General features: G+C 44.4%; 1 protein-coding gene and 1 pseudogene across 1 annotated transcript; both read left to right on the top strand.

The window, feature by feature from the left end:
* The first annotated feature begins 38135 nt into the window (after positions 1-38135).
* LOC126164321 (5S ribosomal RNA) lies at positions 38136-38253 on the top strand (annotated as a pseudogene).
* A 1049-nt stretch (positions 38254-39302) lies between these two features.
* On the top strand, positions 39303-95453 carry LOC126156057 (uncharacterized). Its single transcript, XM_049916275.1, has 3 exons — positions 39303-39500; positions 84611-84772; positions 95121-95453. The coding sequence occupies exons 1-3, from the start codon at positions 39303-39305 to the stop codon at positions 95451-95453; spliced, it is 693 nt and encodes a 230-aa protein (XP_049772232.1).
* The last annotated feature ends 48726 nt before the right edge of the window (positions 95454-144179 follow it).

The raw sequence follows: 144179 nt of genomic DNA on the forward strand, positions 1-144179 counted from the left end.
CAACTTTTAAGGCCTTTCGTTCTCGCTGTCGCTGCGCCAGTCTCCTTCACTTTCACAATCTTTGCTGGAGACAATGACAACTGATTTCTGCTGCAGCCTCAGCCAACATCGATCGTGACCTCTTTCTCCATCACATCCAAGAGAATTTGTCATTGTGTTTGAAGTCTATGTTTATTACTGAAAAATAACAATAAACCGAAAACCGGTTATTTTGCGCGATTGTAGCACTCAGTTTACCCCGTGTAACCGAAAATCAGTTTTTTCAGCGATAACCGCCATCCCCGGTATCATATCCGTGACACTCTCTTCACTATTTCGCGATAATACAAAATTAAGTGCCCTCCTTTCGAACTTTTTTCTCCGTCAACCTTATGTGTTACCGGTGTCATACCGCGCAGCAGAATTAAAGAGGACGGACACGCGTAGTTTAGGCAGTCTCCTTAAAAGATTTGTTGCATCTTCTAAGGGTACTGCCAATAAAACTCAGTCTTTGGTTCACCTTTCCCACAACATGTTTTATGTGTTGCTTCCAATTTAAGTTGATTCGAGACATTTAAATTTGTGTGATTTATCGTGTAACAAATTTAACTGTTTCTTTTTAATACCTCGCCCTTTTTTATTGCTCAGAATCAATTGCCACTTTTCGCACACAGATATCTGAAAGATTTTGTAATTCGTATTGATCTCCTGATGACATTACTAGAGGTAAACGACAGCAACATTTGTAACTAATCTAATAGGGCTGTCCGCATTGTCTCCCAAATCAATTAAATAGTGCAAGGAGACGAAATACGAACTTTAACGGTTTGCCGATGGCATTGTAATTCTTTCAGAGAATAAAAATCTGTATCACTTCGTGCTCCACAGCTGAATAATGTAAACGCCAATAAAAACCACCACAGCTGTATTTCAGGTACGTTTATTACGCCACAACCGTTTGGGTGTTCCGGTGACTGCAATGGTGATCTGCCTGCAATTGAGCAAGACAAAGGGTCACTGCTAGGAATCTTCATTTCTCCCTGGCTTTTTAGCTGTCGGCGACAGTGGCGTTTGCAGCCCCGCTGTCTCCCACTGTCTCCACTTGTGCGTGCAGCGCAGCGCGTCCTCCCAGAAACAGTTACTGCTCCACCACGAGTCCGCTACCCTGACGCAGAACAAAACAACGGAACAGCACGTGCAATTTACTGCTCGTCACTTTCCAGAGAGGCTCTGCGCTTATTGTCGGCTCCGCAGCCGGGAGCACTCTATCTGCTTGAAATAGCCACACAGAACCTGAGCAACCTGTTGCAACCCTCTTCATCCAGTGTGCACCAACTATGTGTGTCCACTACAAATGACGTAACGGAAAACTCAGTCGGAGAACAGCCGAAAATGGTTCAAATGGCTCCTAGCACTATGGGACTTAACGTCTGAGGTCACCAGTCCCTAACCAACTTAAGGATATCACACACATCCATGCCCGAGGCAGGATTCGAACCTGCGACCATAGCAGCAGCACGGTTCCGGATTGGAGCGTCGAAAACCGGCCGGCCAAGGGGGAACAGCCGAGAGAGGATAAGAAAATACTTCTACATTTACGAATGATTCATTCTTTATCTCGCTATTATTGGCTGATGATGAGAAGGAAGAAGTTTTCTCAGTCGTGGCGAAACGACAACAGGATGGATCCGGGTTATATAATCCACAGAAGTGCCACAATGAAAGAAAGAAAAAACCTTCATTCTCAGGCAACTACCTAACAGTATGTTGGCGAAGATGTACAATAATGTAATGCATTCCGTGCTGTGAAGTTTCATCGATGTTGCATTACATCCTTAAAGGTCACGGTGTAATCTCTGAGTCGTTCCACTCCACGCTAATGCTGTGGTGGCTCCTGGCAAACGTTGCACAACTGATTTACAGGCCATAATTGTGCAGTCTGACTTATTCACTCTCTCCAAGTTGCACAACTGCAGAGAGAGAAGCCGAAAGCAGCCCACTTAGGTACAAATGCGAAAAAAGTGCGAGAACGTCCTATGTGTGGACCGGACACTTTCAGAGGCCTCGAACGAGTTGTAGAAGACAGTCAACGCTTACTCAGAAGGAACGAAGGTTCAGATCCATCCAGCACCAAAAGTCGTTCTCATATGCAATTTTCTTGTTTTTCCTAAACTAATTGACGAACAAGGGGAGGCCACGACGTTCGGATCACGGATTTACTTCAAACTTTGTACACATTTAGTAGGCCGTTAAAACGACATACACTCCTGGAAATGGAAAAAAGAACACATTGACACCGGTGTGTCAGACCCACCATACTTGCTCCGGACACTGCGAGAGGGCTGTACAAGCAATGATCACACGCACGGCACAGCGGACACACCAGGAACCACGGTGTTGGCCGTCGAATGGCGCTAGCTGCACAGCATTTGTGCACCGCCGCCGTCAGTGTCAGCCAGTTTGCCGTGGCATACGGAGCTCCATCGCAGTCTTTAACACTGGTAGCATGCCGCGACAGCGTGGACGTGAACCGTATGTGCAGTTGACGGACTTTGAGCGAGGGCGTATAGTGGGCATGCGGGAGGCCGGGTGGACGTACCGCCGAATTGCTCAACACGTGGGGCGTGAGGTCTGCACAGTACATCGATGTTGTCGCCAGTGGTCGGCGGAAGGTGCACGTGCCCGTCGACCTGGGACCGAACCGCAGCGACGCACGGATGCACGCCAAGACCGTAGGATCCTACGCAGTGCCGTAGGGGACCGCACCGCCACTTCCCAGCAAATTAGGGACACTGTTGCCCCTGGGGTATCGGCGAGGACCATTCGCAACCGTCTCCATGAAGCTGGGCTACGGTCCCGCACACCGTTAGGCCGTCTTCCGCTCACGCCCTAACATCGTGCAGCCCGCCTCCAGTGGTGTCGCGACAGGCGTGAATGGAGGGACGAATGGAGACGTGTCGTCTTCAGCGATGAGAGTCGCTTCTGCCTTGGTGCCAATGATGGTCGTATACGTGTTTGGCGACGTGCAGGTGAGCGCCACAATCAGGACTGCATACGACCGAGGCACACAGGGCCAACACCCGGCATCATGGTGTGGGGAGCGATCTCCTACACTGGCCGTACACCACTGGTGATCGTCGAGGGAACACTGAATAGTGCACGGTACATCCAAACCGTCATCGAACCCATCGTTCTATCATTCCTAGACCGGCAAGGGAACGTGCTGTTCCAACAGGACAATGCACGTCCGCATGTATCCCGTGCCACCCAACGTGCTCTAGAAGGTGTAAGTCAACTACCCTGGCCAGCAAGGTCTCCGGATCTGTCCCCCATTGAGCATGTTTGGGACTGGATGAAGCGTCGTCTCACGCGGTCTGCACGTCCAGCATGAACGCTGGTCCAACTGAGGCGCCAGGTGGAAATGGCATGGCAAGCCGTTCCACAGGACTACATCCAGCATCTCTACGATCGTCTCCATGGGAGAATAGCAGCCTGCATTGCTGCGAAAGGTGGATATACACTGTACTAGTGCCGACATTGTGCATGCTCTGTTGCCTGTGTCTATGTGCCTGTGGTTCTGTCAGTGTGATCATGTGATGTATCTGACCCCAGGAATGTGTCAATAAAGTTTCCCCTTCCTGGGACAATGAATTCACGATGTTCTTATTTCAATTTCCAGGAGTGTAATTTGCAAGTAGTAAGGTACACTACTCTGGCAATTACGAGGAAATCGCAAGGGAAGTTTTACGCGTCTATTAAGCAACTGATGTATTTGTGGGTAGGGGCAGACGTTAGAGTTCATTGTGGTCAAGTGGCTAGCGTTGGAGCTTCGTAAGACGATCGTCTATAACACGACGGTTCGTCTGCCCTCAAACCTTCATTTTTGTACTACAAGGATAAATTCTGTGATATTCAAAAATTTGCACCTACACTACTATACATGAGCAACGTCTCACGGCTACGCAGGTTAACTGCCAAACGGGGTCTGCCTCTATGTCTGCAGCACGAAGAGTCGAGATGCAAAGTATATCTGGGTACGTTACCAGACTGCATGTACTAAGGATTTCGCATATCACGACAGGCATACATTTTCAGGAAAACTCCAAGCGCCTTTTTTTCATTTACTTGTAGATAGTTATAAATATGTTTGTTCTAATAACTAAATTTAATTAAAAATAGTAAGTAGACAAATAACATGAAATCCACAAAAACTTCATGCAAATACACTACTGGCATTTAAATTGCTACACCACGAAGATGACGTGCAACAGACGCGAAATTTCACCGACAGGAAGAAGATGCTGTGATATGGAAATGACTAGCTTTTCAGAGCATTCACACAAGGTTGGCTCCGGTGGCGACACCTACAACATACTGACATGAGGAAAGTTTCCATCGCAGGTTCAAATCCTGCCTCGGGCATGGATGTGTGTGATGTCCTAAGGTTAGTTAGGTTTAAGTAGTTCTAAGTTCTAGGGGACTGATGACCACCGATGTTAAGTCCCATAGTGCTCAGAGCCATTTGAACCATTTGTGAGGCCTCGTGTAAGGAGGAGAAATGCGTACCATGACGTTTCCGAATTTGATAAAGGTCGGATTGTAGCCAATCGCGATTGCGGTTTATCGTATCGCGACATTGCTGCTCGCGTTGGTCGAGATCCAATGACTGTTAGCAGAATATGGAATCGGTGGGCTCAGGAGGGTAATACGGAACGCCGTGCTGGATCAAACGGCCTCGTATCACTAGCAGTCGAGATGACAGGCATCTTATCCGCATGGCTCTGACGGATCGTGCAGCCACGTCTCGATCCCTGAGTCAACAGATGGGGACGTTTGCAAGACAACAACCATCAGCACGAACAGTTCGACGACGTTTGCAGCAGCATGGACTATCAGCTCAGAGACCATGGCTGCGGTTACTCTTGACGCTGCATCACAGACAGGAGCGCCTGCGATGGTGTACTCAACGACGAACCTGGGTGCACGAATAGCAAAACGTCATTTTTCCTCATGAATCCAGGTTCTGTTTACAGCATCATGATGGCCGCATCCGTGTTTGGCGTCATCGCGGTGAACGCACATTGGAAGCGTGTATTCATCATCGCTATACTGGCGTATCACCCCGCGTGATGGTATGGGGTGCCATTGGTTACACGTCTCGGTCACCTCTTGTTCGCATTGACGGCACTTTGAACAGTGGACGTTACATTTCAGATGTGTTACGACCCGTGGCTCTACCCTTCATTCGATCCCTGCGAAACCTTACATTTCAGCAGGATAATGTACGACCACATGTTGCAGGTCCTGCACGGGCCTTTCTGGATACAGTCCAGATCTCTCACCAATTGAAAACGTCTGGTCAATGGTGGCCGAGCAACTGGCTCGTCAAAATACGCCAGTCACTACTCTTGATGAACTATGATATCGTATTGAAGCTGCATGGGCATGTACACGCCATCCAAGCTCTGTTTGACTCAATGCCCAGGCGTATCAAGGCCGTTATTACGGCCAGAGGTGGTTGATCTGGCTACTGATTTCTCAGGATATATGCACCCAAACTGCGTGTAAATGTAATCACATGTCAGTTCTAGTACAATATATTTGTTCAATGAATACCCGTTTATCACCTGCATTTCTTCTTGGTGTAGCACTTTTAATGGCCAGTAGTGTACATGTGGTTTTTAAAATTATATTACCTATCAAATGTAATATAAATGAAATATGACCAGTCATGAAAAATAGATCAAAAATTAAGTTTTCGAAGGAGTCGGGTCATCGCCTCTTACACGCTCTTCTTTCATAGTTCGAACGCTAACCACTTGACCACCATTAGCTCTAACATCCAAGCACCTACGCACAGATACATCAGTTACATAATAAACGCGTAAAAGTTACGATTTTCTCAGAATTGTTACAGTAGTGTACCTTACTACTTGCACATTACGTTGCTTTAATGGCCTGCTGAAGGTGTACAAAGTCTGAAGTAAATCTGTGATCCCAAAGCCGTGGCCTCCCCTCGTAAGTGCTGATAATTTAGCACCTCTTATCCTAAAAACACTAATCGTCATAAATTAATCAGCGCTAATGACTGAATGACTTCTTCAACCAGTTCACGGCCGATGTCTTTCTCCATCCTACTCTGCCTGAGCTAGTGTCCCGTCAGTACGATCGCACTGTTCGGCGAGTCGTTGAACCCTGACCTTCCTTACTGTCATTCAGAAACAGTTACGAGAGCTGTAACACCTGCACGCTTTCTCTCGATATGTTGTCTTTGTCTGCTGCCGAACGCCGATGAATAGGCCAGTCTTCTCTACCTCTGGTGTTGTTTTTAGGACCAGGTGTTGATTATGTGACTGATCTGCGACGTTCCCGTCTGCCGCATGCGTCACCTCACGTCACTATGGGTGCTACGTCAGTTCGATGAACCGATCATTGGTTTCATGTGTTGCAATATCTCGAACTCGTTCACAAGCATTTATGGATCATTTTAGTTGTTTATTACTGCATTTACGGATAGCTGTGTGCAGCTCTTTTCTACCGTGACCAGTGACGACTTACTACCCGATATAACTTGACATTGGCATTTCCACGATACCACGTCTGTTTCACTTCATGAAACCATTGATTCCGTTTCCAAAGGTTGCTTTTTATCGCGCAACACTTTCGTTAGTCACCAAATGTGTATTTACATTTATTTCAGCGTATGTTGTAATTATTGTCCCGTAAGAGCCTTAGACTGAAGTTCTCTTCATGCTTATCTGTCCCACACAAACTTCAGTCTTGAATAGGCCAAGTACTGTTTGTGCGCATCAGAGACAAAAGTGTTTGTTCTGAGTTCTAAGAATGAGAACATCACCACTGGTGAAACGACTCACAAACATGTTGTGGTTGATAAGGCTATACACATATTAGGCACGGAAAACGTAAGACTTCTGCATGTTGAGCGAATTCCGGGAATACGTAGGTAGTCAGAAAAGAAGGCCGCGCACATGATTCGTAGAAACTATTCTCACATTTTTGAGAACCCCGAAAGTCGGACGTAAAGAACTGAGTTACGGTACCAATTTTATAACAGGCCAATACAATCGATACCAGAAGGTTACAAATGGACGAAAGGAGATGTTTCGTCGCGGTAGGTCCATGAATTTATTTAGAGATGCAGTAATTTTTTTTATGAAAACTATCGTTTTCTGCCAGCTTCGCATGGTTGTGGATGCCTGTTCTGGATACAGACGTACTGACAGGAGCTGTGTTTACAAATAAAACTATCGGGCGTCAACGTAAATGAAACTATTGTCTGCATCTGGTGCCAGGATTGACAGGGCCACGAAATAGAAAAGCAGGACTCGGCGCTATATTTAGACGAATTTTTGCCCTAAAATAGAATCAGTTGGGTATTTTTAGTTGTTTATTAATAATCAGTTACAGTAAGATTTTTGCGTGCTCAACCTAAAGAGTGCTTAAAACAACTGTAGACAGCTTTAGAGTTTGGCAGTTATGACAGCGACTAGTTGCTCACTCTTCTTCATTGCTGTCTTCTTCGCAAAATAATCTTGTATCAAACTCAAGTAAGAGTCCTTCATTGCCGGCCGGGGTGGCCGAGCGGTTCTAGGCGCTACAGTCTGTAACTGAGCGACCGCTACGGTTGCAGGTTCGAATCCTGCCTCGGGCATGGACGTGTGTGATTAGTTACGTTTAGGTAGTTCTAAGTTCTAGGGGACTGATGACCTTAGAAGTTGTCCCATAGTGCTGAGAGCCATTTTTTTTGAAGTCCTTCATTAATCACAATAAGAATTATCTACTCTTCTGGAAGGGAATTTTGAAAGCTAGTCAACAACTTTGGTCATTTCAATTAGAATTATAAAGAAATAATAATAATCTGTACTTAAATATCAGTATTTCTGGTTTGAACCCACTTTATGAAGAACGTTATTTTTCTTGGAAATCACGTCGCGGAACTCTCGGCAGTATAACTTTAAATTATACAACAGCATCTTTGTAACTACGTCGTTTTGCACGTTATCGTGTTTCTTTGTCCATTGAGCGTTTATCAGGAAGAAATAATATTCTCCAGTATCGATAATTCCGAAAAAATTCTTCATTACGCACTTGCGAGCCACAACGCGGTTAAGGGCAGACTGCGAGTGTGGCGAGGTGGGGCCGACTGGCATCGGCTGGCTGATCGGCACCTTCTACTTACAAGGGAACATCCCCATCGCACCCCCCTCAGATTTAGTTATAAGTTGGCACAGTGGATAGGCCTTGAAAAACTGAACACACATCGATCGAGAAAACAGGAAGAAGTTGTGTGGAACTATGAAAAAATAAGCAAAATATACAAACTGGGTCGTCCATGCGTAGGATAGGCAATATTAAGGGCACTGTAAGGCGAGGAGCTCCGTGGTCCCGTGGTTAGCGTGAACAGCTGCGGAACGAGAAGTCCTTGGATCAAATCTTCCCTCGACCGAAAATTTTAACTTTTTATTTTCAGTTTATGTGAAAAACTCTTATGTTTTCATCACTTTTTTTGGAGTGATTATTACATCCACAAGAAAACCTAAATCGGGCAAGGTAGAAGAAACTTTTCATCCATTCGCCAAGTGTACTAGTTAGGTGGGTCGACAACATATTCCTGTCATGTGACGCACATGCTGTCACCAGTGTCGTATACAAAATATCAGACGTGTTTTCCTGTGGAAGAATCGGTTGACCTATGACCTTGCGATCAAATGTTTTCGGTTCCCATTGGAGGGGCACGTCCTTTCGTCAACTAATCACACGGTTTTGCGGTGCGGTCGCAAAACACAGACACTAAACTTATTACAGTGAACAGAGACGTCAATGAACGAACGGACAGATCATAACTTTGCGAAAATAAAGAAAGTAAAATTTTCAGTGGAGGGCAGATTTGAACCAAGGAACTCTCGTTCCGCAGCTGTTCACGCTAACCACAGGACCACGGCGCTCCTCGCCTCACATTGCCCTTAATATTGCCTATCTTACGCATGGACGACCCAGTTTGTATATTTTGCTTATTTTTTCATAGTTCCACACAACTTCTTCCTGTTTTCTCGATTGATCTGTGTTCAGTTTTTCAAGGCCTATCCATTGTGCCAACTTATAACTAAATCTGAGGGGGGTGCGATGGGGATGTTCCCTTGTAAGCCTTGCTCGCTCTGCGCGAAGCGTGGCTGTGACGCCGTGTGTTAGGACCGTTCGGTCTACGAAGAAACGTACGGGAGAGACATAAGAATAGCATTGGATGGTGAACCTCTATATATATCGTGGTGTCACCGCCAGACACCACACTTGCTAGGTGGTAGCATTTAAATCGGCCGCGGTCCGTTCAGTGATTGCAGACCGAGCGCCGCCACACGGCAGGTCTAGTCTAGAGAGACTCCCTAGCACTCGCCCAGTTGTACAGCCGACTTTGCTAGCGATGGTTCACTGCCTACATACGCTCTCATTTGCAGAGACGACAGTTTAGCATAGCCTTCAGCTACGTCATTTGCTACGATCTAGAAGGCGCCATACTCCTCAAGAATGTCTTCTGAACAGATAATATTGTGAATTATGTACCGTCAAGAGCTACGTTCATCATTAATGGATTAAAGTTAAGTATCAAACTAATTACGTCCGCTTTCTGAATTCTAATTCCTTGTCATGTTCCAGACCTCACGTCAGTATAGTTCTTCCCTCCTCACGCCAGCCTGCGTGAGCTAAAACGCGTGCATTTCGGCCTCCACTAGTAACACGGTGTTGGCTCTTCTGCCAACACAACATATATATCTTCATCGTATATTTCGATATTCTTCCTCGTTCTTAGGTCATAAGCTTGGTACGCGGAGCCCACGAGACATACGGCCCATGCAATGGACGTCACACTAGTCGGCTTGTCCACCACACTTCGTGAACGCTCCGTTCCGTACAGGGCTTAAATTTGTTGTGTGCTATGGGAGATATGACACTGCGTGAAGAGTTTGACAGAGCACTGAAAGACCTAAGTCGAAACAAGGCCCCGGGCGTAGACAACATTCCATTAGAACTACTGATAGCCTTAGGAGAGCCTGCCCTGACAAAACTCTACCATCTGGTGAGTAAGATGTCTCAACAGGCGAAATACCCTCAGACTTCAAGAAGAATATAATAATTTCAATTCCAAAGAAAGCTGGTGTTGACAGATGTGAAAATTACCGAACTATCAATTTAATAAGTCACGGCTGCAAAATACTAACACGAATTCTTTACAGACGAATGGAAAAACTAGTAGAAGCCGTCCTCGGGGAAGATCAGTTTGGATTCCGTAGAAATGTTTGAACACGTGAGGCAATACTGACCCTACGACTTATCTTAGAAAATGGATTAAAGAAAGGCAAACCTACGTTTGTAGCATTTGTAGACTAGCTTTTGACAATGTTCACTGCAATACTCTCTTTCAAATTCTGAAGGTGGTAGGGGTAAAATACAGGGAGCGAAAGGCTATTTACAATTTATACAGAAAACAGATGGCAGTTATAAGAGTCCAAGGGCACGAAAGGGAAGCAGTGGGTGGGAAGGGAGTGAGACAGGGTTGTAGCCTCTCCCCGATGTTATTCAATCTGTATATTGAGCAAGCAGTAAAGAAACCAAAAGAAAAATTTGGAGTAGGAATTAAAATCCATGGAGAAGAAATAAAAACTTTGAGGTTCGCCGATGACATTGTAATTCTGTCAGAGACAGCAAAGGACTTGGAAGAGCAGTTGAACGGAATGGATAGGATCTTGAAAGGAGGATATAAGATGAACATCAACAAAAGCAAAACGAGGATAATGGAATGTAGTCGAATTAAGTCGGGTGATGCTGAGGGAATTAGATTAGGAAATGAGACACTTAAAGTAGTAAAGGAGTTTTGCTATTTGGGGAGCAAAAAAACTGATGATGGTCGAAGTAGAGAGGATATAAAATGTAGACTGGCAATGGCAAGGAAAGCGTTTCTGAAGAAGAGAAATTTGTTAACATCGAGTATAGATTTAAGTGTCAGGAAGTCTTTTCTGAAAGTATTTGTATGGAGTGTAGCGATGTATGGAAGTGAAACGTAGACGATAAATAGTGTACACAAGAAGAGAATAGAAGCTTTCGAAATGTGGTGCAACAGAAGAATGCTGAAGATTAGATGGGTAGGTCACATAACTAATGAGGTATTGAATAGAATTGGGGAGAAGAGTAATTTGTGGCACAACTTGACCAGAAGAAGGGATCGGTCGGTAGGACATATTCTGAGGCATCAAGGGATCACCAATTTAGTATTGGAGGGCAGCGTGGAGGCTAAAAATCGTAGAGGGAGACTAAGACATGAATACACTAAACAGATTCAGAAGGATGTAGGTTGCAGTAGGTACTGGGAAATGAAGAATTTTGCACAGGATAGAGTAGCATGGAGAGCTGCATCAAACCAGTCTCTGGACCGAAGACCACAAGAACAACAACACGAGAACTTAGAAGCATTTAAACGCGCTGTCAAGAATTACTAAATTAGTCTGAAATAATTACCTGCTCCCCTTCGCGGACGGCTGCTGGCACTCGTAAGACCTGGAGTGTCACGCGCTGTGACGTAAGCGTCACGGCCTGTCTTTCTCGTGGCTACGCTTACTCAGAAATTCTTTTTCACGTTTCAGCAACAGCAGAGTGCCGTTGCACCCATTTTCCATTTTTCCTATGCTGGTCTATTTTTAGTCCAACCTGTGTAACAGCCACGGTTACGATCTTAGCTAACATGAGGAATTAAAACGTTTTGTAACGAGCTGTTGGCGTGTTTTAATGTTCACTGAAATTGATATTAATAGAAAGTTTCGTTGGTAAAAAAATGGTTACGTCGCACACGACATGCAGGGGGTGGATAAAAATATGGAAACACCACAAACGTCGTAGGACAATCGTTGGCATTCAAAACAGCTTCCAATCGTTCAGGAAACGGTAAATAGGGAAAGTAATTTAAGATAACGATGGTAGAGGTGGATAGCGATCACATGCGTTTCTCCTCAAAGCAGACCGCAAAGGTTCAATAACATTCAGATCTGTTGACTTTGGTGGCCAGGAAAGACGCAACAGTTCATCCTGGTGGTCACAAAACCAGTCCTGGATATGTAAGCCGTCTGAACAGGGTCTGTGTCGTCTTGGAACACAGCATCACCGTTGGGGAGAACAATTTATCATAGGATGCAGCAGAACAGCCAGTAATGCGACCTCGCAGAGTACCAATGGTGCCCATGGAATACCAAGATATGGCTGCCCAAATCATTACCGAACCTCCGCAATGTTCCAATGTTGGGACGTAAGCTCGGCCAGAAGCTGGAAACAGTGTGAAACAGGACCCATCCGACCAAATGACTCTCTTCCATTCCTCCACTGTCCAGGTTTTATGGCTTCGGCATCTCATTTTACAGTTACGGGCATTTGAATCACTGATGAGTGGTTTTGAAATTCCAGCTAGCCCAACAATTCCCTGCTTCTGGAGCTCCCCTTCGTGTTGTTCTGGCGCTGACAGGCTTCGCGAATGCGTCACTCACTTCTGCAGTGACTTTTGCAGCTGCTGTGCTCGTTATTTTTCGCCACAACCCTCTTCATTGATCGTCGGTCACGATCACGCAACACACACTTTTGTCCGCACTGTGCGTCAGCGGATGACATTTTTCAGATTTTCATGTGTGCGGTACAAAGCTTCGATAAAAGTGCGTCTTGAAACATCGAACACTTTGCCTCGTTTGGTTACGTAAGCACCCACTGCACTCGGCTTACAAGAAATATAGGGTCCGCAACGAACTTGTGACGTCACATTAAAATTGGAGTCACGAACGGTGGCAGTCGAGTTTGGACTTGTTCTGCGCACCTACGTCACGCGTTCTTCGACAGCCACTGAGCGGCAGTAGTTTTCTGAGGGCACTGCTGCGAGTGTTCTATGAAAGGCGAGCATTACATGTGATCGCACGAGTTATTTAGTGAATTTTTATTCTACTTGTTGCGAGTTGTCAGGGTTGATGGTGGTGCTAAGCGACAAATTCTACACAAGTAAGCGCGAGATATAATTTGCAAGATACAGGCTTTGATCAAGCGCAAAACACGTACCGCAACTGTCACTTGGAAACGGTAGCAATGCAATCCCCGTCCTCGTTTCGATCTGCGCGAAACGCAACCGTTCGCGGATCGGACTTTAACCGCCTCGCCCGCTCTACTTCACAAACGTTCAGCTCGCTGCAGGGCCAACGAGAAATTAAAAGGTACTCACTGTAGGTCTTAACTCTGTCTTGTGCTATCGAGAGCTTCCATGCATTTAAACGCGCTGTTTAGAATCATTAAACTTGTCTGAAATAGTTACTCGCTACTTGCCGGAGGCGGTTGTGGCTCTCGCAAGACCTGTAGTGTCACGTGATGCGACGTCAGCTCCACGGCGTGTCTTTCTAGTGGACCTCGCCGCCATAGGTGCACCAATAACTTGCCCCAAGTATTGAGGTCACTGCACACGTGCCGTTCGTTGTCAAATACAGCAGAACAACTTGCACGCTTGATGAGTATCTGCATTTCTATTCGCGCATGCATTTCTCGCAGTATTTCCATTCTTAGGTCTAATCCCTGTAGTGGATTAGCAGATGTCGAAGTGTATGTTCAGCGCCGAATCGAAATAATTTCTTTCTTCGCACTCATTTGAATACTCCATTCGCCAAGTAGTGGATTGAATGTGCCTCGAACGTATCTGTGATCACGAGTCCAAAGCATTCGGCATTCACAATTTCTACACTTCAGAGGTTTATTAAGTACCTTTCAACTTCCACGTAAATCGTGAACTGGGATTAAAAATAGCGAGGAGATCTGTGATATTAGCTGAGAGTAAAGCAGCTGGTTCACGAATCAGAAAATATTCGCATCACATTTTCTTGATGACGAGTAATGCCGTCTACAGTGCGGTCAGATACAGAGAACGGCAAGTGTCTACAGGCCGGACTCAAGGGTGACGCAGCAGAGGCTGCTGGGCTGTGTACGACCACAGAGTATCTCTGTCTGTGGTACGACGCATCAGGTGGGCAGCGGGATCGCTCAGGAAGAGTGCGGTCGGCGATGTCCCCATTACGGACGGACGGGGAACGGAAGCAGGCTGTGACTAGCACGTTACTGGAAGCCAAGCACTACGAAGCGCAAGTGGAATGGCGGCCTCGTCATGTAGGGAAACACGTAATCAGCATGCGCAAGTCTGCTTCCGCGGATAACGCGTTTTGACACGGGTTTTCTGTCACAGCTGCAAGTCCGGGTGACGGTTACAAAACGTAACAGACTCAGAACAATATCTTCATCTCTGAAGAGGTTCTCATCGAACTCCAGTGATAGATGTCACGGAAGAGCTCGAGCTCGCTCCTGAGGTATTCCAAAGGGTTCAACCCTACGTTTCAAGAGACAGCGCCAATAGGCTTCCAACAGAAACGGGAAAAATGGCGATGTGCAAGTAGGACTCGGGCTGTCACGCTTCCGTAGAAACTTAATACATATACAGCTTTTCATGTGTGCGGTGCAAAGCTTCGATAAAGTGCGTCTTGAAACACCGAACACTTTGCCTCGTTTGGTTATGTAAGCACCCACTGCACTGAGCTTACAAGAAATATAGGGTCCGTAACGAACTTGTGACGTCACATTAACACATAATCAGGTGGGCAGCGGGATCGCTCAGGAAGAGTGCGGTCAGCGATGTCCCCATTACGGACGGGGAATGGAATCTAGAATCTCGACGATTTTTGCCTGACAAGACATCGGTTCAGGAACCTCCAAGACTTTTAAGAAAGTTTTACTTTTAAATTAAGTCTGAAGACGGATAACAAATGACAAAAAATATTTTTTCGTGATATATAATAACAAATCAACAATTTTTGGATTTTTTTCTTTTACTTGTACTGTTAAACCCCGCTTCTTGTCAAATTGCATGATTGTTGGCCAACGGCAAGTACCCTACAGACCCACTGCTGTGCAGAATGGCATATCAAAAATTGTCAACTGGAGAACTCTGCAGTTGCAGGACACAGGTTCACAAACAAACATAAAATACTTTTCGATGAAACCAAAGTTTTTTCCCAGGCTCGCACATACTGGGACTCCGTAATAAAAGAGGCTGTAGAAATCAGAACTGTGAGAAAATCTTCAACTGTGAGAGCGGATATAGTCTTACGGTGCATGGAAGCGAACTCTCGAAGCAGAGAAGAGCCACAGGTATTCGTCGCAATGATGGCGCTAATGTGGGAGCGGTGCCGCCACCAGCTCACATGTTGACACCACAGCAGCAGTTTTCACAGTCCGTTGCTCCTGACGACGATGATGGAGGTAATCGTCTAACGCTCGAGGTTTCATCTTCAATTGACATGGCAAAAGTCCGAGAATATTTTATATAACAGTACTGTCGCGAAAGACTTCGTTCTATAGGTTTTGATGAGACAGTGAGAGTTTCAAAATGTGTCACATAAACGGCCGTATCTTTAGATTGCATTGATTTAGAAGCTTATATTTATTAGACCGCCAAGGAACTATAGACCTAGTATGTGACATAAATTTCAACTTGATACATATAACCGTTCACGAGCAAAAGGGATGCTTAAAAGATGGTGAGATGGCAGACAGTTGGATAACAAATGCCAAAAGAAGTTTTTTCGTATGATATAATTACAAATTAACAATTTTAGAATTTTTTCTTTGCTTGTACTGGCTTGTACTGTAAAACCACACTTCTTGCAAAATTTCATGATACTGGATACGGGAAGTAACCTACAGTTTTGCAGAGTACGTTTCCAAGTATCAAAATATGTGACATAACAGGCCGTATCTTTTGACTGCATTTACATAGGAGCTTACGCTTTTTACACTGCCAAGGGATCATAAGACTTACTACGAGACGCAGATGTAAATTTGATAAATGTGCACGCTCCTGACAAAAACGAGTCTGGACGTACAGGCAATGAGTATGGTAACAAAGGTGGAAAAGAAATTGTTTTCGTTTCATGTAATTACAAATTAACACTTCTCCTATTTTTTCCTTTAGTTGTACTGTGAAATCTTGCTTCTAGCCAAATTTATTGATTCTGGAACAACGAGAAGTACCCTATAAGTTTTGATGAGTGAGTTTGCGAGTCTCAAAACATGTGACTTACATGGCGGTCTCTTTTGGTTGCACTGATTTAAAGACTCAAAATATGACACTTCCAAGGAACTGCTGACCTTAGTATATGACATAAATTTCAACTTGGTACGTGTACCTGTTAGTTACATGTTCCAACAATCATTTGAACGATTCTTTTAACAAAATCATGTAGAACGTGTCAGTTTATAGGATGTGCCTACTAGTAGGGGGACAAAGGGGGCACCAAGACAGGTTGCATTGTCGCCAAATTTATTCAATATGGCGGAGATTACGTCATTCAATATGGCGGCATGTAGACTTGGCAACAGCGCATGACGTCATCCAAGATGGCGGAATATGGCCGGAGAATAGGTCAATTGTGCTACGTCCACTAACCTAACCTCAAGAAAAAATGGTGGGAAGTTTGAATTTTGGCGAGAAAATAGTCCAATTGTGCTATGTCCACTAACCTAAGCCCCCAGAAGAAAAAAAAGGCGGGAAGTTTGAATTCCAACAGGATAATGCATGCAAAGACTGTACTTGTCTTTTTATAATTATTCATTAACATTCATTATTATTTATTATCACTTATTATTATTTATTATCATTTATTATTATTTATTATTATTGACCTGCCTCCACTAGAAAATTCCCACCAAATTGAAATTCCAACATGATAGTGGCTGCAAAACCTTAGTTTTGTTTATTACTCATTATTATTTATTAACATTCATTATCATTCATTGTCATTTATTATCATTCATTATCATTTATTATTATAGGCCTACCTCCGCTAGAAAATTGCCCCAAATTCAAATTCCAACACGATATTCTCTCGAAAACTGTATTTCTATTTATTATTATCATTTATTATTTATTCAAGATGTCCGATTATCTTGGCATGAAAGCCATTTTCCTTACATCCATAACAAAAATCTATCACAAGTTCAAATCCCAACACCGTAATTGATCACATCTACGAGCTTCCTCCGTCACTTCTTTTTTCACTAGTAGCCTATCATAATCGCGTCAAATAATAAACTGCACTTCTAGTAACGTTATTCACGTCCTTTGATTTTGCAGGGGGGAAGGGACTAAAGACTTTATTTCAAGCAGTACGGTCATCACTTGTTCTCCAACACAGTCAGCACACACATCTTCGATATCGCAGTGCACTCACCACGACGTCCGCGCTCCAGCTGAATTAGTTCAAATCCTCGCCACCCCCTGGCCAGCGCGCGGAGACACTGCCTACGACTGTCACGTGAGGTGGCCGGCCACTAGCGCGGGGGGGCGAGCCCAGCGATCGCTCCCACGTCGTAAACATGTTCTCGCTGGACACGCTGAAACTTGTCGAGTTTGACGTCACAGCGGCCCCTTGTCCGCTCACCACGTGTATTCGTCGCCTCCGCACGTTTCCCGCCAAAATTGTCTGCCTCGGAGCTGAATCACACAACGGTCTACCGTTCCCTGAGCAAGTCCGTTCCTGCAGATACCGACCTCACACAGCCGTTCGCCACGTGTCCTTGTGCGATCGAGAACGCAGTGCTACACTTTTGGCGGCAAAGTTTGCTCGACAGTGGAATCCGCCATGACTATATAACAGCACGTTTGGTCTGCACTAGAACGCTCGCTAATTGACTCGCTCTCGCGCGCGCGTAATAACTGTACAATCGCTGCGCCGCCGCCCCGCTTACGTCACACACCCTCCATACACGCGACGGACATGGGTCTTCTGTAAATACCTGGAAAATGACTCTTTATTTCAGATGTTACGGTCATGCAGGTGTGTCCCAACTGACTTCATGCTCACACAGTGAAACTCCAGAGCGCAGCTGACGTACGCGCGGCCGGCTGAACCCGCTCCACCCGCAGCTCCCTGGCCGGCTAACGTCAAGCGACCAGCGGTACCCGCACAGCCGCGCTCGCCTCAGAGTCCGAATATGTAAACATCTTTCCGCGCCCGTGAGCACTTAACGCTGGACAGGATGGAACCTGTCGACCACGTGCTGGACAAAGGACACGTTCCACCCCAAATTTATTTTTCTGAACAGGTTCGAACCTGCCGATACCTACCTCGCACAACCGCCCGAGATGTTTGGAAAGTTCTATCACGTGACAGGCTAAAAGCTATATCGGTCCTAAAGTTCGCAAATTCTCAGCACCGACGGACAGGAACCGACACGCTTGCTCTGTCCAAACCACCCTCACGCCACATATCGCCCCACCAGCACGTGTGATGGAGCACAAAGGACGCCCTCAGCCCCATAAACTTTGCAATTCAGGACCGACAGACAGGAACCGACACGCTCGAACTGGAATGTTTTTTCTATCAAGTTGGAGACTTCCTTGACGTCACAACGCGCGACCGACCACGTGGCCCTGTCAGACAAAGAACGCTCTCGCTAAGTTAACTGATCACCTGATTCTCATTATTCAGCCCACATGCTTCGATTATCTAATCCAGGATCTTGGCGAAAACACACGTCCGTACACATGAGCCATCGCGCGCACCTAGCTTAGTACCTCCGCAAGTGAATGGTAACAAAGTCCACATGACTATTTAATTAATCTGATCAATTAATTAACCTCTCTGATGCGGAAAACTGCCACGTCCACTTAGACTTGGAATCAATTTTCGCCACTGCCACACCCACCTGGACTTGAAATGAAATAGTTAAAGTCCCTAACGACCACCATGTCCTTTTACCGACCCATGTTCGTTGGCTAACATGTACTAATGCTTGCTTCCGTTTACTAACGTGTACTAACCCACATTAACTTATATCACATCCTGTCTGTCCAAATAAACCAAGCTTCAATTCTGATGGTCAGTTCGTGTTTCGCTACCAAACACAAGAAAATTGTGGCAAACGAAGCCGCTAACCTAAGTCACCTGTGATTACTCAAAATCGTCTGCTTTGCCTCCCTCACACACCACGAGCGCGAGACCGCCCACATCACAGTCTGAACCTTTATACTCGCGTCGGACATACTCCTGTATAAATATTCTAGCTAAACTATTACCCTAATACTGTTGTTCAATCCACACGGTCTAGGACATGGCCAGAGCACACCCCCAGTACCTAAGCCGAGAACATTGCTCGCCCCATCTTTAGTTAACCGCTGAGGGACGGAGATATGCTGCAACCACATCCCTCGCGCTCTCGTAGCTACTCACCTCAGCAATTCGATCTAACAAACCCTCCAAATAGAAAAAATAACAACCAACTCGAACTCTCATATTCTATATCGTCCTACAAATACTTAACGTAAATTTTATTTACGCATCGAGTATACCTATCACTCTCATACAAAAAACACTCGTCCTGATATACCTGGTGTCATGTTGCACAGTCGGCAGATACGCAAACAGCTCCTAATTTCAGTGCACAATATCAAACTGCTCCTAAATAATGATAGTGGAAGTGACAGTTAATCATTCACTCGTAATAGTAAAATTCATGTTGATGGTTTTATTTAAACGAGCAAGTGGACTAAAAGTTTTACTGTTGTTTAGATAAAAATGTTTTGATTTGGGAATTTCAGGTAGGACATAGAAGATGAATGTAAACATGTTTAACCAATTAGTTTTATTATCACATAATTATCAATGTTATGTTTATCTAATGCGTTAAATGACAAATTGTTGCAAACAAATGTTTCTTAACATCACTGGGTAAAATGGCCCTTTGTAGAAACTTCCACTGTGATACCAGCACTACATACTAAACATAGCGTTCACATCTCATGCTCAAAGTGATGCCCATTGGCTTGCATACATAGGGTCACTCTGCGGATGAAGGATGCCCAACTTCGTACTACTGTTTCCTCTTTGATGGCTGTACAAGCATCAATAATGCGTTGCTTCATGTCCTCTGGTGGTGTTGGTTCATGTTGGTAAACAGCATCCTTTACTGCTCCCCAAAGAAAATAATCCAGCGGTGTAAGGTCCGGAGATCAGACAGGCCACCTAACTGGGCCACCTCGTCCAATCCACCTACCAGGGAACTTTCGGTTCAGAAGTCGTCGTGCTCGTAAGGCGTTATGTGCAGGGCATCCGTCGTGCTGATACCACATGACCATTCTCCGGTTCAGAGGTACGGTGTCCAAGAGAACAGGAAGATTGTGTCGTATAAAGCTGGAGTACTGTCTGCGATGCACAGATGGGAATATACATACTGGCTGCCAGTTTTTAAGTAAAAATTCTTGAGGGGAATAGAAGGAGTTGTCCTGGAGAAATGATTTTAAATTAGATTTAAAACTGGCTTCGCTACCTGTCAGACATTTTATGTTATTGGGCAAATGATCAAAGATTTTTGTTGCTGCATATTGAACTCCTTTCTGAGCCACTGAAATTTTGATAGTCGGTAACGATGGTCATTTTTTCCCCCTTAGTGTTGTATGTGTGGGCATCACCGTTCTTCTCAAATTGTTATGGATTATTTATGAATAATTTCGTTAGCGAATGTAAGTAGTGTAACGGCGCAGTTAAAACGCCTAGCTCCTTGAAGAGGTACATGCATGACGTCCGTGTGTGAACACCGCACATTATTTTTACTGCTCGCTTTTGTGCAATCAGTACTTTCTTTCTAAGTGATGAGTTACCTCAGAAAATTATTCCGTACGACAGTTCCTTCTGGAAATATGGAAAATATTTCAGAAGACTGATTCGTTTGTTTCAAGACTAGCACTTATGCGTAGAGCAAAAGTAGCTGAACTTAATTGTTTGAGAAGCTCAGTAATACGCTCCCCCCTGTTCAACTTTTCATCAGCATGTAAAGCCAAAAATTTGGAGAATTCGCCCTATTTACTGACCCATGATCATGTGCTACATCAGCTGTTGGAATGACTATTTGTTGTACAGAACTGAATGTAATGTGCTTATTCAAAATTTAGGGAGAGTATCTTCAGAGAATCACTTAATAGCTCTTTGGAAAATATCATTTACCGCTCATGAGAAGAAGGGTTTCTCACAGCTGGATAGACAGACGGAGGAACGGACAACACAGTGACCCTTTGTAAGGGTTCCGTTTTTTACCGATTGATGAATGGAACACTAAAAATGTGGATGGTAATCTGAGATACTTCAGATTTATGTTGTAAAATGTCGTACCGACACATTCCTTGAGTTCTTTAATGTGATTTTCGCAATAGTTCGTAACATCTCACTGTATCTGCATATACAATTTGAAATTTTTTGTTGCCGATGCGTTTGTTAATCAGCACCATGCGAATTACGCATGTACTTATTCGGTCGATAACAACGTATCAGTGTCTCAGACGGTCCCATATTTCTATAAAGAATCCCATTAGAATATTCGGTAAAAATATAGACGATGGAATTGGGTCTCGCACACTGAATTAACATTCCTAGCAACTTAACAGCTGTTCATAGTTCAAGACAAACTGCTGCATCATCTCATCAGCAGTGAATCTTAGCAAAGGGGCACCGACTCAAAACTCAAGAATCGCATAAGAAAAACACTGGACGTGTGTAAGAAACAGTTTCTATTTTTGCCAGCAGTAACATGGGGAAGCATCGAGAACGTAGTGAATGACGAAACTGGCAGCGAAGTATTCGCACTTGAAGGAAAAACGTATTACAGTGATTTACCGTCTCGCACGTTCAACTGACGCACGTAGTAGCGGAAGGGCGTCTGCATTTACCATTCTCTGGACGTCTGGCTCGCTGTACAAGGAAATGCTGGAAACGCAAGGTGGTCGAGCCTCAAACGGGACCAGTTCTTCAATGACGAACTATCACAGAAGTGCGTCACAAAGCGCTGGCCAACGCACTTGGTTGGTCTACGAGTATCGCGCCGGTTTTTTTTTTTGTTTTTTTTTTTTGTTTTACACTTCGGCGAAGGGAGCAAAAGTGAAATGACTGCAGTTTTCGGCCGCAGTGATATGGACCCCTTCGAAAATAATGATACTGCGGCGACAATAACGTAAATGAAGTAACAGTTAAGTTTATCCTGTAAGCTGTTTGTGCATTCACTATACATTTGGGAGAAGTTAGAGTTACAAATGAGGAGAAGACGCATCTACATCTGAATCTACATATGCAAGGCGACTCAAAGGTCATACAAACAGGGTAGGCCAGAACTCCACCGACAATCTTTCAGAGGTGGTAGTATGGACCAAAACAAGACAAAAATGTCCAGTAAACAAAGGTCTATAAAGTGACAACTTTAAGAAGTACGAGCATTTGTTCTCAGTAGACTAGATGTGTTTCACAGTGACGAAGATGAACATGTGCTCATAGCTCTTCAGGTATGCATTTTAGAGCCCACTGGACTTTTTTGTTTTTATTATTGTTTTGGTCCATACTACCACTTCCGAAAGTTTTTCACTGGAGTTCTGTTTCACTCCATTTGTTTGTGGCTCACGAAGTTTAAATCACCCTGTGTACTCTGCAATCTACCGTACGATGTGTTGAGCTATTAATTCTGGTACCACTAATACCCCCTCTCCCCACCCCTTCCCATTTCCTATTGCATTCGCGAATGGTGCGAGTGAAGAATGACTGTTGGTAAGCCTCTGTATGATCTTTAATTTCTCTGATTTTCTCTTCAGTATCATTTCGCTAGACGTCCATGGCCGATTCTTTTTGACACGTACTCTCACGGAATTTCAGCACCAAATCTCTCCTTGATGCACAACGCCTCTTCTACAGCATCTGTCACTGTAATTTGATGAGCTCTTATTAAAAGCTCCCGCTCTTCCTAAATGAACTCGTATCGCAACGAGTCGCTCCTCGCTGAATCTTTTATTAATCTAACCTGGGAAGCGACAGACTGCAAGCGCTACTCAATAATCGGCCGAAAGGACGTTCCAAAAGCCATTTCTTTTGTGGATGAATCAAATTTCTTTACGATTCTTCCAATGAATCTCAACCGGGAATCTGCTTTTCCTACAACTATCTCTTTCCGGTCGTTCCATTTTACGTCGTCCCGGATCGTTACTCCTAGGCATTTTACGGTTGTTACTGTTTCCAGTGATCTATCGGCAGTAGTGTAACGGAACAGCAACGGGTCTCTCTCTCTGTACCCCCTTGTGTGTAAAGCGTTGCTTGTATTTACTATTGAGTAACAGCTGCCAGTCCCTTCGCTAGTCGTCCACGTGAACGACGTACTGTATACAAACCGCTGGCAGTTGCTGGCCTTAGATTAGCACCCAGCATTCAGTGTGTGGCTCGGCAGGGGACTTTTTTTTTTTAATTATTAATAGCATTTCGGTGTCACCCATACGGCCCGTCTTAGGACCATAAAAAACAACTATCTGTTACATCCATTTATACTGACCGTACATCATTTTATTTGCATTCTTATTTGACGCTGTGTTATAAAATAGTATAGGAGGTTCTCTACTTGAGTGTCTTCTGTTGCTAAAAGAGTTTTCATGTTTGTTGGTAAAGGTGACATTATACTGAGGTGAAAAAGGGTGATGGGATAGCGGTATGCACATATTTACTGATAGCGGTAGTATCGCGCACACAAGGTATAAAAAGGCAGTGCAATGGTGTAGCTGTCATTTGCACTCAGGTGATTCATGTGAAACGGTTTGCCGCCCGACGGGAATTAAAAGACTTCGAACACGGAATGGTCGTTGAAGCTACACGCATGGGAAGTTCCATTCAGAAAATCTTTAGGGAATTCAGTATTTCGAGATCGACAGTGCCAAGAGTGTGCCAAGAATACCAAATTCAGGCATTGTCTCTCACCACGGGCAGCGCAGTGACCGACGGCTTTCACTTAACGACCGATAGCAGCGGCATTTGCGTAGAGTTGTCAGTGTCAGCAGACAAGGAACACAGCGGGAAGTAACCACAGAAATCAATGTGGGACACAAGACGAACGTATCCCTTAGGACAGTGCGGCGAAATTTGGGGTTAATCGGCTACGGCAGCAGACGACCGAGGCGACTGCCTTTGCTAACAGCACGACAACGCCTGCAGCGCCTCTCCTGAACTCGTGACCATATCGGTTGGACACTAGACGACTGGAAAACGGTGGCCTGGTCAGATGAGAACCGACTTAAGTTGGTAAGAGCTGATGACAGGGTTCGAGTGTGGCGCAGACCCTACGAAGCCACGGACGAAAGTTGTCAACAAGGCAGTGAGGATGCAGGTGGCGGCTCCATAATGATGTGGGCTGTCTTCCGGTCCACCTGGACCGATCACTGACTGGAAATGGTTACGTTCGGCTACTTGGAGACGATTTTCAGCCACTCATGGACTTAATGTTCCAAAACAATGACGTAATTTTTATGAATGACAATGCGTCATGTCACCAGGTCATAATTGTTCGCAATTGGTTTGAAGAACATTCTGGACAACTCGACCGAATGATTTCGCCACCCAGATCGCCTGACATGGATCCCTTCGAACGTTTGGGGGACATAATCGAAAGGTGAGTTCGTACACAAAATCCTGCACCGGCAACACTTTCGCAGTTACGGACGATTATAAAGACAGCATGGCTCAGTATTTCTAAAAAAAATGGTTCAAATGGCTCTAGGCACTATGGGTCTTAACATCGGCCAGTCGCCTAGAACTTAGAACTACTTAAACCTAACTAACCTAAGGACATCACACACATACATGCCCGAGGCAGGATTCGAACCTGCGACCGTAGCAGCAGCGCGGTTCCGGACTGAAGCGCCTAGAACCGCTCGGCCACAGTGGCTGGCCAGTATTTCTACAGGGGACTTGCAGCGACATGTTGAGTCCATGTTACATCGAGTTGCCGCACTACGCCGGGCACAAGTAGGTCGGACGTGATATTAGGAGGTATGCCAGGGCTTCTGTCACCTCAGTGTACAGTCCTGATGGTGCATACTCCTAAACACTGTATAACTTCATCACTATCTTTTATGCATTTTAGGAAGTGTGCTCAGTGTAAAGCTATTAGTTCCCGGAGGGATGATGACGTACTTCATCTTGCTTAAGGCAAACACGAGCTTTAGAACACTTTCACACAAATTCTGTAAGCAGTTTTCTTTACTGAAACATGTTTTCAACCTCTCCTGTGGAGATGCAAAACGATGATGAAAGATCTAAAAAGAGGTATGACCAATATCCTTGGCGAACATTATTCAGCTGTGTATTAACATGTGTCCGCTCGACCCGAGCGAGGTGGTTCAGTGGCTAGCACACTGGACTCGCATTCGGGAGGACGACGGTTCAATCCCGCGTCCGGCCATCCTGATATAGGTTTTCCGTGATTTCCCTAAATCGCTCGAGGCAAATGCCGGGATAGTTCCTTTGACAGGGCACGGCCGACTTCCTTCCCCATCCTTCCCTCATCCGATGAGACCGATGACCTCGCTGTTTGGTCTCTTCCCCCAAACAACCCAACCCAACCCAACCCAACCCCAACCGCTCGAAATGCTTTTTCCATTACAGGACTGAAGAGTGTCAGCCAACTGCCTGTTCCTTCAGACATGCATGCATCGCTGAATACGTAGTAAAAACACAGGTACTGCAATAAATAGTGTCAGTCAACCGCAAAAATTATTTAAACTCTGAAAAAACCATGTAATACCACACAGAATGGAAAATAAGTTCCAAATCCATTAAGCGTAACGAACGCCGGAAATTATTGGCTTATTCAGAAATTTCCGTTATAAATCGAAGTTCATCGCGCTGTGGCAAGAGTAACTCCCAGGAACATGACGACAAGAATAGAATGCAAGAATGTCATCTCAGGCCTTACAAAAGATAGTCGAGTTGTTTTATTTAGGAGCACTAGTGTCAAATGATCGTGTAAAATCTACAAGTCTTTCGTTCTAGTGCAATTGTCGCATGAGAAATATCCGTGCTCAATAAAAAGGGCTTGTTTCGGAAAGACAGAGTTAACTTCACTAGCCATCGCTGAAAACCTTTAAAGAGACTGAACCGCAGCAGAACGAAAGTATCTAATGGAAGCAACATTTGCGTGCGGAAGTACTGTATTAAACTTTCAGAGAATGGTGACGCCCTTGACATCCAAAGTTGCTCAGAGTATGCAGACAAATGATCTCAGTAAAGACGGTGTCCGAGGAGTGTGGCAGGTTAGACATCGGGATGATGAGAGTCGGCGCACCAGTTTAGTGCAAGAAGGATTTTGTTGGATTTCGCCGTGACCTGCTTAACGGATCACTCCAGCATTCGTCACCTGCGACACACAGGAACCAGGAAGAATCCGTCAGGATGGCTGAAAGAAGATTTGCAAAATGGGAGTGCTCTGCAAGCCGCTACGCATCTCGCGCTCAAAGAGAAGTAAGGGAGAAGGAAGGAAGATTAGGGTTTACGTCCCGTCGACATACAGGTCATCAGGTTCGAGCACAAGCACCGTATGTACCAAAGGGAAACCACGGAAACCTCAATCTGGATGGCCGAACGCAAATTTGAACCGCTGTCCTCCCGAATGTGAGTCGACCTCGCTCGGTACAAGCGAGAAATAAAGAACAAATATGGACTTCCAGTTGGAATGGAGAAACAACACTGTAGGACCAACATCGGAGGAGGATTAACTAGTGGCCCGACTGTAGGAAGCAGCCCGGTAGTGCCCTGTAAGGAAAAACAGCTGGAAGTGACCGCAGCGGGAGTCGAACTCTTGGCGGTCGTGAGCGCGCGGCTGCACAAGGCTGACGCTCGCGGCCGCCGACCTGGTTGGCCTTGGTCCGCTTCTGGAGCCTCGCAGCGCAGCCCCGCCGAGCCGTAAGGACAGCTCGCTGCTACACGCCAGCGCCTCCGCCGCTCACAGGGCCGCCGCGTGCGAGATACCGCCACACGGGCTGCCCTCGTCACCACTGCCACTCGTGACGTCTACTTCGGAGTCCATAAACTAAAACCTAGCGTAGCTCTTAAACTAGAAGAATGGAGAAAGTACTAGTCTCTCACGACTAACGAAGCACAACTGCAAAACGTTCTATCGTACGGATGCCAGGGCAAAACAAAATGTGGGGACTGGAAATGGAACCAACACATTTCTAAATAAACTAACGGGCAAGCTTCAGTTTACTGCTAAAATAAATATAGATGTGACATGAAGCAGGAGGCAGGTGACCATTATAATGATGATCAATAGTTCTGCATTCAGGCCGACTGCTTCAAAAATGGTTCAAATGGCTCTGAGCACTATGGGACTTAACATCTATGGTCATCAGTCCCCTAGAACTTAGAACTACTTAAACCTAACTAACCTAAGGACAGCACACAACACCCAGCCATCACGAGGCAGAGAAAATCCCTGACCCCGCCGGGAATCGAACCCGGGAACCCGGGCGTGGGAAGCGAGAACGCTACCGCACGACCACGAGATGCGGGCAGGCCGACTGGGTCGCAATGGTAAAAGTCAAGCATCGGACAAGGAATGCCTTTCAAAAAATGGTTCAAATGGCCCTGAGCACTATGGGACTCAACATCTTAGGTCATAAGTCCCATAGAACTTAGAACTACTTAAACCTAACTAACCTAAGGTCATCACACACACCCATGCCCGAGGCAGGATTCGAACCTGCGACCGTAGCAGTCCCGCGGTTCCGGACTGCAGCGCCAGAACCGCTAGACCACCGCGGCCGGCAAGGAATGCCTTTATTGCTCATGTGATGCGTTTCGAAATGTATCCATCATCAGGTATCCAGGAGCGATTGCTGCACGTAGTGTAGCGTTGAATGTGAAACAAACATTCGCAGATTAGTCTAGCTTGTTTCACATTCAACTGGAAGCGTTATATCTATATGCAGAAATCTCTCCTGGATATCTGATGATGGGTAAATTCCGAAACGCATCATATGAACAATAAAGTGATTCCTTGCCTAACCATTGACTTCTGCCATTGCGACCCAGTCAACCTGATTGCAGAGCTCCTGATAATTATAAAAATATACTTTAAAATTTGTATCCTGTAACATCGAAAGCTCTAGTTACATTCATTCTTTAATATGCCACCGCTTCCGATCGAAGACCATTTTACAGCATCTGTAGTACTAACCTCACGAACACGGAGAATGTAGCTGAAAAGCGTTATTCAATATTGTAGCAGAAATACAAGAAATACTTATAGTTTCCGTTAAGGCCAAGAGTCACATTGGAATTACAAATGGAACAAAAGGTCAGAAATTGATCTGGAAGATAGACAGGAAACAAGAACAAGCAGCCAGAAGATTGTGTGTACAAATACGAAATGTGGAATAACAAACCATTTTTCATATACAGTAGAACCCCTCTAATGCGACCTTGGATGGTCCGTCACTCCGGTTAGTCCGACCATGCTCAGGCTCGCGAGCCTGTGCCGACTTGCCACTGACTGGACGCCTGTCGCGCCATTGTTGCGGTGCCTATCACTGTGCATATTGTTATACTGTACGTTATTGTGCAGTTTTATCCTTTGTTGGGATTAAAAAACGTCGTTGTTTGCTTTATTCTGTGTTCTCTACAGTACTTATTACTGTAGATTCATTGTGTGTACAGTTGTCTGTTTTTCAACGTAACTCTTTCACTAAATGAAAAATTAGCAGTGCTACAAAAAATTGCAAAGGAACTGAGTGTAGGTGTTACGACAATTAACGATTGGAGGAAGAATCGGAAAGACATTGAATCCTATACAGTTACGATTGATGGTGAAAACACTCTGAAGATTCTCAAAACAGTAAAAAAGCCGAAACTTGAACTGCTTGATAACGCATTGTGGATGTGGTTTTGTCAAGAAGGAAGGAAAGTAACTCCAATATCCGGGCCAATACTCAAAGAAAAAGCGATAGTTTTGCACAAAAAACTGGAAGCCGAAAGTAAATTTGCTGCCAGTGAAGGTTGAATTGATCGTTGGAAAACTCGTCATGGTGTCCGATTTGTTTCTGTTTCCGGTGAAAAACTATCTGCCGATGCCGCAGCTACTAAGGAGTTTTCTGTTAAGTTTCAAGAAATTGTAGAAGAAAAATGAACTGTTGCCCTGCCAAGTGTATAACACCGACGAGACAGGGCTGAACTTTAAAATGTAGCCAACAAAAACGCTCGCAGCTTCAAATCAATCCGTGTGTAGATGCTATCTACACAATCGCTGCAGCATGGGATGAACTGAAACCTGACACACTGCGGAAATCGTGGCGTAAGCTTTGGCCACAAGTTATGACTGAAAATGAGCATACCGAAGCTGAGCAAACGAACGACGCACTGGAAATCGTTACAGATCTACAAACTCTGGAGCCGAACGTACATGCCAATGAAGTTGAAGAGTGCATCAACGAATGTGACAAAGAGTGTGACACTTTTGAAGAGCTCAATGACGACCAAATTGTTGCCGCTGTTATCCAGGAATGAGGACTCGGACGGCGAAGACGATCCCCGTACCCGGATTTCACACAACGATGCAATTAAAAAAAAAAAAATCCGACATTTTTTTCGTTCCGACCATGGTCCCGGTCCCAAAGGTGACGGAATAGAGAGGTTCTACTGTACCTATAAGGGAATACACATGCTTATATGGTACAGAATAGGTAAATGATAACATAAAGGAACCATTCTCGCATTTTAGAGACTTATGATGATTTGATTTGGTGGAAGAGACCAAACAGCGAGGTCATAGATCTCTCGGGTTAGGGAAGGATGGGGAAGGAAGTCGGCCGTGCCCTTTCAAAGGAACCATCCAGACATTTGCCTAATGCGACTTAGGGAAATCACGGAAAACCTAAATCAGGATGGCCGGTTGCGGGATTGAACCGTCTGCCTCCCAAATGCGATTCCAGTGTGCTAACCACAGCGCCACCTCGCTCGGTTTTTAGAGGCTTGTACGTGCAGACTGCCGCTCCATACATCGTACCAAATATGATCGAGCCGATAAACAGATACAACAAGTTCAACCATGCGGCTACTGCTGCATGGTCGACCTTGATGTATCTTAGGGATTTTAAGTTGCTTATGAGCTTTGGCAGTCTCATTGCTGCACGGCTGTAGTGTGCAGTGCTGTTTGGAAGTTTACGGGGAGTGTCACATCGTATTTCCGTATGGGCTCGGTCATCTCCGGCATTATGTGTGCAGTGCCAATTTACATCAATGACGTTTGTACTAGAAGTGCTAGAAAATGGTCTTCGACCGAAGAATACTTTTAACACCAGCTTACGGTGTTATATGAAGTCATTTCTAAAGTTTATCACAGCTGCAGAGCACAACCAACAGAAAATATTTTAAAATAATCCACAATAGCAGTTTTTCAACGAAAGACGGTAATTACAAAACATCTGTACGCTTCTACCCAAATACTACTCAACTGTGCGGATTCTACACCAGGTTGCAAAGGGGCGTCTATCGCATACAGTGAAGTGCAGCGCGAAAAGTTACAGGCTACTGTATTAGTTATTTTGAAGTTACGTCTAACGTACAAGTGAATGAATATATAATTTATGTTTTGCCATTCCCGTTTCGCCTTAATTTAGTATGAAACTTTTTCAATGGCGGTGTCTGTGTTAATGTTGCTGTTTAACAGCTGCCTTGCATTTCATGTAACCAAAGCAGCACTAACTGTTCATACACGCTACAAAGAACACACTGATGCCTTCAGTATCAACTACTACGACAGATATTCAGTACTGATCATATGTACTAGAATAGACATAAAGTAAATGTCAAGCACTACAGTCTAACTGGACTCCATATAAAAAGTAATGCTAGAAGACTTGATCTGCTAGAACAAATAGAAATGATCTTACAAAGTGAAAAAGTTTCTGGACCCGCCCGCGTAGCCACGCGTCTTAAAGCGCCGCTTCCGGGACGAGGACATGCGCCGGCCTCGGATCCAATCCGCCAGGCGGAACAACGACGGGGGTCGGTGTGGCGGCCATCCTGGATCTGCTTTTTAGGTGGTTTCCCACATCCCACTACGTGAATACCGGGCTATTACCCAAGTTCTGCCTCAGTTATACGATTCTCAAACATTTAGAAACCTTTCGCTCTCTTTCATGCGAGTAACACTACACGCAGATAGTTGTGTTACACACGTATTCCGTTCGAGGGGTAACAGGGTGGCACCAGGAGGGGCATCCAGCCACCCCTTCAAGCCACAGCTTTTTCAGCAACGTGAAACGTTTACTTTTTACTGAAGAAGCCAGAATTTAATAACTGTAACCATTTTAGAACACAAAGTCGCATCTGGTATCTGCAGAAGAAAAACTGTTTCGCAAATGACATCTGTGTAGATATAATAATGCAACAGCTTTTATCAGCTTAGAAACAGCAACGTCTATATATGTGGAATTGTAACATATTTACACTTATATTTTCTTTAACTTGTCTGAATTTTGTTTGCAAAATTTTCTATGAAAGTGAAAATACTTACAAGTAGACCTACATACATATACTTACTTATACTGTTCCCAGAAATTATGTAACTGCTGCTGGAAAAATTTAAGTAAATTTCGTTTAGCTCCTGAAGATGAGCCCCTAAGGCTCGACACTCATTATGTATTGAAATACAGATCACAATTTGTGACTGATGGCTTCTTTTTGTTACGAAATTAATACAGTTACGGAAACAATCGACAAAATTACGTTAGATGTCATATATAAAGTTATTTTACACATGTGTAAATTTAAAAACGTCAGTACTTGATGTGTCAGGTATTTATGTCTGCTTCTTGCGGGCAAAGTGCTATTAAGCCGTATGGGGTGTCGGTTGTGCTGTTCGGAATACCCCTAGATTCTATAGTCCTATCTCTGGCGACCTACAGAGAAAGGAAGCAACCCATACGATCATGCAAATTAACTAACTTATTGGATATGGTCTACCAGAAATTCCTCTCCTGTGCCAAACGCTTCATCTCAGATTAGCACTTCCGACCTACGTCCTCAATTATATGCTGGGTGTATTCCAGTCTCTATTTTCCTTTATAGTTTTTACCTTCTACAGTTCCCTCTAATACTATGGAAGTTATTCCATGATGTCTTGGCGCATGTCCTACAATCCAGTCCCTTCTTCTTGCCGATGTTTTCCATATGTTCCTTTCCTCACCGATTCTGCAGAGAACCTCCTCAATGCATATCTTTATCGGTACACTTAACTGTCACCATTCGTCTGTAGCACCACATCTCAAATGCTTCAATTCTCTTCTGTTCCGGGTTTCCCACAGTCCATGTTTCACCCCCATACAATGTTGTGCTCCAAACGCACATTCCTACAAATACGCTATGTCCGGTAACGATCCGACGGAAGGGTTTGGTTTTGGCGAATTCATGGAGAATGATACCTGCCTGTCATCATGTATAGTGCCAACAGAGTAAGTGGTTTTACGATATGAGGGTCTTTTTCGTGGTTAGGCTGTGGTCCTCTCATTGCATATTTTTCTCTCGAGTCATCAGTCTTCTAACTGGTTTGATGCGGCCCGCTACGAATTCCTCTCCTGTGCCAATGTCTTCATATCACTTGCGACCTACGTCCTCAATTATTTGCTGGATGTATTCCAATCTCTATCTTCCTCTACAATTTTTCTCCTGTGCAGCTCCCTCTAGTACCATGGAAGTTGTTCCCTGATGTCTTAACAGATGTACTACCATCCTGATCCTTCTTCTTTTCAGTGTTCGCCACATATTCCTTTCCTCGCCGATTCTGCGGAGTACCTCCTCATCGCTTACCTTATCAGTGCATCTAATTTTCAACATTCTTGTGACGTCGAGTACGACAAAAAAGATCACTACCGTTAACAATGAAATGCTTTACAGACAGTCGACAGTGAAACGCACTGACATAACTTATCAATCTTCGTATACTGCCATAATCAGGTTGCGTCCCTCTGTGAGGAGTGCAGTCTGCATACTTTGGTGATCTAAGTCTCTACTCACACTCTGCAAACGACTGTGAAATGCATGTCAGACGGCACCTCCAATTGTACCAGTAATTTTTTAGGGCTTCTTACCATTTCACTCATGTATGGAGCGAAGGAAAAATGATTGCTGAATTGCCTCTATGTGCACTGTAATTAGTCTAACATTGTCCTCATGACATCTACGAGAACGATCGATAGGGGTTGTAGTATATTCTTAGTTTCATCACTTAAAACTGGTTCTTGAAGATTTGTAAGTAGGCCTTCTGCGCATAGTTTGCGTCTGTCTTCAAGCGTCTGCCAAATAAGTTTCTTCAGCATCTCCGTGGCGTTTTCCCATGCACCAAAGAAAACTAAGACCACTCGCGATTCCCCTCTCCGCAAACGTTCAGTGTCCTGTGTTAGTCTTATCTGATCCGGGTCCCAAATACTTGCGCAGTACGCAATGTTGCACTTCACACGGAAGGATAGAACATCATTATGACAGTGTACGAAGATTAATAAAGTACATCTATGCATTTTGCTGTTGACTGTGTTATGAAGCATTTTATTACGGACGTCTGTGACACCATAGTAAAACTTCGCCAAAAAGATCGTTGTAAATAATTTTATGATACCTCAGGATAATCAGACAACTGAAACTGGTAGTTAGTTTATTTTTTACCAGCTCTTGGTGGTTCTGAAAGATGATTTATTTTAAAATATACATAGGAGATGTGGGGTTTGTCCTGAACAAAGGCTGTGAGAATTAGTGTTTTGCTCCATTTGTGTATATTAAACATTATTGCTTTTTTATTTCTCGATTAAAATAAAAAAGGGACTGACAGCTACTTCTTTACAAGACAGCTACCACAGTTATAACCAATCAGAGAAAGAGTTTGGACGCACCTTCTGTCATGTGCACAGGTGTCATACAGGAATTGGACAAAACTGGAACACGAAAAACACATCACAACACTATGCCTAGTACCGCTTAGGGAAACCGTTGGCATTGAAAACAGTCTTCATTCGCCTCGGAACAAATAAATACAGGTCCTGCATAGTTTTTAAGGTCATCTTATACAAGTCTTCCTGCAAAATAGTGGAAATTTCAAGCACCTGATGGAAGTGCATAACAATCACGCACACTTCTTCCCAAAGTAGACCATAAAGGATCTGGTGACTGTGGTGGCCGGGGCAGATGTGACACTTCATCTTCCTGCTGACAAAACCAGTCCTTGTAGATGCGAGCTATGTGAACAGGCACCCTGTCATACTGGAACACTTCACCACTGGGGAACAAAAGTTATACCATGGCGTGGACCTGATGAACGAAAATGATCACGTAACCCTTTGCAGCTGCGACCTTGCGAAGTAAGCATGGAGCCAATAGAATACCACGATATGGCTGCCCAAGTCATCACCGAACCAACGCCATGTTTCATTCTTCGGGCGTAAACTGGGCCAGAAGTCGAACAGAGTGTGAAACAAGACTCATCCGACCTAATGACACTTCCGTTGCTTCACTTTCCAGGTTTTACAGCTTCGGCACCACGTTTTCCTGTCATGGCTATTTGCATCCCTGATGAATGGCTCTTGCTGCGATTCACTGGTTGTAGAACTCCTTTCGTGTCGTTTTGGAGCAAACAAGGTTCGCGAGTGTGACCTTCAGTCGTGCATTGTCTTCTGCAGCTGTTGTCCTCTTATTTTTCAACACCATCATCTTCAATGACAGTCAGTCACGGACTCTCTACACACGCCTTCGTCGGCACTGTGATTTAGCCGGTGATGTTTTTCATTTTTCTCTGTAGGCAGTATAAATCCACGATAGGTGGCTCTTGAAACACGAGACAGTTTGGTTACGTGATTTATGGAAGCACCCACTATATGAGCACCAACAATTTGCCTAAGTTCGAATTCCCTTGGTTCCGACATAACGCCCTCAAGACTGCACAGAGCACTGTTCTGACCACGAGTGACACTTGCAACGTGCTGAGACCATTCCAGAGGTGCCGTTCGTGGTTAAAAACAACAGCGTAACCTGCAGGCTTGGACAGCATCTGCACCTACGTTCACGCATGCGCTTCTCGCGGTGCCTCCATATTTTTGTCAGAACCCTGTAAGTTATTGCTCTGCTGCCTCAACTGACGGCTACGTCACCTGCCGACGAGAATTGTGGTCCGTAACAAACTGTAACACGTCCGGCGAAAGTGCGGTATATTTGTTCTGCACAGTTGGATATTTGACGACCGCGTGCCTCAATCCCACCTACCTGATTTTCGCGCAGCCGTTGCTCTTCTCTCCTTGCACTGCCTGCTTCGACGTATCATGTAATAATTACTATATAAAAGGGGGCGGAGCCACTCACACAAACAATGCCAACTTAATGTCGCAAAATTCAGTATTTCTGTTAAACACACATACAGTGTGGGACTGCACTGTTCACAATTACCATCATTCCACAGCTGATGTAGTCAGTTACATGATTTACAATCGCGTAATCCGTTGTGACGTAGTAAGGTTGTTGTTGAAGTAATATTCCAATTCAGATAAGTGCATCACACAACAGCCATAAAGTTCACTATTCAAAAAGTGCTGTATAAGTCGACAAACGCTACAGTCCTTCCAGTTGGTACAAACAGTTCCTTCATTCATTACACGAGCGTGAGCGTGACGGAATAGCGGCGCATATCTTTCAAAATGTCTAAGTGCGACATCCGAAACTAGAAAGTAACTACGCTCCTGATATTCACACAGTCCAACCAAACATTTTTCTTTCACTTGGAACTTGTAATCAGAGTCAGTCCAGTCCACGTTATCTTCCGGTAACCATTCCGACGCGGTTGATTAATGACCTCCCAACACGACACACGAGATCGAAAATCGTCATCTCTGAGATAAACACTAACATCGAGACATGAATAATCATATGAATTGTACAACTTGCGTGCCAAACATTTTTAATTACATCACAATAACTTGAGAAATGTGTGCTGCTGCCACAGCATCAACACTGCACGATGCCCGTGTCCACGGTAACTACTACGACACTCTTGTGCTCCACAGTTGCCAAAGAGGTGACTATCGAGAGGTCAGCGATACAATTCTACGCTTACGATACTTGTGGTTTGTTCTTACATGTTTTGTTTCCCTCTGCGATAAGTTTCTTTCATGGCAAGTGTTAAAGCAGGGTAATTATGAAAGTGGTTATGAAAGCGTCAATACTATGAACGTCCTAAAAAATGAAAATACGCAGATAATGGGGAATGTATGTGCAGCTGCAGTGCCTACCATTCTCAACTATTAGTCACTTGGATATTCTGATCCAGGTATAATAACTGCAGTTATTTATGTGATATAAACATTACCTTCTTGAAGTAATGAAAAGTGCAAAAATGGGTAACGTAGAAAAACATATCTTCGAAACATTTGTGCTACACTGAAGAGCCAAAGAAACTGGTACACCTGCCTAACATCGTTTAGCGCCCCCGCGATCACGCGTAAGTGCCGTGACACGACGTGCCATGCACTCCACTATTGTCTGAAGTAGTGCTGGAGGGAACTCACACCATGAATCCTGCAGGGTTGTCCCTAAATCCGAAAGAGTAATAGGAAGCACAGTGCAAAGCATCCCAGATATGCTCAATAATGTTCGTGTCTGCAGAGTTTGCTGGCCAGCGAAAGTGTTTAAACCCAGAAGAGTGTTCCTGGAGCCGCTCTTGCAATTCTTGACGTGTGAGGTGTCGCACTGTCTTGCTGGAATTGCCGAAATCCGTCGGAATGCACTAAGGACATGAATGCATGCAGGTGATCAGACAGACGTACGTATCACCTGTCAGAGTCGTTTCTAGTCGTATCAGGTGTTCCTTATCACTCCAACTGCACACGCCCCACCCCACTACAGAGCCTCCATCAGCCTGAACAGTCCCCTGCTGACACGCAGGGTCCATGGATTCATGAGGCTGTCTCGATACCCGTACATGTCCACCTGCTCGATACAATTTGAAACGAGACTTGTTCGACCAGACAACATGTTTCCAGTCATCAACAGTCGAATGTCGGTGTTGACGGGCCCAGGCGAGGCGTAAAGCTTTGTGTCGTGCAGTCATCAACGATAAACGGGTGGGCCTTCGGCTCCGAAAGCCCACATCGATGATGTTTTGTTGAATGGTTCGCACGCTGGCTTGTGGATGGCCGAGCACTGAAATGTGCAGCAATTTGCGGAAGGGTTGCGCTTCTGTCACGTTGAACGATTCTCTTCAGTCGTCGTTAGTCCCGTTCTAGCAGGATCTTTTTCCGGCCGCAGCGAAGTCGGAGATCTGGTGTTTTACCCGATTCCTGATATTCACGATACACTCGTGAAATAGTCGTACGGGAAAATCCCCACTTCATCACTACCTCGGGGATGCTGTATGCTGTCAGTCGTGCGCCGACTACAGCACCACGTTCAAACTTACTTAACAGGGGAAACCACATTAGGAGGTTCAAACAAATCCGATTTTTTTAATTGCATTATCTTAACTATGCAAGATATGCTGTCAAAATTTCAAAGCGGAATTCGCATTCATTTAGATTTTATCAGCATAGAACCGAGTGCACATCGTGTACAGGCTCGAGCGCAGATAGGGCGGAGAGGTAGACGCTTGACGGCTCAACCTGTCGGTCGCTTTGTATATTAAGATAGGCTTGAAACGGAGTCCGCCTTTGTAGCTTTCTTTTCAAATAACGGTATAGACGGTACTAGAAGCAACAAGATAAGGGATTATTTCGGTTATATTACGTTAGAGCGTCGCTGTACCTTACGTTGAGTCAGTTCTGACTCAGCCTTCTACGAGTGTGTTTATAATTGAGACTGAGAAATGTCTCCGCGTGCGAAAGCCGACAATGAGTCTAAAGAACGCCGCAGTAGGTCGTGTAAAAGAAAGTTCCACGGGAACCAGCACTGCTGCAAACGCAAAACGAAGCCTATGAGGAAGGAGGATTACTATGTGGTGCTGGAATCGCAGATTAATCGGTAAGCATTTTACATTATTGTTAACTTGAATTTCTAGTTTCCGACAATTTATTATTCTAGCGCGTTTATCTCGGAATGACTTTTTTTCACATTTGCGTGCAATCTATCTCAAAAAGTACAGAAGCCTCATTATGAAAAGTGATAGTATGATCCTTTATAAAATTACAAATTTTACATGAACCAACTTGTGAGATGATATCATGATTTTAAGGGTATTTTCCTTAGCATAATTACAGAAAAGGCAACGGCCTTGCCGCAGTGGATACACCGGTTCCCGTGAGATCACCGAAGTTAAGCGCTGTCGGGCGTGGTCGGCACTTGGATGGGTGACCATCCCGGCCGCCATGAGCTGTTGCCATTTTTCGGGGTGCACTCAGCCTCGTGATGCCATTTGAGGGGCTACTCGATCGAATAGTAGCGGCTTCAGTCAAGAATACCATCATAACGACCGGGAGAGCGGTGTGCTCGCCCCACGCCCCTCCTATCCGCATCCTCCACTGAAGATGACACGGCGGTCGGATGGTCCCGGTAGGCCACTCGTGGCCTGAAGACGGAGTGCTAACATTAGACAAAAAAATCGTGAAATCGAAACATATTGTTCTAAAGCCAGCACATGCATTAAGGTTGATATTATTAGAAACTAAGTTATTAATGTAAAATCAAAACCTTTTTGATTTCAGATGAAAATCGGAATGGCTACACTGCACGCAACTGGAGAACTATACTCACAACCTTCAGCAGACATCAAAGCGTAACTTCGTTACTTTTGGCTGAAATTATTCAAAAAAATTCACAAAAGCTGTTCGATATATGAATGAAATGCTATCAAAATTTGATTAAATTCTAATTAATTTTTCCCACCCAAAACATAACCCAAAAATCAGTGTCTAACAGCCTCCTAATGTGGTTTCCCCCCTTAAATCTTGATAACCTGTCATTGTAGCAGCAGTAACCGATCTAGCAACTGCGCCAGACAGTTATTGCCTTATATAGGCGTTGCCGGCCGCAGCGCCGTGTTCTGCCTGTTTACATATCTCTGTATTTGAATATGCTTGCCTATACCAGTTTCTTTGGCGCTTCAGTGTAAATCAGCACTAGTTCTGAACACGCCGGTAGCGTTGACGAGACGCCACTCTACAGTCTTAAGACCGAGTAGTAGCGATAGTGTACGGCTGCGTTTGCGCTCTGAGCCGCATGGTTCGCATTTGTTTCCGACAGGCAGACGGCATACGTGCGCGGGTGTCGCTCTTCGCGGACGTTGCGTGAGCACGCGGGCCGGGTCAAGGTGACTCAGCGCCCGCCGTGTGCACACCAATCCGCGGGAAAATCTGCGCTGGCGCGGCCCGCGGCCTCGCAGACGGGAGGAGCCGGCGAGCGCTGACCCAGTTCGCGGAACACCTCGCAGCGATGCGCGCGCCGCCCGCCGCCGCCGCCGTCACCGCTCCTGGCTCTGGCCGCGGCCGTGCCTCAACAGCCAGTCGCCCGCCGGGACGCGCCGTCTACGCATCACTCCCCTCCACTGGCGTCGCTGCTGTAGAGATGCGGCCCGCCACCACCACCAGACACCTGCAGTCCGTCAGGATCGTCATGATCGCCGTCGAGCTGGTGAGCTTGTCCTGACAGCGCGTGCGGCCACTGCTCTGCCGTCCAGTGTTTCACGCTACTCTTTTTCCGACGCCCAACAAAGACATTGGGACAGTGATGTGTTGTGGACTGTAACTAAATGGTGACAGTGGCATTTACGTATAGTATTTTTTCCCTTTCCTTTTTAAGAGAGTGATCGACACAGCGTATTGGTTGATTGGTTGAGTGAGTGAGAGTGATAGAGAGAGACAGAGGAGTGTGTGTGTGTGTGTGTGTGTGTGTGTGTGTGTGTGTGTGTGTGTGTGTTACAGATCTCATCCTCCTCAAAGTTCTTTTTAACACCTCACTTGGAATGGCCATAATGGAGTTTACATCCGGACGCCGGACGCCTGCCTCAGACCCTACCCAGCCAGTTAGTTACCAGACGACTTACAGTTCACCATGGACACCGAACGATGGTGCAATTCGTCATTTTTCACATTAACTTACATTGCCTGACGTGAAAGAAGAGTGAGATAAAAATCCCAGAACTGACCGGAGGTCAAACTCAAGATCTTTAGATCCGTGGTGCGGCCTATTACCAACGAAACACGGAAACACTTGTACAGGACGCGTATTCAAGAGTAGCATGGCTCCGTACAGTTATTCTGATCGACCTTTTCCGTGGTGTTCCTAAACCAACGTTTCCCAGACTGTGTTCCGCAAGAAGTGAATAACTGCTCCATCGAGAACTGCTAATGAAATAGCGTTTTTCCGACATTCTGACGATAATAGTTTGGATGAAAATTTTATTATGCTTTCTATGTTACTAGTTATGATTTACAATTGAGGTAATCACAGAAAATCAATTTTTCTCGATTTTTAAAAACCTGTTCACCTTCAAAATAAACAAATTATTCCAACAAATTGCTAGGCTTCTCAAAGTGTTCCGTTGTAGGAAAAGTTTGGGAATTCCTGTCCTAAGTCACTCGAAGCAAATATCGAAATGCTTCGTTAACACTGTAGCACTAAATAAGGGAAAATCTTGTGCTGCTACTAAACCACCGCAAATTTGTTGTTGTTGTGGTCTTCAGTCCTGAGATTGGTTTGATGCACCTCTCCATGCTACCTTATCCTGTGCAAGCTTCTTCATCTCCCAGTACTTACTGCAACCCACATCCTTCTGAATCTGCTTAGTGTATTCATCTCTTGGTCTCCCTCTATTATTTTTACCCTCCACGCTGCCCTCCAATGCTAAATTTGTGATCCCTTGATGCCTCAGAACATGTCCTACCAACCGGTCCCTTCTTTTTGTCAAGTTGTGCCACAAACTTCTCTTCTCCCCAATCCTGTTCAATACCTCCTCATTAGTTATGTGATCTACCCATCAAATAATAAATCATAATAATAAATGATCAGCATTCTTCTGTAGCACCACATTTCGAAAGTTTCTATTCTCTTCTTGTCTAGTCTATTTATCGTCCATGTTTCGCTTCCATACATGGCTACACTCCATACAAATACTTTCAGAAACGACTTCCTGACACTTAAATCTAAACTCGATGTTAACAAATTTCTCTTCTTCAGAAACGCTTTCCTTACCGTTGCCAGTCTACATTTCATATCTTCTCTACTTCGGCAATCATCAGTTATTTTGCTCCCCAAATAGCAAAACTCCTTTACTACTTTAAGTGCCTCATTTCCTAATCTAATTCCCTCAGCATCACCTGACTTCATTCGACTACATTCCATTATCCTCGTTTTGCTTTTGTTGATGTTCATCTTATATCCTCCTTTCAAGACACTGTCCATTCCGTTCAACTGCTCTTCCAAGTCCTTTGCTGTCTGTGATAGAATTACAATGTCATCGGCGAACCTCAGCGTTTTTATTTCTTCTCCATGGATTTTAATACCTCCTCCGAATTTTTCTTTTGTTTCCTTTTCTGCTTGCTCAATATACAGATTGAATAACATCGGGGAGAGGCTACAACCCTGTCTCACTCCCTTCCCAACCACGCTTCCCTTTCATGTCCCTCAACTCTTATAACTGCCATCTGGTTTCTGTACAAATTGTAAATAGCCTTTCGCTCCCTGAATTTTACCCCTGCCACCTTTAGAATTTGAAAGAGAGTATTCCAGTCAACATTGTCAAAAGCTTTCTCTAAGTCTTCAAATGCTAGAAACGTAGGTTTGCCTTTCCTTAGTCTTTCTTCTAAGATAAGTCGTAAGGTCAGTATAGCCTCACGTGTTCCAATATTTCTACGGAATCGAAACTGATCTTCCCCGAGGTCGGCTTCTACTAGTTTTTCCATTCGTCTGTAAAGAATTCGCGTTAGTATTTTCCAGCTGTGACTTATTAAACTCATAGTCCGGTAATTTTCACATCTGTCAACACCTGCTTTCTTTGGGATTGGAATTATTATATTCTTCTTGAAGTCTGAGGGTATTTCGCCTGCCTCATACATCTTGCTCACCAGCTGGTAGAGTTTTGTGAGGACTGGCTCTCCCAAGGCCATCAGTAGTTCTAATGGAAACTGCAAATTTACTACTCCAAAATTTATTCTGAGGAAGTCATTTATATGTTATGCGTTAGTTGATTATCTTTATTAGTTCCCCAATGGTCAGGTACATACCAAATTTAGTATAAACTGTCCAGTTTTATACCGTACTGCATCTCAAATTTTACAATGGTTAACTAACATCCTTCTTCTCTCGTCCTTGACCGATCGATGTAGAGTTTCATCTCTCTCTCTCTCCCACTCCCCCCTCATATATATTTATATGCACACGGATGCTAATTTTAAACGTAATATTCCTATCATGTGCAGCTGTTGTACATGCAACATTAATTACTCTCGAGAATCACGGAATATTTTTACGGAGTAAGAATGGAAGATCCAAAGGGAAACGGCCTCTTTTTTCTGCGTAAAATTTAACTTTGCCGCTTCAGTCTAGATTTGTGAAAATGAGGATGGTGATTTTTTACTTTTGGGTCCAGATATGATGAAGACTGTTATGACTTTAAAGAGTCATCAGTCCCTCGTTCCCATGCAAATTCAGTAAACTATGTGGAACGAGAAAAGGAGAATTTTCAGCTTCAGGGTCTGTGACTTTGTTGTGGTTGAAAATCTGCGTGACAGTAGCATACGTCAGATAGTTAAAAGAGAGAAAACCCAACCAACTAAAAACTGTAGACCCTGAAGGGTATACCAAGAAGTGTCATTACAGTCAGCAGTACTAAAACGGGATGAGAAAATGAAAACTGTACGTACCGGAGCGTCAGCTTAACCTCTTACTTAGACAAAACGTATACACGTAACTTCAAAAACGCGTGACAGCGCAGAGGTGGAAAGCAGCTTGAGGCCACCCAGGCGTGGCAGTCACACGCCACAGACACAGGTGCTCCCCAGGCATTCCGCCTCTGACGCCGAACGTTGCGGTGCATTAAATATAACGACAAGGTGCTTTACACACTATCTGCCTCATGAAGTAAATACAAGTCAAGGGCATATTGTCGTTTAAAATTCCGTGGTAACTCACAAATCATGTTCGTGGCCTACGATTTTCAAGAACTGAAGAAAAGTTATAGGCACCTGTAATCGTGAGTTATATACAATTCACGGACTCAGTCATCTTGTACTTTCTTATTTATTTTTACATACAATTTACACTGTAGAATATAAGTTACACACAGTTTTATTTACATTCTCTAACCGGAATTGTGACCACAATTAAATTGATAATATTTGTGTAGTGGCCCTTTTGTACCTCTAGCACTTATATGCACTTTGGTTTACGAAAATACATTCTGCACAAAAAAGAGAGTCACAATTCATACATTTCCGTGCAGTTCGTTTGCATTTCTTGATAGCTGGCTCTCGTTCACATAGTACACTATACACCTACGTCTGCCTGCTCCCATGTTCACAAGTGCGATATCTGAAGGCAATGCGATGGCTTTAATGAGAGATGTCTCAAACTCATCTGCATCTTCTGTGCGCAGAAGTTTCAAAGTCGTCTCCACTTTGACTCCAGTCACTGATATGTTCTTATTGTTGGTGTATCGGTAAACGTCGTGAGCGTTTGTCGGCGCTGACCCTGTCATCAATTCAACTGCTAATTTACTGTGCCATTTCACAACCCGCCTTAGACAATCGGAGTAGACTATCTGGTCAGAGAGATCTATAAACGACTTTGTCCGATTATAGTCAATTATCATTGCTGGTTTTTTCTTTATGCATCTTTTGATTTGGATCTCTTGTTCTCCTGCACCATGAACAGTACTTAACGTAACACATCCCGCTTATATTTCCATGTCACTACTACGACATCTATGTTACTTTCTTTTTCTACGGGTTTGTCCTTCCTCAGATTCACCCGTACAACATTTGACGGCTGAGTTTTCTATTTGATCTAAGGGTGTCAACTAAATATTTTGATCGTTCAAGAACTTGGTGAGCTGGATGGACACGTGTGTAAAATTTCTGTGCATAAAATCTTTCCTTCAGTAAATTATTCGTAAGGATCATAACAACAGAAGTTGAAAGAAGAACACTCGGCTTGGCATCCTTTCCACAGCATACTTTCAGATTCTAGGTGTAGACACCCTTTAGACAGAGTTTGAATAACTTTATTTCGAAATTATGGCGCTATTCTTTACGTACTGAATAAAACTTAGTCCTCCTCGAAACGGCACAAGTATTTCATCAATGCAAACTTCTTTGCCTGTCACCACTGCACTTTGAAATTTTTTCAGTAATCACTGTCTCCTCGAGAGCACTTATCGTCCTCAGGAAAATGCTACTCACGTAACAGCAATTCCAACTGATTTTGTGACATTGGATTTTGTTTGGTGACGTCAGTCCATTTTCTCAGTGGTGAATTGATACTGACTGAATGATTTTCTAGGACTTGTTTCGCGTGTAAGTTAGATGACTGCGTCGCATACTCTAAAATATCGTTAGTACAAAATATCTGAAGCAATGGTAGGATGTCTGGTCTTGGAGATTTAGTAAAACAAAAGTTTTTATACCAAAATTGGTGTGAATAAACGTATAATGTTTCATGTTTTTTCCCACAACTGAAAGCCCCGCCCCCCAGACAATCTCATTAACATTTTTTGTACGGTTTTCATTTTCGGAGATTCCTGGTGTCACACGTATTTCATTGCGGTATCAAACATCTGTGTCAGTTATTGCAATAACAGGGCTGGAGGTGCATTGTTGGCTAGTTTTTACACCTGTGTAGCCTGCCTCATTAGCTGAATGTCGATATAAAACTTTTTTTCCTGCCTTCAATGGTGGAAGATCGTCTTCATGACTTTCTTTCACTTGCAGACTCCGCTGGTAAATTGTCATCTGAGTTAGAACTAAATAACGATGGAGTAACTTCACCAATTATGTCCATGACTTCAACTAAAGCTTTTCCACACGCCTCTGTTCACCTTCATAACTTCTGCGAGAGGAGAACCAACCCAAAATTAATAGCCACATAGTAAATGACTCCCCTGGCTGGCATACTTACTCTGGCGCCGCATGGGTCATACGTAACTCACACAAAAAGTACCTTAGGTACTAAACTGATATATTTCCAGCTTACTTATACATACATTAACAGTTTCTTTAGTGTATAAAAAATGAAAATACGAAATGGCCCTAAGGGTCGGTAACCTAAGTGTTCTATGGCAGCCAATGTGTTAAACATGTTTGTCGGCGTCTGTCGATGGTCTGCAAAAACTGATGTTGAATGTGTACCCAAAAATGGCAGTCAGTACAATACTCAGGTGTTATAATACTGTCAGTTTGTATAGTAACCAACTAAAAGAACTTGGCGCGGACATGCTGGAAAGACTGAACTGGAAGACACTTGAAGACAGATGCAAACCATCACTAAAAAGCCTACTTGTGAAGTTTCAAGAACCAGCTTTAAATAAATCTAGGCATGTGTTTTACAACCTTCTATGGTCGTTCCCACTGGGATCAGAAGGAGGAGATTAGATTAATTACAGCGCGAAGACAGACATTTAAGAAGCAAATCTTCCTAAGACAAGCATTTTAAATGTCATTCTTCCCGCGCGATTAACATTCTAGTTATGTGTAGCACGTGTTACATGTATAAATAATGAAGACATGACCAGTAGCGTACATCTGCTAGCTCTTGAATAACATCCATCACATGTATTCGTTCAGAGTTTTCGTCGGGGATGAAAAGTGGTACATCTCAAGAAAAGAAACGCTTGACGAAGCTCCAACAATAATTTCTAGATGTTACGGTCCTCTGTCATAAAGGAGGCGCACGTACAAAGGATTGCTTCGCAGGAACGTAACCATAAATTCCGAGATTTATCGCCGACAACAATGACGCTATGCGACCGTAAAGCTCCACAAAGGTACCGAGAATACTGCAAGTCCTGCTGCAACGCCAGTGCATCAAGAGCTGCGCGAGCCGGGATTCCACACCCACCTCACCATGCTCAAGCTATCTCGTGCACTTTGTTCCGTATTCACAAATCTTCGAGTGTAACTTCTTATACAAAGAGGATATTTTCTCAAACGCGGCTTCACTACACGTTGCACATTAAAGAAGCAGATTTATTTGGACGTGGTCTAGGGAAATACCCAAACATTGACACAGTCGTGGAATAATAAGGGAAAATGTATTATTGATTTATTTTCGTATCGCGGGTATCTCAGATCTATAACACCTCAAAATTTCAGCACGAACCCAATAACTGTGCTCCGCGAAACTTTGACCTTCAACTCAGATTCTTCGTGGGAAGGACACTTACCCCTGTCTGACAAATATACATTGAACTGTTAACTTGATGGGCTGTGGATACTACTTGTAATTTTTTAAAAAAAATGAAAAGCGCTGTTAGGATGTAAAGAATGCAAATGAGCTATGGAAAGGCACCGAGATCGAAATAGCTCGTTAATCTGAGCAATAGAAAAATCAGTTAACCAGTTGCACTTTCCGCACTTAAAAGCTATTGCGATAAATTAACGTATGTTGTTAGGGGCTTGAAGGACAGAAAAAGCTAAACCACACCACAATATTTTGTGGGGAAGATCCAGAAAAACAAATACGACGTCGAAGACTTGGATAGCAAGATCCAGTACTCCGAAATTCATCTCCAATGGAATATATTCACGTCCAGTTTATATCGGGTTATCAAGATATCCCGTACTTTAAAATAAGAGCTGTGCCTTTGCTAAATTTTATGTAATTTGTCTGCCCTATGACAGTTTCGTTTCGTACCTATATACATGAAAATCTATGCTCTGAAGTCTTAGAACTTATTTTTCTTGCTGCATTTGAGTTATTACTATCAGTCTTCCGGAATCACACAAATAGCTTGCTAAAAAGTTCACAAAGAAAGAGAGAGTCTATATTGTCACAGAACTAAATTATTATAAATATTAACGTTTACTTAAGCAATAATGACTTTCTTTTACTTAAGCAATAATGAATTTCTTTATTATAAAGAAGGAAAAATATCTCATAAGATATGAAATGCTGCAATGGAAATAATACTGTAAAAATAGGTTCAGTCTGAGGACTGAGGGAGTTACTAGTTCTTCACGTCTCGTCGACGAGAGTATACGACTTACACTGGTATAAAGAAACCACTAAACGTACACTCATAACACACCACTGCAAACAAAAAACGTCTTTTCGTGAATCTGCCTCGCTGAGCTAAGCTCGTGGCCTTGAATCATACAGACTTCAGATTCGCCCCGTAATATGGATTACAAATACTGTAACTCATATCGGGGTACAAAATTTCTCCATACCGATCTTTTGCATAAGAAGTGAACGGTTAGCAACTGTGCTGCCAAAACATTAGACTGTGCATCCATCTAGCACGATGTCCAAAGGGCAGGCCGCCAGTAACGGTTGTACGTTGCGGAGGAAGAGAAACAGAAGCATTTCCGCACGGCAGTATCTCGGACCGCTTCTAGCCATACAATTGCGTCACTGTGATATGGTCTTGGACACGGAATGCAAATTATAATATAGAATATCTTTTTGTTTATGGGGATGGCATCCTTCGGGAGGATAACGGTCCTAGCCTTCCCCCCATGATGCGTGAACGGGGTCCGTGCACGGTTATGGCTCGAATAATGCGGCGCAAACTTGATTTCCTCGAGAACCAAACTCACAAAATCTAAAAGTAATTGAACGCTTGAGACGGTCTATACCCCATGGCTCCATTATGTTCGTAAACTGTGATGATAAATGAAAATCAGTTCGCAACAGTGGTCGGACTTTTGGTCTATATACCATGATGACACGGTCACACACTGGGAAAGTTTTACTGGAAATGAAAATCACAATGTACGGCGCCGAAGATGGTCATTTCTGAAATCTTCTACCGTCATCTTACTAAAGAGGCGCCACACTGCAAAGGAAAGCGGTGACATATTTGAGTCCATCGTTCCGTCGTCGGCGACCTCGTTACAGGTGGAGCACTAGCTCGGATTAGCCAACAACGGAAGCAAATCAGCACTGCTTTTTCAAGAACCCATCCCATCATTCACTTCAAGTAATTAAGAGAAACCACGTAAAACGTAGATCAGTTTTTGACGCAACCTGATTTGAACCCCTCTCCTACCAAATGCGGCTTCACTGCCTTAATGGACATCCAGCTGTACTTAAGGTCAAAGCTGGAGTTACGAAAGCTAGTAGGTGAAAAATGCGGTGAATGTACATTGTATTTATGGCACTTTCACGCTTTGAGTGCTTTGTTTATTTAGGTCGAACAAGTTAGCTTTCTACAGAGGTTGAGCCCCAGATTATTAACGAAGGCTGAAGGTCTGACAGTGGAAATGTCAGTGGTTTAACGAGCAGTCCGTCGCACGCTGTAATAATGTGTGCATTAGTCAAGTCAACACCAATTTGTAAATGATATTCTGGAAATACTGTTTCAAGAAGTAGACAACAGACTGATGTACACTGATCATAATGACCATCTACGTAACAGCCTTTATGTCCACATTTGGCACAGATAACAGCGGCGACGCGTCGTTGCGCGGAAGCAACTAGGCTTTGATAGATCGGCGGAGGGAGTTGGCACGTCATCTCCTCACACAAGTCACCTAATTCCCGTAAATTCTGGGGAGGGGAGCGATGGGCTCTGACGTCATGTTCGATCACATCCCAGATGCGTTCCATCGGATCCATATATGGCGAACTGAGGAGCCAGTACATCAATTGGATCTCGCCAATGTGTTCCTTACCAGCTCCATCACATTCATGGCCTTGTGACATGGCGCATTATCTTTTTGAAAAATGCTACTGCCGTCGGGAAACATGATCGTCATGAAGCACTGTATGTGGTTTGCTACCAGTGTACGATACCTCTTGGCCGTCATGGTGCCTTGCACGAGCTCCATTGGACCTATGGATAACCACGTGAATGTTGCCCAGAGCATAATGGAGCCGCCACAGGCTTGTTTCCGTCCTGCAGTACAGGTGTCAAGCAGCTCTTTCCCTGGAAGACGACGGTTTTGCGCCCTCCCATCGGCGTTATGGAGAAGGTATCGAGATTAATCAGACCGAACAACGCTCTGCCACTGCGCCAACGCCCCGTGCTGATGGTCATGCGCTCATTTCTGTCGTAGTTGCCCATGTCGTGGTGTTAATTTTGGCACATGCATGGGTCGTCGGTTGCGGAGGCCCATCGTTAGGAGTGTTGGGTGCAGTGTGTGTTCAGACACACCTGTACCCTGCCCACCATTAAAGTCTGAAGTTAGTTCCGCCACAGTTCGCCGCATGTCCTGTTTTACCAGACTGCCCACATCTGTCATGAGGGGTGGCCTCACAATCCCTAACATCTGGACGTGGTTTCACTTTGGGTCGCCACGTGTTGAAGAAACTAACCACAGCACTCCTCGAACACACGATAAGTCGTGCAGTTTCCGTAACTCTCGTCCCGATCCTCCTGTCCATCTCAATCTGCTCTCCGTCACACTGAGATACATCGCGCGCCTTTCCCATTCTACACGCGGACAGCACGTTCACTGACAATACATGAACCGTGCGTGTGGCTGACTAGCAGTCATTTTTTGTCACATGACGCTGCTATCGCCCCAAGGGGATTATATCGATAGTAAGTCTAATGACACAATGCTCTGGCTGATCAGTGTTTAAGAATAACATTAATCTGTGGTGGTAATTCGCCCAGCGCCAGCTGTAAGATGTTCGCTAATACTGTCTCCCAGTAGGTATGACTGCACGCAATCTTTCTGTCCTGGCCCATAAAAAACACAAGATTGTCCTCGACGGTACATTTCTCACAGATTCACTACTCATTCATTTTGTAGCTTCCAGGTGTTAATGGTTTTAGTGTAAAACAGACACAAGAAATTACAGAGTATATTCGTGAGATTACTTTCCAGTATTCTCAATGACCTGATTTTTTTCGCACACTGTCTTACGTACGTTCCGCGTCTCTGCGCTAGTTGTCGTGCTGGGATTTTCTCATGGGGGATGTTTCTCCATCTGCTTTTACAGGGTCTCTCACCCAGGGAATCACCCATTGATGCACTTCTTCATGCACTTTGAGACAAGCTTTACATACTCTCCACCGCTAGTGCTCCCACCTGCCACCTGCGACCGAGTGTTGCACGATGACATGGAACGTAGGCGTTGGTCACAATGTGACTGGACCATGTTTGAAGGCTTGCACAAGGCGGGCGGATTACCTCAGACGGGGGTCACCCGGCCAATAATGCCATACGATCATTTCATGTCATTACCTTCAATTGTAATTGCTGGCGGAAGTGGCGTTGCAGGCTTGGCGGTATGCTGACCACTTTTCCTGTGCTTACGGCTTACGTTCTTCGATTACATTCTCCTCTTAACTGCACCAAGAGAAGCAGCGCTGCGTCAGCGCTTCCTTGTGGTACAGTTGTCCGGCACCAGGTCTTGGGCTAGACAGTGCATTATGTAGTCTCTTTAAAAACCGCCCACTGGTCTTCTCCACAAGTCATTCACTATTAGATGTGATGCTACAGTCACTAGACTCCCATCAATTATTAGACATTTCATACGTTATTTTTTTTTAATTTGTGGTAGAGATTATCTTTGTTTCTTTTGGGCGCTTACTCTAAGGTAGTGTCTTGAAAGGAGGCTATAAGACGAACATCAACAAAGGCAAAACGAGGATAATGTAATGTAGTCGAATTAAGTCGGGTGATGCTGAGGGAATTAGATTAGGAAATGAGACACTTAAAGTAGTAAAGGAGTTTTGCTATTTGGGGAGCAAAATAACTGATGATGGTCGAAGTAGAGAGGATATAAAATGTAGACTGGCAATGGCTAGGAAAGCGTTTCTGAAGAAGAAAAATTTGTTAACATCGAGTATAGATTTAAATGTCAGGAAGTCGTTCCCGAAAATATTTGTATGGAAGTGAAACGTGGACGATAAATAGTTTAGACAAGAATAGAATAGAAGCTTTCGAAACGTGGTGCTACAGAAGAATGCTGAAGATTAGATGGGTAGATCACATAACTAACTAGGAGGTGTTGAATACAATTGGGGAGGAGTTTGTGGCACAACTTGACTAGAAGAAGGGATCGGTTTGTAGGACATGTCCTGAGGCATCAAGGGATCACCAATTTAGTACTGGTGGGCAGCGTGGAGGGTAAAAGTCGTAGAGGGAGACCAAGAGATGAATACACTAAGCAGATTCAGAAGGATGTAGGCTGCAGTATGTACTGGGAGACGAAGAAGCTTGCACAGGATAGAGCTGCATCAAACCAGTCTTAGGACTGAAGACCACAACAACAACAACAACAACAACTCTAAGGTAAATCGCCAACTAATAGGGCAACACGGATCAAGGATTGGTTTATTACTAATGTCGTAGTGCATGTGCTCTAGTATTGCCATTTCCATTCTATAGATAATGCAGCCGTTGCGCAGCTGAAGCGTATATACGGCTGTGGTTAGCTTTTACCGCGTTGTTTCTCCCGATATTGGACCAAAGATTAACGGACAGTGAAGCTGGAAAAGCGTTGAGAAAACTGCCGAGCCTCATGCACCCAGTCAATGGACTGATCACGAGCTTCTTACGCCTTTAGTCCGTCAGACCACTTACCACCAGAGAACACCAGATGATCAGGAACCGAGCACCGCTACGTCGCCTCCATCTGCCAATGAACTGTTACGGTTAAATTCCTTTTATCGCGACAATTCGAATCGCTAATCTCCGAGCTCCACCACATCACAGCGTTCGACCTAAGGCGGACCTAACATTCTCAGTGTCCGCCTTCGTAGCTGAGTGGCCAGTTTAGATGACAACCATGCGGGACACCGGGCTTCAATTCCCGGTACTGCCAAGGACTGGTACGGAATGCACTCAGCCTCGTGATGCCAACCCTGGAGCTACTAGAATGAGAACCAGCGGCTCCACGGCTGGAAAGTCAGCAAAACGGTCGGGACAGTGGCGTGTTGACCACAGCCACAGCCCCCCTCCCCTCATACTGCGTCTGCGGGACACCTCAAGGGAGAGGATGTCACGGCGGTCGGTCGACATCCCTTGGGCCTTAGAGAGGGACAAGGAGTTTGTTAATACTGCCAGTATTCCCAATACGAATCACCTTGGTATTCCTAAATGACTGATCGCTGTATTTTTTACAGAAAAAACGAGGCTATCAGTAACCACGCGTGACTCATTCCATAGCGAAACCGCAGTAGTTCACATAGCTGTACTGAAACAAAGCTTTCACAGATAGTGCAAGGAATGGAACATCAGAAATAATTAATATCTCCCATTTTCGACTACAAAAGTGAGGAAGTTTGCTTCTACTCATCACGACTACTCTCATTTATGGTATACTTCTGTAAATCTGAAACATCTAATACCACACACACACACACACACACACACACACACACACACACACCTGCAGTATCACAAAAAACATGTTTCATATCTGTTGAATTAAATCTTTTTGTCATACCTTTACGATTCTTAACATCGTAAATATCAACTGTTGGGCATTGCTGTTTTACTCTGCTTTCAGTTTTTGGTTTCAAACCTTTAACTCTTCCGTAAATCAAGAAAGAGCAACGCAACACAGAAAATGATGCCGTATGCATACAGTGAAATTTGGGCAAAGTATACAAAAATCCACTTTCTTGCCACTGGTCGCATACAAAAATGTGACGGCAGCAGTGCAGAAAACCTACATCGTACTGCTGTCACTAATCGATTCTTTTGTTTTTTGAGTACCATCTTACGGGATTGTCTGTGGAACCCTGCTTGACATAGGGACGTCTTTACTGTTTACTAAAGTTAGGCAAAAATTAATGCTCTGTAGCACACAGTCAAGAGATGAAATTTTCTAGGTTTGGATCTTTGGAACCACAATTCCATATAAGAATCAAAATGATGCCATATTTGTGGGATATCGGTTTATCCCAATTGGCCAGCCTTCTGAACCGTCATGTGTGCAGAGTGCGATATTGCCTTACGGTGGTCCAGCGCTCATTGTCTGTGTGATTTCTTTGATCTTAACACAGCGTGCATCATTGCCCGAGTCGGAGTATCATCGTTCAAATTTGTGATGGTTTTTGGCATAACTGAATATGATTGGTTTCACTATGATGAACTCTCTGAAGCACATTTCTCTAATTTACTGAGTTGATCTGATAACAGCTTACTATGAATGGATGTTCCTGAGATATTTTCACTTCTGTGCAGGAATATAACCAGTAATCGTTGGCGTTGAGCGGCAAAACGTTGATCGTCCGTGTTGGCTTACCTGAAACAATAGGAAACGAAAGTTATGTACCATTTGTGTAATAGAAGATCAATGTTTCTACTTACTAAGTTTCATTTAGCACGTCTCAACATTATCGAACTACTTGTGCATTAATTTTAGACCGACCTTTGTACATATGTTTGAAAATAGGCATTTAAGACAGTATTACACAGTGTATGAAGGTGAATGAGCGGTGGCAAATGGTAGGGAGTGGCTAGCGCCAGTGAACATAACGTTTAGTTTGCTGTCAGCGGTGATCTCATTACAACTGTTTACCTGTTAAATGTAATCTGATGAGTGATTCGGAAACATCCTGTGAGCATCAAAATATCCACGGGTGTGCTGCCGGTCTATAGTGTCCAACGGGCACAATATTTCGGCGATCATACATGTCGCCATCATCAGGTGAACTGACGGACTGAGCTCCTGTGAACGTGCCGGCACGGAGATCCGTACGCTATGGCTGCTCAGAGGGAACTGGGTTCGGTCGCGGCGGCGGCCGATTTAAATACCCTCCGCCCGCGGCGCGCTCCCTCCGCCGTCCGCGCCCCGCGCCACGGTCGCGCGGTGGAACAGATTGCGACGGCGTCTGAGATGACGTCGGAGTGATGGCTCTGTCCGCCGTGGTCGTCACAACTATACGTTTGCTCGATGTACTCTTGATTAACCCAATCGCTGGTTCCCAAGCCTTGCTAAGATTATAGCCACAGTCACGGTTTATGAGGTCGTCATTGGTGCGAATTTCGATGGCCTCTCTAACAACGCTGTCCCAGTATCTCGACGTCTGTACCAGAATCCTCGTGCGGTCATACTCCATGGCGTGATTTTCCGACAAACAATGTTCAGCGACCGCCGACTTGTTCGGATACATCAGTCGAGTGTGCCTCTGGTGTTCACGGCATCGATCCTCGACGGTACGCATCGTCTGACCAATATACGACTTGCCACATTGACACGGAATCTGGTACACGCCGGCCTTCCTCAAACCGAGGTCATCTTTGGCGCTCCCCACCAGTGCACGAGTTTTATTTGGAGGACAAAACACAGTTCCGACCTGGTGTTTCTTCAGAATGCGGGCGATTTTCCCCGAGAGTGCGCCTGTGTATGGAATAAATGCAGTGCCTACCTCCTCCCTCGTGACTTCATCCATCTCAACAGGTTGTGCTGCAGTGGTTGGGCGGAGAGCACGTTGAATCTGCCACTCTGAGTACCCATTTTTTCGAAATACAGTTCTCAGGTGTTCCAATTCCTGGGGTAGACTCTCTGCGTCAGAGATAGTGCGCGCCCTATGTACTAGAGTTTTAAGTACCCCGTTCCTCTGTGAAGGGTGGTGGCAGCTGTCTGCGTGCAAATACAGATCGGTATGCGTTGTCTTCCGATACACCCCATGACCTAGGGTGCCGTCAGCCCTTCTCTTGACCAAGACGTCAAGGAAAGGTAATTTACCCTCCGTTTCAGTCTCCATAGTGAATTTGATGTTGGGGTGTATGGAGTTTAGATGTGTAAGGAAGTCAAGGAGTTTATCCATACCATGTGGCCAGATGACGAACGTGTCGTCCACGTAACGGAAAAAGCAAGTAGGTTTCCATACGGATGACGACAGGGCTTCCTCCTCGAAGTTCTCCATGTACAAATTCGCTACCACTGGTGAGAGTGGGCTACCCATGGCGACTCCCTCCGTTTGTTCATAGTATTCTCCATTAAAAAGAAAATACGTGGAAGTCAAGACATGCCTAAAAAGTTCAGTGGTCTTCTCGTCAAACTTCTGACTAATCAATTCTAGTGACTCTCGAAGGGGTACCCTCGTAAACAAGGAGACGACGTCAAAACTCACCATGATATCTGACTCATCCAACCTGAAGCTATCAAGGCGTTTAACAAAATCCACGGAATTACGGATGTGATGAGGGCATTTACCCACATAAGAACTTAATATTCCCGTCAGGTATTTGGCCAACAAATATGTGGGTGCCCTGATGTTGCTGACAATGGGGCGTAATGGTACCCCCTCTTTGTGAACCTTCGGGAGTCCATATAGTCTAGGCGGTACCGGACCTTGGGGTAACAATTTCTTAGCGTCACCCTCCGGTAAATTTGCATATTCCGATGCAGTAGACCTCGACTTCTCTGCAAAACCCTCTCCAAATATTATCCGAAATACTATCCTTCCTTCCTAATAACTCTCGTTTTGACATTGGTTCTGGTTGTGTGTCCGCTTCAATAATTCACATTCACACCAAAATTTAATGTAATTTGTTACTTCCTACCTTCACGCACTGTTCCTATGGTTATTTAATTTATTTACTTTGTATTTTCTCCGGACCCAGTCCGTCAGCAGGTTTAATATTCTCATTCTTTGCTATTTCCTTTAGCTCTGTACTTTGACTGTCAACAGAATCTCTACCCAATTAGAAGAGCGCTAATAGTAAGTTAAGAGTAATGCTCCATTGTTGCCTCGTATATAATCAAGAGATTTCAGGACGAATGGGAAAAGCATCCCAAAGTCAAACTACAGACTGCTTCAAATCAAAATGTTCGCACAAACAATGCCCTCTTTTCAATGAAAGTGGGGTTGGAAATATGGCAGTTACACTGAGGTGACAAAAGACTCATGGGATAACGAATGCATTGGTATCGCGTAAACAAGGTATAAAAGGGCTGTGCATTGGCCGAGCTATCATTTCTACACAGGTGAACCATGTGAAAAGGATTCCGACGTTTATTATGGTCGCGCGACGGGAATTAATAGATTTTGAACGCGGAATGGTACTTGGAGCTGGAGGCACGGGACATTCAGTTTCGGGAATCATTTGGGAATTCAGTATGCCGAGATCGACAGCGAAAAGAGAGTGCCGAGAATATCAGATTTCAATCATTACTTCTCACCACGGGCAACGCATTGACCGGCGGCTTTCACTTAACGACCAAGAGCAACAGTGTTTGCGCAAAGTTGTCAGTGCTAATAGACAAGAAACAATGTGTGAAATAACCGCCGTGGATCGAAATTTGGCGACATCGCCTGCAGCGCCTCTCCTGGGCTCGTGACCATATCGATCGGACCCAAGGCGATTGGAAAACCGTGGCCTCGTCAGATGAGTCCCGTTTTCGGTTGGTAAAAGCTGATGACAGGGTTCAAGTGTGGCACAGGCTCCACGAAGCCATGGACCCAAACTGTTAACAAGGCACTGCGCAAGTGATGTGGACTGTGTTTACATGGAATGGACTGGGTCCTCTGGTCCGATGAATCGATTATTGACTGGAAATGGTTATGTTCGGCTACTTGGAGACCACTTGCAGCGAAACAACGATGGATTTTGTCATGGATGACAATGCGCCATGTCACCGAGCCACAATTGTTTGCGATCGGTTTGATGAACATTCTGGACAGTTAGAGAGAATGATTTGACTACCCAGATCGTCCGACATGAATCCCATCGAATATTTGTGGGCCATAATCGAGACGTCATTTCGTGCAAAAAAGACTGCATGCACAGCACTTTCACAGTTATGGACGGCTATGGAGGCAGCATGGCTCAATAATTTTGCAGAGTACTTCCAGCGACTTGAGTCCATGCCACATCGAGTTGCTACACTGCGCCTAGCAAAAGGAGGTCCGACATGTTTTCTTTCTTCTTTTTTTTTGGGGGGGGGGGGAAATCTCATAACTTTTGTCACCTCATCTCATTGTATATATGTATGCAATTTTATTAAATTATAAGAAGCAGAGAGATATTTTAATGGCTTTCCACATCAACAATTTACTTACTAATATTCTACAGCACCTTAAATTTTCAACTATACCGGCAGTGTCTGTAACACTATTTTCAACATTCTTGATAACTTAACGGCATAACGAGTAGTTCTGTAGAGAATGCCAGCATCTACTTAAACGATGGTTCAAATGGCTCTGAGCACTGTGGGACTTAACTGCTGTGGTCATCAGTCCCCTAGAACTTAGAACTACTTAAACCTAACTAACCTAAGGACATCACACACATCCATGCCCGAGGCAGGATTCGAACCTGCGACCGCAGCGGTCGCGCGGTTCCAGACTAAAGCGCCTAGACCCGCTCGGCCACGCCAGCCGGCTACTTAAACGAGGCAGCATTGTTTGTAAAGGGAGTATTTGACTCTATTTACGTTTGATTTTTCTCTACCGACTTGTCATCCAGCACGACAGACAAAATTAAAGTTGAGTAAGGTCTTTGCCAAAGAACTCTACCGGACCGATCGATTCGTCGGATGCGATGTTGTGTTGGGTTGTTTTGGGGAAAGAGACCAAATAGCGAGGTCATCGGTCTCATCGGATTAGGAAAGGACGAAGAAGGAAGTCGGCCGTGCCCTTACAAAGGAACCATCCCGGCATTTGCCTCGATCGATTTTAGGGAAATCACGGAAAACCTAAATCAGGATGGCCGGACGCGTGATTGAACTGTCGTCCTCCCGAATGCGAATCCAGTGTGCTAACCACTGCGCCACCTCGCTCGGTAGAGGCGATGTCTTGGCTTTAGCTGAGGCGTAGAATGAGCTGGGGGCCTCCGCCGTTTTGAAGAGAGAAGGAAAAGGTAATCTTGTAAACAAAAGGAATCTCTGTCAACAACATTAGGTGCAGTTACCAACTGTTGATGGTTCCACGCCACAGCACACGTTTGAATGAAGTTATGCTGAAAATGTGTCTCCACGGGAATGGAGTTCCGTTGCGCGATAAGTTACGGATGTTGTTGATACCATACAGCGTAGCTCCATCGGTGATTAATATGAATAAAATTTTGAAAAAATTACATACAGCCCCTGGAGATTAAATAATTATGTGCTTTTATTTTATGTACTTTTTACAACAAGATCACATGAGCATTTCACAACGCTGTAACCGATTTCGACTGACCTGTGATAATCTTCAGACAAAAGGCGCTTGCTGTAAGCAGTTTCCATTGTATTGTATTGTCAACAATACTATTACGTTTGACGGTGGTAAACTTGTTCTTTCTCGTAATTTTATTGTATACTATTAACAAAGCGGCGGAAATAGCTTACAGCACGTGCCGTTAGTCTGAAATTGACCACTGGTTGGTCGAAAGCAATTACGGCATCGTGAAATGCTCACGTGACTGCGTCGTAAGAATAAATAAGTAAAGGAATGTGAATGAAATTATTCCGCGATAAGCAATTCGAATTGTCACGGTGCATGCCCGGCTGGTGATGAAAAGGATACAAGCCATGTAGACGAGACAATTGCAAGCTATGTCGTAGATTATGCCCGTGTTGAAATTTTTCATGCGGCTGTCAGACGATAACGTGACGTTCTGCTTGTACTGGGCTCATAATTTTTCAATTGCACATTAAGGAAGGAAGGAATATTGGTGTTCAAAATCCTGTTGACGTCAAAGTCGTTAAAGACGGGGCACAGGCTGATAGGGACAGACAGAAGGAAATCGACCGTAGCCTTTTCACAGGAAAATCCCCTAAGCGATTTGCGAAAACCGAAATTGTGTGCCTGAAGGGGGATTTGAATTCAGTTTCTCTAAATCCGAGTTCAGTAACTTCCTCGTGAAGTTATGGGTATTGGAAAGCACAGCAGTTTCAGGAATTGTCTTGAAAATGAGTGAACGTTGTGGAATTTTGTACCATGCCGTTAAGGAAACAATCAACGGCGTACTTCACAAGCAGCTAAAGCAATTCCACTGCAAAAGGCGTAAAGAAATATGTCGGCACACTCAGCATCTGTAATGATGAGTTTGACTTTTGAAATACTTATATTAAAACAGACGGAAGACTTGAAACTTCGCTCTTGTTTTATTTAGACACCAGATTCATACGTTTAAGGCTTTATATGACAACTTCTATGCCTGCTGAAAGTCTGACACATGTCTATATGTACTTGTGCTTCGGTACTGTACCCACAACTATCTTGGAAATACTTACTAATCTTAAGTCATCTGAACAGTGAACACATGCGTTCCCTATCTTTTGCCCTTGGTAATGCGCCACAAAGTACGCGTTCCTCTCGAGGAACTGTCAAACATACAGGGATAAGACCCTCATCTACTATACGCTGCACTTGACTGAAGATGACTGGGGAGGCGAGGGTTCTTCGTCTCCGATCTAGACTGATACCCGCGGAACAAGTGCCGGAAAAGTAAACTGAAATTTGAGATGGGAAAATGTAAGGAAGCATCACGTGTAGAACTAGTTGCTGCATAAGCCCTGCTGCGTAATTACACTCAACATAACTTAATCACAACTGAAAAAGATTTTGTAACAAAAGCGGTACAATAAGGTCCTACATAAAAGTCATCAGAGACGGGAACAATCTTGGTAAGAGAGAACTAGGAGCAGGAATGTTCAGTGGGCTTATATTACGAACCATTCTGGCATTTGCCAGAGATAATTAGAAAAACCACGGAAATTTTAAACCCGACTGCCCTCACGGGGATTCGATCGCTCCTCCTCCTGAACGGAAGTCCTGAGTCTTTAACCATTGCTCTTATTAGCTCGAACCAAGTTTTGGTTGTGACCAAGAGGTTTCTGCGTGAACTGATCCAACGATTTAGCTATCTTATAGTACCTCTTTTTTGACTTTAATAAAATTGGTAACAGAGTATAAAACATTGATCTCTGTACTTCCGAACGTTAAATCACATAAAGAAATATTTCGTAAAATTTCAGATGAAAGGGAAAAATGCTTTAATCCATTCCGTAGACATCATCGGGAGGTGACACGAGGGACTCTGACCAAATAATGAAGAATGCAGTTAACGGTATGCGAATTAGTTTCGAGTCAACAGTTCGTCTTGGTATCATGTTTACTGCTCAGTTTGAGGCCTTCATTGCGCAGAAAACAGTGCAGATTCACCTTTCGGCCGGAGTAAACAGGGCGCTAGCATTCCTTTGTTTACTAACACAGACTACGGCATCCCACGACGCATACATAACCCATGTTTCCTCTTCCAGAGGTCAACGCTTTTTACCAGGCATCTGCGTCCGAAACACACATTAACGATAAGTTTCGAAACTGAGGGAAGATGATTGGAAAAACTGTTTCAATCATTTCACTCGTAGCGTTACATCAATTCATGAAGTGGTGCACAGAAGTTACGACGCAGTGAGAGGCTTTAACACAAAGACGAGGCTGGCTGTTCTTAATAAACTATTCACTGCATTTATAGTGATTTAATATACATTTGTAACTAATGTACCAATGTACCAAGAGACGTTGGTTGTCAGTACATACTTTACTTCACCGGTTTCTGCTGCCTTCTAGAGAACGAACAGCATAACTGAAATTGTAATTAGAGACATAATCACATGGTAACTCTATAGTAGTAAGGCCCCACACCTCTAGCTACCCTTTTATCACCATTAATGATTCCCTCATATCAGCATTGAAATCCGCGTGTGTAGTGCCGCTTATGACGACAAGGAGCAACAACAACAAAATCAAGCTCTCTGGTACCTCGCAACGTTTATTATGTACGTCATGTTGTACAGAAGCATACCACTAAATGCGTCAGCAACAATGGACGGGCGTTCTTTTACGTTCGTCAGAACTGAGCTGCCGCCATCAGTGACTTAACCCTAGCAATACTAATGCATTTTTCATAACGCGTAATACTAAGAGAGGGGGAGGGGGGTTCTTTGTGGGCGCAACAAAAAAACCTAAAAAAACTTAGGTTAAATATGTTTAACTTTTATTAACAACATACTTCGCACTGATGTATAAGTAGGGTACAGAACGTGAAAACATCTTTAAGCAAAATCTTAGCAACATCAACGCATTTTCCGTGATGTTTACACCGAGTAGAGCGGTACTTTATGACCTCCACAGAATATTTAAACAAAATACAAATCTCGTTAACTGTCTTTGATTTTCATGCACAACATACTTTTTAAAGTTATTTAGATGTGTAAGACGGGTCCTGAATCTAAAAATATGACATTTGTTTCGAAAAGTTACAATCACTGTTAACACTTAAATTTTTGGGTTGTCTGACAGGAAAATTTAAAACATTTACGGAATCTGAATTAAGAAATCATTAACAATTTGCATGACACGTATCCCTTTGTGGCCAGTGTAGGAAGTTAAAGAGGTTGTTGTCAACACTGGAGGTCACGAGAGCCCGGAGCGCCAATGCAAAAACGTTTCAGTTAGCTGTTGAGTGGATGTTGCCTCTACTATTTGAAGGTAAAGTAAAACTTTGTTTTTCATATAATGCTATGGGCCATTTCGACCCACGTGTCACCCCACCAAATCTGACCTACTTGTCACCAAATAAATTTACACATGTTGCCACCTTGGTATTTCGTGCAGATGGATCAACCCAGTACATCTAAAACCTGTCCGAGGATAATACGGTACTTCGAGTTAATGAACCAGATTCTGGCGAACGCATTTTGGCAATGTTCAGTACACCCCTGGGTGACAGAAAATGATACATGTATATTTCAAAAAAGAACAACGAAAATTAATGGCCTCCTGCTGCAACGGCATTGTTAGATTCAGACGTAGATATGCAGATGAGGATCCCAATTATACACCAAATAATTGTAGTTATGCTGAAACAGACCCATCTTATGACAAAAACGAAAGGGAATCGGACAATGAATCAGCTACTTATGGTAATGTGGTTCACCACAAAATCTGTGTAGCTAAAAGTAGAATAGAATGGAAAGCCACAGATCCAGAAAGGAGAGGGAGACCTACTCACAATATTTTGAGATGTAAGTTACCAGATCTTAGTAGGTTGCAACGCAAAGGTTGGGCGATGAATCTTCTGCGTCGGACACGTGGAAACTTCACTGATGGTGAGATAATGGAAGTCACGCGTCAGTTTGTCCATCATAAGGAACTACTAGGATATAACAAAGGAGGAATTGGACGCGTTCTTTCGGCTATTGGTACTGACCTCAATAAACAAATCCAACCATTAAAACACTCAGTCTCTCTTTTCCCACGGTTGTAAAGGGCATACTATTTTTCGAGCTGCCATGTGTTCAAATGGTTCAAATGGCTCTGAGCACTATGGGACTTAACTGCTGTGGCCATCAGTCCCCTAGAACTACTTAAACTTAACTAACCCAAGGACATCACAAACACCCATGCCCGAGGCAGGATTCGAACCTGCGACCGCAGCGGTCGCGCGGTTCCAGACTGTAGCGCCTATAACCGCTCGGCCACTCCGGCCGGCGCTGCCATGTGTTTTCGGCGCGTTGTGGCCATAAAAGGAACACTTGCGTTTGATGACGCTGCTACAAAAGAGTAGACACGTGAAAGCGACCCTGTTGCTCCAATTTTGGAAACTTATTCTAAGTTTGTGGCACACTGCCAGACGATGTATGCAGTCAGTGATCGAAACACTGTGGATGTAATTCTACTTCCTTCAAGAGGTTATGAGATTCCGTGTACATAAGCCAAACAAGCCAGGAAAGTACTGCATAAAGTTGATGAACTTAGCTGATGCTCATACCAGCTACATGTTCAATTCCTATACGTACAATGGAAAAGGATCGGATGAAAAACCGTTACAAAAGCTGAAAAAATTACGGGTTCCAACTCATCAAGCTTTGCTCACGGTAACAGCCCCATTTCAGGACAGCAACCAAAATGTGACAGCTGACAACTGGTTTAGCTCAACGGAGGCTGTGAATGAGCTTGGTAAAAGAGGGTTGACCTATGTAGGCACCGTGTGGAAAAACAAAAGGGATTGTACCCTGAGTTCACCACCACCGAAAACGCCTCAATGATTCTCTTCAAAAGTGAAAAGCACAAGATTATGAAAATTGTATCCTCTGTGAAACACTCGGAAGGAACGGATGAAAATGGTAAATCTGGAATTAACCTTTTTTACAACGCTACCAAGGGAGGTGTTGACAGTTGGATCACAAATGCGCTATCTACTCAACACAATGGAAGGATGAGAGACGGTCTCTTTGTGTATTTAGTGGAATACTAAACATTGTTATGGCAAACAGCTACATTGTTCACAAAAATTTTGTCGCGAACCCTCTAGCACGAAGGTTCAATTTTATCGAGAGCCTCGGGACACAGCTTGTTCAAAATCGTTCAAATGGCTCTTACCACTATGGGACTTAAAATCTGAGGTCGTAAGTCCCCTAGAACATAGAACTACTTATACCTAACTAACCTAGGGACATGGCACATACAAATGCCCAAGGCAGGTTTCGAACCTGCGACCGTAGCGGTCGCGCGGTTCCAGACTGAAGCGCCTAGAACCACTCGGCCAGATCGGCCGGCGACACAGCTTGTGGAACCACACATGAGAGCAAGGCTAGCAAACCCTGCAGTGAATAACGATGTCAAATCTGGGAAAAGAAAAATACTAGATTTGTGCCTCAACCATTCCAATGGATGATAAGCTGGAGAAAAGCAAATACTGTTACCTCTGCCTCCAGCGCAGGAAGACAGTTAATAAATGTGTCGGAGGCGAAAAGCCTGTTTGTGCATAATGTTTGAAGAAAATCTACACTTCTTGCCTTCAAAAGAAAAAGAAATAATTGGGTGAATGAGGTAGATAATGTACAGTCTGAAATGTATGAAGCATTATTTTCTATTTTAATGGTATTTTGCTATTTTGAATAAACTAGATTTTATACTGCCATGTTGTTACTAACATGTATTTACTTCCATGATGAAAATTTCTAGTTGACTACAGCTACTAGGAGACTGGCTATGATCAATAATTACCGTTTAAGCCGAAATCTCTTCTAATTTCCTAGTTTGACTTTTCTGGTTCTGTAAGACTAAGCAGAAAAAAAATTATTTTAGATGGATACAACTAAGTTCACTTTGTAGTCTTTTTTTATTTTCATGAATCGAGTACGATATTTTCACAAGGTGGGCACAAAATACCCCCTCCAACCCCCAGATGTTACAAGTGGAAAAATTGCTGAAAACAAAATACGCGAGTTAATTTTCGGTCAAAGTAACTGCTACGACTTTTGGAAGAGTTGCAGAGTAAAACTGACTGTTAGTTTCACTTCTCAAACACTGTCGAATGATAACACTCTCGTATTCCACGAATGGGTGGAGTACAAGAGTTAGCAAAAGTTGCTGGCTAAGGATAGCCCTGCGTTTCGCTCTTCGGCTGCTGGTGATCCCTAAAACAACCCGTAAAGCGCATTAGGAGCTGGCCATAAAGATACCTCGTTATGTAACTCTTTCTATCTACGCAGTAATTCTACGCTTCATATTTCGCGTTATCAGTGTCGGCAAACACAACAGTTGGAGGAAATGTCGGATGATATGCAATAACACTCATCAGATATATTGGAACACTTTGTTCCCCTTCACTTTTTAAATATCAAATTCTCCACAGAAACTTATTAGTCCACAATTCAAGGGAAAAAAAACTATAAATAGATCCTAACTATATGACGATCGATTGTCCACTGAAACTCACATCTTTTTGCAATTTAACTGTCGATGTACAACGGATGAGTTACTTCTGTTACCACGGATGTGTCTTATGACGTCTGAGCATCCTGCGCTTCTATCGCACAGGGCTCAGTATACACAAGTTTTGACCAAAAGGATATGCACAACTGTTCAACTTCGTGTGCTGTACACGAGTGTTGTCGTAATTGTGGTAGCAGGATACCTGGCCCTAGCATACACTGCCAGGAGAAAAAGCAACGCCCTCAAGGACATGGTTCTTTTATTGACAAGTGACAGGTAGTAACAAATGAAACATGTCACAGTAATGGTTGCCCGAACAGTCGCATTAGTACATATGGAACCGCCCTCTGGTGGCAATGCACCTGTGTACTTTCGGATGCAAACGATCATAAAGGAGCCGAATGACATTCTGTGACAGATTCTCCCAACAAACTTGCGCCTTTTGTTGCAATTTGGCAACGGTTCTTGCACACCTTGGAGAACGAGTAAGTTCCCGCTTCCTAACGCCACACACGTGCTCAATTCGTGGGAGATCTGGTGATCTTGCTGGCCATGGCAGTTGTTTTACAAAATGTTCAAATGTGTGTGAAACCTTATGGGACTTGACTGCTAAGGTCATCAGTCCCTAAGCTTACACACACACACACACACACACACCCATGCCCGAGGGAGGACTCGAACCTCCTCCGGGACCAGCAGTTGTTTTACAACGTGAGGAGCACGTTGCGTCGAAGCAGCCGTATGTGGACGTGCATTGTCTAGCCGAAAAAGCGCATCACCTTCCTTTCGAAGAAACAGCACAAGCACGGCCTAACAGCGTGTGCAATGTAGTGGGCACTGATTACTTGATCCTGCAGAAACACCGAATGTGACCGCGAGTTGTCACTGATGGCTCACACGATAAAGCCTGGGATAGGGCTTGGATGACGTGGGCGACTGCACTCTGGAATAGACCGCTCACCAGATCCACGCCATACGCCTTCACTCGCATGCTACAGAATATACTCTCATCACTGAAGACAACAGAGCGCCATTCCACCTCTCCAGTCAACTCTTTCACACCAGAGCAGCCGTGCTTGGCAGTGTCGCGGTGTCAGGGCGGCCTGGCCAGAGCCACACGTGATCTTAAGCATGCTGCATGCAGACGGTTCCCAATGGTCCAGAGATGATACATCAGCTGGAACATGTGTCTTGATTTCGTCCCTGCATGATGATCGGTTAGCCACCGCTGCTGGCACAATATGTCGATCTTGGCGCGCGTCTGTACAACGTCCAGAACTTGGTCTGCAGGTGTTCTGTGTGTTACACAGATCATGGTTCGAAACAGCGACACACCACCGATACACTGTGCCCAAAATCTGCAGCAATACGTCGATACATCCATCCAGCTTCCCGCAGGCTCACAGTGTGACCTTGTTCAAGCGCCTGAAGCTGTTCAACAGGAGTATGTACCCGGCAGAGGGGCACGGTTGTACCCTAAAATGAATGTTGCAACACTGTTCACCTCTAAAATCTGTACAGGTACTGCCTGTAGAGTCAAAACAGAGGGTGCAGAGACAGGCTCCTGAGTGCCATCGGTTCGCCGATGACAGCGAGAAATGAATGACCAGTACTAAAACACCTCAGTATGAACGTATTCTACACTAATGTCACTGAATACAGTCCTTGAAGGGCTTACATTTTTTCCGGTGGTTTATTTGAAATTGGAAGCAGTACTAGTACTGTATTGTTAACTGTGTAGAAGAATACCCTTTTTTTAGTGTGCTCCGACTTTTTAACTTCTGGAACCAAGATTTGAATTAAATTTAGTTTAATAAGGGAATGAATTGCAGCAGTCCGTTGGAAAGGCTGAACGCTGCTTTTGGTATATCCTCTATAGCGTGACTCACGAAGACATGCAAATATTTTAATATGTTATTTTACAAGTAAAACTAAAGAAAAAAAGTTAATATAAACATAGGCCACATATGTTTAGTTACGGAGTTACGGCTAATAAAAGATTTTGCAAAAAAATTTAGCAACTTCGCTAATATGAAGTCATCGCAAAACGGTACGAGGTTAAAGTAGAGCACGATTTCCATTTACTTTGTTGATATTGGTCTGGTGAATCTAATAAAATGTGTCCCAGACGTGTATCTGCATTAGTTTTCACGTGTGCTGTGGTATTAACAAAAGCATATTATCTGACGCATTCATACACTTTCAATTAACGTTATTACCATCATTTCTGCAAAATTAAATTCTCTACAACTTATGTTGAAAACTTTGTGGAATTGTCTGGAATTTAAAAAAAACAAATTGGGTTAAGTAGTTAATAAAGTAAAAATTTTACGAAATTACTTCTTTGCTTCTCTGGATGTTCTGGAAAACTACTGCAGATACACGTCTGGGACATGTTTTATTAGATTCCCAGATAAATAACAACAAAACAAATGGAAATCATGCTTTACTTTGACCTCCTACAGTTTTGCGATGGATTCGTATTAGCGAAGTTGCTAAATTTTAGGCAAAATCTTTTATTAGCCGTAACTCCGTAACTAAACATTAGCGAAAGTATGTTTATGTGAACTTTTTTCTTTAGTATTAGTTGTAGAATAACATATTAAAATGTTTGCATATCTTCGTGAATCAGGAAGATATGCACGTACGTACAAAAACTAAACATGTGCTAGCGACATACACGTCCAAGATGGCCATGAGGGCGTTGAAGATCAATAATCTTACCAATAACCTACGACATCGTCGAAAATGTAAATAGAATCATTGGTAATCGCCGAATCGTTATAATACTGGTTGCTGCCATTTCATTTGCCTCGTGTTTAAGAGGTGGCAGCAAAATTTGTTTCGTGGTTGTTAATTTCGGTTTGTGAAATTCACGATCCAAAACTGCTCAAGGCCAAATCGTCCCTTGGAAAAATTTGGAAATTTGTGGTAAGGTCTTATAGGACCAAACTGCTGAGGTCATCTGTTCCTAAGCTTACCCGAGGGAGCACTCGGAGGGGGGAGAGGGGGGGGGGGGGCGAGAATGGATTCTTGATGAATTAAGAAAACCGTTTGCTGAATTCCAGAACATAAGACATAGACGCTACCTATTTGACGCTAGGTAGGTGACATTAGTCAACATTCAGTAGCAGCGTGGATACGTATAGCTAAAAACTCCACTGCTGGGAGCTGTCCAAACGTGGTTTTTAAGCAGCATTAGACGTCAAATACGTCAATATATGGAATCAGAATGACCCGAGAGAGATGGGGGCAGGGAGGGAGGAGGGGAGAGAGAGAGAGAGAGAGAGAGAGAGAGAGAGAGAGAGGGGGGGGGGGATGGAGGGGGTACGTGGCTGCCTGTAGCTTTACACATAGATAAGCGTACCACTCTACAGACCAGATAGCGTTTTGAAGAGCAGGCTTGACACCGTACCGAACGTATATACCATGTACCACATATGTCTCGTTGGCAGATTAACTGTCATGCAGAGAAGCTCCGTGGCGGTTTGAGAGAGCTTTGGACGTCTGCTTCATGCGTTTGTCATGACCAATAAGGCAACGTGATTTTGTTTACATTTCCCTGGCAATGCAACATTGCTGCAGCAATTGTGGGTGACCGCTGCTTTCGGTCAGTTGTCAGAATACTTCTCTCGACGGCAGATTTACCAGCAGATAATCCTGTAACTGCCCTATTTTCAAGATATAAACATTATTCGCCGTAAAGTGACAATTTGAGACCAGTGCTTCATACACACTTCGTGCTGGTTTGTAGTTTCGATGGAGTTTGAAGCGACGAAACATGAGACTATCACCTATATTGAATTGCATCAGGAATACTTCGTCTGGGCGAAGTAACAAGATCCTTTCACGGATTCGTGCGTCCCGCTCTTCTGAGACGTATTTTGTTGTTAATATGCATCTAGCAACTAATAGCCGAATCTAAAAACATCAACTAACGCTGAAGATTTCTTAAGGGTGTTGTTTCCCTACTCAGTAACAAACAAAAATGCTTATAGGGATAGTAATATTTTAAGATGTGCTCAATGTCAATTGATGTTGGTGAAGTCGGCCTTGAGCTAAGTTGGTTGCCTATATTAGCGGCAGAGAGGTGAAGTAGCGCCACCACTGTAGGAGGGGGATGTTTTACTGTTCGTCTTCCGGTATTGACAAGTCATAGGCGTGCACGATCTGTACCAATCAGCTGCTACGGTAGGACTATAAATTTTGACACAGATGTAACATGGATGCGAGTTGACGCATTACAGAGACGCTCATCTTCAAATGCGGTACTTCTTTATGAAAAGGAACATGAAATTAAATTAAGGTTGTTGTGGTACAGTAAAATTAGTAGAAGAAAAACGGCATTCAAAACATCTAGTAAACATATGTGATCGTGTCTCACATTGCATAATGCATTGAAATATAAGTACAATTATTGTTATGAATTAATCATCCGCTCACACAGACACCACAACAACACTTCGTCAGCAATTGCAGTGTCACAACTTCTGGGTCGATGAGGGTGGCAGAAACCTGGAACAGAGAACAGTAGACGAAATGTGTTCCAAATGGTGCCGACTTCTAACGATCAGTACTTGGGGGCCGGCGACCAATTATCGCGCCCTTACTGCGGCTACAGTATCGGGGGTTCATAACATACTAATTTACATAGGCTACCAGTTAAATAACAGGACCGGTACATATACTGCCCGAGGTGCCGCCCCAGCATTGTCAGTACTGGTTCCTTTAGCAAAACACTTTGACCACCACTGCTCTACAAGGTGTGATAGGGCCCGCCTGTTTCTCTACCAACCATAACAGATTGCCCTTCTTCACTTGCACCCATTTAACCTCACTCTATCACAAGACCATCTGCTACACAATGAACAGCGAGGTGATGGCAGCGTATGTCCTTACTTGTTCGCTGCAGGCTTCCTCGGCTTACACGTCGTTTAGCACATTATCGTGGTTTCGGCCATTAAGCACAACAATATTTTCCCTTATCTGCAAATGTTGAAGAGACATACTGTAGTCTCATATACTTGTGTTCAATGGAAATAAATGCATTGACGGAACTGGAGGAATACGAAGGACTTGAATCACAGTCGTTTCTCATGTGATTGAGCCTTCAGGACAGCGTGGAAATCAAACCGCTAATCCTATACACACGACTGAACGGACAGGAAAACTTTCCTGTCTTTCGCAATCAAGGTACATTACCGAAGATAGCTGCTTTCATTTGAAAGACAATAAAATGTACATAGGAAGCATGTTGAATGAAGTTAGTCACATTGAAATCATTTAAAAACCAGCCTTGAGTAAACTGTAAAGCCATGGTGGGAATTTGCTTACGTCTTTAGAAACATTTTTTACATCTTTTATGCCTAACTCTTGCGTTACCCATTCTCGGATTCCATATAGCGGCTAATACTTACTTAGCTATCAGTTTAGTAAGCCTTTGTTGCAAAATACTACAACGAATTCTGTACATAAGGATGTAAAGCTGGTAGGTGCCGACATCGGGGAAGATCAGTTTGGGTTGCGGAGAAATGCAGGAACACGCGAAGCAATACTAACACTACGACTTACGTTAAAAGATAGCATTTCTAGACTTAGGGAAAGCTTTTGACAAAGTTGACTGGAATAATCTCTTTCAAATATGAGGGTAGTAGGAGTAAAATACAGGGAGCGAAAGGCTATTTACAACTTGTATAGATATCAGATGGCAGTTACAAGAGTCGTGTTGTGTGTGGTTGGGAGATCGTTTATGTAGAGGTTAAACAGTAGGGGCCCTAGGATGCTTCCCTGGGGTACTCCCGCGTGTATACCGTGTCGTGTTGACTGTTTTCCCTGCACGTCAGTGTTGAAAATCCTGTCTGTGAGGTATGAGTGTATTAGACGCAGCAGCCCGTCGGGGAATCCCGCGTCGCTGAGTTTGCGGATGAGGCCGTTGTGCCATAGACGGTCGAAAGCCTTTTCGATGTCCAGGAACACTGCCCCTGTAGCTTTGTTTATGTTGAAGCCATGTGTTATGTGTTCAACGACCCGTAGGAGTTGTTGTGTTGTGGAGTGGTGATTTCTGAAGCCGAATTGCTCCGGTCTCAGGATGTCATTTGTTATGCAGTGCCTAGTGATGCGTTTGAGAATCACCTTCTCAACAATCTTACTGAGCGAGCTCAGAAGGCTGATGGGTCGGTAATTTTGTGGGAGGCTGTGGTCTTTCCCCGGCTTCCTGAACATCAGGACCTTGGCCGTCTTCCAAAAGGCGGGGAAGTGTTGGTGTTTTAGTATGGCATTCGTTATGTGTGTTAGGTATTCAGTTGCTTTATCCGTGAACTCCTGGAGGACACGGTTTTGAATGCCATCATGACCAGGGGCTTTCCTAGCAGCGGAATGCATTATGGCCCAGGAGACTTCGGCTGTGCTAGCATGTCGAATGTCGTCGCGCGATGGTTGGGCTAGAATGCGTGTAACCTCTTGGTCAGTAGCAAGTGTGAACGCTGGATCTGATGGTACCAGGTTCGGTGTGAATGACGCTGCGAGTGTTCGGGCCATTAGTTCTGCTTTCTCTTCCGCTGAGTATGCAGGTCCGTCGGGCCCTTGAAGTGTTGGCGTGTATATTTTCTCCCTGGTGAAGTGTCGGGCTAGTTGCCACACGCCAGGTCGTGTGGTGTCCAGCCCTTCGAGTGTGTGGTTCCACTGTTGTGTTCTGTGTGTTTGTATTTTATCGTGTGTGATGCCCTGTAGTCTGTTAATGTGCCGTTTGAAGTACGGACGCCTGGTGCGCTGCCATTGTCTCCTGAGGCGATTCCTCATCGAGATTAGGCCCAGGATTTCCTGGGGCAGGGCCGCACTACGTTGTTGTGAGGTGCGATCAGGTATGGTGCCTGCCATTGCGTCCTGGACGGCGTTAGTGAGGGTTTCTACTGCCTCGTCGATTTGTGCTGTTTCATTAATTTCGTGTATAGGTGGGATGTGGCTATCGAGCGTTTGCTTGAACCTTGTCCAATCCGCACGCCCGTAGTCCAACATCTTACGTTGTTCCATGTGCTGCAGTGTTTCCTCAATGTATAGTATTACAGGTTGGTGGTTTGAGGGCAGATCGTTTTCAACGGAAACGTTGAGTGTCGATGTAATGCCCTTGATGAGGGCCATGTCTATCACGTCTGGCCTGTGTCCCCTCTGATAGGGAATGTGCGTCGGTTCAGTCGGCGCTAGTATGATGTAGTTTCTGCCAAGTGAATGTTCGTACAGTTTTTTGCCGTTGGGATTTCGTATGCGTGAATTCCATTCTGGGTGTTTTGCGTTCAGATCTCCAGCGACTATTACTCGCGGTGAAATGTTGAGTAGTGTGCTGATATCGCGTGTTGAAATGCCTACAGGGCTGTTGTATACCGATATCAGTGTAGTGTAGGCTCCGTTGAACTTGACTCTGACGGCCGTAGCCTCGATTTTTTCCAGTTCAGGGAGCTCTGTTTGTGTGCTCGATGTCTTTGTGTATGACGATTGCAGTTCCACCTGCCACGGCGCCGCCCGGTCGGTCGGTACGATAGACAGGGGGCATGAAAGCGAAGCAATGGTTGAGAAGAGTGAGACAGGGTTGTAGGCTATCCCCGATGTTATTCAATATGCACACTGAACAAGCAATAAAGAAAACCAAAGAAAAATTTGGAGTAGGAATTAAAGTTGAGAGAGAAGAAATAAAAACTTTGAGGTTTGACGATGACATTGTAATTCTGTTAGAGACGGCAAAGGACTTGGAAGAACCTTTGAACGGAGGCTAGAAGATGAACACGACAAAAGCAAAGCAAGGATAATGGAAAGTAGTCGAATGGAATCAGGTGATGCAAATACCATCAGATCAGGAAACAAAACACCTAGAGTAGTAGATGAGTTTAGCTATTTGAGCAGCAAAATAACTGATGATGCCCGAGGTAGAGATGATATAAAATGTAGACTTGCAACGGCAAGAAAAGCTTTTTTGAAGAACAGAAATTTGTTAACATCGAGTATATATTTCAGTGGAAGGAAGACTTTCCTGAAAGTATTTGTATGGAGTTTAGCTACGTATGGAAGTGAAACGTGGACGATAAACAGCTTAGATAAGCAGAGAATAGAAGGTTATGAAATGTGGAGCTACTGAAGAATTCTGAAGATCATGTAGTAGGTAGATTAAGTGACTGATGAGGAGATACTGAATAGATATGGGGAAAAAAGTAACTAGAAGAAGTGGTCGGTTGGTAGGACACACTCTGAGACACCAATGGATCACCAGTTTGGCACTGGAGGGGGGAGAGAGAGAGAGAGAGAGAGAGAGAGAGAGAGAGAGAGAGAGAGAGAGAGAGAGTGGGGGGGGGGGTAATAATCGTAGAAGGAGAGCAAGAGATGAATTCAATAAGCAAATTCAGAAGGATGCAGATTGCAATGGCTACTTGGAGATGAAGAGGCTTGCACAGGGTAAAGTAACATGGAGAGCCGCTTCAAACCAGTCTTCAGACTGAACACGAAAAACAACAAAAAAAACTTAGGCTTGTTGAATATACATTTTACTAACTTTTTCTTCGGCAATTAAATACTTAAGACGGCATCTAATGCTTGTCCTCCGGAGATATGTGCAAGGGCAGATTAATCTTCGAAAACTGCCTTGAATCTGCGCTAAAGTATATCTCTTATGATAACTACGCCTCACAGTGAGTCACACTTATGACAGCTATTTAAACTAATATTTATTGAAGTTGCACACTACTAAATGGAAGTTATACAACAGACCGACGTGACAATACATAAATAACTGGTGGTCTTCTGTCTGAGGAGTGGTTTGATGCAGCTCTACTTACTATTGTATCCTGTACTTGCATCTCGTTTCATCTCCGCGTAACTGCCGCAATCTGTACCCACTTGAACCTGCTTGGCAAATCTTAGCCTCCCTGTATAGTTTTTACCTACCCCCCTCCCCCAAACACACACTCACTCTTCCCTCCATTAGAACATTAACCATTCATTAATGTCTGAAGATGTGTCCATACAACGCGTCCCTTCATTTAGTCACGTGTTGCCATAAAGCTCTTTCTCCCCAGTTCGACGCAATAGCGTCAGCAGTGACTGCTGGAGGACCACCACGGGAGATTTGCGAAGGAAGGAAGGAAGGAAGGAAGGAAGGAAGGTTATTTTTCTGCTCCTCATCGACGATGTCATGAGTGACGGGACACAAGCTCAGCTTGATGGAGGATGGGGGGAAGGAAGGTTCGTTTGTTGGTTGGTTGAATGTGGGAATGGATCAAACATAGATGTCATCAGTCTGTCGATCCAAGAATAGTGCATCGGAAGTAGACGTCCATTGAGAACGTCTTCTGATGTAGCCGACAGATTCGTAACAGCAAAAGCAGATTCGTAACAGTAAAAGCGAGAAGGCTAAAATCGAAATGGGCATCTTTCGTACTGTCAATAATAAATGCAAGAGCCGGTAGGTGGGCATCCCTGGGGCTCTGCATGGGACAGAAAATTGGTTGTGTTAGGGTTTCCAGGCGTCCGGCTTTAGCAGGACATGTTCGGCTTTATACGGTCTTGTCCGATGAAATATATAAAAGGCAGGCCTGCCCGACTTTTGTTAGGTGTTTTAGCGATGAAGACTAGCTAATGGCGTAAGCACGATGAATGAATATAAGGAGGATTACTGAACGACTGAAAATACTTAACTGACAATTGCTATTTAAAATAGTCTGGTTTTTAGGAGAAAATGTCCTGCTAAATACAGCGCCCAGCGCGGCTTCTCTATTTTTGGCCCTGGCAACCCTAACTGGGACTTCCGTTCTTCTTAATGGAAGTCCAGTTTCTCAGCTTCATGCAAGGCGTTGCCTTTTTGTAAGCTGCGTTCCTGTCACATCTGAAACGACTTATTTTAATTAAAATGCTTGAGTTCATCACAAACTGATGATACCTGATGCAGGATAAAAAAAAATAAAGAATACAGAGTTTCTCGCAAGAATAGTCGTATTACGGTCCAGCTGATATAATTTATTTCCCGATATTTGTACTAAGCTGCTAATATAGCGCTCGGGATGAGCAGTGACAGTCGTATAAGCGTGGTAACAGGTTTTAGATGTTCGTATCAACTGCCTTTCGGTCGAGTACACCTATTGTTTAGGATGTGACAACCAGCACATAAATGTCGAATGTTAGTAACAGCTCGTACGCTCTTTCTTCGCACTGATGACGCACGGCCCACCGCAGCCGTACCTGCTCATGCTGGGGAACTCGCTGAGTCGCTCGTGTCTTGCCGCGTGGCTATGACTGGACTTCCGGCCAGTCACACTCTCCACACGGACGGGCGTTACCCGTTTTAGTAGACGCTGTACGCTCACATGAGGGGATCCTTTTCGTGTCTGGACTGAAGGATTATCGTCTCCTGTTGAATCCACGACAGCGAATATTTCTCTGTCGTATCATTATAATCTATTTATTCGTTGAATTTTACTGAAAAGTGCCCATGTACATCAGATCAGCTACCGTCAAAGTCACTTGTAACATTAAATGGCTCTGAGCACTATGGGACTTAACATCTGAGGTCATCAGTCCCCTAGAACTTAGAACTACTTAAACCTAACTAACCTAAGGACGTCACTAACATCCATGCCCGAGGCAGGATTCGAACCTGCGACCGTAGCGGTCGGGCGGTTCCGGACTGAGCGCCTAGAACCGTTCGGCCACCGCGGCCGGCCTTGCAACATTAGATAACAGCACCTTCTTCATCGACTAAAAAATGCCACTATTTACAGTAGTTGGCTAACAACTGGAGACGTTTCATTATTATTTTGATGTGGTGGTCTTGCAAAGTATTATGACAACAGGGATCATCACTATCACTCTGAATAATGCCTGCCTGACGGGTAGTTTATCTGTGACTCCATTAGCGCATACCGGAATGTCGTCTACCTTATCCTGCACCTTCGGTGTGGTACTTCTGCACCAATCGACGAAGTCAGCAAATTTTATTTTCAGTCGCAATTATTTGTTATTAAATCCTGTTGAGATAAAACTACGTTTTCTCACTGTCTGAGATGGCTGAAGCCGAACAAGTGCAAAAACCTTGCACGTAGTGCGAACCGGTAGTATTTCAGTCAGGTGCGACTATTTTCACCTGTTACGCTTCTATCACTCATATGAGAAGATGCGTATTTTTAATAACTGTTGTTCCGGATGTAACGCCCGGGTTCCCGGGTTCGATTCCCGGCGGGGTCAGGGATTTTCTCTGCCTCGTGATGACTGGATGTCGTGTGATGTCCTTAGGTTAGTTAGGTTTAAGTAGTTCTAAGTTCTAGGGGACTGATGACCACAGCTGTTAAGTCCCATAGTGCTCAGAGCCATTTGAACCGGATGTAACAGAAGGACTTGGGAGTTTATCATCCCGTCTATGTCGAGGTCGTTGGTTATTAGAGACTGCCCACGAGCTCGTATTATTAAGGAAATAACAATGCTCGGGTGGGGATTTCAAGCCCGCTCACCCCGGATACGACTCAAAGGTCTTAACTAATGACCCACCTCGCCTAGTGGAACCATTCCGGCCACGGTATGAAATGATTCAGGCAAACGATGTAATTAACCATTTGAGTGACTCTTTTGTTCCCAACGTATCACTAAACACATGTCAGTATGTAGTCTCTGGGGAACAGCAATCAACAGGTAAGATAATATAAAGTTCCGCGTTCTGGCCCTAGACGAGCCAGTCGAGCCCGAATGACCACCATGTCATCTTCTGCACATGCTGTCATTTGGATGCGGTATGGAGGCACATGGGTCAGCACATCGCCCTCTGTCGTTGTCGCCTTTCTTGGCCTTGGAACCGCTACTAATCGATAGAGCAGCTCATCAATTGGTCTCACGAGGCTGTGTGTATCCTGTACCAGGCCTTCCACCAAAAAATAAAAAAATCCCTGGCAGTAATGGGAAACAAACCCGATTCCTCCGCATGTCAGTCAGCCGCGCTGAACATCAGTTACTGCGGCGGACAACAGTAGTGAATAAACCTGCCAAACTTACTACATATTTTTAACTCTACCTTGAGATATGGAGTTGTAAATAATCATACCAATCATTGGTTCAAATGGCTCTGAGCACTATGGAACTTAACATCTGAGGTCATCAGTACTCTAGAACCTAGAACTACTTAAACCTAACTAACCTAAGGACATTACACACATCCATGCCCGAGGCAGGATTCGAACCTGCGACCGTAGCAGTCGCGCGGTTTCGGATTGATGCGCCTAGAACTGCTCGGCCACCGCTGCCGGCCATACCAACCAATCATAAGAAAAACGATTATGTACTCCATAAGTGCAGTTTTTTACCAGCGGTATATAATTATTTACCAATGTTGGTTAGTTGGGGGGAGAGGACCAAACAGCGTGGTCATCGGTCCCATCGGATTAGGGAATGATGGAGAAGGAACTCGGCTGTGCCCTTTCAAAGAAACCACCCTAGCATTTGCCTCAAGCGATTCAGAGAATTTACTTAAATCAGAATGGCCGGACGCGGGTTTGAACCGTCGTCCTCCCGAATGGGAGCCTGTCTGCTAAACACTGCGCCACCTCGCTCTGTTTACCAGTGTTACTTTAAGGCTTCAAGCTGGATGTTATGACGAGTATTTCACACGGGGAAGAATCTGCTTTGCAAAGACATGGCACGAAGGCAACTCGGCTCATATGTACACTAGATCCTTTTATTACTTTTCATCCTCTACCCCTAAAGGTAGAGTGGGTTATTCGAGTAACGACCCATTGAAGGGTCAGGGACTTGTCAGCCAACTACCAACCTGACTCGTAGTGGAGCAGAAGGAATCTGAATAGGAAATATTTTGGATGGAATTTCCAGTTACGGCTCTTGTCTTACAACCAAGGGAAACCTCCCGGCAGTATTGCTCAGAGCCGGAGGATGGAAGCTGTTTATAATTTAATTCTGGGACGAATGACTCAGTAAAAAATGATAGTCTAAAGCATTTGAAAGTGTAGTTATTTATGAGTATACAGAGTAAAGTCAGAGACTTGATTGACTTGGAGCGACACCATGATGGGCACGACGCACACCGCAAACGCTTCCTTGCTCCTTTAAGTGCTTTCTCGCACAAAGACACTGCGAGGGAAAACGGAGCAGAGTTTGAAGAACGTTCGCAGCATTTGCCGCCGCTAATTCTGGACAATCTAAATCGGGATGGCTGAACGATGAATATAAGCCGAGCCCAGAGCGTCGGCCTAAGCGACGCGAAAAGACCTCAGGCACTGCGCGCAGCCCTTTCTTCTCTTGCTTATCCACCGTCGTGATTCCCATTCTCCAGGTGTGCAAACGAAGGAAACAGCTCACATTTACTTTATGGGACTCAGGTGCACAGAACTTGGCACTGCGCAACTCAGCTATGCAATTCCGCAAGCCAAAGCGCTACTATAGTGGCTAGCCACCGCCATTTTCGTGTTTACAAATTGTTATGTAGTGTTCAACAGGTGTTCAAAAGTATTTCATATTTTGAAAGATAAGTATGGACCAAACAAACCAAGGCCAAAATGTTCAGTAAACGTAGGCTCTAAAATGCATACCTTGAGACCTTTGAGCATTGCTTCATCTTCGCTACTGTGAACACATCTCTTCAACTGCAAGCTTCTTTGTGTTACGAACGACTTACAGAACGCAGTAAATTAATGATAACGCATTCTTCTGTTAATGTCCATGGATACAGCATGCAGTGAAAACCTGTTACTACTGTTATTGTCAATAGTATTCAGTTTTTAAATAAGTGCAGCGCATACATTAGTCCTAATGGAACCAATATGTGTTTTGACAAGTTTTGGTAAGTGTAAATATAAAATTGCCTGTAAAATCATTTCACAAACTTAGCAAAACACAAAGTGGTTCTATTAGCGCTAATGTATGCCCTGCACTTACTCAGAACTGCGAACACGGTTTACAGTACCAAAACTAATAACTGTTTACAGCGTGCTCTATGCACGGACAATAAGAGGCACGTGACCTCATTCGTTTACAGCATTCTGTAGGTCGTTCCATAGCAAGGAGTTTGCAGTACAACAGATGTATTTCACATTAGCGAAGATAAAGAAAGTGCTCATAGTTCTTAAGGTAGGCATTTTAGAATCCATGGTTACTCGACCTTTTTATTGTTTTGGTCCACACTATCACGTCTCAAAATATGGAACACTCTTTATAACATCTTGTATATACGTATCTGCCCTTTGATACTTGGCTGGTGATGCACGTCGAAGGAAATACATGCACAGGCATTTATATATACACTCCTGGAAATTGAAATAAGAACACCGTGAATTCATTGTCCCAGGAAGGGGAAACTTTATTGACACATTCCTGGGGTCAGATACATCACATGATCACACTGACAGAACCACAGGCACATAGACACAGGCAACAGAGCATGCACAATGTCGGCACTAGTACAGTGTATATCCACCTTTCGCAGCAATGCAGGCTGCTATTCTCCCATGGAGACGATCGTAGAGATGCTGGATGTAGTCCTGTGGAACGGCTTGCCATGCCATTTCCACCTGGCGCCTCAGTTGGACCAGCGTTCGTGCTGGACGTGCAAACCGCGTGAGACGACGCTTCATCCAGTCCCAAACATGCTCAATGGGGGACAGATCCGGAGATCTTGCTGGCCAGGGTAGTTGACTTACACATTCTAGAGCACGTTGGGTGGCACGGGATACATGCGGACGTGCATTGTCCTGTTGGAACAGCAAGTTCCCTTGCCGGCCTAGGAATGGTAGAACGATGGGTTCGATGACGCTTTGGATGTACCGTGCACTATTCAGTGTCCCCTCGACGATCCACCAGTGGTGTACGGCCAGTGTAGGAGATCGCTCCCCACACCATGATGCCGGGTGTTGGCCCTGTGTGCCTCGGTCGTATGCAGTCCTGATTGTGGCGCTCACCTGCACGGCGCCAAACACGCATACGACCATCATTGGCACCAAGGCAGAAGCGACTCTCATCGCTGAAGACGACACGTCTCCATTCGTCCCTCCATTCACGCCTGTCGCGACACCACTGGAGGCGGGCTGCACGATGTTGGGGCGTGAGCGGAAGACGGCCTAACGGTGTGCGGGACCGTAGCCCAGCTTCATGGAGACGGTTGCGAATGGTCCTCGCCGATACCCCAGGAGCAACAGTGTCCCTAATTTGCTGGGAAGTGGCGGTGCGGTCCCCTACGGCACTGCGTAGGATCCTACGGTCTTGGCGTGCATCCGTGCGTCGCTGCGGTCCGGTCCCAGGTCGACGGGCACGTGCACCTTCCGCCGACCACTGGCGACAACATCGATGTACTGTGGAGACCTCACGCCCCACGTGTTGAGCAATTCGGCGGTACGTCCACCCGGCCTCCCGCATGCCCACTATACGCCCTCACTCAAAGTCCATCAACTGCACATACGGTTCACGTCCACGCTGTCGCGGCATGCTACCAGTGTTAAAGACTGCGATGGAGCTCCGTATGCCACGGCAAACTGGCTGACACTGACGGCGGCGGTGCACAAATGCTGCGCAGCTAGCGCCATTCGACGGCCAACACCGCGGTTCCTGGTGTGTCCGCTGTGCCGTGCGTGTGACCATTGCTTGTACAGCCCTCTCGCAGTGTCCGGAGCAAGTATGGTGGGTCTGACACACCGGTGTCAATGTGTTCTTTTTTCCATTTCCAGGAGTGTATATAAAAAAACCTGAATGTGCGCTTACGCACAAAGTATTAGTATATTACGGTAGTTGTTTGTAAATGAAATACAGTATATTAGTTATGAAAAACAAATACTAAACGAAGTTTACACCGAAAACCTGAGACCTGTTACGTACTTTCAGAGTTACGTAACGCACAGGTGTTTATTGCAAACACCATAATAAAACAGGTAAAACTACGCTGCAGTGTCAGTAACTTTGCTATGGAGACTAAATTAGGTGTATATCTGCAAATGTCGGCCCACTGCCACATAAGTATTACAGCAAAAAGACCTCTAAAATTTTTCAAAAACGCATACCGTTATTTGGGGTACGTATTTCGTAGCAACCTTGATTTAAATGTTAAAGTAAAAGACCGACAAAGAGAAGTCCCCTTGAACAATTCATTCTATAACATGTTACAAGACTGAAGCTATTTCAGGGTACATCAATAAATAATATTTTCAGTGTTTTAAAACCTTTTACTTGAGAAGTAGAGAGTTAAACGTGCTGCCAACGTAGACATCACTTGTAGTGAAGTATTATTTCGACTGAGCAAGGATAGGGACGATAGAGATGTAATTCAAGAAGGGCACACAGACATTGAAAGTGCATTCCACGAAAATACCCGTGTACTCCTGTGGAGCGTCAAGCTTCGGTTTCGGGAATGTTGCAAGTGTTGCGTTGACATCAACGATCCAACGTTTGAAAACGACAGACCATTATAACCTTTGTCAACACGATTTATGCACATCGTCATATTCCACCCACGGTGTGATAACACTGAAAATTACAAGCAGAGAATCAAATAAATACTCCACTTTTCAAGTTTGGACATACTATGCTAAGTCTAAAATATTTTTTTGTTTTCTGTCTAAATGGCAAAAAACACTCATTTAGTATTCTAGACTCTGGTATTAACAACTTGTCTGCGCCCAAAAAATTGATTTTTGGACAAATAATACGAAAGCAGTCACGTGTCTTGTGGAAGCGTATTCTAGAATGGGTTGGCCACAACACAGCCCACGTCGATAACATTTTATTCTAGAATTGCATGTACACACTGCCGTATCCATTCCAAAAAGTGCTGTAGTACAGGCGGGTATACATTCTGAGATAAAGAAAAACTACGCACAGTTAAGAAATTATTCGAATGGGAAGGAAATCGGTAGATGTGACGAACATGTACAGTTAAACAAACGCTTAAAGTTTCAGAAAAATTGATTAATTTATTCAAGAGAGAGAGCTTCGCAATAAGCAAGACACTGACGCGTTGGACCACCCCTGGTCCTTAGGCAAGAAGTTATTTGGTTTGGCACTGACTGATAAAAGTAGTTGGTGTCTGCCTGAGGCATATCGTGCCACGTTCTGTCCAACTGGCACATCAGACCGTGAAAATCCCGAGCTGGTTGGTCGGAGGGCTCTGGGGAGAGATCCAGCAACATTGCTGGCTAAGGCAGGGTTTGGAAAGCACGAAGACAAGCAGTAGTAACTTTCGCCGTGTTCGGGCGGGCATTATCTTGCTGAAGCACAGGGTGGCTTGGCTTTTTCCTTGAATAAATCAGACTTTTTAAAAAATGTAATAATTTGTTTGTTTGTATATGTACATCACATCTACCTACACTACGTGATCAAAAGTATCCGGAACCACCAAAAACATACGTCTTTCATACTAGGTGCATTGTGCTGCCACCTACTGACAGGTATTCCATATCAGCGACATCAGCAGTCACTATATATCGTGAGAGAGCAGAATGGGGCGCACTGCGGAACTCACGGACTTCGAACGTGGTGAGGTGATTGGGTGTCACTTGCGTCATATGTCTGTACGTGAGGTTTAGACACTCTTAAACATCCCTAGGTTCACTGTTTCCGATGTGATAGTAAAGTGGGAACATGAAGGGACTCGTACGCACAAACGCTTTCAGGCCGACCTTGTCTGTTGACTGACAGAGACCGCCGATAGTTGAAGATGGTCGTAATGTGTAATAGGCAGATATTTATCCAGACCATCACACAGGAATTCCAAACTGCATCAGGATCCACTGCAAGTAGTATGATAGTTAGGCAGCAGGTGAGAAAACTTGGATCTCATGATCAAGCGGCTGTTCATAAGCCACACATCACGCCGGTAAATGCCAAACGACGCCTCGCTTGGTGTAAGGAGCGTAAACATTGGGCGATTGAACAGTGGTAAAACGTTGTGTGGAGTGACGAATCACTATACACAATGAGGCGATCCGATGGCGGGTTGTGGATATGGCGAATACCCGGTGAACGTCATCTGCCAGCGTGTGTAGTGTCAACAGTGAAACTAGGAGGCGGTGGTGTTACAGTGTGGTCGTATTTTTCATGGATGAGGTTTGCACTCCTTGTTGTTTTGCTTGTCACTATAACAGCACAGGCCTACACTAAAGTTTTAAGCACCGTCTTGCTTCCTACTGTTGGAGAGAAATTCGGGGATGGTGATTGCTTCTTTCAACCCGCTCGAGCACCTGTTAATAATGCACGGCCTGTGGCGGAGTGGTTACACGACAATAACAGCCCTGTAATTAACTGGCCTGCACAGAGTCCTGACCTGAATCCTATAGAACACCTTTGGGATGTTTTGGACGCCGACTTCGTGCCAGGCGTCACCGAACGACATCGATACCTCTCCTCAGTGCAGCGCTCCGTGAAGAATGGGCTGCCATTCCCCAAGAAACCTTCCAGAACCTGACTGAACGTATGCCTGCGAGAGTGGAAGTTGAGGGTGGGCCAACACCATACTGAATTTCAGCATTACCGATGGAGGTCGTCACGAAATTGCAGTCATTTTCAACCAATCGTCCGGATCACATAGTGTATTTCCGTCCCATTCGGGTAATTCCTACGTCTTTAAGGTTTCGGAGGATTTTGTTGAAGAGCACGAGAAAGTTTACTAGAAAGATGGACATTTCAGATAGTCTCTGGAGGATGCTTGGATGGCTTAGGCAGTAATGCACTACCCGAAAAATATAAAGGCACAGGTTTGGGTCCAAGACTAGAGAAAACTTGGAATCTGACAAGAACGTTCATAATTTTCATGCCTTCATCATATTCTGTAAATCTCGGCAGATCGGACAACCTTCAAGAATGCGCAAATACCCAATGTGTGCATTAACAGAAGACAAGCAAACAGTAGAAACCATCTGTATACTTTATTAATATCAAACAATCACTATGCTCGGTAAAACTACACAATGGGTTTGTCAGCGAAATATAACAAAATGTATTAGAAAGGAAGTCGCTGCTTTCAGAGCTATATTAAACAGCTGTTGTTTTGACTTAATACGAAGGCGTGCTGAAAAGAAATGTCTCCGAATTTAACTTAATCTCTTGAAAGCTTTTTTTTTTTAAATAAAACGAATGTTATTAACATTCTACAGCTTTATTTTTCATGTCTACATATCTGTAGCCCTCTGCCGCTAGAGGGTTCTGAATTGTTGCGCGTAATATGGTGGTATGTACTGTAACTACGTCGATGGGCGAGAAACAGCGTGGTGTTTTGTCTTCGAAGAGATGGTTCACACAGGGAGCACCCTCTCCTTCAGCATGACTATGCCAGGCACAACACACGAGCGCTGCGATATCTGAAACAGTTCGACGTCTCAGATTCACTGTCATCAATCGTTCTACATACAGCCCCAACGTGGCCCCATCCGATTTTCATCTCTTTCCAAAAATTAAGGACACCTTCGTGGACTTAACTTTGAGAGCGATAAAGTGGTGCTAGCAGAGGTAAAGTTGTCGCTCCTTCAACAAAGTCAAACATTCAACAGTGATCATATCAACAAACTGGTCTCTCGTTGGGTGACATGCGTTCGTCGCCAGGGTGTGTAAGTTGAGGAAGAAGTATGTAGACATGATGAATGAAGGTGTAGAATGTTAATAACGTTTTATTTGAAAAGCCTAATAGTTTTCACATAAAAAATTCGGAGGAATTACTTTTCTGCATGCCCTCGTATATACTAGGTAACAGGAGTATTTTTTTCAAAGACAATAGTGACCTACATCTGTGAATAACAAGTCCTGTTTAGGATACGTGACTGCTTCTCACGCACCTTAGCAATGAACGATAGCTACGAAGAACCTTTCGTTGAAAATACTCTCACTTCTTATCACTTCCTAGCAGACTCAGAAATCGAGATACTAGTTTTTCACTGGTCATAAAATACAAAATCGAGAAATCTTCTAGGTGATACACGTTGATCTGTGGCTGAGACAAGCTTAACTTCTGTTGCAGGTGCTATCGTGTGCCTGTGCAGTGGTGCTGCTGCCGATGCTGGACGAGTGCTGGCGCATGCGCACGAGCGTCGTGCAGATGACGGCGTTCAGCTGGTACTCCTTCACGGCCGTGACGCGCCTTATCTCCTACCTCAACCGCGATTTCATGCCGCCCAAGATTGTGAGTACACAGGCTGCCTGCCACGAGTCAGCACAACGCGCGCGGGCACTTTCGCTTCCTTATCGTACTGCCGACTCGGGGCAAATCCTACGCACACCTCAAGTCTTAACATTTCCACGGAGCTGTAGAGCCTGCAGCCCCCACACAGTTCCGCAGTTCCGCACGTTATTTTTACGCTACCTGTTGCCTTCGTCGTTACCTTTCTCTGCAATGGGCCGAAGTATGACTAACAAGGCAAGCACCACGGCTAGAAAGGCTACAACCGAATAAAATGGTTTGAAAATATGGAGATAGGTGTGTGTGTGTGTGTGTGTGTGTGTGTGTGTGTGTGTTTTCTACCACTCATCAAGGTCATTTGCCTGTGGAACTCTGGCGTTCTGCAAATCGACGTTTGAACGTTATCGAATCTAGACTCCACAGGAGAATAAGTTACTGAATTAGCAGTACATGACTACTCTGTAATTCACTCTTCAGTGCTTGGCAAAGGCTTCATAACCACCTTCAGACTATTTCTCTACCGTTCCACTCTAGAATGGCAACATTTTTATAGTTTAGAGTTAACTGTCACTTTTGGCGCCCTACAGATACAAGGTCTAAATCATTTTCTAATTGGTTTTGATTTTCCGAGAATTTTAACAGGTGGTAAACGACAGCAGCAAACAATCTCAGTAGCTGCTCAGATTGTCTCCTAAATTGTTTATACTGATTAGCATCAGCAGGGGGTATTATTTGGCAAGAAGATAAATATTTACTTGAAGCTATGTATGTTAACACAAGCAGTACACTCAGTCATTTTTCCCAAAACAGAAGTGCTGTGTTGTTTTAAGGTGTCCTTTATTCATTATCGATGTACCAATATATGTAGTGAGTTTCATTGAAGTGATTAAAACATAGCGGAATGTGGCAGCTCGTAGCAAAATCTGCGTAATATTCGACTGCCGCAATGCAGAGAGAGAGAAAATTATGCAACAGGTCCACCAGTCGCCCTTATGAAGTGTAAATATTTTTCCATCCCGCTGTATTTAAATAACTTCAGTGAAACTCAACACTGGACTGCGATGACGAATAATGAGAGAACGTATTATCCAGAAACTTCTGTTTGGGAACTATTATTTTGTAAGTACTGCGCATGTTAACGTATCACATAAGTTCAAAAAGTTTGGAGACTGGATTAACACAAAACAGAGGAACATAAGGCTGGTGATTTTAATAATTCAGGAGTGCTACGTATCTCCCCCAATTGAATACAGTGCAAAGAACGTTCATAAAACCGTGTGAAACTGTCAGAAAAGCCTTCTTTTGGATGTTGTTCAACTAGCGCGCCAAATTGGCTTAAATATCGGTTATGTCGCCAATTCGTTGACCCTTCATATGGTTTTCTGCACTTCGTCGTCTTGTGGTATGTTCGTATTGATAACTCAGTCTCGTCGCTCGTGATGATTTTTTCCAGAACAGAATTGTCTGCGTTTTGCATTTTAATTAATTAGCACGAGTCGTTTTTTGTCCTGGGTCATATTGTACGGTATATACATTGCATTCGCTTTTCCCTTCTTCAAAACATTCTAGAGAATGTCTTAAACATGTGATGTAAATATATTGCACCATTGCGACTCGTGTCACAACAACGTTGACGCATTATGGCCACACGTCCACCACTTCACACTGTCTCCCACAACTGACTCATCGTAAGCACATATATTGTTTACAGTAGTTAGTTCAAATTGCCAACATAGTTAAGATGTCGTTCATATACCAGGAATACAATTACCATCTGAACTTTTTGGAGGGACTGTTTGCTTTGTTTCAAAAAAATGTTTAGACTTTTCCATATAATACCTCGTGGATGGCTATTGTGAATCTGGTGGTCACTACTGCACATAAATGGAAAATATTATAAATAAAGGACCTTGAGGGGGGACAACACATCATCACCGTTTTTAAAAAAAAATTTTATGTGGTTTTAGTTGTTATAGTTGAGGTACTTACCTTATAGCGTGAAACGCTTACAAGAGGCCACAACTCTTTTGTGCCTCGATTATGTGTCTGGCCAGTACAAGCCGCGGTGGCGAGCGATTCTAGGCGCTTCAGTCCGGAACCGCGCGACTGCTACGGTCGCAGGTTCGAATCCTGCCTCGGGCATGGATGTGTGTGATGTCCTTAGGTTAGTTAGGTTTAAGTAGTTCTAAGTTCTAGGGGACTGATGACCTCAGATGTTAAGTCCCATAGTGCTCATAGCCATTTGAACCATCTTTGCAACACTTCACACCATTCTGTTTTTGGTCAAGCGTGAGCAATCGTGGAACCCATCTTGCAGATAGATTTCTCGTGTCCAAATGTTTATGCAAAATAATATGTACCCGTTCATTCGAGATGCCCATAGCACTAGCAATCTCTCACACCTTAACTCTTCTGTCATCCATCACCATATCATGGATTTTATCAATGATTTCTGGAGCCGTAACCTCCACAGGGCGTCCAGAACGTTCAGCACCACTTGTGCCCACATGGCCACTCCGAAAATTTTGAAACCACTTATAAACTGTTCTAATCGAAGGTGCAGAGTCACCGTAATGTTTATCAATCTTCTCTTTAGTCTCCTGAGGCGTTTTGTTTTTCATAAAGTAATGTTTATTCACCATACGAAATTCTTTTTCGTCCATTTTTTGACAGTCACTCGACTTCCTTGATTCACACGAATGCCAAACACAAAGAAATAGATCAATATGGCTGAAACTTGGTGTGCGTTCTTTCCAAAGATGCTGCTAACTAAACATGACTCGATATGCGCCGGTGGTTCCATCTCTCGGACTTTGCACTGCCTTTTCAAACGCCTCTCGTATGGCGCAGGAATGCCATCAGACGTGAACTTTTTGATGTAAAACGTGACATAGTAATCAATAAAATGTTGGTACCATACGAACTGATGTAACTCATATTACATGTTACTTTTTTTACCCCTCTGTTCATTAGGCACTAAGGGTGCCTTCAGTTCCTGAATTTTAGACGCTGTAGTCTCCGCTATAGACGCCAGCGACTACGACCATATACAAAGTGTTGGGCAGTAATAGCAACAAACGAAAGGGGCGAGTAGAGGACAATGAAACAAGCAAATACTGCTAACAGACATACAGGGTAACAACTACTGAACTATATGAAATAAAATCGTCAAACATCTGGGCAGTTTGCGTTAGGACGTTCAAACTGCACGGTTAGCCGCAGGGCAGGATGGGAATTGTGCGCTGTACGGTTTGGTTTAGCGACGAATCCTACTTTCATTTGGATGGGTTCGTCAATAAGCGAAATTGGGGACTGAGAATCAGCATTTCGCGATCGAGAAGTCTCATCACCCTCAATGGGTGACACTGTGGTGTGCAATATCGCCGGCTGTTGTGGCCGAGCGGTTCTAGGCGCTACAGTCTGGAACCGCGCGACCGCTACGGTCGCAGGTTCGAATCCTGCCTCGGGCATGGATGTGTGTGATGTCCTTAGGTTAGTTGGTTTTAAGTAGTTGTAAGTTCTAGGGGACTGATGACCTCAGATGTTAAGTCCCATAGTGCTCAGAGCCATTTGAACCATTTTTTGGTGCAATATCCAGTCACGGAATAATCGGTGCGATGTTCCTTGATGGCACGGTGACTACCGAAAAGTACGTGAAGGTTTTGGAAGGCGATTTCATCCCCATTATCTAAAGTGACCCTGATTTCGACAAGATGTGTAGTCTTGGTTCAGCTGTCGTTGTTCCTTCGTATTTCCGCTTCACAATCACATCATCAACAGTAGACTTCGGCAGCTTTAGAAGGGGGTAAATGCCGCTGATGGATACGTTATTCATGGAGGTCGACCCATTCAGCTGTTATTGCTTCTTTAATGAGAACACAACACAACACAACACTACCTGCCTCCTTTTATACTGTCGGGTCCCCCTCACATGACCCCTAGTGGTCAATACCACATAGAGGTTTCCAGATAGTTTTGACGATATAAGGTAGGAGGTAGAGGTACGTTTGTCACACTTTTACGAACGTACTCTCGCGGAATTTTAACAATAAACCATACACGGATGGACTACACTTACGTTGAAACGACTGCCAATGGATGAGCACATCTCCCTTACACTTCTGCGATATCTAGATGATTCCGCGAGGATCTGCGCAGCTCTCCTTTGGGTCTTCTCTCTTTCCTCTGTCGATCCTGTCTGTTGAAAGTCCCAGACTGACGACCAATACCAAAACGGTGGTCGAACGAGGGCTTTGTAAGCTACCTCCCCTGTGGGTGGACTACACGTTGCTTTCGTTCGTGCCTCGGAGCTATTGTAGCGTAGCGCGATATCACTCTCCCTGCAGTCATCCATCCAACTACTTTCATACAGATTCTCAGATAACAGCTCAAGAGGTCCTAACAGCTCTCGTTTATGATCTCCATACAACAAAACGGCAGTTTAGTTCAGTGTCAATAAAGGGGAATGTTACACAAAACACCGCACTCAAATTTGCATGGCAACAAAAGAAATTTATTGGCATGAATTAACCCTTGTGAAGCCATCACGTTTAGTCAACACCACCTCCACAGCTGGCTAATGAGTTTCTGCTCTGCTCTGATTCCTCTTTGACCGAAAAAGAGAGAGAACAGGAAAGTGCTGAAGCATAATTAGACGCTCGACCACAGCAACATACTTCCAGACGTTTGTAACCTTTCCATACCAGAAAAGTAATCTCGTTGATCACAGAGGATCACTAACTCCAGACTCGCGAAATGATAAACATTTTAACATACAAACTCCATCCCAGAGCGCCGACGAGTCACCACGCCAACCTCTGGAGGGCAGCCAGCCGGATTTTCGGTTTCAGGAGCTGCCCACCGCTGCACGAAATTATTTAACGTTTAGGCAGTGCAGTCCATCAGGAGCAGGAGCAGAAATGTAGACATTCTCATTCACCTGCTTACAGCGTTTCTGCATAGTGCTGGCCGAACATTAAGAACTTTTTTCTGCTACATATATTGGAAAACCCCTCCATCGTGGGGGAAATATCACTCCCTGTAGGCTTGGCATGTCGCCTCTGGCCACAACCCATTTAAGGTGACTTGAGAAAGTCCGATCCATCAACTCCAAGTTGAAGAAAAACAGCCTCTCCCTGCAGCCGGATACCAGCACAGGTCAACAGCGGACAGGGCTAGCACACATGGACGGTTAGGAAATCATGTGGTACCATCTGCATGACATATACTGGATTGTCATAATTAAAGTGCAGCTACCTGGGGAGTTCCAGTGTGGACTTTAACTATCGTAAGGCAGCGACACTTGGTAAACATTTTAATGTGTTAATGCAGAATTATTTACAATGAAAAAATTAGTTACAATTTTGGCCACCAGGTGCAAATCTGGCGCTGTACAGCATCTCATCGACATCTCCAATGCTCAGTACCGAACAAATTGTGAAGTGGCTGTTAATAATAAAATCAACATTATTTCTTTCTCACTTGTTTGACCTTTTCTTTCCATGTGCCGTTCCTAATCCATTGCATATGGAAACATTTCTGTATATCTATCTTGCATTCACAGCGCCAGATTTGCACCTGGTGGCCAAAATTGGAAGTATTTTTTTTCCAGCGTAAATCGGTTCCGCATTAACGCCTTAGAATATCTACCAAGTTTCGATGCCATAGGATAATTACAGCCCACAATGGACCTCTGTGGGTAGCTGTACTTTTAGTTATAACCACCTGGCACTTTCTCTGCGATTAGTTCGTCCTACTTCAAAACCTGTTACGCATATTCTCAGGTATTTAATGGATATGATTATTTCCAGTGATTTTTTGAAAGTCGTGAAATCAAACAGTCCGTCTGATTAGGTCCAATACGCGACCTTTGTTTAAGGTGAGTGTTAGTGACAATCCCACCAGTAAGGGCAGATTCTCTGCAGATCTTCCTGTATTCTGCTGTAATTTTCTAGCGCAGCTATTTATCTAAACACAACAGCAATACCTGTGAAACGAAACATCCGACGTTATCTAGTACTTCAGTCACGTATATACACTGTCATCAAAAAGCGTGCTTTAACAATCATGTAGGATGCGCTCGATGCCACTTCTCGTCGAAAGATTTCCCGCCGCTAAGAACCCGAATTACTTCGTAGGACGCGATATGTCAAAAACACGACTTAATAATGAAAATTTAATACCAGAGTGCTCATAAGTTTGCCCTGTAAATGTGGTCCATTGCATATCTACTGTACTGCAGACTAAGCTTTTTCAATCGCAGTGACGCGCATCAGTCTCAGTGCACTAACGTATACGTCGTTATTCGTCAAATGGTTGAGCAAAGGGCTGGGAAATGGACAAATAAGGTATTAAATTAACCCGCGGGATTAGTAAAAAAAATTTCAACGAAACTAGGGAAATTAAAGGAAAACTTAATTTTTGATTTCAGGAAAAATAGAAATATTTCACGAATAGTTGCTAGCTAAGTGTCAAAAAAAATCAAATTACAGCAAAAACTGAAACTTCTCTGATTTGAAAATAAAAAAATACCACAAAAACGGACATACGTTTTGTGAAATGATTTGCCTAAAACTAAAAAATAAAGTAGACCACAGAAACATATCATGCGCCTTTGAATTATGCTCGAAATCAGGTACAGCAAATGAGGGGTCGATTGGGACTTTATAGTTCAGTGTTTAAATTACACTGCTTGACACCTGCTAAGGAAGAAGTGTCAATTGCTGTGGAACAACCGACTACTGCTACGAAGCACCCGACCAATGATAGCAAAAGAAAATTTAGAGGGCGGTGCTGTTAATTGTAGTAAAGCCTGTGCACGAACGCTCTGAATGCATTTGACAGTTCATGCAGTACGCTGTGTGACGAAGATTATTGTCGAACCGATTAGTGTGACATTCCGCTTGGTAGGGCAACATGTCTGCGAGACACCATTTGAGCGCTTACGGTCGTGGACGAGCAGCTGGACGGCTCGAAGGCAGTCGAAGTGTCACAACCGTTGCCACAGTAATGAGTGTGTCGAAAAGTGTCCTCTCACGGTTTAAAAAGGTCGCTGAAGGTGGAAATGCTAAGCGAAAGCATGGCGGTGGTCGTAGACAAACCTCCAAAACGTAGCCCTAGTGTGAAAAGAACAGACATCTCAGTCCGAGGCAGATCGCTGAAGATTTTGCAACCGCTAACGGTAACGTCTTTCTGCCAGAACCATTTCGTGGCGATTAAATCAGGTTGCTTTGTATGATCGGAAGCCTGTTTAATGCGTCCCACTTCAACCACGCCATCGTCGAGATTGAGTTCGTTATTGGTGGGGGTCAGCAGAAGTGGTCCAGAGTGATATTCTCTGACGAATCCAGCTTCACTGTGGATAGTAATTTAGCCACCGTTAGTATGGTGAGAGAGCTAGGAATACGTTACACGCCACAGAATGTTCATGAATGTCATCGGTGTGGCCTAGCCGTTATGGTGCCGGCAGGCATTATGCACAATGGCCTAACACTGCTGCATATCTTTGCGCAAGGTACCGTTACAGCATAGCGGTGTTGCAAGGAGATTATTCTGGGTGAAGTTCGTCTGTTTAGGGGTGCGGTAGGTCCAGGTTTTCTGCTCACGGACAATGCCCGCCCACAGGGCCGGTGAGACGTCGAACGCACTGGAAAGCGAAGACACTGAACGTATGGAGTGGCCCGCGTACTCCCTGTATCTAAACGCTATAGGAAGTGCCTGGATTGCTCTTGGCAGACGTATTTATCAACGAACACCCCGTCCCCGAACCGTGCAAGAACTGAAAACCGCCTTGAGAATGGAGTGATACAATAACCTCTAAGGACTCCCCAACAATTTGGTACCCACCAGCATGAATAAAGGACCAACATGTGTGTTAGTACCCAAGGAGGGAATATTCCTTACTCAGAATCCGATATCGACCTTTACGTTGGAAGTTTGACCTCAGTCGAACACGAGTGTGTTGTGGACTGTGAGCCCCACTTTGGTGAAAATCTCGCTGCTGCTGCTGCTGAAAAAGATTAATACAGTTGTCCTGGTAGGACGGATGCGTGGGTTCTAGGGCACACAAACACAATGAAAGTAACGGAGAATAGTGGATAATAAAATATATTACTCATCATGGCCAACGCTCGTTACAGTAAGTGCGGAATGCAAGTTTAGCCTATCTGTCCTGCGTTGACTGCAGTTCCACGAACACAAACTAAATTATATCCTCTGAACTAAAGTCGAAAAAAACAACTAATCTTCTGTCTTCATGTACAATTGGAAGAACAGTTCCAAACTAACAATACTCCGTTAAACACCTAGGCAGGCGGTCTCTGTCCATACACGATCATACTACTCACTGTTCTGTTTCTGCTAAAGACTAATCACTGTCTATCTACCGGCGATTGTTCCTGTCTCACTCGACGAACGTTCTGCAGCCACTCACTAACAAGACTCAGACTGAGTTACAACTTGCAACTCAAAACTTTTGCTCGTGCACGATTACTCAAGCGTTATTCTTTCTTCCTGATGGCGCCTGCCGCTCCAGAGGGTAGCGTGATCAGTTTGCGCGCGTCGATGTTCCTGCTGCTGCTACTGTTACAAACGGGCGTCCACCACAGAACGCACCATTTTTCGTTACAGATACACTACTGGCCATTAAAATTGCTACACCAAGAAGAAATACAGATGATAAACGGGTATTCATTGGACAAATATATTATACTAGAACTGACATGTGAATACATTTTCACGCAGTTTGGGTGCATAGATGTTGAGAAATCAGTACCCAGAACAACCACCTCTGGCCGTAATAGCGGCCTTGATACGCCTGGGCATTGGGTCAAACAGAGCTTGGATGGCGTGTACAGGTACAGCTGCCGACGCAGCTTCAACACGATACCACAGTTCATCAAGAGTAGTGACTGGCGTATTGTGACGAGCCAGTTGCTCGGCCACTATTGACCACTTTTCAATTGGTGAGAAATCTGGAGAATGTGGTGGCCAGGGCATCAGTCGAACATTTTCTGCATCCACAAAGGCCCGTACAGGACATGCAACATGCGGTCGTGCATTATCCTGCTGAAATGTAGGGCTTCGCAGGGATCGAATGAAGGGTAGAGCCACGGGTCGTAACACATCTGAAATGTAACGTTCGCATTGACGGCACTTTGAACAGTGGACAAGAAGTGACCGAGACGTGTAACCAATGGCACCCCATACCATCACGGCGGATGATACGCCAGTATGGCGATGACGAATACACGCTTCCAATGTGTGTTCACCGCGATGTCGCCAAACACGGATGCGACCGTCGTGATGCTGTAAAGAGAACCTGGATTCATCCGAAAAAATGACGTTTTGCCATTCGTGCACCCAGGTTCGTCGTCGAGTACACTATCGTAGGCGCTCCTGTCTGTCATGCAGCGTCAAGGGTAACCGCAGCCATGGTCTCCGAGCTGATAGTCCATGCTGCTGCAAACGTCGTCGAACTGTTCGTGGAGACGGTTGTCGTCTTGCAAACGTCCCCATCTGTTGACTCAGGGATCGAGACGTAACTGCACGATCCGTTACAGCCATGCGGATAAGATCTCTGTCATCTCGACTGTTAGTGATACGAGGCCGTTGGGATCCAGCACGGCGTTCCGTATTACCCTCCTGAACCCACCGATTCCATATTCTGCTAACAGTCATTGGATCTCGACCAACGCGAGCAGCAATGTTGCGATACGATAAACCGCAATCGCGATGGGCTACAATCCGACTTTTTATTAAAGTCGCAAACGTGATGTTACGCATTTCTCCTCCTTACACGAAGCATCACAACAACGTTTCACCAGGTAACGCCGGTCAACTGCTGTTTGTGTATGAGAAATCGCTTGGAGACTTTCCTCATGTCAGCACGTTGTAGGTGTCGCCACCGGCGTCAACCTTGTGTGAATGCTCTGAACAGCTAAACATTTGCATATCACAGAATCTTGTTTCTGTCGATTAAATTTCGCGTCTGTAGCAATCTTAATGGCCAGTAGTGTTTATGACTCCACCTGTATTACGTAAGTACTGTGTTTTATGTTTCCCATCATTACCTGTGGTTATTCCTATATTCATTAGCAACTGTCAAGTAACATAGAATCTCGGAATTTTAAAGGGTACTAGAGGATGTCTGTGTGATGAGATTTACTCTGTGATCTTCTTACGTCACTTATGCGTGAGCATCTCTGCTGCTGTACACGATTTCGGGTCTCATTCAGAGGCGCGTCAAATGTTTGTGTAATCTGTTTTGTTTCTTATACTTCGTCAGATGATGTGACCGTGTTTCATTTTCTCGAGCTGTTGTGTTGGTAACGCTGGTGCGGTGTGCTTGCAGGAGCGGCTGCACGTGATGGCCGGTGTGGCGCTGTTCTCGGTGTCGGGCGCGCTGGGCGTGGACGGCGCGTGGCGCGGCGGCCGCTGGGAGGACCGCGAGCTGGCGGCGGCCGTGCTGGCGCTGCTGGCGGCGCTGCTGCTCATGGCCGACGTGGCCGCCTCCTACGGCGGCGCGCGCACGTTCGACCACGACCCGGCGGCCGCCGGCCCGCCCTACTGCTCGGTGCGCTCCGCCGCCTCCGCCGACGACGCCGAAGCCGCAGACGACGCCCCGCCGCCCCCCTACGCGGTCGCCGTCGCCAGCCGCCCCGGCTGCCCACCCGCGACGCGATGACCGCAGGCCGACGTCACGGCCTCCGCTGCTTCTCCTCAAGAAATACGCCGCGCGCAACGCTACAGCTGCCGGAGCTTACGCTGCGCAGCGTTCTACTGCCAAACGAGAGACTGCTGTGTACAGAGTTACGTGACGTGTACCTGTGTACGAAAGCACTCATTTTGCGTCCAGTGACATTTCCTCACAACCTGTGTCGAAAACGCCTGAATTTGAGAGGTGTTAGTGTCCTCAATTCTTATCGCTGAGTCAGTCCCGACAGAGAGAACACTGCGGATGTTTATGTAGGAACACATTCACAATGTCTTCACAGACCACATCACGTCGGAAGGCGCATGTGCGCAGGGAGCGCAGAAGCGTGGAGAGGGTTGTCATTAGCTCACGAGCCAAAGGGAGGACGAAAGCCTTCCATGTTGCCAACCAAGCCTAAGAAACTGTTGTTGGGGACACCAGAGATAAAACTGTATCACCAGTACAGTATGGAGCGCATTATCGCCGTCGTTATTCATGGCAAGCCATATGGAGGTAGGCTAAATATCACTGGCTGTCGGGTGTTAGTAGGGGATTTGGAGGGGGGGGGGGGCGTGGGGAGAGGATACCAGGACAATTCAAAACTGGGCCGCCTTCCGATGTGACGCGCATAACACTCGAAAGCACGGTCAGTGGCAAACACAATGGACTTCTCAAGTCGTAAGACGTGATCGAGAAGCAATACTGGCTGGTGGTGAATGTGTCGAAGACTAAGTGGAATATAAGTTACCTACACAGGACGATAAAAAGAAACTGATCTGTATACAACGCCACTAAGCACCTCTTTAACTGGATAGACAACGCAATGACACGTGCTTGTGAACTGGAAATCAGAGAAAAAGGATCAGTATCAGAAAGAATAGCAACCCAGTACGGGCAGCATCTCGCTGTATCAGACAGTTATTCTGGAAATGATACAGATTACAGTGTGTAACACAGTATTTAGCTTAACTTAAATTCAGAAAAAAAAATCCTCTCCAAAGCTGAGCAGGAACATGAAGATACCAAAAGCCGTTTTCGGCAGGCGTAGCATTTTATTGCAGAAGAGTGTGTCGGTGAAGTTGTTCCCGCCTTGCGGAGGATGTGAAGATGACTGCGGTGTAGTGGAGTGATTTCTATGTATTTCATGACGTGTAGACTGTGTAAGCAGCTTTTAGTATTTGAGAAACACAAATATGCTTGTGTTTGGCAACACTGTACAACGCATGTGATCGCTCAGGTTAAGGAATTGTCGAAACCGTCCTGTGATGAAATCCCTTTTCTGTGATTTTGATCAGTGAGTACTTAATGTGTTCCTGCACTTTGCTGACTGATTGTTGTAAATAATTAACTTATTTGTACCTGTTATCAATGTCATTTACAAAAATAAAAATGTCATTATTAATGTTTGACGCACTACTTTCAATGAATTTCGTAGGAACATGGATTAACTGAATTCATGAACACTGTAGCAAGGTGGTAGTCTTTATTTGATTAATGAAATCAGGATACATATATTAATCCATTCAGAATAGTTATGCTTTGTCACTTTATGGCAAACATAGCCTGAAACTTGTTTTCTGCACCTTTGACTGTGTACAATTATGTTCCCCTTTACTCACTTTTCGTTCACTAACACAACCCATATCTTAAAAGGCCATGTGCACAGTGCCTCTGATCTGCAGGTCACAGTGGAACTTTGAAATAAATAGAGACTATATCATGTCTAAATTCTGGCAGTCACTTCAGTTTACATCACAACTACCCAGCCTAGGTTACACTACTTGATTGCTGAATTACGACCAGCTAACAAATATAGTGTAAGTCCACCTTTGGCTTTTCTATGACTGGCATTTTTGTAAACATACTTTGTTTTCAGTTTAGTGGTATGGCTACGGTGATGTCAGTGTCCAACTTAGTGGCGACCGTACTGTGTGTACCATTCTATAAACCCTGCACTAAAAATTACCTTATATCATTGCTATCTCCACTGAAATTATAAATGAAAGTTAATTTTGTTACACAACTCCTGCATTAGACTGCTAGATGGACTGCCATCGTGAAAGGCGTTGAAAGCTGCACTGGAGTCTATACGGAGACTGTCACACTGAAAACCCATCGTACTTCATCCTAGAGACACCAAAGGTCGGCTTCCACGGCGTGTTAAGGGTTGGGTTGTTTGGGGGAGGAGACCAGGCAGCGAGGCCATCGGTCTCATCGGATTTCGAGAGGACGAGGAGGGAAGTCGGCCGTGCCCTTTCAAAGGAAACATTCCGGTATTTGCCTGGAGCGATTTAGGGAAATCACGGAAAATTTAAATCAGGATGGCCAGACGCGGGATTGAACCGTCGTCCTCCCGAATGCGAGTCCAGTGGCGTGTTAAGATACCACACAATATGCCGCTGTTAGTAGTGCATACAGGGAGAACCATGCTTTGAGTGGTGTAAAAGCCATGCCTAATAATATCGAAGATTTCTCCAACAAAAATCAAATAACCTTCCATCAGGAAAGTGAAATGCGCTCAACGACTGTGCTATGATTTTCAAAATGATAGGGAGCAATAATCAGTCGGCTCTTCCGGTCTAGCTTTATTAAAGCAGATCCAGATTTCGGCTAGTAACTAGCCATTATCAGTGCTAAAAATGCAAAGAGTACATAATCTATATGGCTTGTTTTGGGAAAGGGGATATTTCTCTTTGCAGCCGTTGCAGCCAAGGTGCTTCCTGACATGCAGAAGCTAGTGCCACGTACTCTGCTTCCTTCGTCGAGAGAGCTACTGTTGGTTGTTTTTCACTGTCCCATGAAACTGCTGCACATCGTGACACAAACAAGAAAGTGGTGGTCAATTTTCTATCTGCAGTGTCTCCAGTCAGCATATTTTTTATCCTGTGATGCCATGGTCCTCACCTACAGAAAATTGTAGTTTGAAATCTTTAGTTCCTTTTAGATATTGTAGGATTTTGTTTACTCTTTGCCAGTGTTGTACTCCTGGGTTAGTATAAAACCGACTCACCACTCCAGTTGCACAATTATACTAGATCTGTTCTAGTACCTAGTTGAGAATGCGTTAGCCCACCTATAGCTGCACTGCAAGGGACATTCTTCATGGCAGTTTTTTCTGTTCCTGTCTTTGGGCTCATTTCACGAGCTAATACGTCACTGTCATCCAGTGGTGTGGATAACGGATGGCAATCTTCCATATCATAGTTTTGTAAAATCCGATTTTAATGTTCATGCTTGTGATCTCTGGTTACTCGGATTCGTAGACAATTACATACTTCTCCGAGATCTTTTAGTTTAAAGTGTTCCTTTAATTTCTCTTTTAATGCAAATTTTTCTTGCAGATTGTTGTAAAAAATTAGCATGTCATCTACATAAAATGCTACAATGATTATATCGCTTCCTTAAGTAAACACAACTGTCGTCAGCTGTGGATCCACTTAAACTCAGGCTTAGTACAGCTTTGTCCAGTTTAATGTTCCAACAGCGACTTCCCTGTTTAAGTCCGTAGACTGTTTTCTCGAGGACTTTTGATGCCTGTCTTTGTCGCGTAGTTAACTGCGGGAATTTTAACATCAATCTCTTCTTTTAAGCCACCTTGCAAAAAAATCTGTCACAGTATCAGAATGAGCAATGTCCAAGTCATATTTCGCAGCTAGAATAAATAAATATCTTAGTGAACTTATCTTAGTGAACTGTGTCATCACTGGCACGTATGTTCCTTCATAGTCCAAACCTCTGATTTGTGCACAACCATTAACTACCAGACTAGCTTAGCGAAGGATTATTTGTAAGTATCTCTTTACCTTAAAGACCCACTTGACATCGATAGCTTTTTTTCCCTGGAGGCAGGATTGCCGATTCCCAAGTTTGATTTTCTGCTTGTGACTTTAATTCCTCCTGAATTGCTTCAATCCATTTTTGCGGGTCCCTAGGCTGCAGTGCTTCTTACAAAGTTGTTGGCTTTGATTCTTGTGCATCTTTAGTATTCATCCATCTTCTTCGGTCTATTCGGGAAGCTCTTCTGAGTATCTGTTGAGGTTCTTCAGAGTCTTCGTTTATTTCGACTGAATCTGAATCTTCTGAAGCTCTATTATCTCCTGTGGCGTCCCTTCAATAGTCTTCCGCCTCAATGTTGTCCTCATTTGTGAATGGAATAAGTATCTTGTTTGGTTCCTCAAATGATCAGGATCAGATATTTCTGGTTCGTCATTACCCTTCTAATCTGTTTGTTTTTTAAAAACTACGTCTCTTGCTTTTACGATTATTTGATGAACAGGACTGATAAACCGGTATGCCTTACTATCTTCGCTGTATCCGGTAAGTATGCACTGAACATATTTCTTTTCCCATTTGTGCCTATTGGTTTTTGGTATGTGGACATAAGCCTTATTGCCCAATAATCTCAGATGTCGGAGGTCAGGTTTCTTCCCTGGCGTTATATTGTTCAAAGCTTTTGTTGATGATCTCCCACGCCCGGGTTCCCGGGTTCGTTTCCCGGCGGGGTCAAGGATTTTCTCTGCCTCGTGATGACTGGGTGTTGTGTGATGTCCTTAGGTTAGTTCTAGGGGACTGATGACCATAGATGTTAAGTCCCATAGTGCTCAGAGCCATTTGAACCATTTGAATTTTGTTCATGATCTATTAATAAGATAAACAGCGGTGGAGATTGCTTCTACCCAAAATTTCGTACGTAATTTCGCGTCAAATAACACACATCTTGCCTTCTACACGATCGTTCTGTTCATTCTTTCAGCTACACAAATTTGTTCCGAATTGTGCGGAACTGTTGTTTGATGTCTAACTCCCTCATCCCTTAGGAATTTCGTCAGTCTTTCGTTTATATATTCCTTTTCATTATCAGTTCGTAATATACATAGTCTTTCACCTCTCTGATTTTGTACAATTTTTTTAAAATTGTGTGTAATATCAGATACGTGGTATTTATTACTGACAGTGTCCAAAAAATCTTTCTCGAAAAATCATCGATGAGCGTTAGAAAATATTTTGCTCCCCCAATTGACGTGTTTGCATTGACCCAAACAAATCCGAGTGTAGCAACTCCAAAATACTTTTAGCTCTAGAAGTAGAATGTGGGAAGGACATTCTAGTTTGCCAACCGTCTACGCACGTAATGCACGGCTCCTTTTTATGTGATGCCATTAACCAAACCTTTTCCTAATTCTTCCATCGCGTCTGAGTCCTAATCTTCTGTGCCATTGATCTACATCATTAGAAAAGGAAGCGCACTTTGCTTCAACATTTTGATCACTTGGTTGATCTGGTCTTATACATTCCGTTGATTAACGAGGTTGTGATCTCAATTCCTTCTACTTAACATGAATTCAACAGATTCTATCATCAAAAATGATCGGGCGGTCCTGCTTCGCTATTTTGCTGACAGAAAGAAAATTTGCGCTCAGTTGAGGAACATAGAGTACATCTGTCGCCCCTATGTTTGTCGTCTCTCTGCCTGCTTGTGCTTTAATATACGTGCATCCTGTCCCTTTAACGGGTAAATTTTCGTAGTTAAAAATGGTTCAAATGGCTCTGAGCACTACGGGACTTAACTTCTGAGGTCATCAGTCCGCTAGAACTTAGAACTACTTAAACCTAACTAACCTAAGGACATCACACACATCCATGCCCGAGGCAGGATTCGAACCTGCGACCGTAGAGGTCGCGCGGTTCCAGACTGTAGCGTCTAGAACCGGTCGGCCACTCCGGCCGGCTTTCGTCGTTAGCCACGACCACTTGTGAATTGGGCGCTGCCACTGTGAAATTCAAATTCACATGGGTGCTTTGACACATGTGCTAATGCACCAGAATCCACGTACCAGTCTTTTCGTATAGCTTTAGCTGACGCTGACTTCGTTAAGAATTTCTTATAAGTAGTAGCTTTCACGGCAGATTTTACGCTTTGCTTGTTTTCACTGCAACAGTTCTTCTCTATGTGCCCATATTTGTTGCAATTGCAACAACTCGGACTGTAGTGTGGGTTGCGGTTGTCCTTTTTATTTGCTTGAAGAGCTGCGTCATTAAAACTTGAATTGCCGCACTTGTCATCCTTCACTTCCTGTAGTAATTTGTTTTTAATGGCATCATCCGTTATCGGCTACTGGAATTCTCTAAACCCACTATCATTGATTTGTACTCATTAGGCAGCCCAACTATCGGAAAACATCCTACTATTTCGTCTTGCACTTCAAAGGTAAGACCATTTAATTTGGTTGACGTTGTAATTGTTCTCGATTCATACTCTTTCACAGACTAACATTTCTTCAGTCCTATAGTTTAGTGTTCTCAACAAAGCTATTCTTCGATAAAGTCCTGAGTCTTCATAAATTCGTTTTAATTTATCCCAAGCTTCTTTCGCAGTTGAGATGTTCTGTAGGCGCATATAAATAACAGGGTCAACTGATAAGATTAATTTAGCCCCTGCGGTACATATCTTAATTTCGTCTTTGATCTCGCCCATTGCGCACTGCCGTAATTGTTCGTGTTGTACATAAGTTTTGAATGCAAACTGCCATGTGTTGTAGTAGTTTTCCTTTTAGAAGAACGAAGTGCTCGGACCAAAAACAGTGTAAGACAAGGACGCGGTATTTCTCTCCTACTGTTCAATTTATACATCGAAGAAGCAACGACGGAGATAAAAGAAAAGTTCAAGAGCGGGAATAAAATTCTCAGTAAAAGAATACTAATTGTAATATTCGTTGATGACATTGCTATCCTCAGTGAAAGTGACGAAGAATCACAGGATCTATTGAATGAAATGAACAATCTAATGAGTAGAGAATTTGGATTGAGAGTAAATCGCAGACAGACGAAACTAATGAGAAGTAGCAGAAATGAGAACAGCGACAAACTTAACAGCATAATTGAGGATGACGTAGTAGACAAAGTCAAGGAATTCTGCTATCCAGGCAGCAAAATAACCGATGACGGACGGAGCAAGGACAACATAAAAAGCACACTAGCGCTGGAAAGGAGGGCATTCCTGGCCAACAAAAGTCTACTAGCACCAAACACAGGACTTAATTTGAGGAAGACATTCCTGAGACGTATGGTGCACAGCATTATATGATAGTGAAACATGGAGTGAGGAAATAGAGAATAGAAAGATCTGAGGAAATGGTTATATGGAAAATATTGACAAGAAGAAGGGACAGGATGATAGGACATGTGTTAAAACATTAGGGAATAACTCCTACGGGGCTGTTCGGAGTAAAAACTGTGGAGGAAGACGGAGGTTGGAATACATCCAGCAAATAACTGAGGAAGTAGGCTGTAATTGCTGTTCTGAAATGAAGAAGTTGGCACAGGAGAGGAATTCATGGCTGGCTTCATCAAACCAGTCTGAAGGCTCGTGACTCGTAAAATGGCACACTCCAAATGAAAGACTGTTTCTTCCGTTCCTTACTTATTGATTCATTTACATGTAATTGACATTTCTACATTAAAACGTTTAGCTATTGCAATTCTTTTTCTGTCATCGTTCTGCAATGTTGTCACAATTACTGAGTCTCAATAACGGAAGTTCAGCTTCAAGACAGGTTCTGGTAGTGTTGTTATTAAGGCTGAGTCTTTTTGCAAATGTGTTACTCTTTCCATTGACATAGCTTGCATACGAGTATGTTTGCACTACCAACTATTCTATGAATGCCACCTACTAATCGTTCACTATGTAGGGGGACACAAATTACCTTACTTCTAGTATTTTTCGCTATGTAGATCTTCACTGCTTTTTCTTCGAAAAGCAAAATAATTCTCAGCCACCGTCTTTTCATTACGTGCAGCTGCAGTGATCCCTTATAGCTAGCCAGGATACTGAAGAAGGGTCTGTGAGGTACTGTGATAAAAAAAGGAAGCTCTTAAGCGTCATGAACATAGACCAATGGCTTCAGTTATTGCAGTTTCCAGGAGTGTCATGTATTCGAAAATGGCGCAGATCTTTCCTTCAGCCGGATGCGCCAGCTCAACAGCGGCAATCCCAAGCTCTTCCGCGAACAGCGTTCATCATAGCTATATTCAGCTGATTACGGGTATGACCGATGACACTAGTGATTGCCACTACGTAAGATAAAAAAAAAAAAAACTCCTGGCGTTATCTTGAAATGATAAGGGGAATCAAATGTGAATTACAGTCCGGATGGCAGGACGGTGAATTGAATCCCTAATATCTGTAATACTAGTCCATTGCTTAAGACACCTACGTTCATGTACATCTACATACAGACTTCGCAAGCCACCGTATGGAGCGTCGCAGAGGCCACCTTGTAGCACTACCACTAGCAAATATAGCGACGCAAAAACGACTATCTATATGCCTCCGTACGAGCCCTAATGTCTCTAATCTTTTCTTCATGGTCCTTACGTTGAACGTACGATGGCGGCAGAAAATTGCTCTGCAGTCTGCCTCAAATTCCACTCTAAATTTTTTCAATAGTGCTCCTCGAAAAGAACGTCGCCTTAACTCCAGTGTTTCCAATTTGAGTTAAAAAAAAATGGTTCAAATGGCTCTGAGCACTTTGGGACTTAACATCTGTGGTCACCAGTCCCCCTAGAACTTAGAACTACTTAAACCTAACTAACCTAAGGACATCAATAACATCCATGCCCTAGGCAGGATTCGAACCTGCGACCGTAGCAGTCGCGCGGTTCCGGACTGAGCGCCTAGAACCGCTAGACCACCGCGGCCGGCCAATTTGAGTTCCCGAGGCATCTCTGTAATAACTGCGTACTGCTCGAACCTACCATGAACAGACCTAGAAGCACGCCTCTGAATTGCTTCGGTGTCTTCCTTTTATTCGATATGGTGCGGATGCCAAAAACTGGACCAGTACTCAACAATAAGCCGTACTAGTGTCCTACAGAAGGTCTACTTTACAGATGAACATTACCTTCCTAAAATTCTACCAATTAATCGAAAGTGACCATTCGCTTTCCGTACTACAGTCCTTACGTGCTCATTCAATTTCTTATTGCTTTGCAACGTTACACCTAGATGTTTAATAGACGTGACTGAGTCAAGTAGTACACAACTAACAGTGTATTCGAACATTATGGGTTTGTTTTTCCTGCTCACCTGCATTAACTTCTATTTTTCTATATTTAGAGCTAGCTGGGATTCATGACACAAGCTAGAAATTTTGTCTAAGTCATCTTGTATTGTCCTACAGTCACTCGACTTCGACACCTTACCGTACACTACACTCATCTCAACATCATCAGTGCACAGCCGCCGATTCGTGCTTCCCCTCTCCGCTAGATCATTTGAGTACAGCAGTCCTATCACACTTCGCTTGGCTCTGAGCAACTCACATGCCTGGAAACCTATTTCGTATGCTTGTACCTTCGTTAAAGTCAGCAGTGTGGCACCGTGCCCAATGGTTTACGGAGATTTTGTAATATGGAATCCACCTGTCGCCCTTCGCAGGGTCTCATGAGAGAAGAGTCCGCCCCTGGTAGCTGAGTGGTCAGCGCGACAGACTGTCAATCCGAAGGACCCGGGTTCGATTCACGGCTGGCTCGGAGATTTTCTCCGCTCAGGGACTGGGTGTTGTGTTGTCCTAATCATCATCATCATTCATCCCCATCGACGCGCAAGTCGCCGAAGTGGCGTCAAATAGAAAGACTTGCACCCGGCGAACGGTCTACTCCACGGGAGGCCCTAGTCTCACGACATTATTATTATTATTATGAGAGAAAAAGGCAAGCTGAGTTTCGCACGAGCGATGCATTTTAAAAACCTGCTGATCTGTGGACAGAAGCTTTTCCAAATGTTCAAACGTGTGTGAATTCCTAAGGGCCCAAGCTGTTGAGGTCATCGGTCCCTACACTTACCATTACATAAACTAACTTAATCTACACTCCTGGAAATGGAAAAAAGAACACATTGACACCGGTGTGTCAGGCCCACCATACTTGCTCCGGACACTGCGAGAGGGCTGTACAAGCAATGATCACACGCACGGCACAGCGGACACACCAGGAACCGCGGTGTTGGCCGTCGAATGGCGCTAGCTGCGCAGCATTTGTGCACCGCCGCCGTCAGTGTCAGCCAGTTTGCCGTGGCATACGGAGCTCCATCGCAGTCTTTAACACTGGTAGCATGCCGGACAGCGTGGACGTGAACCGTATGTGCAGTTGACGGACTTTGAGCGAGGGCGTATAGTGGGCATGCGGGAGGCCGGGTGGATGTACCGCCGAATTGCTCAACACGTGGGGCGTGAGGTCTCCACAGTACATCGATGTTGTCGCCAGTGGTCGACGGAAGGTGCACGTGCCCGTCGACCTGGGACCGGACCGCAGCGACGCACGGATGCACGCCAAGACCGTAGGATCCTACGCAGTGCCGTAGGGGACCGCACCGCCACTTCCCAGCAAATTAGGGACACTGTTGCTCCTGGGGTATCGGCGAGGACCATTCGCAACTGTCTCCATGAAGCTGGGCTACGGTCCCGCACACCGTTAGGCCGTCTTCCGCTCACGCCCCAACATCGTGCAGCCCGCCTCCAGTGGTGTCGCGACAGGCGTGAATGGAGGGACGAATGGAGACGTGTCGTCTTCAGCGATGAGAGTCGCTTCTGCCTTGGTGCCAATGATGGTCGTATGCGTGTTTGGCGCCGTGCAGGTGAGCGCCACAATCAGGACTGCATACGACCGAGGCACACAGGGCCAACATCCGGCATCATGGTGTAGGGAGCGATCTCCTACACTGGCCGTACACCACTGGTGATCGTCGAGGGGACACTGAATAGTGCACGGTACATCCAAACCGTCATCGAACCCATCGTTCTACCATTCCTAGACCGGCAAGGGAACTTGCTGTTCCAACAGGACAATGCACGTCCGCATGTATCCCGTGCCACCCAACGTTCTCTAGAAGGTGTAAGTTAACTACCCTGGCCAGCAAGATCTCCGGATCTGTCCCCCATTGAGCATGTTTGGGACTGGATGAAGCGTCGTCTCACGCGGTCTGCACGTCCAGCACGAACGCTGGTCCAACTGAGGCGCCAGGTGGAAATGGCATGGCAAGCCGTTCCACAGGACTACATCCAGCATCTCTACGATCGTCTCCATGGGAGAATAGCAGCCTGCATTGCTGCGAAAGGTGGATATACACTGTACTAGTGCCGACATTGTGCATGCTCTGTTGCCTGTGTCTATGTGCCTGTGGTTCTGTCAGTGTGATCTTGTGATGTATCTGACCCCAGGAATGTGTCAATAAAGTTTCCCCTTCCTGGGACAATGAATTCACGGTGTTCTTATTTCAATTTCCAGGAGTGTAACTTACGCTAAGGACAGTACACAGACCCATACCCGAGGGAGGACTCGAACATGCGGCGGGAGGGGCCGCGCAGTCCGTGACACGGCGCCTTAAACCGCACGGCCAATCCACGCGGCAATCTTTTCCCTCTCGGGGAAATTTATTATATTCGAACTGAGAATATGTTCGAGGATTCCGCAGCAAAGCGATGTCAGAGATATTGGTCTGCAATTGTGCGGGTCCGTACTTTTACCCTTCTTATATACAGAAGTCACCTACGCTTTTTCCAGTCGCTTGGAACTGGATAAATGCAAGGTAAGTAAGAAACTAATGCTGTAGAGTAGTCTTTGTAAAACCGAACTGGGATTCCATCAGGACCTGGTGAATTATCTGCTTTCAACTCTTTCAGTTGTTTCTCTACACCAGCGATGCCTATTTGTCCTCCACACGGGAGTCTATGTGATGGTCAAACGACGGTAGGTTTGTACGATTTTCCTGTGTCAATGATTTCCTAACGCAGAATTTAAAACTTTGGTTTTCGTTTTGTTGTCTTCAACTGCACATGAGACTGGTCAAGTAGGGAGTGGACTGAAGCCTTAGACCCGTTTAGAAATTTTACGTAAGACAAGAATTTTCTCGGGTTCTCAGCCAGGTCTTTTGCTAAGGTATGAAGGTGGCAGTTATGGTACGCTTTGCGCATCGATCTTTTTACAGGTGCACGAATTTCTATTAACTTCTGCCTGAAGTCATTTGCGCGTTCTGTTTTGAACTGCAAAACAACAGACAGTGACGAACCGCAGCGACACTGAATGTCGCCAGCAGGCGCTGCGGGTACGTGGCGCGACGAATGAAGTATGTAAGCAGGCAAAGAAGAATGGGCAATAATTCTAGCGACTTTATAGACCGCGAACGGGGAAATGCACCAACGAAACAGACTGTTGCGCATGTCGTCTGAGAACACACATCTCGGAAACTATGAAGCTAGTCCGCTGTTCGCGTGTTCTGTCGTGAGCATCTGTGGAAAGTTGTAGGACAGTGAAGCCGAGAATAGGCGACAAGGTGAGAGAACGTGGAGAGCCTTGTCCGCTCTGTACAGCTGGATAGGCGCGATCTGTGGCATATATGACGACAGCGTACAGTGCTGGTACAGGCTTCAGTGCTTCGGGGCGCTCCGTTCAGCGCACGGTGTTACACACGGGACTCGGCTGTATATTTCCATGTTAGGCCAGCGACAGAGGCCACGGGATCATCGACACTGGACCGTGGATCAATGTAAAAGTGTCAACTGGTCCGATGAATCACGTTTCTTGTTACACCAGATTGACTGTCGCGTCCGGATAAGGCGTACGCCGTCATCCAGGCGAACTACTTATTTGAAATACGCACCGCGACACGGGGGCAGGCCGATGGGGGCAGTATTATGCTACGGAGGACATTTACTTGGGCTTCTACGGGATCTCTGATAACAATGGAAGGCACTATGAGAGCCATAGACTACGTGAACGTTATTCTGGACCACCCACATCTCTTCACGCTTGATCTTTTATTTATTTTTTTATTTTACATGTCTAGTTCCGTACTACCAAATTGAGGAGCATATCTCAAAGGTCATGGAACATGTCAGTACACGAAATTACAACATAAAAGTAATAACAGATAAAATAAAATGTTTATGAACCCAGAAAATGACAACCCATAAGTACGTGTAAACGCAATCAACAATATAACATAGGAATCAGGTTAATTTTTCAAGGCGCCCCTCGACAGAATAGAAGGAGTGACCCAGCATGAAACTCTTCAATTTCGATTTGAAAGTGCGTGGATTACTACTAAGATTTTTGAATTATTGTGGTAGCTTACTGAAAATGGATGCAGTAGTATACTGCACACTTTTTGTACAAGAGTCAAGGAAGTGCGATCCAAATACAGATTGGATTTGCGTCGAGTATTAACTGAGTGAAAGCTGCTAATTCTGGGGAATAATCTGATATTATTAGCAAAAAACGATAGTAAGGAATATACATATTGAGAGGCCAAAGCCAGAATACCCAGACTAACGAACAGGGGTCGACAAGAGATTGGCGAGCTTACACCACTTACACCACTTACTGCCCGAACTGCCCGTTTCAGAGCCAAAAATATCCTTTTAGAATGGGAAGAGTTACGCCAAAATGTAATACCATACAACATAAGCGAATGAAAATAAAGTTGACTAATTTTCGTTTCGAACGTTCACTTTCTTCAGATACCGTTCGAATCGTAAAAATGGCAGCATTAAGTCTTCGAACAAGATCTTGAATGTGGGCTTTCCACGCCAGTTTAATATCTATCTAAACACCTAGAAATTTGAACTGTTCATTTTCACTAATCATATGCCCATTCTGTGAAATTAAAACGTCGTGTTTTGTTCAATTGTGTGTTAGAAACGATAAAAACTGAGTCTTACTGTGATTTAGCGTTAGTTTATTTTCTATAAGCCATGGACTTATGTCATGAGCTGCACTATTCAAAACCGAGCCAATGTTGCGTACAACATACTTTACTACCAAACTAATGTCATCAGCATACAGAAGTACTTTAGAACCACCTGTAATACTGGAGGACATATCATTCATATAAATAAGGAACGGGAGTGGCCCCAGCGCTGATCCCTGAGGCACCCTCCCTCCCCCCCCTCCCATTTGACCGTGTCCCACTCAGACCCCACATCAGAGCCATTTTCAACATTGTAAATAATGACCTTTTGTTGTCTGTTGTTAAAGTAGGAGGGCAACCAATTGTGAGCTACTACCTGTACTCATTCCTGCCTTCCAACAGGATATCTGTCCGTGCCAAAATGGCAGGAATCGTGCTACAGTGGTTTGAGGGACGTGATAGTGGACTCACGTTGATGTCTTGGCCCCCTATATTCGTCTGATATGGACTCCACGGATCACATCTGAAACTATCGCACGCCAGTTCTGCTTCCACATGTCATCGGCCCGCCATTTAAGGGAATTGCGTGACCTGGGCGAAGACATCTCCGAATACCTATCAATCACTTGCCGAAAAGGAAGAACGGAAGATGAGAGTTTTAAGTCCCGTTTACAACGTCGTCATTAGGGATGCAGCACAAGTTCTAATTATCAAAGGATGGGAAAGGAAATGTGGCCATGCCTTTTTCAAAGGAACCACCCCAGCATTTAGCTGGAATGATTTGGGAAAATCAGGGAAAATCTAACTCTAGATGGCCGAATGAGAATCTGAACCAGTGTCCTCCAGAATGCGACTTCAATCTGCTAGCCGGTGCGCCACCTCGCTCGGGAAGTACTTGTCGAATCCGTGGCACGCAGAATGGTTGCTGTACTGGGTTCCACATGTGGACCAAACACTTTATTAAGCAGCTGGTCCAAATGTTTAGGTTCGTCAGTGTACGTGCTATTGTGTTCGCATTTACTCGTGGTGCCTGCGTAGGTCGTTTCACTATAAGGCTCACCGCACACGGCAGAGACAGAGCAGAGGCACAGTAGATCAACAAGACATCTGCAGTTCTGCACATTGCGCTCGCAATGCATAGCACGTCCCTCAGTCTCCACTGTAAACTTCTCAGTGCAGTTAAGAGCTCGACTCTGTGTCTGATTCGGAACTCAGAAATGTTGTATTTTTTGTACAGTGCCTACACGAACAGTAACAAGCAAAAGCAAATGACACATGCCGAATGTGTGCTGTCTACGGAAGCTCCTGATCAGTCAGTAAAGCTAAGATTCCGAGTAAAGAGATGACAGTTCGAAGAGATTCACACACTGATATAGGAAGACTGAAATGGAAAAGAAACTTGCGAGACCCAAAATTACTAAAGAAAAATTAGCAATACATTTAAGGTATGTGATCAAATCAAATTTAGTCATTATTATTCAAGGATTCAAAGCAATTGTATACAGCTGACTAACCACAGATGTACAGGTTGCCCAAATTCATATCACTACAATAACATTCCGAGTATATGCAGATGTGATAGATGTAGAAGGATACAGAGTAGAATGATGCCTGAACCGGCGATTCGTAAGATGATGATGATTATGATTATGACTGATGTGGTATGGTTGCTTTACATAATGTTTTCTCTTCTGTTTCTGAAACGATCAAGAACACTTTTTTCCTCAATGACATAAAGGCTTTTGGCGTGCCCTTGGTTGAAAGATACATCGACATAAAGAACGGATGCAAAGCGTTTTTTGTTGGTGAATTGCGTTTGCACGTAAAATGCCTTTATTATTAGCTCTCTCTAGAAAACTATTTATGCTGTGTCACTGACGTCTGCCTTTTTCATTCTTCTGCAGTAACGTCTCCTCCGGTTCCTCCAATATTTCGTTACAGTGTGCTCTCGTGATGTCGTTCTCGTGTTATCGTTTGTAATGATCATTGTACTATTATCATCTTCCATCATATTCGTTGCTTTGTTTCTGTCGGTCATATTTTGTATAAAAAATGCCACCTGGTTTTGGTATCGATGGCCGCACTGAGGCTTCTGCTTACAATAACTAATCCTTATATTATTCGAGAATTCGAATAATCAACACCTGTGAACATGAGTAACTTAGAATTAGACATCCTCGTTGTAGCGAAGCATTCCTCATGGAGTGTTATAGGCCCTCCGCTGTTCCTAATCTGTATAGAGGAGACAGCTGTCATTTACCGTCTAGTAAAGTCACCCGAACATCAAAACGAATTGCGAAATTACTTACACAGGGCAGCTGTATGGTGCGAAAAGTGGCAACTGTATCTGAATAAGGAAAAGTTTGAGGTCACCACATTAGTACGAAAAAAAAGTTAATTCTGGCCGCACGATAAATCCCACAACTTTAAAGGACGTCGTTCAAGTCAGTACCTAGGAATTAAAATAATGAACAATTTAAACTGGAAAGATGACATACAAAAGGTTGCGCGGGAAGGCAAACCAGAATCGCGATTTATTGGCACAACACTCGGAAAATGCAACAGGTCTGCTGAAGAGACTGTCAACACTACACTTTTTCGTTGTCTGCTAGAGTATAGCTCTGCAGCATGAGTTCCTTACCAGATAGATAGGCTTGACGGAGGACATAGGAAATGTCCAAAAGAGCAACTCATTTTGTTTTAACACGAAATAGGGGCGCGAGGATACAGGATTTGGGATGGCAATCATCAGAACAAAGGCGTTTTTCGTTCCGGCGAGATCTTCTCATGCAATTTCAATCGTCAGCTTTCTTCTCTGAATGTGAAAATACATTGAAGCGCCAAAGAAACTGATACAGCCATGCGTATTCAAATACAGAGATAAATAAACAGGCAGGCAACGCCTATATAAGACAAGTGTCTGGCGCAGTTGGTAGATCGCTTACTGATGCTACAATGGTAGGTTATCAAGATTTAAGTGAATCTGAACGTGGTGTTATAGTCGGCGCACGAGCGATGGAACACGGCATCTCCGAGGTAGCGATGAAGTGGGGATTTTCCCGTACGACCGTTTCACGAGTGTACCGCGAATATCAGGAATCCAGTAAAACGTCAAATCTACGACATCGCTGCGGCCGGAAAAAGGTCCTGCAAGAACGGGACCAACGACGACTGAAGTGCAACCCTTCCGCAAACTGCTGCAGATTTCAATGCTGGGCCATCAGCAAGTGTCAGCGTGTGAAACATTGAACGAAACATCACCTATATAGGCTTTCGGAATCGAAAGCCCACTCATGTACCCTTGATGACTGCACGACACAAAGCTTTACGCCTCGCCTGGGCCCGTCAACACCGACAATGGGCTGCTGATAACTGGAAACATGTTAACTGCTCAGACGAGTCTCGTTTCAAATTGTATCGAGCGGATGGACATGTACGGGTATGGAGTCAACCTTATGAATCCATGGACCCTCCATGTCAGCAGGGCTCTGTTCAAGCTGGTGGAGGCTCTGTAATGGTGTGGGGCACGTGCAGTTTGAGTGATATGAAACCCCTGATACATCTAGATACGACTCTGACAGGTGGCACTTACGTATGCATCGTGTCTGATCGCCTGCATCCATTCATGTTCATTGCGCATTCCGACGGACCTGGGCAATTCCAACAGGACAATGCGACAACCCACACGTTCCGAATTGCTACAGAGTGGCTCCAGCAACACTCTTCTGAGTTTAACACTTCCGCTGGCCACGAAACTCTCCAGACATGAACATTACTGTGCATATCTGGGATGCCTTGCCACGTGCTGGTCAGAAGAGATCTCCACCCCTCGCCTCGTACTCTTACGGATTTATGGACAGCCCTGCAGGATTCATGGTGTCAGTTCCCTCTAGCACAACTTCGAACATTAGTCGACTCCATGCCACGTTGCGGCACTTCTGCGTGGTTGCGGGGGCCCTACACGATATTAGGCAGGTGTACTAGTTTCTTTAGCTCTTAATTGTATTTTTTCGCCAAGCTAAGGAGGAAGAAATCATCATCGTAATGAAATAAGAGTAATCAGAGATCGTGCAGAAAGATTTGGATGTTCCTTTTTCTCACGCGCTGTTAAGAGCATGTGACGGAAGAGAAATAGTCTGAAGGTCGTTCGATGAACCCTCTACTATGCACATTTGTGTAAGTGTGAATTTGCAGCTTAGTGATATAGACGTACTCACAATTTCTATAATGCAATTCCTCAGCTATCTTCTTTCGTATTTCTTCCTTTAACTTTTTCTCGCGCAGTCCCGATGACTGGTAATCATAAAGCACTGGGTTATCCTCGACTAAATGAATCAAGTCTTCCATAATTAAAAACAAGGTATACATAAAGTCCGGGAACACTTTCAATTATTTATTGCACAAGAACCAAACATTGTACAGATATCATACGTACGTCATTTTGAAGAGAAACCCTGAAAGTTTTTTTCATGTTCATCACCACAGCATAGTTCGGTAATTTGCCGATAGTCAGCGCTAGTCGCAAACACTGTGAGTTCAGGTGCAGAGCAAGCTTTGTGTGTGTTGGAGTTCGACAAAAATAAGTATGCTACAGCTGTTCAACTGATATTTACAACCGAGTACGGTAAGAAGCCACCAACAAGGAAGGCCATTTACCACTGGCACAACAAATTCATTACGATTGGTCGCTTGTGCCCGGCAAAGAGAAGCGGACGTCCCAGTGTGCGTAAAGTGAATGTGGAGCGCGTACGAGACACATTCGTAAGGAGTCCAAAGAAATCACTGCGTCGTGCACCCCGTGAACTCGAAGCGGCTCCAATGACAGTGTGGAAAGTCCTGCGACACAAGCTGTCTATCAAACCATTCAAATTGGAGCTAGTGCAGAAGCTCAATGACGACGAGAAAGACAAGCGTTTTGAGTCTGGTTCGCAGTTGCAATAATTGAATGAGGATGTGGATGGCATTGTTGATCGCTTAATTTTTAGCGACGAAGCCACTTTTTACACTAATGGGAAAATGAACAGGCATAATTGTTGAATGTGGGGTACAAAGCATCCGCACGAATGCACTGAATTTGAGCGTGATTCTCCAAAGGTAAATGTTTTTTGTGCCTTGTCACGTCGAAAACTGCATAGGCCATTCTTCTTCGCCGAGAGCACTGTCGCCGGATATTCCTACCTGGAAATATTGTAGGAATGGCTGAGGCTTCAAATGCAGTCGGACTCCCTGTTCATCTTTCAGCAGGATGGGGCTCCTCCCCATTTTCATCGTGAAGTTCGGAAAACCTGAACACGGTGCTGCCGCATCGATGGATCAGCAATGCTACAGAAGGGGACAGCTGTTTCATGAAATGGCCTTCCCGGTCACCAGATCTCACTCAGTGTGACTTACTGCTGGCCGACTCCGACAACTAGTGCGACTGAGGCAGAGCAACACTGCTGCTCGGACAGTGCCAGATGCCTACCCTGCGCCTCTGCTTTCACACTGCGGCGAGTCAGCTGTGTGGTTCAATCAGTGCAATGTGCGCCTATCGCGTGTCTGAGCTTCGCGATTTAACCGTGCGGCAGAAGCTCTGTGACGAGAGATGTGTGCTTGTGCGGGCCAGTTACGAAATGGATTATGTCAAGGAATTATTGTTTTTCGTTTTGTAATTGAAATATATATAGTCGCCACCGACGTCGAGGAAAGTACTGTACTGGTCCTGTGTTAACTACTCTGCGGAAACACGAAATTTTTTTTCAATTTATAAGGAACTGAGAGAACACACTTGTAAAATTTTTAATTAGTTGAGAATGTCTGTGACCTTTTGAGGAGTTATATGGTGTGCTGAGGGCTGATCTAACAAAGGAAAGTACGCAAATGATGGATAGTATATCTCCAGAGGAAAGATTAATGATTACTTTAAGGTAAACGAAATGCTTATTTTACATATACACTTATTTTTTTAAATAGGTATAAAGTAATTTGTTCCGATGTATAATACGGAAATACAATGAACCAACTTTTTAATATTTACGCTAGCCAGAGACTAAATCAGTGACCACTAATGAATCAGATGATGTAGGTGGAAGTGTGACACCGCGATTTGACGTACTCGGACATGGACTGTATACAATATATACAGGTACTGGTATGTATGAAGTGATCTGAAAATCACAGTTTTCTAGTTAACTGTAGGACTTGCCGCACTTCCTCAAAAACTGAAATTATTTCAAATTTAGCGCCCATATTCAAACGCTGTGGCACAGATTTCGAATCATCTAATAATGATAGTAGAAAATGCTTATTAGTGTCATCTGCTTCAGACTGGCGGCCGGAGTGGCCGAGCGGTTCTAGGCGCTACAGTCTGGAGCCACGCGACCGCTACGGTCGCAGGTTCGAATCCTGCCTCGGGCATGGATGTGTGTGATGTCCTTAGGTTAGTTAGGTTTAAGTAGTTCTAAGTTATAGGGGACGGATGACCACAGTAGTTAAGTCCCATAGTGCTCAGAGCCATTTGAACCATTTTGCTTCAGACTCTGATGAATTTATTTTCTTGATGTTTACTGCAAGTACCTGAAATAGTGTCGCCTCTTCTTTCATCCTTTGTTTCTTACGAGGATTGGAGGCAACTCCATCTTGTACATCGGATCATTTGCTGCACCAGTATGGGCTACAACTTCTTCCGACTCTGCTGGTTTAATGGCAATTACAGTTGATAGGAAAGTAAGCATATCGAAATATACTTTATTTTTGTTCGATTCTGCAGAAAAACCAGTTTTTGAGGCTTTCCTTTTGTTCAGTTCTGTTGTGTAACAGTAGCGAGTGTTCTTCCATTTGTTGTGTAACTGTGTGACTGCAATAAGACAAAAGTCTCACATTTCAGGTACCTAGCTATAGGCTGTAAATTTACAGATCTGCATTATTCCATCAAACGTGGTACTTCCATTATATCCACAATCATGTCGGGCACTTCTTAGGAATTGTGGAAAGACCTACAAACGATATGCATGTCACCTGCATAGCTAGAAGGCTGGATTAACATAGCAGGAAAGTTTAAAATGCACGTTGATTTTCTGAACTGCCTTAGTGCAATTAACGGGAAGCGTTTAAGAGTTGTTAAAACTGAACACAGTGGCTCTTTATAACACAGGTATAAACACTATTTTTCAATGGTGTTACTAGTAGCTTGTGATGCTATTACTTTCCATTCACAGACGTAGATTCATATGGAAAAAGTGGAGGCTCATAAATTTATATAAATAGTGACTTTCATAAAAGAATGAAAAATAATAATTTAAATTTGCCAAAGCCCCGACCTTTGTCTAATTCAGGTAAGCCATTTTGCTCTTTTAGCCAACATGCAACGTCCGTATAGTGAAAAATATTTGACAGAGAATAGGAAAGTTTATAATTACACGTTATCGAGAGCGCCGCGCTACATAGAGTACACTTTTGGGATCCTATCCAACAAATGGCCGATATTTCAGCCCCTTTATATGTGAAAGACATCTTGCGTACAGTAATAATTCGAGCACCTTGGCTTCTGAACAGCTATGTTCGCAAATGAGATGGATTCAAGCTGGATGAAACTTTAGAAATAACTGGTTTAGAAAACGTAAAGAGCGCCACGCCTGTAATAAGCCGTCCGTTATGCCGCGAATGCAGGAGACAAGATCGCAGTTTATTCTGTTAACACTGAACATCCTGTTCCTTGGCAAAATTAACAAGATATGAAACGTATTCTAATAAGTAACAAACAAAATAACACATACTACATCGTTTTTCTCCAATACAGGTTTTATTTTCGAAGCCAGGAACAAACCTTTTACACATTTCTTTCCAAGCGTTGCGTTTTTCCATCTTATTGCTGGGGTACTTTTCGCTCGAAAGCAGACTTGAACCAAGGACCTCTCGTTCCGCAGCTGCTCACGCTAACCACGGGACCACGGCGCGTCTGAATATACCCTTTCCTTGATGTTGCCTATCTTGCGCATGGACTACTCAGTTTGTATATTTTGCTTATTTTTTCATAGTTCCACACAACTTCTTCCTGTTTTCTCGATTGATCTGTGTTCAGTTTTTCAAGGCCTATCCACTGTGGCAACTTATGACTAAATCTGAGGGGGGTGCGATGGGGAGGTTCCCTTGTTAGAGCCAACCAGCTGTTGTTATAAAACGGCATCCCTAACCTGTAGAATACTGTAGCTGGAGAGTAAGGCTACAGAATTACGTTTACTTAAGAAAATAAAGCGAAAATGAATGCTGTGCATGAAATTTACAAAGGGAGGAAACTCCATGGAGAATTTCATAAATATCATCAACTACGAAGATCACCAGACAAATTCTTCGAATACACGTGAATGACCAGAGGAGCATTCGACTATCTCATCAATGAATGAAAAAAGACTTTTTTTTTACATAACTTCTAACGGCCAATAAATGTGGAGGAATGACTACTACATGACTAACTACGCTAAATACAAACATAAGTACACAATGAAACTTCCTGGCAGATTAAAACTGTGTGCCGGACCGAGACTCGAACACGGGACCTTTGCCTTTCGCGGGCAAGTGCTCTACCACCTGAGCTACCCAAGCACGACTCACGCCTCGTCCTCACAGCTTTACTTCTGCCAGTATCTCGTCTCCCACCTTCCAAACGTTACAGAAGCTCTCCTGCGAACCTTGCAGGAGAGCTTCTGCCAGGAAGTTTCATATCAGCGCACACTCCGCTGTAGAGTGAAAATCTCATTCTGGAAACATCCTCCAGGCTGTGGCCAAGCCATGTCTCCGCAATATCCTTTCTTTCAGGAGTGCTAGTTCTGCAAGGTTCGCAGGAGAGCTTCTGTAAAGTTTGGAAGGTGGGAGACGAGATACAGGCAGAAGTAATACTGTGAGGACGGGGCGTGAGTCGTGCTTGGATAGCTCATATGGTAGAGCACTTGCCCGCGAAAGGCAAAGGTCCCGAGTTCCAGTCTCGGTCCGGCACACAGTCTTAATCTGTCAGGAAGTTTCATGTCAGCGCACACTCCGCAGCAGAGTGAAAATCTCATTCTGGAAATAAGTAGACATATTGATGGTACTGAACAAGAGCTAGGTGTGGGGTAGGGGTAGTGTATACAGTTCGTGATTACCTGTGAGGATAAGGTCCTATGTTCGAATCTGGATTGTTCTTATATTTTTACTGACTCAGTTACAATTCTGTATACTAAGTTTTCTGTATACTGTTTACACTGCATCGCTAAGTATATTTTTAAGGTCTTGCCAAACAACTTGATCTTCACATCTATCCCAGTATATCACACACATTTAATTCCTAATAAATTACAATGAACCACGAAATTTTACATATATTTGATGTTACGAATGTAGCTCATCAGCAGTCAGTGTTAAGGCCAAGCTTTTCAATTACTCTAAATAGTCTGTAAAAGTAAGGTTTACAAAATTTTTGAAAAGAAAGTCAAACGTTTTGTGTAACGATTTGTCTAAAAGTATGAAATAAAAATATTAGGGAAACGTTTGGTGCACCTCATTTTCTGTTCATGGTTTCGATCATCATTCAAAGGCACGTAGAACGTTTCTCTGTTCTACTTATTTCTTTTACACAACTGATTTCATAAAATATTTGACTGATTTCTTCCATTTTTAAAAATTTCAAGTTTTATTCAGGAAGCATGATTTGACTCCTCGTTTGCCCTCCTAACGTACTTGATTCGAAGAAAGGCTTTTTGACATTTAAATACCGCACCAATGTATCTTTTTAAGTGCAAAATAGCTAGGTCTTGAACAGATGACACTTCATTTGCAGCAGCTTTTCGTGAAATATTTCAATTTTTCCTCAGCTTATTAATTAAGTTTTCTTTAATTACCCTGACTACTTTCAAGTAGTTAAATATTTTCATGCCAAACTAGACCTCATGAAGGTCACTTTGATACCGCGTTTACCTGTTTCTCTCCCTTTGTTTGGCTATGAAAATTTGGACAAAACCTCATCGTGTAAGTTATAGGGAGTCTTTCTTTCGCTCTGCTCACGCGTTTACAAAAACGTACCGAGTGTTAATCATATAATAAAATACACTACTGGCCATTAAAATTGCTACACCAAGAAGATGACGTGCTACAGACGCAAAAATTTAACCGACAGGAAGAAGATGCTGTGATATGCAAATGATTACCCTTTCAGAGCATTCACACAAGATTGCCGCCGGTGGCGACACCTACAACGTGCTGACATGAGGAAGGTTTGCAACCTATTTCTCATACAGAAACAGCAGTTGACCGGCGTTGCCTGGTGAAACGTTGTTGTGATGCCTCGTGTAAGGAGGAGAAATGCGTATCATCACGTTTCCGACTTTGATAAAGGTCGGATTGTAGCCTATCGAGATTGCGGTTTATCGTATCGCGACATTGATGCTCGCGTTGGTCGTGATCCAATGACTGTTAGCAGAATATGGAATCGGTGAGTTCAGGAGGGTAATACGGAACGCCGTGCTGGATCCCAACGGCCACGTATCACTAGCAGTCGAGATGACAGGCATCTTATCCGCATGGCTGTAATGGATCGTGCAGCCACGTCGCGATCCCTGAGTCAACAGTTGGGGACGTTTGCCAGACAGCAACCATCTGCACGAACAGTTCGACGACTTTTGCAGCAGCGTGGACTATCAGCTAGGAGACCATGGCTGCGGTTACCCTTGACGCTGCTTCTCAGACACGAACGCCTGCGATGGTGTACTCAACGACGAACCTGGATGCACGAATGGCAAAACGTCATTTTTTCGGATAAATCCAGGTTCTGTTTACAGCATCATGATGGTCGTATCCGTGTTTGGCGACATCGCGGTGAACGTACATTGGAAGCGTGTTTTCTTCATCGCCATACTGGCGTATCATCCGACGTGATGGTATGGGGTGCCATTGGTTACACGTCTCGGTCACCTCTTGTTCGCATTGACGGCACTTTGAACAGTGGACGTTACATTTCAGATGTGTTAAGACCCGTGGCGCTACCCTTCATTCGATCCCTGCGAAACCCTACATTTCCGCAGGATAATGCACGACCGCATGTTGCAGGTCCTGTACGGGCCTTTGTGGATACAGAAAATGTTCGACTGCTGCCCTGGCCACCACATTCTCCAGATCTCTCACTGAAAACGTCTGGTCAATGGTGGTCGAGCAACTGGCTCGTCACAATACGCCAGTCACTACTCTTGATGAACTGTGGTATCGTGTTGAAGCTGCGTGGGCAGCTGTACCTGTACACGCCATCCAAGCTCTGTTTGACTCAATGCCCAGGCGTATCAAGGCCTTTATTACGGCCAGAGGTGGTTGTTCTGTGTACTGTTTTCTCAGGATCTATGCACCCAAATTGCCTGAAAATGTAATCGCATGTCAGTCTTAGTATAATGTATTTGTTCAATGAATACCCGTTTATCATCTGCATTTCTTGTTGGTGTAGCAATTTTAATGGCCAGTAGTGTAATCCTTCCTGCGTGCTGTCATTTCCAAAATTCGTCGTTTCGATATCTTGAACCTTTTACGAGATACGACGCGGATATAACAACCAATATATCAAGAATCAAAAGAGATATCATTCCGTCACAACTGTAAATACAATTTAGATATATTAGTTACATTTAATACCCAAAATGTATGGCCTTGATTGAACTATACGGAAAGTCTACACAGTGTGATTTTACCTCTGCAAATTCTTAAAAATTTCGTGCAGCCATGTACTCAATTTCGTGCAGCACACTAACTATGACGAATAACGAAAATAAAAGCAGGACTTAATCGTTTAAAGATATCAAGCTATAGGTATCGGAAGAATCAAATTTTTTCACCGAGTAGTTGTCTTAAAATTGGATGTTAAGTAATTCATAGCTGCCGTCGCGTCCGCTCCACTGCTTTGCCAAGAAGACACGTGGCTGTGACTCTGTGTCACGCGTGCTGCTGCGACAAGATTCAAACACGTTTGAATTCAAACGTCGCCAGTTGCAGCGGGGGACAGGCAGCGACACAGATGTAGGTCACGCAGAATACTTCCGTAACTACACCCGCGGTTGTGTTTTGTCGCCTGAAGCTGTCGCTCGCTTCTGTCGCTCACGTAGGACACGGCCTTACTCAGCAAGTATGATGTTGTCCCCTACTCTAGAGCTAACGACCTCAACCAGTGGCCAATATTTATACAACTGGTTTCCAACATATAAATTAAATGGAATGGCGACCAGGCGCCACATAAAGAGAGAAATGGTCAGTCGTACACAGGGCCGGTTTCACTCATGTAGGCCCAATACATTTCTGTGAAATTGCAGTAGGAAAGCTATGGGAGAACAAATATTTCTACGACATCAACCAGGCCGTGCATTAGATGATAAACATAATGGAACTTTATAAATGCACATAAACACACACAAAGTTACCCTTTTATGTAAATGTAATAAATAAGAAAAGCTAGTACCAAACAAATTTCTTTTCCTACCTTTGGTCATAACAAAGTTCTCTGTCAAGAGAACTGAGCACTTCATGTTCAGCTGGTAGCGAGAGGGTAAATCCGTTCTTCTCACAGTGTATCACGTAATTCGTTCTCGATATGGGTTAGTTGGGAGGATCCTTTCTCAGCTTTACAATTCGCGATTGGTATCGAGGGGTAAATCTGGGTAGCAATCATTACATGTGGAAAAACATCACCAATGTCATTTTCAAATATTAATTCACATAATTCGACTGGTGAAATGTTGGCAACCTTTTCGTTAAGAGAACACTTCAAATATTAACTAAATTGAAGAACTTCAGAACGCAAACTTTCTGCATCGGTATCACCTCAGTATTTTTCACAATGTTTCACGTTTCCATAAAGATTTCTGTAGTTTCCTGTTTAATTTGTCCGTTAATAGTCGGAAAAGATCGGCTTCTCCGCAATACTTTATTCTCGCTTTTTTGGTTGTGCTTGTAGTTCGTCAACAACCGTAATAAGTATCACACGAAATTTATCACGTTCACTCAGCTCCTCTAATTTTCCTCCATCAGGGAATTTAATTCTTATTTTTCGCTTCCTTACGTCGCTCAATATTTGATACGCGTGTTCACTCAAAACTCCTAACTGGGAATCCATATTCTTCAAAATTTTTTCCAACATTGCTCAAAAACAGAGTCAACGATTGCAACGCTTGACACCCGCTAATTCATCCAGTACAGGCTTTTGCAAATATTTGTTGGTTCTGTCGATTCGAGACAACACGTCGTTCTATAAAACAAGTTCTGTAGCTGTTTCAAGTTTTTTTTAACATGTTCCGAAGCGATTCTGCCTCATTTGCTGTCTCTGCCTTTTTAGTTCTTTGTTGCTGACTATTTCTTCAAATGACACGTAAAAGCCATCAAAATTATCTCGAACAGCTGATACTGCTTCTCACATCTGGTATCGGACAATGTCTTCAGTAGTCCATTATTCTTCACAAGAATGTGCCATAGACGAGTAGAAGCTGCAAAAAAGCCATTTAGCCCTTGCAAAACTTGAACAAGTCAGCTGACTCTAAGGATTCTTATGCACTGTTTCGGGCCTCGAGGTTAGTCTTTAATCTTTGCACTTAAATCCCTATAGTTACCAGTGATATTAGTTCCACTGTAGTAGGACTGCGAATTTTTAGACAGCCATTTAAGATTTTGATTAGAATGGAAGCCCCCCTCCGTCCACCTGGAGGCCCCCGCGTCTAACAGCGCGGATGAGGAAATCCGATATATTAGTGCTGAATAACCGGTATTTTTCGATATTAGTTTGATCTCGGTTACAACAAGTGTTTTTTTTACTAATAGCTGGGTAGGAAACCAAAACGTCAATTAGCCACAGCAGCAGGCCTAAAATTTTTTGTTTTTAAATAAACCTTTTAAAAAAGACGTGTAATTTTAATCGTAAAATTTCCATTACTTTGAAATACTGCGTGATTTAAGAAAATGGGAAAAGCGGTTAGTGGTCTTTTAATAGTAATGCCAACAGATACGAGAGGCAAATACATGGCATAAGAATTGGTACAGCGCAGCTGAGATAAAAATGTACTCGCTACTATGTGGCGTAGCCTATTGGATGATGGTACGCGTGTATACGGAGCGTGAGAGACTTGGTCCATCTGGTGTGTCTGATATTTTCACACTCTCGTCGTTGGACATTAGTTGTTTAGACAGAATGGCAACATTCCTAGTCTGGAAGTATTTTACGAAGTGCGGTACCAGTGAAATACTATGCTCCAGTTCCTTTAAAAGATTAAGAACGGGAGAACCACAAAGAACTTGCGACATCATACATGGAGAAAACTTGGAATTTAACAGTTCATTCATAGTTTACAATAAAAAGAGAAAATAGCTGATCTGTCGCCTGTTTTCATGTAATGTTTCTGCTTGGAAGCCCTTAAGACAGACAAATTAACAATTACGAAACTATTTTTGAGCAGAGTTACAAAAAAATTAGAATCAATTAGAGAACACTGGCGAACTTTAGTAGTATTTAGCCACTTATCAAGAAATGCAGCGGAAGGTTGATGGATTAAGTTTTCAGTTTGGTTTAGTATTTTTATATTAAGTATCTTGAAATTGAGGGAGACAATTTTTTTTTTCTCTAGCCTATAGCCCTCATAAGCCCCCCCCCCCCCCCCCCCCCCCCCCCCCGAATCCGGCCCTGGTCACTAGCACAGGCGACTTTTCTGTACAGCCGGAGGGCTGTCAGTTATTTTGTAAATGAGACCAGTCAGTGGCTACCCAGCAGGAGGTTCCCCAAGAAGAACCAACGACCGTTTTCGTCTGTTGAACGTCTTGTGCCCGGCCTGTCGATGAGTCACAACGGCCGGTTTGGCGAGGAGCGACCGTGTCTCGTGTCAGGCAAGTTGTTCGACCGGTTACTCGCGCAAGTCCGCTGGCAAAGTAATGAAGTACGTGTTCCGGGCGTAGGTCAAGGTGATTACGCCAGTTACGTCCGAAGTTTCTAAAGCGAGCCATAACTAACTTTTGCAGGATTTTTGCATGCACTACTACAAAAGGCTCTCCAAACACATTAGGGTACTACCACTCCCTGAATCCTGCCACAACAGCTTATTAGTTCACATACCTTGGAGTTCAAGCCACTGATGTAACATGGCAAAGACTCTTCATTCATATGATTGCGCCACACAATGCGTAAACACACAATGAGTTGACAAGAGTCATGGAAAGTGGTATGTACATACACATATGGCGGTAGTATCACGTAAACAAGACATAATAGGACAGGGCATTGGCGGAGCTGTCATTTGTACTCAGGTGATTCATGTCAAAACGTTTCCGAAGTGATTATGGCCGCACGAAGAGAATTAAAAGACATCGAACACGGAATGGTAGTATGAGCTAGACGCATGGGCCATTCCATCTACATCTACATGGAAACTCTGCAAATCACATTTAAGTGCCTGGCAGAAGGTTCATCGAACCACCTTCACAATCCTCTATTATTACAATCTCGTACAGAACGAAAAACGCCTTTCTTTTAATGATGTCGATCCCAAACCCTGTATCATTTCTGTGACACTCTCTCCCATATTTCGCGCTAATACAAAACGTGCTGCCTTTCTTTGAACTTTTTCGCTGTACTCAGTCAGTCCTATCTGGGAAGGATCCTACACCGCACAACAGTATTCCAAAAGAGGACGGACAAGCGTAGTGTAGGCAGTCTCCTTAGTGGGTCTGTTACATTTTCTAAGTGTCCTCCCAATAAAACGCAGTCTTTGGTTAGCCTTCCCCACAACATTTTCTGTGTGCTCCTTCCAATTTAAATTCTTTGTAACTGTAATACCTAGGTATTTAGTTGAATTTACGGCTTTTACATTAGACTGACTTATCGTGTAGCCGAAGTTTAACGCGTTCCTTTTAGCACGCATGTGGATGACCTCACACTTTTCGTTATTTAAGGTCAACTGCCACTTTCGCACCATTCCGATATTTCTTCTAAATCGTTTTGCAGTTTGTTTTGATCTTATGATGACTTTATTAGTCGATAAACGACAGTGTCATCTGCAAACAGCCGAAGACGGCTTCTCAGATTGTCTCCCAAATCATTTATATAGACAAGGAACAGCGAAGGGCCTATAACATTAGCTTGAGGAACGCCAGAAATCACTTTTGTTTTACTCGATGACTTTCCGTCAATTACTACGAACTGTGAACTCTCTGACAGGAAATCACAAATCCAGTCACATAACTAAGACGATATTCCATAAGCACGCAATTTCACTACAAGGCGCCTGTGTAGTTCAGTGTCAAAAGCCTTCCGGAAATCCAGAAATACGGAATCGATCTCAGATTCCTTGTCAATAGCACTCAACACTTCATGTGAATGAAGACCTGGTTGTGTTTCACAAGAACGATGTTTTCAAAACTCAGTTGACTGTTTCGACTTAGGTCTCTCAGAGCTCAGTTAAATTCTTCTCCAGTATCGTATCTCCCATCTCATCATCATTTGTGTCCTCCGCGCTTTCTGTTATACTGTCTTCAACTTCATCTCCCTTGTATAGACCTCTGTATACTCCTTTCAGCTTTCCCTTCTTTACTTGGGAGTGGTTTTCCGTCTGATCTCTTGATATTCATACATCTGATTCTCTTTTCTCCAAAGGCCTCTTTAATTTTCCTGTAGGCGATATGTAACTTTCCCGTAATGAAATAGGCTTCTAAATTCTTACATTAGTCCTCTAGCCCTCACCTGACGATAAGGCTTGTTCCTGCTGCCCAAAGTGGTTCAAATGGCTCTGAGCACTATGGGACTTAACATCTGAGGTCATCAATCCCCTAGAATTTAGAACTACTTAAACCTAACTAACCTAAGGACATCACACACATCCATGCCCGAGGCAGGATTCGAACCTGCGACCGTAGCGGTCACGCGGTTCCAGACTGAAGCGCCTAGAACCTCTCGGCCACTGCGGCCGGCCAAGTGGTGAACGGAATGGCTTCTGCCTCAAGTCGCAGAAGCAGTTAAACGAGCCAGCCGGCGTTCCTGCTGCCACTGAACTTCACTAATTCCCACTGTATCTAACTTCAACTTATACATTTACCTTTCTAAAAATTTTCTGACCTTTCTGCGCGATTAAGGGATCTAACAACCCATGCACCGATCCTTAGAACGGCAGTTTTGTTACTCCTGATGACGACATCCTCCTGAGTAGACCCCGTGCGGAGATCTGGACAGCAATATTTTGACCAAGAGGATGCCACCATCATTCAACTATACAGCAGAGCTACATGTCCTGGGGAAAATTACAGCTGTAGTTTCTCCTTGTTCTCAGCTGTTCGCAGTACCAGCACAGTAAGGACGTTTTCGTGGATGTCACAAGGCCAAATTAGTCAATCATCCAGACTGTTACCCTTGCAACTTTTGAAAAGGCTGGTGCCCCTCTTCAGGAAGCACACGTTTGTCTGGCCTCACAACACATTGTGGTTGCACTTGCGGTACGGCTATCTGTACCGCCGAGGCACGCAATCAATCCTACCAACGGCTAGGTTCACGGTTCATGGATGGTGGATGGTGATGTATAAATATCAAACAAGTGCTTCATGTACTCCTCAGTATTTCGTCAACACAAGCAAACAAAATTGTACCCCAATGAACTTTCACCAAAAGAGGGAATAATGAACAGTAAACTGATTTAATAATATAACAGCTGTGTATCAAGATGCATACAGCGTATGAAAATGAACCTGTTATTATTTATAAATAAATAGAATCAGCAGTAGTGGCTGATTGCCGTTTCCTTCTTCGCAAAAATCAACCTGGAAATATGACACAACTTGAATATGAGACGGGATCGGTTGATAGGACACATCTTGAGACATGAAAGCATTGTCAGTTTGGTAATGCAAGGAAGTGTGTGTGTGTGTGTGTGTGTGTGTGTGTGTGTGTGTGTGTGTGTGGGCGCGCGCGCGCGCGCATAGGGAGTGAGCAACACTTGTAGAGGGAGACCAATGTTTGAATACAGTAAGCAGGTTCAAATGGTTGTAGGTTGCAGTGAGCTTGCGCAGGATACAGTAACATGGAGAGCTGTATCAAACAAGTCTTCGGACAGAAGCTCATCACCACACCGAAAAACAAGAACAGCAGCACAACAGAAGACGTGACGGGCCACAGTGCAGAGAAATCGCTTGCCAATTTAATGGTGGACACTGATCATACATTCCATTGAAAACCATCACCTCACTGTGGAGTACAAAAAAATCTACCGCCACACAAGTGTGCCCCCCTCCTCACTATACTTGAAAGCACATAGAACTTAACATGGGCGTAGGAACGTCGCCACTTGATGCCGTAAGCATGGAAAATGTCGCCTGACTGACAAATAACAGCTAATGTTGGTACACGAAAATGACGTAGATGAGTACTTTGTACCAGTTCCATGTTATCTTCCACAGCAGTGTGTGTGTGTGTGTGTGTGTGTGTGTGATGGCATTAGAGAACAGCAAGTCGAAGGCAACCTGGCAATCAAAGCAGAAACTCTTCCAAGGACAGATGAACACGACCAATAAACTTGGAAATTTTCTTGAGTTGAAACTTCCGGGCTGTGAGGTCGTGGTCGATGTATAAAATTTCCACCTAACGTTTCGTCTCCATCTGCGGGAGACATCTTCTGAGGTCGTCCGGCTACTGTAGCCTCAGTGGCATACATCGACCACGGCCTCTCAGCCCGGAAGTTTCAACTAAAGACAACACCGGCCGTGAAAGCCTACATTGTGTGAATGGAAATTTTCGATGCCAAATTGCTTGTGGGGATTAGGCCAGCCGCGAGTGCCATTCGTTGTTAACATATGACGTATCTGTCCCTTCATGATCTTCGCGTACGCTAGGAAATAAACAGCCAAATATTTGTGACACGGAAAATTATGAATTTCATTGCTGCTCCTTTCACAGGCAGAAATTCTTAGGTTCCTGCCTAACCACACAATCAGAAATCGCCACATATCGGAAATATACAGCCAAATGCGAGGTGTGATCGAGAAGTAATGGAAATTGGTTTTCTTAAAGAACCTTTATTTATTCATTAACACCAATTTTGTCCCCTTCAAAGTAATACCGAGATATAATACACTTGTGCCAGAGCTTTTTTCAAATCATGGAACTCTTTCAGGAACCCACTTTTCGTTATGGTTTTCAGGTGCTTCAGCGATTCTGTTCTTATCTCATCGATAGTAGCGAAACGACGTACTTTCATCGTTCTCTTCAACCTCGGGAACAGAAAGAAGTCGGAGAAGACCACGTCCGGCGAATATGGTGGCCGAGGCAACGTAACGGTTTTATTTTTTGCAAGAAATCACGAGCTTGAGGTGTGAGCGGGAGCATTACGCAATTTACACGAGTGGTTTTGTCACAATTCTGGTCATTTTCTTCGGATTGTTTCACGGCGCATAGCTTTGAGGTGGTGTTCCTTATTGACCGTACGGCCATTAGGCAGGAACTCGTTATGCACTATCTCACTGTAATCGAAGAAAACAGTAAGAAGAACCTTCAGATGTGATCGAACTTGTCGAATTTTTCTTCAGGCAGTTTCCATTAGGACGGTTGGGCCTCGGTTTCGTCACAACCGTATATCCTTGTTTCGTCACCTTGTAACGCCGGAAATGCATATCCTCCTATTTCCATCTATTGTACTATAAATTTATTTTTGTTACCTGAATATATGACATTTCTGTGTCTTTACATATTGTAATTGTTTTACTATTTGTATATATATATATTTATGCATTTATGTCGATGTATAATTGGTTTGTTTCGTAAATATTATTTGTATTTATACGCTGGGTCTGGCCTAGGGAAAACTATGCTATCGAACGGATACATCGATAGGTCGTGTGGAGAACCAAAGTGTTGAGGATCTTTGGTAGGGTTAACTCTGTCGCGTGGAGCGCGGGCAGAGGGAGAGTCTGGCTGGGGTAGCGAGTGGAGCAGGTGTGTTGTGCGACGCTCCCCCGAGTTGCCGCGCTTTCGGGGTTTGGCAGAATGTAACTGCGCTCGACTTGCGATGATAGTTTCTGACATGGTGTCGCGGACGGGAAGCATTAACTGGCGCACATCAAGAGCCCGTTTCGTCTGGTGACCGTGTCGAGAAGAAGGCGCGCCAACATCCAGCTTCTGCAACAGCGACGGCCGACAATGAGTGACTGTCGCCACCTCCTCGATCGACGGCTTCAAACCTTCAATCAACCAACAAGGAAGACTGGAAGCACGTAAAGTGTTAGAAATGTATGGCAGACCTCAGCTTTTCAAACTGTCCAAATCACAAAATTACAGCAACGTAGTATGAACCTTTGCTGCTCATTGTCCCAATTGCATTACCAAGCAGGGTCCCTTCCTTTTCCGGAATCAACCAGAGTGTCGTTGAAATTCAGACGCCAGCATTAAAGTAACATCATTTCACTGCTTTAATTTCAAAGTTCAGTTAAAGTATTCATAGCTGGCTACAATATTTAGATTACACAAGCACAAATTAAGAGTGCGAGTTTTGTTACCGTATTTTAGCATACCTGTGACTGCAGCTCAGCTTGGTACGTACTAAATTTTACTATTGTTGTTGTTAATTGTTCAGAATCATTTAATTCAAGTTCAAAGTTAAATCTCTTATTTCTAAGTTGCGTAGATTCAAGTAGCTTTTGAAATGATTGTTGAGGTAGTCCAAGACTAACCGTATTTTACTGAATTTCGATGTGCTTCAGAAAGAAAGCTCACTATTAACTTCAGTCACTAAATTAACTTTCGATTTTCCGGTTTTATTAATTCTTTTGCTAAATTAAGTCAGAGTGTAGCGAAATTTATTACTTCTGACAAACTTCCAGTTTTCACACTACACTCGTCAACCTTCAGTTGCCACGCTTCTACCACGCTTCTAGTGCTAATTATATGTGTAATAATCTTTCTTTTTCAGTTACTATAGTAATTGTCCTTAGGACTGGCGACCGTAATTTCCCCCAAATGTCAAATATCTAATTACCGCTAGGTGATTGTTAACGTAACGGCCGCACATTTACTTTCTTTATTAACTTTACCCCTATTTCAAAATTAATTTAAATTTAATTTCCACCAGTTTCATTAGCATTTTTCCTTTCATTTAGATGTAACCCTTTCCTCCCTCTTTACCGACAAATTAACCTCGGTGACGACTGCTTTTCCCAAATTTCCATTAGGTACACGCGGTTTAATTTTTCACTGTCATTAAGGTCGATAAGTGCGGGGGAGGTTACAACCTGTCGAATTCATTCAGAAATTCCTGAGCGAAAGGTTGTTGTTCTTGTTGTTGTGGTCTTCAGTCCTGAGACTGGTTTGATGCAGCTCTCCGTGCTACTCTATCCTGTGCAAGCTTCTTCATCTCCCAGTATTTACTGCAACCTACGTCCTTCAGAATCTGCTTAGTGTATTCATCTCTTGGTCTCCCTCTATGATTTTTACCCTCCACACTGCCCTCCAATGCTAAATTTGTGATCCCTTGATGCCTCAGAACATGTCCTACCAACCGATCCCTTCTTCTTGTCAAGTTCTGCCACAAACTCCTCTTCTCCCCAATTGTATTCAACACCTCCTCATTAGTTATGTGATCTACCCATCTAATCTTCAGCATTCTTCTGTAGCACCACATTTCGAAAGCTTCTATTCTCTTCTTGTCTAAACTATTTATCGTCCACGTTTCGCTTTCATATATGGCTACACTCCATACAAATACTTCCAGAAACGACTTCCTGACATTTAAATCTATACTCGATGTTAACAAATTTTTCTTCTTCAGAAACGCTTTGCTTGCCATTGCCAGCCTACATTTTATATCCTCTCTACTTCGACCATCATCTGTTATTTTGCTCCCCAAATAGCAAAACTCCTTTACTACTTTAAGTGTCTCATTTCCTAATCTAATTCCCCTCAGCATCACCCGACTTAATTCGGCTACATTCCATTATCCTCGTTTTGCTTTTGTTGATGTCCATCTTATACCCTCCTTTCAAGAAACTACCTTAGAGTAAGCGCACAAAAGAAACAAAGATTTGAGAGGCTACAACCCTGTCTCACTCCTTTCCCAACCACTGCTTCCCTTTCATGTCCTTCGACTCTTATAACTGCCATCTGGTTTCTGTACAAATTGTAAATGGCCTTTCGCTCCGTGTATTTTACCCCTGCCACCTTCAGAATTTGAAAGAGAGTATTCCAGTCAACATTGTCAAAAGCTTTCTCTAAGTCTACAAATGCTAGAAACGAAGGTTTGCCTTTCCTTAATCTTTCTTCTAAGATAAGTCGTAAGGTCAGTATTACCTGACGTGTTCCAATATTTCTACGGAATCCAAACTGATCTTCCCCAAGGTTGGCTTCTACTAGTTTTTCCATCGTCTGTAAGTAATTAGCGTTAGTATTTTGCAGCTCTGACTTATTAAACTGATAGTTCGGTAATTTTCGCATCTGTCAACACCTGCTTTTTTTGGGATTGGAATTATTATATTCTTCTTGAACTCTGAGGGTATTTCGCCTGTCTCATACATCTTGCTCACCAGATGGTAGAGTTTTGTCAGGACTGGCTCTCCCGAGGCTTTTTTTTTTTGTTTTTTTTGTTTTTGGTTTTAGGGCGCAAAACTTCTATGGTCATTAGCGCGCAGCCCGTGACTTAAGACAGTAAAAAACCGAAATTGAAAACCAGCAGCAATGGGAACAAAGTCATAAAATTGGAGAAACTAAAAATAGAAGGAATGCTTAAAAATCCATTACAGAAAGGGGGTGGTTGTCCCCAAAAAAAGCTTCAAATGACTGACGTCATTTCACTGTCACAAATAAACTGGAGAACGCGGTCGGCTGAGCGCGTGTCATCTGCTAAAATTGACGATATATCAGGCGATAGCTGTAGACGGGAGCGTTGTTGTTGTTGTGGTCTTCACTCCTGAGACTGGTTTGATGCAGCTCTCCATGCTACTCTATCCAGTGCAAGCTTCTTCATCTCCCAGTATCTACTGCAACCTACATCCTTCTGAATCTGCTTAGTGTATTCATCTCTTGGTCTCCCTCTACGATTTTTACCCTCCACACTGCCCTCCAATGCTAAATTTGTGATCCCTTGATGCCTCAAAACATGTCCTACCAACCGATCCCTTCTTCTAGTCAAGTTGTGCCACAAACTTCTCTTCTCCCCAATCCTATTCAATACCTCCTCATTAGTTACGTGATCTACCCACTTAATCTTCAGCATTCTTCTGTAGCACCACATTTCGAAAGCTTCTATTCTCTTCTTGTCCAAACTATTTATCGTCCATGTTTCACTTCCATACATGGCTACACTCCATACAAATACTTTCAGAAATGCCTTCCTGACACTTAAATCTATACTCGATGTTAACAAATTCCTCTTCTTGAGAAACGCTTTCCTTGCCATTGCCAGTCTACATTTTATATCCTCTCTACTTCGACCATCATCGGTTATTTTACTCCCTAAATAGCAAAACTCATTTACTACTTTAAGTTTCTCATTTCCTAATCTAATTCCCTCAGCATCACCCGACTTAATTTGACTACATTCCATTATCCTCGTTTTACTTTTGTTGATGTTCATCTTATATCCTCTTTTCAAGACACTGTCCATTCCGTTCAACTGCTCTTCCAAGTCCTTTGCTGTCTCTGACAGAATTACAATGTCATCGGCGAACCTCAAAGTTTTTACTTCTTCTCCATGAATTTTAATACCTACTCCGAATTTTTCTTTTGTTTCCTTTACTGCTTGCTCAATATACAGATTGAATAACATCGGGGAGAGGCTACAACCCTGTCTTACTCCTTTCCCAACCACTGCTTCCCTTTCATGCCCCTCGACTCTAATAACTGCCATCTGGTTTCTGTACAAATTGTAGATAGATTTTCGTTCCCTGTATTTTACCCCTGCCACCTTCAGAATTTGAAAGAGAGTATTCCAGTTAACATTGTCAAAAGCTTTCTCTAAGTCTACAAATGCTAGAAACGTAGGTTTGCCTTTTCTTAATCTTTCTTCTAAGATAAGTCGTAAGGTCAGTATTGCCTCACGTGTTCCAACATTTCTACGGAATCCAAACTGATCTTCCCCGAGATCGGCTTCTACCAGTTTTTCCATTCGTCTGTAAAGAATTCGCGTTAGTATTTTGCAGCTGTGACTTATTAAACTGATAGTTCGGTAATTTTCACATCTGTCAACACCTGCTTTCTTTGGGATTGGAATTATTATATTCTTCTTGAAGTCTGAGGGTATTTCGCCTGTCTCATACATCGTGCTCACCAGATGGTAGAGTTTTGTCATGACTGGCTCTCCCGAGGCCATCAGTAGTTCAAATGGAATGTTGTCTACTCCCGGGGCCTTGTTTCGACTCAGGTCTTTCAGTGCTCTGTCAAACTCTTCACGCAGTATCTTATCTCCCATTTCGTCTTCATCTACATCCTCTTCCATTTCCATAATATTGTCCTCAAGTACATCGCCCTTGTATAAACCCTCTATATACTCCTTCCACCTTTCTGCCTTCCCTTCTTTGCTTAGAACTGGGTTGCCATCTGAGCTCTTGATATTCATACAAGTGGTTCTCTTTTCTCCAAAGGTCTCTTTAATTTTCCTGTAGGCAGTATCTATCTTACCCCTAGTGAGACAAGCCTCTACATCCTTACATTTGTCCTCTAGCCATCCCTGCTTAGCCATTTTGCACTTCCTGTCGATATCATTTTTGAGACGTTTGTATTCCTTTTTGCCTGCTTCATTTACTGCATTTTTATATTTTCTCCTTTCATCAATTATATTCAATATTTCTTCTGTTACCCAAGGATTTCTATTAGCCCTCGTCTTTTTACCTACTTGATCCTCTGCTGCCTTCACTACTTCATCCCTCAGAGCTACCCATTCTTCTTCTACTGTATTTCTTTCCCCCATTCCTGTCAATTGTTCCCTTATGCTCTCCCTGAAACTCTCTACAACCTCTGGTTCTTTCAGTTTATCCAGGTCCCATCTCCTTAAATTCCCACCTTTTTGCAGTTTCTTCAGTTTCAATCTGCAGTTCATAACCAATAGATTGTGGTCAGAATCCACATCTGCCCCTGGAAATGTCTTACAATTTAAAACCTGGTTCCTAAATCTCTGTCTTACCATTATATAATCTATCTGATACCTTTTAGTATCTTCAGGTTTCTTCCAGGTATACAACCTTCTTTTATGATTCTTGAACCAAGTGTTGGCTATGATTAAGTTATGCTCTGTGCAAAACTCTACAAGGCGGCTTCCTCTTTCATTCCTTCCCCCCAATCCATATTCACCTACTATGTTTCCTTCTCTCCCTTTTCCTACTGACGAATTCCAGTCACCCATAACTATTAAATTTTCGTCTCCCTTCACTACCTGAATAATTTCTTTTATCTCGTCATACATTTCATCTATTTCTTCATCATCTGCAGAGGTAGTTTGCATATAAACTTGTACTACTGTAGTAGGCATGGGCTTTGTGTCTATCTTGGCCACAATAATGCGTTCACTATGCTGTTTGTAGTAGCTAACCCGCACTCCTATTTTTTTATTCATTATTAAACCTACTCCTGCATTACGGGAGCGTAACGGATTAAATAGGGGCATTCAATTAAAAGGTGTCTTACCGTCCACAGCTGAGAGCAGTGGGGACAGAGTGGGGGAGGATCGCCGCTTAAAAGATGTCGATGGCTAAAAAGACAGTGCCCTATCCGGAGTCTAGTTAAAATTACCTCCTCCCGACGACGCGTTTGGGAGGAAGAGGTCCAAGCGCAAGGAAGGGCTTTCACTTCCCGCAATTTATTACGGGGAAGTGCCGACCAATGCGCATGCCATAAATGAGCAACTTTGCGACATAAACCGCTCCGTAGATCAGTGAAGGGAAGCGACTGAATAGCTGGCCGAGGAAGAGAGACTGCAGCCTTGGCTGCTATATCGGCCGCCTCATTCCCACAGATACCAGCGTGTCCCGGGAGCCAGAGGAACGCCACCGAGACGCCCCCAGGTGGAGCAAGCGCAGACAGTCCTGAATCCGGTGGACCAGAGGGTGCACAGGGTAAAGAGCTTGGAGACTGAGGAGAGAGCTGAGAGAATCTGAGCAGATAACGTACTGTATCCGCTGATGGCGGCGGATGTAGTGGACAGCCTGGAGAACAGCGTAAAGCTCCGCAGTATAAACCGAACACTGGTCGGGAAGCCGAAAGCGATTTGGGGTGTCGCCAACAATATAGGCACTCCCTACACCTAACGATGTTTTCGAGCCATCGGTGTAAATAAATGTGGCGTCCGTCATTTGTGCACATAGAGCAGCAAATGCCCGACGATAAACAAGTGGGAAATTGACAAAGGTCACGGAGCAGGCAGATCCGGGGACGGAGCCAAGGCAGTCCTGTACCCCAAGTTGTCAAGAAGGTTTTAGGAAAGCGGAAGGAAAGAGAATGGAGCAGTTGACGGAAGCGGACTCCCGGGGGTAGTAGGGAGGAGGAGCGGCCTGCATACCCTACATCAAAGGAGGCGTCGAAAAAAAGGTCATGGGCTGGATTAGCAGGCATGGAAGACAGATGGCTAGCATAACGACTCAGGAGGACTGCTCGCCGATTGGACAGCGGAGGTTCAGCAGTCTCAGCATAAAGGCTTTCCACAGGGCTAGTGTAAAAAGCTCCAGACACTAAACGTAATCCACGGTGGTGGATAGAGTCGAGACGCCGAAGAATAGACGGCCGAGCAGAGGAGTAGACTATGCTTCCATAATCCAATTTCGATCGCACTAAGGCGCGATAGAGGCGGAGAAGGACCACTCGGTCCGCTCCCCAGGAGGTACCATTCAGGACACGGAGGATGTTAAGCGATCGCAGACAGCGAGCCGAAAGATAGGAAACGTGGGAGGACCAGCACAGTTTTTTGTCAAACATAAGACCCAAGAATTTAGCGACGTCTGAAAACGGAAGGTTGACAGGACCTAGATGTAAGGAGGGCGGAAGAAACTCCTTACGTCGCCAAAAATTGACACAAACGGTCTTACTGGGTGAGAAACGGAAGCCGGTTTCGATGCTCCACGAGTGGAGGCGATCGAGACATCCTTGAAGACGCCGTTCAAGAAGGCTGGTCCGTTGAGAGCTGTAGTAGATCGCAAAATCGTCCACAAAGAGGGAGCCCGAGACATCAGGAAGGAGACAATCCATAATTGGATTGATGGCGATGGCAAACAGTACAACACTCAGCACGGATCCCTGGGGTACCCCGTTTTCTTGGGAGAAAGTACGGGAGAGAGTAGTGTTCACCCGCACCCTAAAAGTGCGCTCTGCCATAATTTCGCGAAGAAAAAGGGGCAGCCGGCCTCGAAAGCCCCAAGAGAACAGTGTGCGGAGGATGCCTGTCCTCCAACATGTATCGTATGCTCTCTCCAGATCAAAAAATATTGCTACCGTTTGGCGTTTCCGGAGAAAATTGTTCATGATATAAGTGGAGAGAGCAACAAGATGGTCAACTGCAGAACGATGCTTCCGAAATCCGCATTGGGCTGGTGTTAAAAGACTGCGGGATTCCAGCCACCAAGCTAAACGGTAATTCACCATACGCTCCAAAACCTTACAGACACTACTCGTGAGAGAAATGGGGCGATAGCTAGAGGGGAGATGCTTGTCCTTTCCAGGTTTCGGAACGGGAACGACAACAGCTTCCCGCCACCGTCTGGGAAAGGTACTGTCGGTCCAAATTCGATTATAAAGGCGAAGGAGGTAACGCAGACTATGGGTTGATAAATGCAGCAACATTTGGACATGGATACCATCCGGTCCTGGGGCGAAGGAGAGAGAAGAAGAGAGGGCATGTTGGAGTTCCCGCATGGAGAAAAAAGTATTGTAGCTTTCGTGATTTTGAGAGGAGAAAGCAAGATGTCGCACTTCCGCTGCACGTTTCTTCGGGAGAAACGCTGGCGGGTAATTTGAAGAGCTCGAAATCTCAGCGAAGTGCTGACCCAACGAGTTAGAAATTGCGACGGGGTCCACTAAGGTATCATGCGCGACAGTGAGCCCAGAGACCGGGGAGAAACTAGGCGCGCCTGAGAACCGTCGAAGCCGACTCCAAACTTCCGAGGAGGGAGTGAAGGTGTTAAATGAGCTAATAAAGAATTTCCAGCTTGCCTTCTTGCTATCGCGGATGACGCGACGGCATCGCGCACGGAGCTGCTTATAGCGGATACAGTTGGCCAAAGTAGGATGGTGACGGAAAATGAGAAGAGCACGTCGCCGCTCACGTATTGCGTCACGGCATGCCTCGTTCCACCAAGGAACTGGGGGGCGCCGGGGCAATTCGGAGGTGCGTGGTATTGAACGTTCCGCAGCTGTAAGAATAACGTCGGTAATATGTGTGACCTCATCGTCGACGCTGGGAAAGCGACGGTCATCGAACGTCGCTAGAGACGAAAAAAGTGTCCAATCGGCTTGGGCAAATTTCCAGCGTCGCGAGCGCATATATGGCAGTGGAGGCTGCAGTCTAAGGACACATGGAAAGTGGTCACTCGAGTGTGTATCATCAAGGGCGAACCATTCGAAGCGCCGAGCTAGCGGAACAGTACCGACCGCAAGGTCCAAATGAGATAAATTTGTCGTGGAGGCCGACAAAAATGTGGGGACCCCAGTGTTGAGGCAAACTAGATCCGCTTGGTGGAAGACGTCTAGCAATAGAGAGCCACGTGGACAAGGATGTGGAGATCCCCAAAGCGGGTGGTGGGCATTGAAGTCCCCAACCAGCAAATAGGGGGGTGGAAGCTGACCAAGAAGATGAAGGAGATCAGCTCGCGCCATTGGTGTGGATGATGGAATGTATACAGTACAAAGAGAGAACGTGTATCCAGAAAGGGAAAGACGGACGGCGACAGCTTGGAAGGAACTGTTTAAGGGGATTGGGTGATAATGGAGAGTATCATGGAGAAGAATCATGAGTCCTCCATGGGCTGGAGTGCCTTCAACAGAGGGGAGGTCATATCGGACGGACTGAAAATGAGGGAGAACAAAGCGGTCATGGGGACGCAGCTTTGTTTCCTGAAGACAGAAGATGACCGGCAAGTAGGATCGTAAGAGGACCGACAATTCATCCCGATTGGCTCGAATGCCGCGGATATTCCAGTGGATAATGGACATAGGGTGAACAGAAAATGGAGGAATGTGACCAAGGGTGCTGTCAACTCAACGACTGCTCAGAGCTTGCGACCGACAGCATGGAATGGCACTCAGCCGAAGGCAGAAGATCCTGATCCATAGGTTGGTCAGGTGCAGCCCCTGCCACCAGCGATCGGCCGGTTGACCGGCCACTAGCAGTGCGCCTCGGCGACACAGAAGACGGCCGAGGGCGATTTCCGCCAGGTGGTGCTGTAGATGGGACACGCCTTGGCGGAGAAGGAGAGGAACTGGGTTTCTTTGTAGCCTTCTTGGAAGTATGATGTTTAGATGAAGGAGGAACCAATGGTTGGGAAGTTGCGGTACGTAAAAACTCTTCATGAGTATACTCTTTTTTCGAAGACTTGGCGTCTGACTTTTGGGCTCGAGATTTAGCAGAACCCGACGAAGGGTGAGCCATAGAGTGGGCAGGCGAAAGTGGTGAGGTTGAACGGGCGATCTTTGCGCTGGCCGATCTGACGACCGTGGTACTAAAGGTGAGGTCGCAAGTCTGCGTGGCCGCCTCCTTTGTTGGCCGAGGAGAAGCAAGGACAGTGCTGTATTTTCCTGTCTGAGGCACGGTGGGCTGTCGACTGGCGAATAATTTTCGAGCAGCAAAGGTCGACACCTTTTCCTTCACTCTTATTTCCTGGATGAGCTTTTCGTCCTTAAAAACGGGGCAATCTCGAGAGGAAGAAGGGTGGTCACCCATACAGTTGATGCAGCGAGGGGATGGAGGTGGACAAGCACCCTCATGGGCATCCTTGCCACATGTAACACATTTGGCCGGATTGGAACAGGACTGGCTGATGTGATTGAACCGCTGACATCGATAGCAACGCGTAGGGTTTGGGACGTAAGGGCGAACGGAAATTATCTCATAGCCTGCTTTGATTTTCGATGGGAGTTGAACTTTGTCAAATGTCAAGAAGACAGTGCGGGTTGGAATGATGTTCGTGTCAACCCGTTTCATAACTCTATGAACAGCCGTTACGCCCTGGTCAGACAGGTAGTGCTGAATTTCTTCGTCAGACAATCAATCGAGGGAGCGTGTATAAACGACTCCACGCGAGGAATTTAAGGTACGGTGCGGTTCCACCCGGACAGGGAAGGTGTGGAGCAGAGAAGTACGCAGCAATTTTTGTGCCTGGAGGGCACTGTGTGTTTCTAACAACAGGGTGACATTCTGTAATCTGGAACAAGACTTTACAGGACCTGCAATTGCGTCGACACCTTTCTGAATAATGAAAGGGTTGACCGTGGAGAAGTCGTGACCTTCGTCAGACCGAGAAACAACAAGGAACTGTGGCAACGATGGAAGAACCGTCTGTGGCTGAGACTCAGTATACTTACGTTTGTGAGCAGACATAGTGGAAGGTGAGGAAACCATTGCGGAAGAATCCCCCGTGATTACCGGCGTCTCTGATGGCGCGCTCCTCCCTTGTGGGGGCCCTCTCTGAGGGCACTCCCGCCTTAGGTGATTGTTCACACCTCAGGTCACACCTCCCGACAAACGGACGGAGGGATCAATCGGCACTTTCGGAAGGTATCAGTTCGGGTAATCACCCCTCCCTGGGCCTGGCCATTACCAGGGGGTACGTACGTGTCCTACCTGTCTACCCGGGGCGGGGAATTACGCGTTACCCCATCACCGGCTACGCACAAAAGGCGTGGGTCGGCCTTCAGACACGCACAGGCAGGAAGAAAGAGAAAGGGAAAGGAAAGAAGAGATGTCTCAAACGCCGCAGCGGAGAAAAGGGTAAAGAGAAGAGGTAAGGAAAAGAGAAGGACAAAGGAAGGAAGAAGACATAAAAGCAAGGAAGGCGAAGAATGCAGTACATTTACGAGCGTCCGTCTCCGGATGTAGTCACAAGCCATACTCCCAGATGGGGAGAAAGGGAAGGAAAGAGCCAGAGGTGAGGGGAGGAGGGGCGAAGAGAGAGATGGGGAAGGATGCGGAAAGGGAAGGTATGCAGCCCGGAAAGGAAGGAAGGCCACATTAGCTCGGGGTCGCGTGCTCGCTACGCACGTATCCACAAAAGAGTTGTGGACCCCCTGGGGGGGGGACTCTCTCTCCCGAGGCTGTCATTAGTTCTAATGGAATGTTGTTTCGACTCAGGTCTTTCAGTGCTCTGTCAAACTCTTCACGCAGTATCGTATCTCCCATTTCGTCTTCATCTACGTTCTCTTCCATTTCCATAATATTGTCCTCAAGTACATCGCCCTTGTATAAACCCTCTATATACTCCTTCCACCTTTCTGCTTTCCCTTCTTTGCTTAGAACTGGGTTTCCATCTGAGCTCTTGATATTCATACAAGTGGTTCTCTTTTCTCCAAAGGTCTCTTTAATTTTCCTGTAGGCAGTATCTATCTTACCCCTAGTGAGATAAGCCTCTACATCCTTACATTTGTCCTCTAGCCATCCCTGCTTAGTCATTTTGCACTTCCTGTCGATCTCATTTTTGAGACGTTTGTACTCCTTTTTGCCTGCTTCATTTACTGCATTTTTGTATTTTCTCCTTTCATCAATTAAATTCAGTATCTCTTCTGTTACCCAAGGATTTCTATTAGCCCTCGTCTTTTTACGTACTTGATCCTCAGCTGCCTTCACTACTTCATCCCTCAGAGCTACCCATTCTTCTTCTACTGTATTTCTTTCCCCCATTCCTGTCAATTGTTCCCTTATGCTCTCCCTGAAACTTTGTACAACCTCTGGTTTAATCAGTTTGTCCAGATCCCATCTCCTTAAATTCCCACCCTTTTGCAGTTTCTTCAGTTTTAATCTACAGCTCATAACCAATAGATTGTGGTCAGAGTCCACATCTGCCCCTGGAAATGTCTTACAATTTAATACCTGGTTCCTAAATCTCTGTCTTACCATTATATAATCTATCCGATACCTCCTAGTATTTCCAGGATTCTTCCATGTGTACAACCTTCTTTTATGATTCTTGAACCAAGTGTTAGCTATGATTAATTCTGCCAGACGGCTTCCTCTTTCATTTCTTACCCCCCAATCCATATTCACCTACTATGTTTCCTCCTCTCCCTTTTCCTACTCTCTAATTCCAGTCACCCATTGTTGTGGCGTATCAAGACAGCCACGCCACTCGGAAGTAGCCGAAATGCACGCGTTACACACGCCGGCTGGCGTGAGGTCTGAAACAGGATACGTAATGAATGTTATAAAGGAAAGTACGTAGCTGCTGGAATACTTAACTTTAATCCATCATTTGTATACAGCATTCTTGATGATACAAGTGAGACTCTCTCTAGATATGGTTAATGGCGCCTTGCTAGGTCGTAGCCATGGACTTAGCTGAACGCTATTCTAACTATCTCTCGGCAAATGAGAGAAAGGCTTCGTCAGTGTAGTCGCTAGCAAAGTCGTCGTACAACTGGGGCTGAGTCCTAGTACGTCTCTCAAGACCTGCCGTGTGGTGGCGCTCGGTCTGCAATTACTGACAGTGGCGACACGCGGGTCCGACATGTGCTAATGGACCGCGGCCGATTTAAAGCTACCACCTAGCAAGTGTGGTGTCTGGCGGTGTCACCACACCCATGACTATTAAATTTTCGTCTCCCTTCACTACCTGAATAATTTCTTTTATCTCATCATACATTTCATCAACTTCTTCTTCATCTGCAGAGCTAGTTGGCATATAAATTTGTACTATTGTAGTAGGTGTGGGCTGCGTATCTATCTTGGCCACAATAATGCGTTCACTATGCTGTTTGTAGTAGCTTACCCGCACTCCTATTTTTTTATTCATTATTAAACCTACTCCTGCATAACCCCTATTTGATTTTGAATTTATAACCCTGTATTCACCTGACCAAAAGTCTTGTTCCTCCTGCCACAGAACTTCACTAATTCCCACTATATCTAACTTTAACCTATCAATTTCCCTTTTTAAGTTTTCTAACCTACCTGCCCGATTGAGGGGCCTGACATTCCACGCTCCGATCCGCAGAATGCCAGTTTTCTTTCTCCTGATAACGACGTCCTCTTGAATAGTCCCTGCCCGGAGATCCGAATGGAGGACTATTTTACCTCCGGAATATTTTACCCAAGAGGACGCCATCATCATTTAACCATACAGTAAAGCTGCATGCCCTCGGGAAAAATTACGGCTGTAGTTTCCCCTTGCTTTTAGCCGTGCGCAGTATCAGCACAGCAAGGCCGTTTTGGTTAGTGTTAAAAGGCCAGATTAGTCAGTCATCCAGACGAAGGGTAAGTGACGTCATTTCTGGTCGAAATTCGAAACAAACATTTCTGTTTCACATTTCATGCTCAAAACATCCGAAAGAAATGGCTTAGCATGAGCCAAAGAATATCCCGTCAGGGAGCCTAGGATGGTGGTCGTCCTCAACGTCTTCTCGACCCTGGTTGAAACGTTTATAGTACTCGTACACTCTTGTGTAGAGTAGATTCATCAAAAGCCACAGTCAACATTTCGAATGCTGTGCGGCACTTTATTCCATTTTTCAAGTAAAATTTAATGCAAATTCTGTGATTCGTCTTCTTCGAAAGTAAAAACTCGCCGAGCACACGAAAACACATATAACCTTTTCTACTGTCAACAATAAACTATTCTACATAGCTGAAAATGGAACATAGATCGGGTACATGTATACCAACAACATATAAAAATATTTCATAATCTGTTGAGTGAAGCCCGCGAAATAAAAAAAAATTCCGTTACTTTTTGATCTCACTTCAAATTTATTTCATCCTTCGTTTTCTGATCACAGGGAAATATAAAAAAGCATCAAACATAGCAGTACATAGATGTATTACATTCATAAGAAAGTCCCAGAATGTGTTAAAAATGGTAAGATAAACAAATTAGCATATAGTGGGACGTGAACCTACTTGCTTCGACTCTGTAATTCACATCTTTATACATTACGCTACGTCGGAAACATGTGATTTTCGTCTTTCGTATGAGTTACGGTTGTATTTTATGATGGGTAGTTGATGCGTTATTAAATGACATTTAATTATAAAAGTGGCGCGTTTGGGATCATCATCAATACCTAGTTCCCTTGAAACGGCATTCTGCAAGTCATAATGCAAAACATCAAAATATGCAAAAATAAATATGTGGTCTGTCACATCTAGTGAAACATGATTCTGACGTCACTTCCGATGGTATAACTCTGTTGTTTTGATATACTTCTGTACCAAAGCTTGCCACTGTCTGCCCCTCTGTTCACCACGTCGTCCCTACTTTTTCGTAATCCTTGCCTCGCTATAGGCCAAAACTTTTAATCTTGTACGTGTTGTATATCTAGTGTTAAGATGCATTCGTAGTGGGCGTGACGTTATAGCGTGAGCCAAGTTTTCGTGGAGTATGACCCATGTGAACGAATTGTACTGATCTCCTACCCCATTTAGAATCGACTTCCCAATCCACCACAAAATTATCTTCCTGTTTTCTTTGGGTTCCACCATATGAGTCATTCACTGCGCTAAAACAGCAGCGAAAAGTAAATTCATTACAGTTATACTTTCCATGTGGAATCGTTCAAGGTTGGCTTTTCGCGATCAACTGGGAAACGTCTTTGTAGACATTTCAGCAAAGCCGTGCATCGCGCCACATTTAACCGCCCGAGCCCATCCGCGACGCGACCGACAGCTCAGTTCTGCTTGTTGCTCGCACAGTGGGCACTCGAGCTCAACCGTACCGGGAGCAGAGGCGCGCGAGCCGCGATGCGCCTTGGAGGCCCGCGGGAGCCCGGCCAAGCCGCGGCTTCAACAGGGCTCGGTAACAATGAGGGAAACAAAGAGCGATGAGAAGACGGCAATGAATACCTACCTCTGAATTGCCTGCACTCCTTTGGGAATTGAGAATCGTGAAGGTTTGATACGCCAGAAATAGGGCGTTCTTGATCC

Source organism: Schistocerca cancellata, chromosome 2 (genome assembly GCF_023864275.1).
Source record: "Schistocerca cancellata isolate TAMUIC-IGC-003103 chromosome 2, iqSchCanc2.1, whole genome shotgun sequence".
In the NCBI taxonomy this organism is placed as follows: Eukaryota; Metazoa; Arthropoda; class Insecta; order Orthoptera; family Acrididae; genus Schistocerca; species Schistocerca cancellata.

Bases quoted from the DNA above. Each gene is read 5' to 3' on its own strand.
- LOC126156057 (XM_049916275.1), top strand. From the start codon at position 39,303: ATGCGCGCGCCGCCCGCCGCCGCCGCCGTCACCGCTCCTGGCTCTGGC. The intron at 39,501-84,610 runs GTGAGCTTGTCC...CTTCTGTTGCAG, and splicing joins TCATGATCGCCGTCGAGCTG to GTGCTATCGTGTGCCTGTGC. The intron at 84,773-95,120 runs GTGAGTACACAG...GTGTGCTTGCAG, and splicing joins ATTTCATGCCGCCCAAGATT to GAGCGGCTGCACGTGATGGC.